The sequence below is a fragment of the Lathyrus oleraceus genome, chromosome 3 (genome assembly GCF_024323335.1).
Source record: "Lathyrus oleraceus cultivar Zhongwan6 chromosome 3, CAAS_Psat_ZW6_1.0, whole genome shotgun sequence".
Taxonomy (NCBI): Eukaryota; Viridiplantae; Streptophyta; class Magnoliopsida; order Fabales; family Fabaceae; genus Lathyrus; species Lathyrus oleraceus.
Genome location: NC_066581.1, coordinates 414898644 through 415042822, shown reverse-complemented (window position 1 = coordinate 415042822; position 144179 = coordinate 414898644).

Below are 144179 nucleotides of genomic sequence, written 5' to 3'. Positions count from 1 at the left end.
GTTTTTAGTCCATATAAATATGTCAACATTCAATTTTAGTCCCTTTAACAAAAAAGTTTAAACAATGGTCCTCACAATCTTTTTTGTCCCTAATAGTGATCCCTCTCGTTAGTTTCCACTAACGGAGACCTACTTGTCATGCCAAATGTGTATTTTTGTTTACTGACATGTGAATGGTAATTGCTAATTCGCCACAGCGGAATAGTTGATAATGTTATCTTGTTAGGTAACAAGTGAGATAATGATAAGCAAGTCTCTCAGTTCACATGTCATGCCCTAGAACAAAACTTCATCTACGTTGAACCAAATTATAGGTCATTCCAAATTACAAAGTGAAACTTACAAAATCATTTACACCAAATTATAGGTCATGACAAGTGAACATTACAAAATCAATTACACCAAATTATAGTTCATACCAAGTGAACATTACAACATCAATTAAACATTACAAACTTAGAAGAACAACAATAGATCATTTCAACATTTACACTTCATTAACAAGTACGTATTGATCAAAAACAAAAAAACACAACACAAATTGACTTTGTTAGACGATAGGCCTAGATCTAGAGAGAAGGGGGGGGGGGGGGGGGAGTGAATAGATCCCAAGTTAAAAATTTATTCAAAAATTTGACTTAGAAAAATTTATGGTGCGAAAGCAAGTTTCAAATATGCGTAAGAGTGTTAATGGTATGATAATAATTCACAAGTTGATTAACAATACTTCAAATAATAATTTGAATACTCTACTATAGTAAAGGTCTATCTCCAATGATAGTAACACACAAAAAGCTAGTTGAAACAATTTGTCAAACACTTTGTGTACAATGAACAAAGTTTGGATATTAGTATAATGTTTGTAGTCTTAGAAATCCAATCACTATCAATGGTATGTGATTACTACAACGACACAAATCAATCAAATAATTAAGAAGCTATTATCTAAACAATGTTGATCAAGAGATTAAAGTAATCAACAATTTGTGAATCGAAAAATTAAAGAGAGAGAGAGAGAGAGTAAACAAGGATTTGTTTAGGCATGTCTCTACCAGGGTTTCACAACGATAATGAAAACCGGAACTTTGGATGAACTGCCCATCGAAGGCAAAATCAGAAGAGTTACCACCGAATTTTATTGGTGTGCCTCTAACGGAAAGCGAGGGGGAAATAGTCGATAAAACCCTCAAAAAAGATGAGTTCATGGGACGCGCTGAAAAGGGATAAGGAATCGGTCTCGTAATCGAGATTTGAGTTCAAAAGTCAATTATGCAAGGGGAAGGTATTAGCACCCCTCACGTCTATGGGACTCCATGGGAACCATTTGGGTTTATGTACACAGCGATTTATCTTATTATTGTTCTATTTTTCAAAATAATGTGTCTGAAAGAGAGGGGTTTGGTTTTTTTTATTATAGTGTTCGCCAAGGATTGTAGTCCTTGTGCCGACGAATCACTCATCGGGGATGACGAATCAGAGCTTCGTAGTTCGGAGTAGAAAATGTTTGTGTGTTGATTGATTTTACCTTTGAGAAAAGGGTTTGGGGGATGGGTAACCTAAGGCACACAAATTAGGTTTGATGGGTTGTATTGATTTTACCTTAAATAAGGGTTTATGAAAAGAATGTTTGTGATTAGATTGCACTAAAGTCTAGGGGCGGAGGTGAATATTCTAGACAATAAGCCAAGCTTCTTGTGTCCAAAATAATCAAAGTGAGGGTATGAATGCTCCATTCCCACTCATTCTCCACCACTTAAGTCTCGTGGCGCACAATACTAATCGTAGTTATTAAATGTTTTGAATTTGATTATGAAAAAGTCGTTTGACGTTGAATCAAGGGTTTGTTTATTTGATTGAGAAATTTGGCTTAGGCAACATGAATGCAAAGTAACCAACAAGAAAGTAAAGGGTCTCATTGTAAGGTAGCCCAAGAGAAAGCCTTGTGTGTGCAAAAGTGGCCTAATCTAAACAAAGGATAATGGTCTTATAAACATGTCCCTCTAAGGTGGTGCCATGGTGCCATTCTTACAACCGGAATGTACGTATAGATGAAACCCAGAGTTCATAAAGTATCATAAAGAGTAATGGAAAAGGCCTCCAAGCAAAGGTCTTGGGATGAGATCCTCTAAGTCCAAGTGGATTAAGTGCAATGGATTGTTTTTGGTCTTATAATTTTATCATGTTTTTGTTGTTTTTATGATAACAAACAATAAAGATAAATGATAAAGTACACATGATAAAGTTTATACAATGAATATGGTGATAATGAGTACTTAAATGTAAATTACATAAAAATAAATAACAAGGAATTATAACAATGATAATAATAACAAAAGGTTAGTAATAATCCAATATAGTGAAGTTAGGTTAAGTTAGCAAGTTATAAGATCAAAGTGTAATATTAACAATGTAATAAGGGTTAGCATATGGTATAAACAAATGAGTATAAAGTGTTAGTGGGTTAGTATAAACCAAGAGGAAAAATAATGTATCAGATGAATCCATAAGTTAACCAAATGTGAGGCCTCATCCACATGTCCAATGACCTAGGTTGGTTGGTGTATGGGCAACATATCTATGATTCAAAGTACCATGGATGAACATTTGATCATTGAAGCTACGCAAATTATACCCGAGCATATCGTGTAATACCCCAAAATTTACCCCCTCATTCATGCATTCATTTTTTAGGTCATTTAACATTTCATATTGCATTAGCTCCAAGAAGCTTGAATATCATCCAAGACACTTTGTGGGTTCTATTTAGATGATCAGTCAACACAGGGGAATGACTTGAGTTACTTTCAACATGTTCAAATGGGGTGTATTCATCAATCAAAACGCTAGTCTTGAAGGAGCAAAAGTCTGTTCCTGAGCTGTCATGCTCGCTAGGCGAGCAGCGTGGTTCGCTTAGCGAATCTGAACTGTCATGCTCGCTAGGCGAGCAAATTCTTCGCTAGGCGAAGCGCACGCATTTTCAAAATATAACAGAAAAATATTGGACTTGGACCTCTCTCATTTGAGCCCACAAAGCCACGAAAATCAGGTCATAAATTCAGAATTTCATTGAGCCAAACCCCATTCTATTCCTATTACCCTAGCAGAAGAGAAGAGCTAACAGTATTAAGAGCAGCCTCCATAGACACTGAAGGAAAGAACTCCTTTGCATAGGATCACCTCTACCACCTCCATCTCACACAAACCCTAAGATTGCTTTGCAAACCCAACCCTGCGATTCAATTTCATTCGATCTCTTCAATCAGGTTTGCCCTATTCCCATTATTTTATGCTTTCAATTTGAAATCTATAAATGTATGAGGCATTATGGTTGAATTTGGAAGAGTGGGTATCGTTAGGTTTCACGCGTGGGTTTAGATGTGAATGAATGTGTAGAACAATACCTTGAATGTTTAATCGTTTAGTTTCTAAAATGTGTACCATAGGGTTTGGAGTTCCGAAAGTCGGACTGTTATCAAGGAAGAAACCAAAACCCGCAGGCATTCGCTAGCACCTCGCTAAGCGAACCTGTAGCGAAGCTTCACTAGCACCTCGCTAAGCGAAGCAGTAGCGAGCGTGACAGAAGTTGTTTTTGCTCTCTAATCTGTTTGGTGTTTGTTATGACATGCTTTCTCTTGCATCCGTGCACTATTTACCTGACGCTTTGTTGTTATGCCTCTTTTTTTTTTGTGCAACTCTTGATTGCACCCCGTCGTGTTATTCTAATCTGTTTGTTGAGTTTTTGTGAGGGCTCGTATGACTCCTAAAGAGATAGCTTGCTTGGTATTCCACTTTATTTGTGGGATACCACTTGGAGATTTATTCCGATTACCTGTGCTGACTTGCTTTCTTTGATGGTGCTAGCTTGAGAGATCACCGGGTTTCTTGCCTCCTTAGTTGTTGTTACTTCGGATCTTTATCCGTGTGGTAGATCTCTTGATCCCTTTATCTTTCCCGCATTTTACCGCTTTCTTAGCTGGAAGACCTCGATAGGAGGCGATGTTTTTTGTGTGTTTACTTTTGTGCCCAAAGACCTCCAAGGAAAGGCACCAGTGCTAAAGACCTCCATGAAGAGGCAATTGACGGATAAAAGGGATTAGTAATCAATCCCTTGTTATTCAGTGTGTCGTTCTTTATGCTCGCACTACGTGTCGATGCTCCAGAACAAAAGCCCGAGATCTTTTGTCCGGTCAGTCAGTGGAGAGGGTTTCACCTTTCTGAATCCCCACTTGTTGTCATAAGCTCACCCCGTCCAGGGTTAAGAGCTATGAGGTCTTATCCTCATTACCCTTTTGATCTGCTCACCCTGACGTTCAATGTCAGTGGTTAAGAGCCCATTTGATTACCTTTTCATGGCTTGTTTGTCGAGGTTGATATGAACACTCTTGACTAAAGCCCTACCCATGTATGTTTGAGCCCCCTCTTGTTGGCGTGTTTACTTTATGCATGTTTGTTTTGTATGGTGTGATCGTCTCCCCATAGGATTGATAGGCTTCGTATAGTCTCTCGTTTGCATGTCAATTAAGGTAGCGCGGTTCCTTCGTCTAGGACTTCCTTTTTGCATGGGCATTCCTACATAAACAAACTCATTGATTTTTCTTCTCCTAAGAACACGTTTACTCCTTCTACTACAGGCGAGTAAGTCTCCAAAGGTCGAGCATCCGGTAGATTGCGTAGTAACATCGTTCGTCCAAAACAAACCCCTAGTTAGCCAAACTATGGTTTTCTCTGATTCTCATTCCATATGAGATACGTAGGCATAAGACGCGATGTCTTACCGAGCACACTTATCTTTAACCAATAGGTCAGCCGAGCTACGAAGACTCTGATTCTCATATTAAGATGAGATACGTATGCAGTGGATGTGACATTCGTGCAAGTCATTTTCTTTTGACCCCTCCTTTTAGTAAATAGTACATTAGATAAACCCACACCCTTTAGACAAGAACAACAAGAGTGGATCCCGTAGAGTACTACGAATGCGTCGGGGTGCTAATACCTTCCCTTCGCATAATCGACTCCCGAACCCAAGATTTGGTTGCGAGACCTTGTCTTTTCCTTTCCTTTTTCCAGGTTTACTTCGAGCGTTTCCTTTCCCTCCTTTGGGATAAATAACGCACGGTGGCGACTCTCCTGTCATTTCTTCTTCGCCGGTTGTTTTTCGCATACTATATTTTTTAGGCTGCGACAGCTGGCGACTCTGTTGGGGACACATTTCCCTAAGTGAGTCCCTCCTAGCTTTTGTAGGTTTCTCGTGTGTTGGGTGTTTATTCTTTTGTACAGTTATTTATTTACCTGCTTTACCTTATTGCATTCATGTACATATGTTTGCTGCATCTGTTGGCTCTGTGGGTTGCTTGTTTGTTGGGATGGGATGTTCTATGAGAGATAAGCCCACTACCCAGGCTTGAGCGTACACACAGGTTTTAGAGTGGATGGTCATGAGGCTTGCGTGGCATGTTGCTACGTTAAGTCGTTCATGAAGACCCACACCCAGACGAGGTTTCTTTTGGATATATTTTGTCCTATGGGTGTTCCATAACGACTGATGTTCCTTTAGAAATCGTCGACTTTGGTGACCATTTCCCGAGAACTCGGTCGAGGCCTCTCCTCCGAGACGCGTTTATGTTAGCTCTGGTGGGCGCATTCTCGCTGCTCAATCCGAGGACCCCGAGGCTGGGAACTTGCTTTAGGATGTCTTGTTGAGGGGAGTCAGTGGAGGTCTTTTATCCCGTAATAATGCCAAACCTTCAGTGGTAAACGTATTATTCTCGACTGAAGGGCCGAAGTTGACGAACTTCTGTTCCTAGAACCTACCAGTGAGGGGGGGGGGGGGGGCTAAATTCGGGAAACCTTAACCTTCAACCAACCCGGTTTTCTGGAGCAGAGTTTTGACCTTGTATTATATTCCTCAGTGGGTTTCTCTTCACACAGTGCGACCCGACAGTTGTTCAAGCAGATGCAGCAATCCTGATTCCCATGTCACTGCATTGCATCACATCATTTGCATTCATATCATTTAACACATGTTTATCTACTTCTAGGGGTTTACATCTCCTTCTTGATTCTGGTCGGGGTTTTCTGGTTCTCTTAAGATGGACATTGGCAGAAAGAGACACGTCGCCTACAAGTTTCTTGTGGTTTGCTTGGAGCCTATTCAACAGTTGATGAAGTTAATGGATCACAGTTCTCTAGAAGGATTCCGAAAGGATTACGATTTGATTCTAAGTTTCGTTACGGTTCTCTTCAAGGATCAACATGATGCTCTCTTCACACTGCTGCAGTTCTATGACCCTCCATTGAGGTGTTTCACATTCCCGGATTATATTTTGGTCCCTACTTTGGAGGAGATTGCCAGTTTTCTCAGAGTTCCTATCAAGTCACAGTTGTTGTTCTACAGTTCCGAGTTTCTACCCGATCTCAACGTGGTTGCTTCAGCCACATATTTGGGGAAATCAGTCTTGAAGGCTAATATGTGTCAGAAGGGAGAAGTTAATGGTTTTCATCTGAGTTTGTTATTGGGAGAAGCAAAGAAGAAGCTTGGAGATGGTGACCAGAGGGGTTTCAATGCTGTGTTGGCTCTTTGTGTGTATGGGATTGTCCTGTTCCCTAATGTGGCGAAATTTGTGGACATAGACGCCATACGCCTCTTCGTGTTGGGAAATCCGGTGCCGACCTTGTTGGGAGATTTCTTTCATTCAGTGCATCACAGGAATGAGAATAGAAAGGGAGGATTGGTGAATTGTTGTGCGCCTTTGTTTTATAAGTGGTTCAGTTCTCACCTACCCAAGTCAGGAGCATTCGTTGATCTCAAAGACTCGTTGAGTTGGTCGAAGAGAATGATGGGGATAAGCGCTAAAGATATTTCTTGGTGGTCAGACCGGAGCTTGCTTCGGGCGGATATTATTCACAGTTGTGGGAACTTTCCGAATGTACCATTGGTAGGAAGAAGAGGAAGTATCAACTACAATCCTTCTCTGGCAGCCAGACAGTTTGGATATGCTTTAAGAACTCCGCCTTTGGAAAAAGATGTGGAAGAATCTCTGTCTTTCCATTCTTCATCTGATTTGACTGTATCCCGTAGGGCAGCAGAGGCTTGGCTCAAGGTGATCAAGAGAGGAAGAACCATGCTTGGAAAAGGAGATTGTAGAACTTACCCTCAGTATGAAGAGTGGCTTCAAGGAAGAGTCGAAGAGTTTGGTCTGCCATTTCCTATTGAAGAACCTTTGCATCCACCTACTCCTGAGCAATCAACAATGGTGAGCCGAGAGGAGTATGACAAATTGAAGAATGCCATGGAGGAGCTTCAAACTGAAAACTCGGAGTTAAGTGTGAAGCTGCAAGACCATATGCGTCAATTCCATGAGGCGGAATATCAGAAGGGGGAAGTCGTCAGATTGCGAGAGGAAACAGAGAGGAAATTAGTTGTGGAGGTGGACTTCTTCAGGAAGACAGACAAAGCCCTGGGATCATCCAGTTCTGAGTTGAGGCGAGTCAAACAGCAGTTAACAGATGCTCATGGTAAGTTAGCTGGTTGGCAAGAGCAAGGCGATACATTTTCAGCTTCTAGGAAGGAGGAGGAGATGGTGGCCGAATTGACAGGTCAGATGGAGAATTTGAAGATTTTGCGAAGGAGAAGAACGATGAGCTTCTGTGCGCCCGTTCAACCAATGGTTATATCACAGATCAACTCAACAAAACTCAAGGACAGATTGAGGAACTCAAAGTGCTGGCAGGTTTGAAGAAATCCAGACTTCAGGAGGTATTCGGAGAAGATGATGGGAATTACTATAGAGAGTACATCAACGAGTTGGATAGAGTTATTCACAAGAGGAATCTGCTTATCCGGCGTTTGACGGAATCTCTAGATCATCCTGACACAGTGGCACTACAGGCTGAAGTAAGGAGCAGTCCTTATGGGTTGTATACAGGAGGCTGATTCCTGATTGTATTGTAGTGATGATCCACAGGCTTGTTGTGGAGATCTTTTTTTGGTGTACTGTTGGCTAAGGCCCTTCTCCTTAGACTCATTTATATGATGGTTTTCCTTATTGCATCTTGATCTCAGAAGTTTATCCACAACTCGGTCTTCTTGGGTAAGACTGGAATCAAGGGGGTAGAATACCTGTTGGAATTGATAAACATGTCATTGCATTTGCATATCCATCAGCATGTCTTGCATAACAGGTACCGTTGCGGTGTTCTCATATTATTTGGTGTTCCACTAGCAGGATAGCTGACTCAGGCATTCACCGATACGGTACCCGCAGAAACCACCAGAGAGCAATGGAAAGCATACAAGCAGAGCTCGCCGAGATTAAGATCCGCATGAACCAATTCATGGATGTGGTCCAGGGGGTGGCTCAGGGACAGCAAGAGCTCAGGCAGATGATGCAAAGGAATCCCGCCACTACTCAACCGGAGACATTGACTGATCCTCCAGCTGGAGAGGCTAACAGACCCAATGGACCGGGGCCTACCCCGATCCCACATGGCAACCTCGGTCAACAACCCATTCATGATGATCAGGACGATCAATTCCCCCTACTTCAGGAAGACTTCAGCATGGGCCATGGCATGGACCCCATGTTTAGAAGATTAGAGGAGAGGCTGAAAGCTATGGAAGGACAGAATCCTCTGGGAGTAAACGTTGCTGACATGGGATTGGTCTCAGGCGTGAGGGTGCCACCGAAATTCAAGGTCCCGATATTTGACAAGTACAATGGCAACTCTTGCCCGAAGACTCATGTACAAGCTTACTTCCGCAAGATGATCGCGTATTCTGATGATGAGAAGCTGCTCATGTACTTCTTCCAGGACAGCCTAGTTGGGGCATCCCTGGAATGGTATATGAGGCTGGACAAAGCCCACATCCGTTGCTGGAGGGATTTGGTTGAGGCTTTCGTGAAACAGTATCAGTATAATACAGACATGGCTCCGGACAGAACTCAACTTCAGAATCTGTCTCTTAAAAGTAATGAGTGCTTTAGGGAATACGCTCAACGCTAGAGGGAGACAGCTTCCCGTGTTCAACCTCCTATGTTGGAGAAGGAAATGGCTAACGTGTTCATGAACACTCTGCCCGGACCTTACTTGGAGCGCCTGGTGGGTTGCAATGCCTCCAACTTTGCTGATGTAGTATCAACCGGTGAGAGGGTGGAGAACTATTTGAAGACGTTCAAGATCCAAAGTGGAGGTGGATCTTCATCAGGGGTGAAGAAGCCGTTCATTCAGGGACAGAAGAGGAGAGAAGGGGATGCAAATGCCATATCTTCTTATCAGAATAGGGGTAACTGGAGGAATAACTTTCAGAACTATCATCAACAACCGTTTGTTGCGGCTGTGACCATTCCAGTTGCAGCACCACTACAACAACAACAACCATAGTGTCAGCAAACTCAGTACCAACAACAACAAATGGGTAACAGACTCGTCTATCAATAGAGGCAAAGGATGATGGACCGGCGTTTCGACACTCTTCCAATGTCGTACGCTCAGCTGCTTTCTAGTCTTCAACAACTACAACTTGTGCAGTTACGCACTCTGGCTCATCCTGTTGGTAGGCTTTCGGTGGGTTATGACGCCAATGCTAAGTGTAGCTTCCACTCTGGGGCACCTGGCCACAATATTGAGAACTGCAAAGCTTTTAAGCATGTAGTTCAGGACCTCATAGATTCAAAGGCCATCGACCTTGCACCGACTCCGAATGTTGTCAACAATCCCATGCCCCAGCATGGTAGTGCGAATGTTAATATGATGGAAGGGGAAGCCAGATCCGTCAAAGATGTGTTGAAGCTGAAGACTCCGTTGCTGGATATCAAGGGCTACTTGTTGAAGGTCGATGTTCTCCTTGGTTGTGGGAAAGGTTATGTGGATTGTGCTACTCAGAGTGGAGGTTGTTTGAAGCTGCAGCAGGGTATCGAGGCCCTGCTCGACAAAGGTATCCTCCAGGTTGAAGATGTGTCTGTCCAAGAGTCTGTGGAAGGGGTTGAGGGAGAGGTGTTTGAAGACGCTACTGATGAATTCGTAGATGTTGTTCCTACTGATTCTGTAATCCATGATGATGTAGTTAATTTTTCCAATGGGGTTGATTCTGATGTAATTGAACTTGATGCCGATGCTTGCATTTCAATGAATGAGATTTAAGAGTATGACTATGATGTTGATACTATCACCATTTTTCTACCCAACTAATCAGATTAATGCGCCAGAAGCGCAACCAGTGCCACCAGCGCGACCGTCCACTATGACTATCACAACCCCTGGTCCTTTACCTTTCACCAGTGAAAGGGCCATTCCTTGGCATTATGGGGGAAGTGTGTACACGCACGATCATGGAGTGGAACAGCCACTGAAAATAGAGGGTCAAAAGTCTGAACTTGAAATTGAAGGTCCCGCAGTGGACAATGTTGGTGGAATCGGGCGATTCACCAGGAGTGGTAGACTGTTCTCACCACCCGTCACCCGAACTGATAGTACTGACGCTGCGGCGAAAGCCAAAGGAAAATAGGTTGTAAATGAGGGTACCCCTACACCCCAGGCTGGTCCTGAGCCCACTTTTGCGAAGGATGTGGACGAGCTTTTGAGAATCATAAAGAAAAGCGACTACAAGGTAGTCGATCAGTTGATTCAGACGCTGTCTAAGATATCCATTCTCTCACTCCTATTGTGTTCGAAGGCGCACAGGGAGGCACTGATGAAAGTCTTAAATGCTGCATATGTGCCTCAAGAGATCTCAGTGAACCAACTGGAAGGAATCGTTGCCAATGTTCATGCAAGCAACGGGTTGGGTTTTACTGATTCTGACTTAACACCAGTTGGACGTAACCATAACAAAGCTTTGCACATCTCAATGGAATGCAAAGACACCGTGTTATCTCATGTTCTGGTGGATACAGGTTCCTCTCTCAATGTGCTACCCAAGAGAGCCCTGTAAAGGTTAGATGTAGAGGGTTTGGTCCTGAAGCCTTCAGACCTTATTGTGAGAGCCTTTGATGGTTCTAAGAGGTCGGTGTTCGGAGAGGTAGAATTGCCAATTCAGATTGGATCACAAACCTTCAATACCGTCTTCTATGTGATGGATATCAGTCCTTCCTATACCTGCCTGCTGGGTCGTCCTTGGATTCACAACGCTGGGGCAGTCTCTTCAACTTTACATTAGAAGATTAAATTCCCAGTCAATGGAAGGGTTATCACCGTCTGTGGTGAGGAGGATATTCTGGTCAGTAACCTGTCTACATTCAAGTATGTAGAAGTAGAAGGTGAATTTCATGAGACCCTATGTCAGGCCTTTGAGGCAGTTCAGATCAAGGACGCAGCTCTGGTGGAAGAGGTTAAAGCAGGTGCCTCTTTGTTGTCCTTCAAGCAGGCACAGGCCTTGGTAGATTCAGGTGTTGCTCCCGGTTGGGGACGTCTGGTGGATTTACTTGTAAAGGAAGACAAGTTTGGGATTGGGTATCAGCCAGTTTTGACTTCTACAACTTCAACACTTCAGACTCGTCAGGGGCCGATCACTTTCTCCAGCGCTGGCGTCATCCAATATGGCCAAGTCTCTGCAATCAACGAAGAGGATAGGGATAGTGATTGCGACATCGATAACTGGGTGCGTCCGAGGATCCCGGGCGAAGTCATCAACAATTGGTCTTCTAAAGAGATCGTCAAAGTCACTTTTCTGAGGAGTAATTTTTCTTGTTTATTCATGCATGTCTAAGTCTTACGTTCCGCCCAGGGCGTAATGACTCATTGTAGGGCTCATCTATGCGAATACCTGCATTTTTATCATAAATAAAGGACGTCTTTTTGCATTCAAATATTTTGTTCACTGTCTTTCTATTTTTGCAATTTTTTTTAAAAAATATACATTTTGGCAATGTTTTGTTTAGCTTTCATTCCTTGTTCACACTCATAAGCACATACCACCACTCATGCAGGTGCACGTCACCGGATCCTATTGATAACGGTTCTGCTATGGCTCGCTTCGACTTTGAAAATCCAAACTTTCAAGCTGAAGAAAAGGGTGATGAAGACTGTGAACTCCCTGAAGAATTTTCCAGGCTATTAAAGCAAGAGGAAAGGGTCATTCAACCGCATCAAGAGTCTACTGAAGTGATTAATCTTGGCACCGAGGACGTCAAGAAAGAAATCAAGATTGGGGCTGCTTTGGAAGATAATGTGAAGAAGGGGTTGATTGAATTGCTGCAAGAGTATGTTGACATCTTCGCCTGGTGTTATCAGGACATGCCAGGGCTTGACACAGACATTGTGGTACACCGTTTGCCTCTCAAAGAGGGTTGTCCTCCGGTCAAGCAGAAGCTCAGAAGAACAAGACTAGAGATGGCTGTCAAAGTAAAGGAAGAAGTGCAGAAGCAATTGGATGCAGGGTTTCTAGCAGTCGCCAATTATCCGCCATGGGTTGCAAATATCGTTCCAGTACCTAAGAAGCATGGAAAGGTACGGATGTGTGTCGACTACCGGGATCTGAACAGAGCTAGCCCTAAAGATGATTTCCCATTACCTCATATCGATGTTTTGGTGGATAACATAGCTCAGTTCTCGGTATTCTCCTTCATGGATGGTTTTTCTGGCTATAATCAAATCAAGATGGCACAAGAAGACATGGAGAAGACAACTTTCCTAACCCCATGGGGCACCTTCTGCTACAAGGTGATGCCGTTTGGTCTGAAAAATGCGGGAGCAACATATCAACGAGCTATGGTGACTCTTTTCCATGATATGATTCATCATGAAATCGAGGTTTATGTTGATGATATGACTGCCAAATCTCATACGGAAGAAGAACATTTGGTGAATTTGCAGAAATTGTTCGAGCGTTTGAGGAAGTTCAAGCTGAGGCTTAATCCGAACAAGTGTACTTTCGGGGTGAGATCTGAAAAACTGTTAGGTTTTATTGTTAGTGAAAAAGGGATTGAGGTGGATCCGGCCAAAGTGAAAAGAATACAAGAAATTCCTGAGCTAAGAACAGAGAAACAAGTCTGTGGTTTCTTAGGGAGGCTGAACTACATTGCAAGGTTCATCTCCCACCTAACAGCCACGTGTGAGCCAATATTCAAGTCGCTAAGAAAAGATCAGACTATCAGGTGGAATGACGATTGTCAAAGGGCTTTTGAAAAGATAAAAGAGTATTTGCAGAATCCTCCAATCCTCATGCCTCCAGTCCCAGGGAGACCGCTCATTATGTATTTGACAGTACTAGACAATTCCATGGGTTGTGTTCTCGGTCAGCACGATGAGACAGGTAGGAAAGAGCATGCCATCTACTACCTGAGTAAGAAATTCACAGACAGCGAGTTGAGATACTCAATGCTTGAAAAGACATGTTGTGCACTTGCATGGGCTGCTAAGCGATTGAGACAATACATGCTGACTCACACAACCTTATTGATCTCCAAGATGGATCCAGTCAAGTATATATTCGAGAAGCCGGCTCTCACCGGAAGGGTTGCGCATTGGCAAATGGTACTGACGGAGTATGACATCCAGTATACATCCCAGAAAGCCATCAAGGGGAGTATTATGTCAGACTATCTTGCTCAATAGCCGATTGAAGATTATGAGCCGATGAAGTTTGATTTTCCAGATGAAGACATCATGTTCCTCAAGATGAAAGACTGTGAAGAGCCAGTTGTTGAGGAGGGACCTGATCCAGATGAAAAGTGGACTTTAATGTTTGATGGGGCTGTCAATGCCAAAGGAAGTGGGATTGGTGTTGTCATTACCACTCCGAAAGGTGCCCACATGCCTTTTACCGCTCGTCTGACTTTTGAGTGCACCAATAATGAAGTCGAGTATGAGGCTTGTATGTTGGGTATTGAGCAAGCCATTGATTTGAGAATCAAGACTCTGGACATCTTCGGAGATTCAGCTCTAGTGATCAATCAAGTGAATGGTGATTGGAATACTCTCCAGCCTAATCTGGTCCGCTACAGAGATTACACGAGAAGACTGTTGACTTTCTTCACAATAGTAAAGCTGTATCATATACCTTGTGATGAGAACCAGATGGCCGATGCTCTTGCTACTCTATCCTCCATGATCAAGGTGACTAGGTGGAACTATGTTCCCAGGATTGATGTTATGCACCTTGATAGGGCCGCATATGTGTTTGCTGCTGAACTGGTAGTTGACGACAAGCCCTGGTATCACGACATCAAGTGCTTTCTGAAGAATCAAGAGTACCCTGCAGGGGCATCCAACAATGATAGAAAGACTTTGAGAAGATTGGCAGGCAGTTTCTTTTTGAACAAAGATGATGTGTTGTATAAGAGGAACTTCGACATGGTTTTGCTCAGATGCGTGGATAGACACGAAGCAGACATGTTAATGCAAGAAGTTCATGAAGGCTCCTTTGGTACTCATGTCGGCGGACATGCAATGGCTAAGAAATTGTTGAGAGCAGGTTATTACTGGATGACCATGGAATCTGATTGTTTCAAATATGCTCGGAAGTGTCATAAATGCCAGATTTATGCTGATAAGGTACATGTGCCGCCAAATCCTTTGAATGTGATGTCTTCGCCGTGGCCTTTTGCTATGTGGGGCATCGATATGATTGGAAATATTGAGTCGACCGCCTCCAATGGGCATCGCTTCATCCTTGTTGCCATCGACTATTTCACCAAGTGGGTCGAAGCAGCGTCATTTGCAAATGTCACCAGACATGTGGTTGCCAGATTCATCAAGAAGGAAATTATTTGTCGTTATGGGGTTCCTGAGAGAATCATCACTAATAATGGTTCTAATCTCAATAACAAAATGATGAAGGAGTTGTGCCAGAACTTCAACATTCAGCATCACAATTCTTCCCCTTATCGCCCTAAGATGAACGGCGTTGTTGAGGCAGCAAATAAGAACATAAAGAAGATTGTGCAGAAGATGGTCGTTACGTACAGAGATTGGCATGAGATGCTACCCTTCGCCTTGCATGGGTACCGTAAGTCAGTACGTACATCGACCGGGGCAACCCCTTACTCCCTTGTGTAGGGTATGGAAGCAGTCCTACCTGTTGAAGTGGAGATTCCTTCTCTAAGAGTCCTGTTGGATGTCAAGTTAGACGAAGCTGAATGGATTCGGACAAGGTTCAATGAGTTGAGTCTTATCGAAGAGAAGCGAATGGCAGCCATTTGTCATGGGCAGTTGTATCAGATTCGGATGAAGAGAGCCTTTGATCGGAGAGTGCGTCCTCGATGTTTCCAAGTTGGAGATTTAGTGTTGAAAAGGATCCTTCCCCCTCAAACAGATCACAGGGGAAAGTGGACTCCTAACTATGATGGACCGTATATTGTCACCAAGGTTTTTGATGGTGGAGCCTTGATGCTTGCAACGGTGGATGGTGAAAACTTCACTTCCCCTGTGAACTCAGACGCAGTTAAAAAATACTTCGCATAAAATAGACCCGCTGGACAATAAAAAGAATAGTCCAGGCAAAAAAGGGGCATCCCGACGAACCAAGAAAATGAAAAGGTTAGGGCAAAAATTAGGGATTAAAATTGAAAAGATTGTACACCCGGTAAGTTGAAAACCTGAAAAGGCAACTTAGGCAAAAATGGGTATCCCGATGGATTGAAAACCCGAAAAGGGCGATCTAGGAAAAAGTTAGGGATTAAGCGAATGACTGCGTTCTGAGTTGTTCTGAATTTCATCTCGTGTCGATAACCGGAAACTTCCGAAGGATAGGAAACAGTCCAATCACCTTTTTCGGAAAGCTGATCATCTGGAGGATCTTGAAGACGAGCGAATCATAGCAGAATTGGAACCCGATAGAAATCCATTTCACATTGCCATTAGATTAATTTCTGTTTTCATCTATTATGCAATTACCTCTTTCCAGGGATTGCTTCATGATGTAAATGCCTATTTAGAGGCCATGCAATCAATAAAATCATGTTATTCAGTACATCTCTGTGTTCATTTTCCTTTTACTGTTTTGTTTGCAAAAATGACGTCCGAATTTTTGATAAACATTGCATCATGAAACATAAGAGCTTTACAGGTACATGCTTAATAAACATTTAAAATTGCTGTAAATTTTAAAGTTCTTGGGATCTTCTATTCAGAACAGGCACACTCGGGGCATTTCCTTAAGGTACCCAACAAATGATCGCGGATGGTTTCCCCTAACAGTTGGAATTTGGTATCTTATCCCTGCAGAGCTGGTCCAAGCGTTGGATTCTTCAACCCCCAGCAGACTCTCACTATGGTACTTCCCCAAGCATTTGTTTCAGACTATACACTCCCCAGTAGAGTTGACAGTACCAGACTGTGTATCCCCAGTGGAGTTGACATTGCTAGACTGTATCTTCCCAACAGAAGCAGCTGCTCCTTAGAGTTCGATGCTAGATCGATGATCTCGATGCTAGATCCATGGTCTCTTTCCCTGAAGCAGAATCTCGGTACCGTATCGGTGTTTGCTTCCCCTGCTGAGTCGTCTCTCTCACAGATTTTGGTTGCTAGAACCACTGTCGCTTTCCTCAGCAACAAGCTTTCAGTGCCATTCTCTCCTCAGCCAGAGCCTCGATATTTTGTTATTTGCTAGAACACCGTGTGGCGGGTCATTTCCCCACATAGTTCTTGGTGCTGGACATCTCCAGCAGCCTTGCCAGGGTCTAGAAGATGGTGATCATTTCCCCAGCAGAATTCCTTGCAGCGGCTTGGCATTCTCCCCAATTGCGTAGCATTTCCATTTTCATGGAGCATTACGCCATTGAAAAATTCAAACATACGCATGTAAAGCATAAGGCATTCTCGGTATCCCAAGTGATAAACCAGAAGCTTGTTTCCAGTATTCAAACTGGAGGTTGTTCATGACTTATTATCCCCCAGCATAGGTCGTTGGCCCACGCGCCGCCTCAATTACCATTTTCCCTATTTCTGCCGATGCTGACAGACATGAAAGTTTTCCGATGTCCAGATCGAGGAAGTTTCCGACGTTCAGGTCGATGCAACTTGTGGCATTCAGGCCAGTTTCCCGGTGTTCAGACCGAAGTGGCATTCAGGCCAGTTTTCCGGTGTTCAGACCGAAGTGGCATTCAGGCCAGTTTTCCGGTGTTCACACCGAAGTGGCATTCAGGCCAGTTTTCCGGTGTTCAAACCGAAGTGGCATTCAGGCCAGTTTTCCAGTATTCAGACCGAAGTGGCATTCAGGCCAATTTTCCGGTAGTCAGACCGAAGTGGCATTCAGGCCAATTTTCCGGTAGTCAAGCCGAAGTGGCATTCAGGCCAATTTTCCGATGTTCAGATCGAAGAAGTTTCCGACGTTCAGGTCGACGCAACTTGTGGCATTCAGGCCGGTTTTTCGGGTACTCAAACCGAAGTGGCATTCAGACCAATCTCTCGGTGTTCAGACCGATATTAATAATCTCCTATTTTCCGATGCTCAGATCGAAGTCATTCCCAGTATTCAGACTGATGAGCGGCATTCAGGCCATGGTTATTTCTGTGTTACCATTTATTTTGGTATCCAGGCTAACATTCCTTGTTTCGGTATCCGGGCCGACTCTCACCTTACCAGACGGATTCTTCTTTCAAGACCACCTTTTTGCTGATTTTGACAGGCATTGTTACTTCACTTCACTTCAGCGCAAATTTTCGGGCTTTTATTGTATTCAATCCCTTGATACCTCGAAAGTGCGAAAGTCGCTGCTACCTTCTTTTTGGGTCTCCAGTTGATTGAATAGGGGCAGCTGTAATACCCCAAAATTTACACCCTCATTCATGCATTCATTTTTAGGTCATTTAATATTTCATATTGCATTAGCTCCAAGAAGCTTGAATATCATCCAAGACACTTTGTGGGTTCTATTTAGATGATCAGTCAACACAGGGGAATGACTTGAGTTACTTCCAACATGTTCAAATGGGGTCTATTCATCAGTCAAAACGCTAGTCTTGAAGGAGCAAAAGTCTGTTCCTGAGCTGTCATGCTCGCTAGGCGAGCAGCGTGGTTCGCTTAGCGAATCTGAACTGTCATGCTCGCTAGGCGAGCAAATTCTTTGCTAGGAGAAGCGCACGCGTTTTCAAAATATAACTGAAAGATATTGGACTTGGACCTCTCTCATTTGAGCCCACAAAGCCACGAAAATCAGGTTATAAATTCAGAATTTCATTGAGCCAAACCCCCTTCTATTCCTATTACCCTAGCAGAAGAGAAGAGCTAACAGTATTAAGAGCAGCCTCCACAGACACTGAAGGAAAGAACTCCTTTGCACAGGATCACCTCTACCACCTCCATCTCACACAAACCCTAAGATTGCTTTGCAAACCCAACCATGCGATTCAATTTCATTCGATCTCTCCAATCAAGTTTGCCCTATTCCCATTATTTTATGCTTTCAATTTGAAATCTCTAAATGTATGAGGCATTATGGTTGAATTTGGAAGAGTGGGTATCGTTAGGTTTCACGCGTGGGTTTAGATGTGCATGATTGTGTAGAACAATACCTTGAATGTTTAATCATTTAGTTTCTGAAATGTGTACCATAGGGTTTAGGGTTCCGAAAGTCGGACTGTTATCAAGGAAGAAACCAAAACCCGCAGGCATTCGCTAGCACCTCGCTAAGCGAACCTGTAGCGAAGCTTCGCTAGCACCTCGCTAAGCGAAGCAGTAGCGAGCGTGATAGAAGTTTTTTTTGCTCTCTAATCTGTTTGGTGTTTGTTATGACATGCTTTCTCTTGCATCCATGCACTGTTTACCTGACGCTTTGTTGTTATGCCTCTTTTGTTTGGTGCAACTCTTGATTGCACCCCGTCGTGTTATTCTAACCTGTTTGTTGAGTTTTTGTGAGGGCTCATATGACTCCATGAAGAGGCAATTGACGGATAAAACGGATTACTAATCAATCCCTTGTTATTCAATGTGTCGTTCTTTATGCTCGCACTACGTGTCGATGCTCCAGAACAAAAGCCCGAGATCTTTTGTCCGGTCAGTCAGTGGAAAGGGTTTCACCTTTCTGAATCCCCACTTGTTGTCATAAGCTCACCCCGTCCAGGGTTAAGAGCTATGAGGTCTTATCATCATTACCCTTTTGATCTGCTCACCCTGACGTTCAATGTCAGTGGTTAAGAGCCCATTTGATTACCTTTCCATGGCTTGTTTGTCGAGGTTGATATGACCGCTCTTGACTAAAGCCCTACCCAAGTATGTTTGAGCCCCCTCTCGTTGGCGTGTTTACTTTACGCATGTTTGTTTTGTATGGTGTGATCGTCTCCCCATAGGATTGCTAGGCTTCGTATAGTCTCTCGTTTGCATGTCAATTAAGGTAGCGCGGTTCCTTCGTCTAGGACTTCCTTTTTGCATGGGCATTCCTAAAACACAAACAAACTCATTGATTTTTCTTCTCCTAAGAACACGTTTACTCCTTCTACTACATGCGAGTAAGTCTCCAAAGGTCGAGCATCCGGTAGATTGCGTAGTAACGTCGTTCGTCCAAAACAAACCCCTAGTTAGCCGAACTACGGTTTGCTCTAATTCTCATTCCAGATGAGATACGTAGGCATAAGACGTGATGTCTTACCGAGCACACTTATCTTTAACCAATAGGTCAGCCGAGCTACGAAGACTCTGATTCTCATATTCAGATGAGATACGTATGCAGTGGATGCGACATCCGTGCGAGTCATTTCTTTTGACCCCTCCTTTTAGTAAATAGTACATTAGATAAACCCACACCCTTTAGACAAGAACAACAAGAGTGGATCCCGTAGAGTACTACGGATGCGTCGGGGTGCTAATACCTTCCCTTCGCATAATCGACTCCCGAACCCAAGATTTGGTTGCGAGACCTTGTCTTTTCCTTTCCTTTTTCCAGGTTTACTTCGAGCGTTTCCTTTCCCTCCTTTGGGGTAAATAGCGCACGGTGGCGACTCTCCTGTCATTTCTTCTTCGCCGGTTGTTTTTCGCATACTATATTTTTTAGGCTGCGACATATCGCACGCTTAAAGATACAAGATAGTCACCATCAAACTTCACTTATTCTCGAAGGAAAGGGAAAACATCGATAAAACCCGAGGGAAAGAGAAATGGGTAAGAAAGTCAATTAGGCAAGGGGAAGGTATTAGAACCCCTAACATCCATGGTACTCCATGGGAACCATTTTGAATGTTCTTTGCAATAATAGGTGTTATTATCTGAAGATTACTCACGAAAGGGGAACGGGGGATTTGACCCTTCGTGCCTACGTATTCGCTTTCGTGCAATAAGGAAATCAGAGCTCCCTAGTTTGTGGAACTAGGACGGTTGCGTTAGTTATTTTTAATGGACAGTATTAACATTCGTGTTCTACTGTCGACTGGCTTGTATGCTCGAGCATGAGAGATTTAAGCGTTTGTCTATTTGCGGTAGAATGGATGAACTCAGATCACACTCTAGCAGTTAAACATTGATTGCTCGCACATGGAGGCTTAGGCGTCGTTCATGGTAGAACGAAAGTAACACGTCCTTTCTGAAAAGGTTTTAAACTGAAAATGAAGCCCAAAGGCAAAACTGAGTTTAATGAGTTGAGTTTGCTTTTATTCTGAAATAAGAGTCATGTTTTGAATCGTACTAAAGTCTATGAAAGGAGATGAATACAGTGAGCAACTAGGTCATTCGTCCCGCACCCAAAGATATTTAGAACGGCGATAGGAATTCTCCAGTCTCATCCCTTCTACATTACTTAAGGCTCGTATCGTACAATTCTAATCGTAGGGTTAATTATTTTTGAGTTTATTCACAAAATGGTTTTAGTTTTACTAGGAGAATAATGGAATAGAAAAGAAACCCTGGGAGGTTGAAGCCTGGTCTTCAGTTTTGATCTTCAGTCTGGTCTTGACGTCTATGTAGGAAGACTTATCAATTATTCGATTTAAATTGCACTAAAGTCTATGAATAGAGGTGAATATAGTGAGCAACTGGGTCATTCTTCCCATACCCAAAGGTATTCAGAATAGGGGTATGAATTCTCCAGTCTCATTCCTTCTCTATTACTTAAGGCTCATGAAGTGAAATTTACATCATAATCGATGAGTGTTAAAGTTGAATTTCCTTACAGCTTCCTATGATGAAGGGTTGTCTTTGAAGGATGAAGAGGCTTGACAATCAACTTGAACCAAATTGTGCTAAAGCCTATGAATATAGGTGAATACAATGAGCAACTAAGCCATTCATCTCGTACCCAAAGATATTCAAAATGGGGGTAGGAATTCTCTAGTCTCATTCCTTCTCTATTACTTAAGACTCATGGCGCACAACTTGGATCATGATCGACAAGTGTTGAATTTGACCTTTGTGGTTCTTGAATAGTAGTCTATCCAGTATTTTACTAATTTGAATAGCTTGAACTCTTGATCTTGATGTTTGAATCTTGATTGAAGTTGGAGATCCAGTATTCAGCACATCTTGAGCATAATAACTTGCTTTACTAAGTGATCAAGGGTCTTTTGATCACTTGACTAAGCTTGGGGAAATAAGCACAGTAAAAGGATTTAGTCAATCAAAGCGTACTTTGATCAACTTAATCAGTTGGGGAAAAGTTAGTTGAAGGTGAATACAACTACCTAAAGGGTTAATTATTTTATTATAATATAGCTATATTTCCTAAAAGTAAGGGAGCATGCAAAATTAGACTATTTCTAAATCTATGGGCAAAATAGACATTTCACAAATTTATAGATGTTGAATCAAATTCCTAACCATGAAATTATAATTAATCTTAATTATACTCTAAACTAGGTCTAATTATTCTAGAATTCTAATTTGGTTAATTCTAATACCCCTAATTTCTAAAATTCTAGAATTAATCACAATTTCTAATCAAGGTTTAATATTTCTAAAAATCTATTTAAACTAATCAAAACATTATTCTAAATTCTAAATACATTCTAATTTCTAAAATTCTAAAAGATTTATTTTCTAATAAAATACTATAAGAGAATTAATCAATTCTAAAAATCTATTATCCTAATTAAATCTAATTGATTCTAAAATTCTACTTAATTCTAAAAAATTATAGTTCTAAAATTCTAATCAAATTGAAATCCCTATTTAATCTCTAATTTACCTCTAAAATCATAAAATCAATACTCTACTTAACACCTAATTCCAAAAAAACAAGTACAAAAGGGAATGGGATGCAATCAAATAGACAAGAATGTCATATACAAACTCACTTTTCCTTTGGAATTTAAAATCAAGCAATATCAATAAGCAAGTAAGATGAAGAGTAAGGCATCAAATAAAGATGGTCACATCCAAGTTAGCAACTTCACAATCTTCTTCATAGTCTTCCCCATGTATCAGATGACATACTCCTTGAATGGCTCAAAATAAGGTATTAGACACAGGTTCACAGTAACATTCGCATCAAGACCATGTAGCATATGAATTCATGAAGATCTCAACACTTGCATCAAATGAAAGCTCAAATCACAATAACTTAGTTTCAGAAATATTGGCATTGGCCAAGTCCTTTGTGCATAGGGAATATTACCTAATTCTAAGTCCAAAGCTCAGATCAAATCCAACAGTCCACACAAAAGTCTTTTAGGGTTTTTGTTGTTTATTATGTATTTTAAGGTCCTAAGACCACAAACACAAACAAGATACACAAACAAATATATACAATCACAATATATGGCTCAAGTGAGCAAAGTGAAAATGACATTAAAACAACCAAGTTAAATGATATGTATAATCGCAAAATGATAAATGGCTTAAATTTAAATGGCATAAAGTAAATGACTTAGAATTTAAAGCAACTATAATAAAAGTTAGTCAAATGTTAGTTGATTAGATGTTAGTGGAGTTTTGCTTTTTTGATTGTTTAAGTCATTCTTTGGAGAACACTCAACCCTCTATTCACAAGCATGGATCCTTGAACAAAGACATCTTCCAAAGGAAGGAAAAAAGACCAAGTTTCCACACAATACAATGAAAGGGGGGAGACTTACAATCTCACTTACTAGAATATTATGCTTTTCGGTCAAAATTTAGCGCTATATTAAGCATTCGTAATTGGACTTATGTAGAAGTCACAACTATCTGAGGCCGGGAAATTAAAATTTTGGTGTTAATGCATGTTAAAGATATGGTATAATGAACCATACTCCTAAAACATACCACACACAAAAAGAAAATGATCAAAGGATGGACCTAATCTCATCCATACTTGTATTGGTTCATCTAACACAAAGTTATTGATGAACCAATTAGCCTTAGGATATTGAGATGTCATTGGTCAATGAGGGAGATGGGATAGAATGGGATTGAAGATGAAGAGGGAGGGGAAATGAGACAAACACAAATTGGTCATTGGAGGAATTTTATCAAATTAAAATCATTCATTCATTTTGGGAGATGAAATGTACATTTCATCAATCCCCTAAATCCAATGATTTTAATCCAACAAAATTCAAATCAACCTTGACCAAGGCCCAAGCACATAGTCAAATTTCACAAGTCAATAAAAATGGCTCAACATAATTTCTACATAATTAAACAATTAAAAAGTCAAATTAAAATGCATTAAATTAAATTATGTTTGATCAAAAACCTAAAACCTCTTCAAAACACCAAATAAATGGCCAAGAGATTTATCATAGGTCAAACAAGGTCAAAGGACCTTGGAGAAATTTTTTCATTATTTTTGAAAAGTCAGAAGTATTCTTAAACAATTAAAAATATACATAAAAACAATTAAATCATGAAAAATATCAATATTGATCCAAAAAATAATTTTAATTCGGAAAATGAAAGAGAAAAATATTTGAATTTTTTTTGTGAAAGTCTCATATATTTTGGATCACTAATGAAATTAATAAGAATTAATGAAAAATAAGCAATTAAATGGAAAATTCAGAAATTGAAAAATACGTGGACCATCTGATCTCCCTCATTAATTGAGGGCAGATCAGATGGATCAGAGCGCGTGTTCCATGTCTTCCCTAGTCAACTGAGATGCACACATGGTAATCAGAAGCAACGCCCAAGATTAAAACATTTTAAAAGGATCATATGGTTGAGATGCTTCCAACACATCGCCGGAGCCAGAGCTCCGGTCTTCTTCTCCAGTGGACCTCATCGGACTGGTCCACCTTCAACCATCACCAAAATGAAAAAACAAGACATGGATTTAAAGAAAAAATGCTTAGGAGCTTGAATCTGGCCTCAATTTTATCCAATTCCAAGTATATGAAAAGATACAGGGAGTTGAATTTTGAGGATCATGAACTAAGATGCTTCGATTTGACCTCAAAGCAACTCAATCTTGTTGCCTACATTGATAGGACTTCAGACAACCAAAAATCAACAAGAATATTGGAGAATTGAGAGAGAATCGAATAGAAGAAGTTTCTGAAAAATCACCTTTGAGTTGATCTAATTCCACTTGATCTTGATCTGGATTTGATTGCTTTCTCCTCCTCTTGCTTGCAGAAACCAAATGAGATGAAAAGGGAATTGAATTTCTGGAGTTTGAACTTCCAAACAGAAGATAAAGTTCAAGCTCAATTTCAAGAGAAATCTCAGAAAATTCTATGGCAGTGAGGGTTTGAATTGGTCTAGCAAAGCTTGGGCAAGGCATTGATGATGAATCTTAAGCCTTAAGCTTGTTTAAATAGGCAATGCACTTGATATTTGCACCACTTGAAATTTGGACAATTTTAGAAACCTTCTTGCATGGGTGCATGGGCAATGATTTGGTCCTTGAGAATGATTCAATCCACTTCTAATATGTGCACAAAGAGTACTTAATGCATCATGTGCAAGCATGCAAAAGAATTTGAACATTTGAAATACAATCTTGCCAAAACACTTCCCATTATGAAGCCATGATCAAGTCCCTAAATTTTGATCCAAACGAGATAATATTGGATGTTTTGGAAAGGTGAGATCAAGGGGAACAACTTTCAAGTTGGACACTTTTTCATTTAAAGCTTGTATCATGAATAATTTTGAGGTGGAAGTTTGGGAAATCAAGCATATTTGAAAATTTTCTAAGTCCCAAGTCAAATGTTCACTTCTTCCACCTTGAATAACTTTTTCTATGGACTTCAAATGAGAAACTTTCCTTCATAAAAGTTATAGCTCTTTCAAACCTCTTCAATTTGGTAAAAATTTGACCTTATTTGGATTTGTCATGAAAGAGTTGTGCATTTTAGAAGTTGAGGAAAATCACTTGTTCAATGGTATTGGCCCAAAATGACCTATAATGTTCTCACTTGGCACATGAATTTTCAAGTTGAATTTGCACTTCCTATAAACATAAAAGTTGAATTAGACATCTTTAAATTGATCATGGAATTTTAATGGATTTCATCTCATAAGAATTGAGCAAGTTATGGTCTTGGGAAGTTGACCTCTAAATTAGGGTTTAGACAAAATGACCTATAATCTTTCACCATAAAAAATGACTTTCCAAGAAAAACGAGATCTTTAACTCAACATGAAAATTGTTTGGAATGTAATTTTTAGTAACTTTGATCTTGGAATCATTTTCATATGACAAATATTGTAGGAGATAGGGTCTAGGAAACCCCAGTTTTGGCTAGTTGACTTTCTCTGGTCAACCACCATGAACCAACTTGCTAGCTTGACAATTTCTTGACTTTTGGGACTCTTTGAGGATCATATATGCATAAAACAATGTAATGTGAAGTATACTTTTAAATATTTTATCAATTGTTGAAGAAACTTGTTGAAGAAGTCACACAAGATACCCATATGAAGTAGGATATCCAAGGCAAACAAACTCCAAACTCTTGATGATTTCTTGATCAAAATAACATATGAAAATCATTGGGATTCATATATATTTCTTAGATCCAATGTAAACCAATTCTTGATTGATCTCCTTGCGTTGAGGGTCTCAAACCCTATATATGAGCTTGATAGAGCATAAGTGAGCACATACACTACCTACAAAAGCAACAAACTATATATTGACATATTTTTGGTATTTTAGTTAGTAAATAAAGAAAAATGAAGTATGATACAATCAAAAGTGATTGGTGATCTCTCCCAATGCAAACCCAATGAATGAGGGGTAAGGAGAATGCCAAGATGTGATCCCAATGCTAATGCATATGATGAGATAGCATGAGGGATCTTAGGGTCAAAATTGGGGTCTTACAGCTGCCCCTATTTAAGGACGTTCTAGCTTAGGAGACGAAGATTAAAATCTTCGTATCGACTCAGTAGAATGGACTTAAATAACAACAATAGAACAAATTTTTGTCCCTAAGAGACCTCATGATGCATATGATATGAAATGTTAAAAATAATCTCTATGGGGAAAATGTTGCCATAAAGTAAAAGAATTTGGAGAGACTGAAAGTCCGCAGGAGCATAATGCATTTCGTAAGGAAAACTAACTGGGGAGACAGAGACTTTGGGGGATAAAATGTTGTGCGTAGGCCAGGCTATGACTTAAAACTTCTGGGAGACACAAGGAATTCCATGAAAATAAATCAATGGAAAGACTCAGCCGAGGATAAGGGAAAAATCTACAAGGGAAACGGGTAGATCATAACAAAACTAAAATACTCGATCCAAATCAGGGACGGTGATTTCACTTAGGAAATACACAATCAAACTCAACTGGGGAAGAAATGATCTTCAACACAGGAGTAACATGAGTACATTATCCACTACCGATTACTGGGTAAGAAGATAACACAAATCTAACAGAGAGGACATCCGTTACCGATTCGGGTAAACATATCAAGGATGACTCGCTGAGGGCAAACATAAGGTGTATTTATTACCAGTTACTAGTAAGAATAACCTGTTGGGGAAAGCCAAATAGGGTTTACATCTACCGGTTACTGGGGAGGAGACCAAAGAAAGAGAATATCCGTCACTGATTAAAGTGAACATATCAAGTATAAACTCAAAGGAAAGAATATTCGTCATCAGTTAAGATGAACATATCAAGGATAGACTGCCGGAAGAAGTAGGAATTACATCTATCAGTTACTATACAAAATACCAAAAAAAAAGAATATCAGTCATCGGTTAGGATGAACTTATCAAGGATAGACTCCGGTGGGAGAAATGGGAACTATCTCTATCAGATACTGGATAGAATACAGAAAAGAAGAATATCCATCACCGGTTAGGATGAACATATCAAGGATAGACTCCGCAAGGGGAAATAGGATTTACAACTACCGGTTACTGGGCAGAAGACCAAAAAGAGGAGGAAATCTATCATCGGTTGGGATGAACATATCAAGGATTAACCCTCTAGGGAATGAAATAGGGATTATAACTACCTTTTTACTGGGCAGAAAACCATAACGAGAATATCCGTCATCGGTTAAGATGAACATATCAAGGATAAACTCAAAGCAGGGGAAGAAAATATTTGTCATCGGTTAGGATGAACATATCAAGGACAAACTTCATGGGGAAACGTGAAAACAAATCCGCTAGGGAGAAAAGGGAAATAGGTTACTTTTACTGGGTATTGAGAAAAAATAAAATACTCAAAAATTGAGAAGAATATTACCAGTTACTGGGTAATAGACTCTCAAGGGACCAAAAGCATCTATCTAGGTAAGATCTAGAAAGAAAGGGTCAATCAAAGACTCAACCCGGTGAGGATATAACTCAGGGGGAGTGGTTCCATTCAGATAATCAATTGGGGAGGAAGCTGAAATGATAATCATCCATGAGAAAATAACTCAGTAGGGAATGAGAACAATTAAATTCTTTCTGCTTAAGGGGCTGACACTCTACAATTGAAAGAGGACAGACACACCGAATATGCGTGGGGGGAAAAGATACCACCATAACAGAGGATCAGAGGAATAATGAATCATAAAGTGTAATAATTTAATAAGGAAATATATGAATGTATATGTATATGTATATGTATATGTATATGTATATGTATATGTATATATGATGGCCATGCTAACGAAACGATCACAAAGGATACAAACATCACCAATCTAAATCATCAATACAACACTCAGACAATCTCAACATGAAGGAATTATCAAATGGAGCAGGAGAATGCGAGTCAACCATCTCAAAGGTTCGACCCTAGCTGGGGAAAGATGACAGATCTGCTGGGGATCTGGATCATCAACTCTGCGGGGAATTTTAGGTCAACACCATATCAGATGGGAAACAACCTTATAGAGGATCAGGCATACTGCTCTAGAATCAGAGCTGAATGAAATTTGCTGGAGATTTGAGAAGAAACAAGAATCTTGTGATGGATCTATGCAAATTGCTGAGAAGACACGCCTACAACTCAAAGGAAGAAAATGCAAACTCGGATGGGGAAACCAACAAAACTTGGCTGGAGATGCTGAAATGTTGTTCGGGATGAAACAGAGATCACGCCAACTACTTGGGGAAAACCAATAATGCTTCACATTTTTAGGGCTCACCTGTTCTCAGACCACTGTCGATATTCCTTAAATGAAATCGATCGCTTTTAAAAAGTAATTGCTTTTATTATTTTAAGAAAACATGATTTTGATTTTTAAATTCAATTTCAAAATGATCATCATAAAAGTTAATTCTATTTAGCTGAATAAACAAGAGTAAAACAATTGGATAAAAAGCTCAACTTTATTTAATAGAATGGTAGTCTGTAAATAACAAGACTCCATAGATCTTTACAAAAGTTGAAAAATGGTAATTTACATGGAAAAGGGCTACATTGAGTACAATGATCACAAACCCTTCTACCGTCTTCAAGATCCATTGTGCTCTTGGCTTTGGTTAAAGATGAATCCAAACCAAATGTCGTGCTCAAGACTGAAGATCAACAGGATGCAGTTACTTGCCATAATCCTTAATTTTTGCATAAATTGCCCCAAGGTGGGGTACTCAATTTATCGGGATAATTTTTCGGTTTTTATGTCTCTAACTTTCGCCTGGATTGACCTTTCGGGTTTTCAATCCACCGAGATGCTCATTTTTGCCTAAGCCGCCCTTTCGGGTTTTCAACTTAGCGAGTTGTTCTTTTCTTTTTTTAGGCGAAGTATTTCTTGACTGTATCGGTATTCACGGGACGCGTGAACTCTTCACCATCCATAGTTGTAAGAATCAAAGCACCGCCTAAAAAGGCTCTCTTAACAACATATGGGCCTTCATAATTAGGAGTCCATTTTCCCCTAGAATCTGGTTTAAAAGATAACATCTTTTTGAGCACAAGGCCACCATCTCTAAATACACGAGGCCAGACTTTCTTATCAAAAGCTTTCTTCATTCTTTGCTGATATAACTGACCATGGCACATGGCAGTCAATCTCTTCTCTTCAATCAAATTCAGCTGGTCATACTTGGTTTGACACCATTCAGCTTCAGTCAACTTGGCTTTCATCAAGACACGTAATGATGGGATCTCAACCTCTACGAGGAGCACAACTTCCATACCATAAACAAGTGAGAAAAGGGTTTCCCCTGTTGAAGTGCGGATGGATGTACGATACCCGTGCAAAGCAAATGGGAGCATCTCATGTCAATCGTTGTACGTCACAACCAGCTTTTGAATGATCTTCTTGATGTTCTTGTTTGCAGCTTCAACAGCCCCATTCATCTTCAGGTCTGTAGGGAGAAGAATTATGATGTGCAATCTTGAAGTCTTTGCAAAGAGCTTCCACCATATTATTGTTCAAGTAAGATCCATTATCAGTAATGATCTTACTCGGAACACCATAATGGCATATAATCTGATTCTTGATAAACTTCACAGCAACTTGCTTGGTCATATTTGCGTACGATGTCGCTTCAACCCACTTTGTGAAGTAATCAATAGCCACCAGGATGAACGTATTGGGGAATATGTCAATACAGCAAAATTATCCGTAATGGATACTTCGGATAAAAATCAAGACTCAAGTGAGGATGTCCACTAAGGACTCAGCTGAGGAAAAAACAAATGAGGTATTACCGGTTACTGGGTAATAAGCTCAAAAAGAGATTATGTGATCCCACCGACATCAGGGTGAGGGAAAAACATGCTCCGGGAGAATGAATATCTAAGACCGGTATAAGGGTGAGAGATATCAAACATCCACAACGTCTAAGGAAGACCTAAAAGGTATACTTCAACACAGGGATTCTGACTCCACAGGGGACAAAAAGTCATAATAGGGACCAGAAGGAGGGAACACCAGGGATGTCGGTTACTGGGCATATAATAGGTGACCAATCAAAGCGTGAATTGGGGAATATTCCCAAAACACTCATCATCCAAAAGAGGGCTAAAAGCAAACTCGATTATGGAATGGACATTCGATTCCACAAAGGGATACGAATCTTAATCAACTGGGGAAGAACAAAACGCTTCGACCAAAGAGTGCATGAGATATGTTATCTATTATCGTTAGAACGTAGATAATATACTCGCATGGAAGATTATCCACAACCAGTTACTGGGTTAATAAAGGATAAATCGACCGAGAGAGAAAGGCATCGGGATACCGAAACTAGGTATATAATGATGACCATTCAAGGGGAGCAACGAACATCACCGGCAAACGGCATATGAAAGATGACTTGCTAGGGATAAACTGCTTAATCAGAGCAATTATCCAAGAGAAATGAGGGAATATCGACACCGAATATTGGATAATGATAACCGTCAAGAAGGGGATTACATCTACCGGATACTGGGTAGACAACCACGGAAGAGTAACCGTCATCGATTAGGATGAACAAAAGGTTAACTTCGCAAGGGGATGAAATAGGGTTTACAACTACCAGTATGAAGGTAGAAAATCACAGACTCCGTCGGGGATAAGATGAATGATTACTAATTACTGAGCAATTATTCATTTATACTACAGTGGAGTGCATGGAACAGTCATAAGAGGCCAGTCTAGGATCAAACTAGATAGGCACGATGAAACCAAGTTTATCCCTATGAGGATATAACTCAATGGGGAAGTCCACCCCAATATATGTGTTGGGAGGCAACAGAAATAACCATTATCCACGAGGATATAACTCGGTGGGGAACATGGAAGGAAAGATAAACACTTTCTGCTTAAAGGGCTGACTCTATATTGAGGGATCAGACACCGACATCTTCTTGGGAAGTATATTACCCACTAGCAGGGGATTACAAACAAAGATATATGGCAAAGAATGCAATCATGAATATCTGAATGTTTGAAAACTATATGCACGCATGCATGGCTTATGTATGATGAATGCTGACAAACAGACATTTCTAACACAAACAGTTCCAAAGGATAAGTACACAAACATTCGGTACTACATCTCAAGAGAAAAAGCCAGGTTCGCCGGAGAGTATCCAATATGATGAGGGCAAGAGATACCAGGAAGCAAAGATCTCTGCAGGGGGATGAACATCAGTCATTCCAGCTGGGGGGGCTGGAGTTATTGCACAGATAAAATCCGCCACATAAGCAACTCTACTGGGGAATCTATCCGAGGAGGTGGGGGGATCTGTGGGGAAACAACCACCAAACAGGAGGCTTCCAAGGTCACCGCCAAATACCATATTACCAAAGATCACACCTGCTGAGAAGGAAAGGTCGCTACCCTACTGAAGGGAAGAGTGGTGAATACCTTACCAAACACTCGCTTAGTAGAAAAAAAACGACAAAAGGCCCCGGAGGAAGAAGATACAGGCATGTCGGGAATATGAACAAATGTCTTACCCTGTTGAGGATCATACCATCCTTGGGAGAGCACCGAAGATCTCTTAAGTATCCTTATGTCATTGTGAATGTTCATTTTGTTTAAAAACAAATTATGAAAAATTTGATTATTCAAAACAATGATATTTTTTCAATTAAAACATGTAAAACATTTGTTGAATAGAAACAAATAAGAGTGCAAATAATTGGATAAAAGGCTCAAATTTATTTGACAGAATGATAGTCTGCAAATGGCAAGACTCCATAGATCTTTACAAATTTGAAATTGGTGATAAATATTGGAAAAGGGCTACATTGAACATAATGACCATTTCTCCACCAATTCTGAATCCGATGTATTTGTAGCTTTGGTTGATGACGAATGAGCAAGAATCTCTGACGGATGACAGTTGTAGAACAAAGTCTTATCAGGATGCAGTTACTTGCCAAATCCCTATTTTTTTGCCTAGATTGCCCAAGGATGAGGTACTCAATCTAGCGGGATATATATGTATATTCATTTTTTATGTCTCTAACTTTTTCCTGGATTGCCCTTTCGGGTTTTCAATCCACCGAGACGCTCATTTTTGCCTAAGCCGCCCTTTCGGGTTTTCAACTTAGCGAGCTATTCTGTTTTTATTTTTAGGCGAAGTATTTCTTGACTGCATCTGAATTCACAGGACGAGTGAAATCCTCCCTATCCATAGTTGTAAGTATCAAAGCACCGCCTGAAAAGGCTCTTTTAACAACATATAGACCTTCATAGTTTGGAGTCCACTTGCCCCTGGAATCGGGCACGAAAGACAAGACTTTCTTGAGCACAAGGTCACCTTCTCGGAACACACGGGGCTTGACCTTCTTATCAAAAGCTTTCTTCATCCTTTGCTGATATAATTGACCATGGCACATGGCAGTCAATCTCTTTTCTTCTATCAAATTCAGCTGGTCATAACGACTCTGAACCCATTCAGCATCAGTCAACTTGGCTTCCATCAAGACTCTCATTGATGGGATCTCCACCTCTACTGGAAGTACAACCTCCATGCCATAAACAAGGGACAAAAGGGGTTGCCCCTGTTGAAGTGCGGACAGATGTGCGATATCCGTGTAAAGCAAATGGCAGGATCTCATGCCAATCTTTGTATGTGACAACCATCTTTTGGATAATTTTATTGATATTCTTATTAGCAGCTTCAACAGCCCCATTCATCTTGGGTCTATAGGGAGAAGAGTTATGATGCGCAATCTTGAATTCACTACACAATTCTTTCATCATTTTGTTGTTCAGGTTAGATCCATTATCAGTAATAATCTTATCTGGCACACCATAACGGCATATGAGTTGATTCTTGATAAACTTCACGACCACCTGCCTGGTCACATTTGCATATGATGCCGCTTCAACCCACTTGGTGAAGTAATCAATTGCTACGAGAATAAATATGTGTCCATTAGACGCTTTTGGCTCTATCATGTCAATTCCCCACATGGAGAAAGGCCATGGTGATGAAATCACGTTCAGAAGTGTCGGGGGAATATGAATCTTATCTGCATAAATCTGACACTTATGGCATTTCTTCACATATTCGCAGCAGTCAGACTCCATTGTCAGCCAATAGTAGCCTGCTCTCAACATCTTTCTAGCCATGGCATGTCCATTGGAATGAGTACCAAATGAACCCTAATGGACCTCAGTCATCAACAGGTTTGCTTCATGTCTATCCACGCATCTGAGCAGAACCATGTCAAAATTTCTCTTATAAAGCACATCACCATTGAGGTAGAAACTTCCTGATAATCTCCTCAGAGTCTTCCTGTCTTTCACAGATGCCCCAGGCGGGTAAGACTGGTTCTGAAGGAAACACTTGATATCATAATACCATGGCTTATCATCTTCTACTTCTTCTACTGCAAATACATGAGCTGGTATGTCCAAGGGCATCACAGTGATATTGGGAACTTCATTCCAAAGTTTAACCACAATCATCGAAGCAAGTGTAGCAAGACCATCTGCCATCCGATTCTCATCTCGAGGAATATGATGGAAGTCAACCTCAGTAAAGAATGTTGAAATCCTCCTCGCATAATCCCTATACGGAATGAGGCCAGGCTGATTCGTTTCCCATTCACCCTTAATCTGATTAACAACAAGGGCTGAATCACCATATACATCAAGGTGCTTGATCCTTAGATCAATGCACTCCTTCAATCCCATAATACAGGCCTCATACTCAGCCATATTATTCGTGCATTCGAAAGTTAGCCTTGCTGTAAAAGGAATATGTGTGCCCTGAGGAGTAATAATCACTGCCCCAATACCATTTCCAAATTGATTTACAGCGCCATCAAACACCATACTCCATCTGGAACCTGGCTCTAGCCCTTCATCGAGTGTAGGCTCATCGCAATCTTTCATTTTCAAATATAGAATCTCCTCATCAGGGAAGTCATACTGAACTGATTGATAATCCTCAATTGGCTGATGTGCCAAGTGGTCAGCCAAGATACTACCTTTAATAGCCTTCTGAGCTCGATACTCAATATCATACTCAGATAACAACATCTGCCAACGGGAAATCCTCCCTATTAAAGCAGGCTTCTTGAAGATATACTTGATTAGATCCATTCTGGATATCAACCACGTCGTATGATTTAGCATATACTGGCGTAGGCGCTTAGCAGCCCAAGCCAAAGCACAATATGTTTTCTCAAGCATTGAATATCGAGACTCACAATCGGTGAACTTCTTGCTCATGTAGTAAATAGCATATTTTTTCTTCCCTGTTTCATCTTGCTGACCAAGGACACAACCCATTGAGTCTTCGAGAACAGTCAGATACATAATCAATGGTCTTCCTTCCACGGGCGGAGATAGAATCGGAGGCTCAGACAAATACTCTTTAATATTGTCGAAAGCTTTCTGGAAGTCTTCGGTCCAATCATGGGACTGATCTTTCTGGAGGAGCTTGAATATCGGCGCACATGTGGCAGTCATGTGGGATATGAATCTGGAAATATAATTCAAGCGGCCAAGAAAACCTCGGACTTGCTTCTCAGTTTTCGGCGCAGGCATCTCTTGTATTGCTTTGACCTTTGCAGGATCAACCTCAATACCTCTTTAACTAACAATAAATCCCAATAACTTGCCGGACCGGACTCCAAATGTACACTTGTTGGGATTCAGACGGAGCTTATACTTCCTCAAACGCTGAAAAAGCTTCAACAGGTGCTCTACATGTTCATCCTCCGTTCTTGAATTAGCGATCATATCGTCAACATATACCTCGATCTCCTTGTGCATCATATCATGAAACAAGGTGGTCATAGCTCGTTGATACGTGGCTCCGGCGTTCTTCAAACTGAAGGGTATCACTCAATAACAGAATGTTCCCCAAGGTGTGATTAATGTTGTCTTCTCCATATCCTCGGGTGCCATCTTGATCTGATTATATCCGGAAAATCCGTCCATAAATGAGAAGACACTGAATTTAGTTGTATTGTCTACCAACATATCAATATGTGGTAGAGGAAAATCATCTTTCGGACTAGCTTTATTCAAGTCTCTATAGTCCACACACATCCGGACTTTTCCATCTTTCTTAGGCACGGGCACAATATTGGCCACCCATTGAGCATATGTAGAAGTCACCAGAAACCCCGCATCAATTTGCTTCTGAACTTCCTCTTTGATCTTCATTGCCATATCAGGATGAGTTCTTATGAGCTTCTGCTTCACGGGCACGCACTCAGGTTTCAAAGGTAGGAAATGTTGCACAATATTTGTATCTAGACCAGGCATGTCTTCATATGACCAGGCAAAGACATCGACGTATTCTCGTAGCAATTCAATCAACCCCTTCTTAACAGATCCTTCCAAGAGTGCCCCAATCTTCACTTCACGCACACAATCTTCAGACCCCAAGTTGACTGTTTCCAAATTCTCGAGATGTGGCTGAATGATCTTCTCTTCATGCTCAAGTAGACGGATAATCTCGTCTGGAATTTCTTCAACATCATCTTCTTCCGCCTCAAATACAGGGAATTCAAAGTTGGGAGATGGTGTTGGGTCATTATGTTCAATGGGTTTGATCAACCTGCATAATGATTTTGGATATGAAAATCTTTAGAATTCAAACAAGGCAAATCATTATGCAGATGAAAAGATTGATTTTATTCTATTTTTAGGTTTTATGTGATCACCAATTTCATGCAAAAAGCGAAAAGGGAAAATAATTGGAAAAACAAACATTTAACATGAGTCTATTGGATGAAAATGTCATTGTATTTATGTGCCAACAATGTCATCACTCCTTCTTTTGGCATGGGAGGAGGGTTTTTAAACACAATGAACATTACTTTGACTTATGGACAACTGTTGGAATATCCACAGCGACCCAATTATTGCATATCCCCCCAGGGATGACGAAGTTGCCAGAATCCTCTTCGTCCTCTTCCAGAACGGCAGCAGCCTCTTTGTCTTGACCAGTGTGGATGAAACCTCCACTCTTGAACAACCCTTGCATATTGGAAACCCCAGATGAATAACCTATGCCAGCCCGGGATTTGTTGTCTTCTAGCTTAATCATTTTCCCTAATCCAGCAGTTGCACCACACTCAATGGCCAACTTTGCATCTTTGTAGGAGGCAAATGAAGGAGTTCTCTTCTCAATAGGTTCAGCAATAGATAAAGCTTGGAAAGGAGTTCCACCTTCATCCTTAGCATCTATATATGAGAAGGAAGACAAATGGCTAACTAGGAGAGCCCTTTCTCCCCCTACCACCACCAGCTTCTTATTCTTCACAAATTTCAATTTCTGGTGTAGGGTGGATGTCACGGCGCCTGCCTCGTGAATCCATGGTCTTCCTAGGAGGCAACTATACAATGGGTGAATATCCATAACCTGGAAGGTAATCTGGAAATCACTCGGTCCGATCTTGACTGGGAGATCAACTTCCCCAATCACAGTTTTGCGAGACCCATCGAAAGCCTTCACAACTACTCCACTCTGCCTCATGGGAGGCCCCTGATATGATAACTTAGCGAGAGTGTATTTTGGCAATACGTTCAATGATGACCCAGTGTCCACCAGCACATTGGACATGGCATCGTCTTTGCAACCCATAGATATATGTAATGCCAAGTTGTGGTCTCTTCCCTCCTCGGGGAGATCAGAGTCACAAAAACTCAAGTTGTTACAAGCAGTAAGGTTTGCAACAACGCTATCGAATTGTTCTATCGTGACATCATGATCCACATATGCCACATCCAACACCTTTTGCAAAGCTTCTCGGTGTGGTTCTGAATTCAAAAGCAATGATAACATAGATATCTTGGATGGCGTTTGTAGAAGCTAGTCTACAACATTGTATTCACTCCTTTTGATGAGCTTCAGCATCTCATCGCAGTCTTCTTTCATATTGCCGCTTGGGCCAACAGAAGCGGCAGTCTTCTTTCATATTGCCGCTTGGGCCAACAGTAGCTTGAGGCTTTGAAGGTGCTGAAAATACACGGCCGCTGCGGGTTAAACCGCTAACATCGGCAATGTTAACAACAGATGAGGATGGCAAGGACACCTCTTTCCCGTTTTCTACTGCGACAGCATTGTAGCGATAGGGGACCACCTTTTCAGAAGAGTATGGTACTGGTCCGGCTGGCTTGATGGTTAATGCGGGAGAAACCTTCTGCTTGCTACCATCATACTTGATGATAACAGGCTCGGGGATCCAGAATACTGGAGAAATTACGTTGACCTCATTAGCATCTTCGTCAACATTTCTGTTTTGAAGGATCTCAATAACTCCTTCATCCAGCATTTCTTGATCATCTTTGCGCACCTGGCGACAACCTCTTTGATTAACAGAACAAACTCGGCATCTATCTTGGTCATGCTCATAATGACTATAATAACATAGCAAGCGATGCATTTCGACCAGAGATTGTCGAATATGACTGACATATTTGACTTTGTATTTGCCAGGGCAACCCTGGACCATGTTGACAGATTTCCCATGCTCGGGCAATGGGTTCTTCTTCACGTTAGGACCTACGTCCTCGAAACACAGAATGCCACACCTCACAAGGTCTTGGACTTTGGTCTTCAAAGGGTAGCAATTCTCCACGTCGTGGCCGGGAGCACCAGAATGGTAAACACAGTGTAATTCGGGCTTATACCACAACTGGGGGTTAGTAGGTATAGCCGGTGGGTCTCGCGGAGTAATCAACTTCCTCTCTATCAAAGAGGGATATAACTCTGCATACGTCATCGGAATAGGATCTAAGGTGACCCTTTTCCTCTCGTAACTTGTGCTGGTTTGATTACTGTTTCGAGGCTGGTAGGCCTGCTGTTGTGGACAGTGCTGTTGATGTTGATATTGCGGATGTGGTTGCTGATTGTTGTTATGTTGCTGGTACTGCTGATTATCTCTGAAGACAGGTGCTATATGAGCCACCTGGTGCTGGTTACCGGCGGGACGCACGGTCTTCCTCCTCACAGAGGGTCTTCTTGGTTTCCTATGAGAGGTCACAGCATGTGCCTCTCCATCTTTCTTTTTCGAAAATGCCCCATAACATTTGGCAGAAGAGCCTTCTTCTCTCGTCACACGTCCTTCTCTAACCCCTTCTTCTAGACGCATCCCCATATTCACCATCTCGGTGAAGTCGGAAGGAGCGCTAGCAATCATCCGTTCATAATGAAAAGAACTCAAGGTCTTAAAAAAATCTTAGTCATCTCTTTCTCTTCTAGTGGGGGCACGATCTGTGCTGCTACCTCTCGCCACCTCTGGGCGTATTCTTTGAATGTTTCTTTGTCCTTCTGGGACATGGCTCTCAATTGATCCCTATCGGGAGCCATATCCATATTGTACTTTGTCGCATTACGCGAAAAACCGGCGGGAAACAAGAACAACAGAGCCGCCACCGTGCGTTATTTGTCCCAAAAGAGGGAAAGGAAACGCTCGAAGTAAACCTGCAAAAAGCATGGTCTCGCGACCAAAGAGAATGGGATCGGGAGTCGGTTATGCGAAGGGAAGGTATTAGCACCCCTACGCATCCGTCGTACTCGACGGGATCCATGCACAAAAGGAAGGAATATGGTTGCTAAAACACTGCTCAAAACATCAAACAAATATTGGCTGAAAGAGACACAAGAAAACAAACAATACTGACTCGGCAGGATATCGCATCCTGGGCCTACTTAGTCTATCAAACATAGACATCAGAGTCTAAGTAGTTCGGACTGGGGGAAAAACATGCTCGCTAGGATGTCGCATCCTATGCATACGTATCTTCTTGGACAAAGAAGAATCAGAGCATCCGTAGCTCGGTTCACGCACACAAACAAAACAGACACAGGCAAACGTGGAATCCGAATGCCAATCGCTGGACTTACATCAGATTCCGAACCAAAACACACCCACACTGGAAACCAAATGCCACTTGATGGACTTATATCGGACTCCAAGCACACAACAAGAGGATACGAAATGCCAATCGCTGGTCTTACATCCATCTCCTAACACACGCAAAGACAAAACAAAAGGGCGCCCAGAGAGATCAGCTCATCTCCTACCTACGTACCTCATCTGGTATGAGGATCAGGGCGACGTAGTTCCCCTACGCAGGGACAAAGGACTAGCCTAACCAGATGACAGAGGGAGACACAACTAGGGAGACTACGACTCGAGCCTAGATGTTATCATGCAAGATCATCCCTAAGTTAAGGTTGCTATCTAACTTGCACAGGGAGCAAGCTATCCTAAAGCACAGGCACAGCAAAGCAAACAATCACAAATAGCACACACTATATACACACAAAGTGGGGCTCAAACAAAGGTTAGGCTGCAAAGGCAAGCCAACTGTATTAGGGTGATGTTAGCTCTTAACCTTAACATTGAGAGTTAAGGTGAAGCTGATGAAAGGTGAGTGAAGATAAGACTTCACAGCTCTTATCCCTGGTGTGGGAGAGCTTTAGACAAATGAAGTGTGGGTCCAGAAAGTGGGAACCCTTCTACACTTATGACACTGACTCAACTGTACAACTGTACAAGGATCTTGGGTTAATGTCCACAATGCATCAACACCAGTTGTGTGAGCAAAGGGACGACTCAATAGAATAGCAGGAGATGGATTGCACATCTCTTGTGTCTGCCAATTGCCTTATCAAAGGTCTTTTCCTGCTTGGGGACAAAAATAAACAAGCACAAGCATTGCCTCTTAAGGAGGACTTCAGACAGGTGCCTGGCCAAGTAACAGGCCAGGTCTTCCAGACTACATGGAGAAGAGATCATTATACCTCAATGCTCAAGCTAGCAAGCAAAGAAAAAGCAAGTTCTCAAGGAACTATAGCAACTAAGGTACCTGAAATCAATCCAACATAATCAGTATACCAGACAGACAAAAAACAAACAGACAATTACAAGTCCATAGCACAAACAGATAACAAGCATTAATGCACAAAGGTGCAAGTCACAAGGCATAAGCATAAGTCTCAATGCCTACAAAACAAACTCAAAGTCAGTCATAAACAAGCAATAAACCAACTCCAATTGAGTGCACATCATCAAGTCTAAGCAATTGTGCTCTTTGACCTGAAACAAAGCTCAAATGTGAGAACACAAACCACTAGTACAAGACTAGGGTCAAAATGAGAGCAAAAAGTCAAAACAGAACATGAAACTTATCAAAAATCAAGATCAATCAAATAAGAAACAAATCCAAGTGGTTTCACATTCATATCATCAACCATTATCATTTCATGAGGCAAAGAGTACAAAGCATGCAATTTAGAACCTCAAAGGACCAAACAGAAAGATTCAACTCAAATCAACTCACAAACATTTCAATAAATCCCCAAAAAATTCATGGATAACCAGAACACATCAAAGAATCATCATACCAAAATTCAGGCCATTTAGATAAAATAAAGCAAGTCAAGTAAATTCAAAAAGTCAAGACAAGTTCAAACAAACTCATACAAGGCACCAAAACATGCATCCACTTCAATCAACCATAAAACAGAATTGGCATAAGATAAATGAATGAAACCAAATCCATGGCACACTTCAAGATGTCTATAATACACATGCCAAATTTCAAGTCCATCCAATAAACCACAAGAATTTCAGAAATCAAATGAAATCATGACTCACAAGAAGTCAACAATTGGTCAAACAGGGGAGAAAATCTCAATCAAATAGGAAATGTACTCAAAAAATCCACAAACATTCACACTCAAACTTAACATCCAGAAGATTCAACATGCAAAAATTCAGGTCATTTAGAGTTCATATGGCATGGTAACAAAAATCATGAAGTTGCATAAGAAATGGTGTGACACAAATTGTCACACCTCTATTCAAAAAAACATATCTCATCAACCAGAAATGATAAAATCACAAACTCTATACCAAAAGATCCCTAAAAGTGTCTAGATTAAGCACAAAAAATTTCAGCCTCATTGGATTAAGCATCATCATTTCACAAGCAAAATGGCATGGAAGGTACAAATTGAACACACATGAATAAACCCTAGGCAATTTAAAAATCCACACGTGCATAAATTCTGGAAAAATCGCCATAAAAAACTAGAGATCATGAGGAACATTATGCCAAAAATCCCACATTATTTAGACAAATATTCGTTGACTTATGATTTTTGGAAGATCAGCATGTGAAATGAAATTAAAATTGGAAAAGAAAAATGAAATAATGGATTAAATGTGATATAATGGCAAAAGCGTAAATAAAATGCTGAAATGATGAAACGCCGCGTTTCATTTTATGAGGTGGCAAGGCGCGATTGGCTTCATGGGCGAAAAACCACGGAATGCATGCAAAACAGCGAGGATAAAGATCAAACGCGTTCTGGTACTGAAAAACTTAGGGTTCATCGCGTATTCATGTGTTCTTCATCCAATTTCCAGCATATGAACAATTTGTCACCAAAATCAACAAACGATATATCATTATATCCGTCTTTCAATGCTCATCACGAATCTAAACATCATTAGACCTAATTCCTACTCACACGAACGAATCGATCAAAAGAAGTTTTGCATCTCAAACTTAAATTCGGCATATCTTTCTTGTTTCTCAATGAAAATCAAAACTACGAAGCTCAGGTTAATCCACATGGAAATATCTATAGAATGCACATCATGATTTCAGTAATGGCATGATTCGAAATCTAACCTTCAAGTTGATGCAGAGTTGGATTTGGAGTTCTTTGGATGTGTAAGCTTGAAACAGATGCTCTTGGATGCTCCAAGAGATGAATGAATGGAGATTCGAAGCTCAATGATGCTTGATCTTGATCCAATTTCTAGTTGCCATTGATGGAGCTCTATGTAACAGTGCTTGAAACAGCTTGGAATCCTCGAATCCTTGCTTGCAGAACCTTCAATCTTGCTTGTGGATGATGGCACAATGAAGAACTAGGCAAAGAATTGGGAGAAACTTGCAGAAAAATTGAGAGCAAAAGTTGAGAGAATTTGCACTTTTGGATCTAGATCTGAGATGAATGAATGCTAATCCGAAATTCAGTTAGCATTATGATTATATACCATGGATTAGTGAATTCCTTAATCTCTATTAGCCAAAACCAAAGTGATTAAGTGAAATGCATTTTTATGTGCAATTGGCCAAAATAACCTCATGCATGAAATAAGCTGCTACAGGGCACGAAAATTGGGCTAAGCATACTCCAAATATCATTTTTAATCAAATGCAATTGATAGAAAGTGTAGAAAATGCTTATTTTTCAAATGGACTTTTTTCCTTCCAAATATTCAAATTAATTCACTTTGAAAATGCCATTTTTATGTGATGACTTTTGATGAAATATGATGAATGATTTGGATAGAACATGTCAAATGGAGATTGCTCCAAAAAACCTCACTCAATTTGGCCAAATATTGAAGAAGTTATCCCTTGTTGAAGTTCAAAATTCCTTGCCAATGATTTGATCATAACTTGCCAACCACATATGAGAAATGGATGTTCTTGGACTTTTTGGAAAGGTGAGAGAAAGATATTCAACTTTCATGTTGGACTAAATTCCATTTGAAGCTTTTATGATGATGTAAATTTGAGGAGAAGACCTTTCCATTTTTGGCAGTTTGAAATTACAGGTCACTTACTATTTTTGGAAACTTTTCTTCTGACCTCAAATTCTTCAATGATGATCTTTGAAATGGCAAATGAGACTTGTATGGACATGAATGAAGCCTCTCAAACCATCTCCCACCTTCAAATCCATGATTTCAGGCACAGTTGACCACAGTTGACTTTCTAGGGTTTCAGATGAAATTCAGCTTGACTGATGACTTCTGAACATCCAATCTTTGGACAAATCACTCCAAAATGATCCCTAGGCCACATGAACATGTTGAACCAACCTTAGGGCTTGTTTCAGTAGGGATTTGCACTTGCTTGTTTGCTTGATTAACTGGATCTCCTGACCAGTTGACTGATGGCTTGCACTTGGGCAATGGACAATGCAATGCTATGCAGTGGACTATGCTATGCTAATGACCTAAAATGAAAATGTATGTACGAAATGGGAGGTGCAAATTTGAGGTGCTACATACTTGTATTGCTTGACGAAGGCCTCGCCAAGATCGTTGAAGGATCGGATATTCGCATTATCTAAACCCATGTACCAACGCAAAGCAGCACCGGACAGTTTGTCCTGAAAGTAGTGGATGAGCAATTGGTCATTGTCGGTCTGAGTCGACATTTTCCTGGCATACATGACCAGATGGCTGAGAGGGCAAGTATTTCCCTTGTATTTTTCAAAGTCAGGGACCTTGAATTTCACAGGGATCTTCACATTAGGAACCAAGCAGAGTTCGGCAACAGACTTGTCGAAAAGATCCTTTCCTCTGAGAGTTTTCAACTCCTTGCGAAGCTCAAGAAATTGATGGTTCATAGCGTCCATCTTCTCATAGACATCTGGGCCCTTAGACGACTCAGAATGATAGATGGTGTCGTCTATTCTGGGCAGAGTATGCAGGACAGGAGGAGGAACAACAAGGACCGGGCTAGATGTCGGCATAGAAGCAAAGGTGGGAGTAGGACCCTCGGGCATGAAATTGGGAGGCATCCCCCACGGGAATCCGGCTGGCATGGCCGTTGGAGGAAAGTGTGCACTGATTACGGGCACAGTCGAGGAGACAATCTCAGAGATGATTGTCCTCTGGGGAGGAGTTGAAGGTGTCGGAGAAGACTGGCTCTGGGCAGCCATGAATGACTCCATCAAGGCACTTAATTTGGCCACTTCCTCTTTCAGTTCGCAGTTCTCTTGTTCCAAATGATCCATCAGTCTTGAAATGTTGGCTCTGGTGTAGTACCGGTGAGTCAGCTTGTCTTCAAAATAAATGAAGAACACAGAGTTAGACCACAAGACAAGAAGCCGGGAACAAAACCTGCTTATGCACATGATGCATGCAATGCTTGTGCACATGATTTGCTTTTTTATTTCAAAGGAATTTTTAGGGTTCTATTTGCAAATTTTGGAAATATTAAACACTTTTATATGGAAACATAATATCTGGGAAATATTTTACACCAAAGAAGTACAGCATTGGTAACCATATACAAGAGAAAAGGAAAATAATCATCCTCTGGATCCCTAAAAACAATCATTTAATGCTCGGGACACAGGAAGGCAGGATGCACGAAGTCTCTTCACCTCCCTCTCGTAGGCTGCCTCCATATCTGCCTTCTCCTTGGCGAGTCGGTCGTACTTCCTTTTCCAAAACCTGGAAGACTGAGGAAGTAGAGAAGTCCATGCATCATCAGGATCATCAATAACCTGATGTTCGAGGAACTCTATCAAAGCTTCCTTCTCCTTGATCTGCTGAAGCAACTCCTCTCTTTCACGGATCCAAGCACGTGATCGGTCTTTGTCTCTCAACTCCTTTACTCCTTGGTCAGGGAGGGTTGAAGGCCCAACCATAACCAAAGGTGTAGGTCTTGGATACTCGTAAGGCATGAGATATCATTAGAGATATTGACTACATCCAAGGTAAATCATACAAGTCGAGTCGCCACCGCACTTCTATTTATCCAAAGGAATGGTTAAAAGCGAACAAAAACCTAAAAGTTTTATCAAATCAAAAACTAGTAAAAGAGAATCAGAGATCAGGGTAAGGGGGTTGGTTATGCAATGGGAAGGTGTTAGGCACCCAAAACATCCTAGGTACTCCTAGGGAGCCCTTTTTAAACTTGTGGTAAGGTTGTTGTTTTGTGAAAATTTGTCTGTGCAAACATGATTGAGGGGATGAGAAGAGAATATACAAGTTATTTACGTTTTTGTGTTTGGATGGATAAACCCATTGCCTACGTACCATCTTAAAAAAGATTAGGATCAAAACCTCGTAGTTCGGGGTAAAAATCTCAAAACAAGTTTGTGAATTGATTAGTCCAAAAGACTTAAGGTCTTTTGTTATCAAAGGGAGAAAACACAACCTAAAACCACAAATCCACCATGTGACGATAGCTTCAACATGCTAGTGAGGGGTTAACCCTATAATAAGCATGGAAGACTCATTGTCCATCACTAAGGATATAGGTGAGTATTACATCTACCACAAAGATAACTCAAACCTAATAACTAAAGGTTATGAAAAGTTTTGATTAGAAGGTGGCCATTGAAACCACAAAAACACATTTGAATTGGTTATATTTACCAATTAGAAGTATATACAAAATGGTCAAAGTGGACTTAAAGATTCAATTCAAAATAAGTGTTATGAAAAGAAAGTTTGAAAATCAAAAGCATAAGGCTTAGGTTTCTAATGTTGAAAACAAGTGTTAGATGTTTGCATAAAAGTTTGGCTTGGGTTAGAGTGGAGAGAAGAAGAAGAAGGGCTAAGGTCCTAAGTAATGCAAAAAGGTGAGGGATAAGAAACAAAACCACAAATGGAGTTCCTCTCTTGAGATCATATTGATGATCCAAGTAGCTCCCATCCTTTGGAATAAGCAATCACACAAAGCATAAACTCAAGCAATCAACAGTCAAATGAACTCTTGGGAAGACTCCTCAATGTATCTTGGATTTGTCTCTCTCTTAGAAGCTCATGGCAATGGTTCCTCAATTAAGCTCAAGTTGGAACTCCTAGCACCAGAAAACACACATCAAAGGGTTCTAAAGGCCCCAATTCCTAGTTGCTCTTTGACTCCAAATTTGCATAGGGAAGATCCTAAATTCTAAGTCCATTTGTCCAATTCTTTGTATTTGGTTCACAACAATCAAAACAAAACACAAGCACAATAGTATATACACAATTATGTGCTCAAGTAAGCAAATGGCAAATTGCATTAACATAAACATGTGCTCAAGTGAGCAAAGGAAAAAATCAAATGAATAATATGTACAAGAATAGTAAATTGCATAAAAGTAAAGTGCAAAAAGTAAATGTTAATTGTTAATGGTTAGTGTTAGTAGTTAGTGTGCCATAAGGCAAATTTAGCGCTATGTTAAGCAATCGTAATTGGACTTATGTAGAAGTCACAACTATCTGAGGCCGGTCAATAATGATGTAGGCAACAACACAAGTTAGAAGTCTTGATTAGTGAACCAAGTTCCAACAACTTGCCATGCCAAAAAGAAGAAGAGAATTGATCTTGTATTGGTTTAAGTCCTTGCATAATTTAGGAAACAATCTATCCTTAATGCAAAGCCATTCATTTGATCAATTGATCAAGATGAATTAGATTTGAATCAAGGAAGATTAAGCCTCCTTAATCAATGCTAACTTATCAACCTTCAATTCATTGATCAAAAAAGAAAAAGAAGAAGAAGAAGAAAGAGATGAATAATGGAAAAGGAAAATGGAAAGAATAAAGTGCATAAGGTGAAATCAAATGTACCAATCCATATGTGTTGACCAAATGACATTGAAATTCAAAGTCAAACAATGAGAAATCAGAAATGAGATGAAGATTGGAGGTCAAACAATAAGCAAAATATTTTTGGCATTTTTAATATTAAAATAAACTTGAATTAAAAAAATAAAAGAAAGGTCAAACTTCAAAATCACTTCAAATAAACCTTGAAAGGTCCAAGTGATTCATCCTAAGTTCAATAAGGTCAAACAAAGTTTGACAAAAAATTTCAGCATTTATAAAAGTCAGAAACTATTTTTAATCAATTAAAAATGAAAAAAATAACCTAATTGAACTAAAATCTCAAATAAATCTCAAATCAATTAAAAAATTGATGAGAATATTTTTCATAGATTCATCATCATTCAAATAGGTTGGGAAAATATTTTTGTATTTTTTGAATATCAAAACCTATTTAAAATGAATTAAAAATGACCAGGAAAGAGAAAATTCACAAAAAATACCAAATGACAAAATAAAAAAAATAAAAAATCAAAATTAGAAACTAGAAATTATTTGGAGAAGAATGCAATTGATCCCATAATTTTTGGATTTAAAATGAAGAAGATATGAATTTTTGAAAATAATGGAAATAAAAGAAATAAAAACAGAAAATAAGAAATTCAAAAAAACAAGGAGCGTTAGATCTGAGCTCATTAATTGAGCTGGCAGATCATACGCTCCAAAAGCGCGCTTCCACCATAGGTCCAAGTCAATGTGCTACACATGGCATTATTAAAAGTCAAATGATCCAAGGGCTGGGATATAAACTGGAGATCAGATCCAATGGTCCACAACGCATCTGGAAAAGGGACGGCCACCGGAGCCACCTTCTTCTCCGGTGAGCATGAAGGTTCCGGTGACATTTGCAGGTTTCAAAAACTTAACCAAAATACACAATCCATACATCGTTGGAAAGCTGGGATGATGTACATCATCCCTGTACCATTCAATTCCACTCTAGATCTCTATATTGAGCATACAAAACAATTGACTCTATGAAGAGGACTTCAGCCAACACAAAATCTAAGCAAATAGATCAATAATTGGTGAGATTCGAAGAAAAAACCAGTTGAAGAACAACCTTGAATTCTGGAGATTTGAGCTTACTTCCTTTGGCCAAACAGAAGATCAATAGAGTATGAGAGAGAGGTCTAGGAGCTTTAGATCCAAAGATTCAACCAGATGTAGTTGAATTTTAGATCTGAAAAAATGAAGAAAAGTGAAATAGCTCCTTTGGTGAGAGGTTAGGTTTTCAGTTCAGCAGCATTTCAGGTTGATTCATGGATGAGATTTGAATGGAATGGAGCTCTTATTTATAGATGGAAAGGCAAGGCAAGTGTGATTCAATCCGTGTGCATGGAATTGGATATTCATTGCATGGTCTTGCATGATCATGCAAAAGGCCCAAATTCAATGCCAAATGCAATCTGAAATGAATGTGAGATGATTTGGACGGGTAGTTTGGAGTGAAATGGCTTGTGCAAGGAGTTTTGATGTGTTATGCATAATTGAACCAAAAACTTCCCCTCTTCGAAAATGCTATTTGCCAAATCCAAACATTAGCATGTCAGTAATGGTTGGTAAGGTTTTGATGTGAGGAACAATTGTTATGTTGGGCAAAAATCCATTTGAAGTGTGGAAATTGGTGATATTTGAGTTTAAAGTGCAAGGTGCAAAACATGTAAAGGCAAAGTTTCTAAATTTGGCCAATGTTCAAGCCCTTCTGTTTTGATGATGCAAGCCTCAAATGCAAAACCTCCAATATCAAAGTTATAGACCTCTTCAAGACAATCAAAATGGACTTAAATTTTGCATCATTTGGATTTTTGATGAAAACGTTATGGGCACTTGAAGTTGGACTTTTTTGCCTTTTAATGCATTTGGTCCAAAAGGACCTATAATGTCTTGGATTATCACATGTATTTCCGTTGGGATTTTGAAATTTTGTTCAACATAACATTTTAAGTAGACATCTTAAGCTTTCCAATGAATTTGATCCCACCTTAAAATCATAAAAAATGAATGAGTTATGTTCTTGGGAAGTTGACCTGAAATTAGGGTTTCAGTCAAAATGACCTATAAATATTGGAATGGGAGATGATCTTCCAAGCTTCAAATCAATTTTTGATGAACATGAAAGTTGTTCATATTGTCCTTAAGATCATTTTTTATTTTGGTATCATCTCCATTTTACTAACACATAAAAAGTAGGTCTCAGTGCATTTCAAAATAGTTAGATGAATTGACTGCTCAACTTCTCAAGTCCATGACTCACATCCGGATGAATTTATGATTGAGGACACTCAAATAAGTTCAAATATGCATTAAATGATGAATTAAAGAACTTCCCTTGATTGTATTTGATCATGGGCTGAGGTTGCTTCAAGAGCAAGGCATTGTGGCGCACAGATGAATTAGGGTTTCCTTGGGGGGACAAACCTCAAACCCTTTCACTTGCTTTGATCAAAATGATGAATTGAGATGATAGGAAGGCATATTTGATGGAGGATAGCTTTGGGAACCATTACCATGCTTGCTTTCATCTTCTTTTGACCATATCTTTGTACTAGTGATCTCCTTGAAGCTTTTGACCTTGTGATTGCTCAAGCTACAAACAAAAGATGTTAGTGACATATTTTTGTGCTTTTGGTTAGTAAAAAACATAAGAATAGCAATGATATACAAATCAAGCATGCTTGGTGATCTCAAACTACTCATAAGAGGTCCTACCCAAAGGTAAAGGGAACCAAGATGCCTATGATCCTTGAGGCTTTGCAAATGCAATGTTATGATGCCATGAGGGATCTTAGGGTCAAAATTAGGGTCTTACAGTAACCACCCCTTGTTCATCAAATTTATTCTTGTAAACCCACTTTGTTCCAATAACATTTATTCCTTCAGGTCTTGGAACCAGTTCCCATACTTCATTTCTCTTGAATTGGCTAACTCTTCCTGCATGGCATTGGTCCAGAATTGATCAGTCAAGGCTTACTTGACATTCCTAGGCTCAATCTTGGACACAAAACAGCCATGTGAGATCACTTCCCTTGATCTAGTTGTGACCCCTTTATTTGGGTCTCCTATAATGAGATCTTTAGGATGATCCTTCTGAATTCTGATAGAGGGTCCCTTATTAATTTTTTCAGCTTCAGGTTCAGCTTGAGCGAGTTCACTCTCATTACTTTTGTCTAGGAAATCAGTTGGGGCATTATTTAGAGATGTCTCAACATCGTCTGTGACATCAGTCTGTTGATCACCAACCACAACATTGATAGATTCCACCATTACTTTTGTTCTGGAATTAAAGACTCTAAATGCTCTGCTGTTTGTTGAGTAGCCCAGAAATATTCCTTCATCACTCTTGGGATCCATCTTCCTTCTTTGTTCACGATCAATCAAGATATAACATTTACTACCAAACACATGGAAGTATTTGACAGTAGGTCTTCTTCCTTTCCAAACTTCATATAAAGTAGTAGGAGTACCTTTCTTCAAGGTTACTCTGTTGTGAACATAGCAGGTTGTGTTCATAGCTTCAGCCCAGAAGTGGTAGGGCAATTTCTTAGCATGAATCGTAGCTCTGGCAGATTCTTTGAGAGTTCTATTTTTCCTTTCTACCACACCATTTTGTTGAGGGGTAATGGGAGATGAGAATTCATGACTAATTCCTTCAGATGCACAGGATCCAGCAAATTTGTTGTTCTCAAATTCTTTCCCATGATCACTTCTGATTCTGATAACCTTGCTTTCTTTTTCTCTTTTAAGTCTTAGGCAAAGATCTTTGAATACCTCAAATACATCAGATTTTTCCCTTATAAAATTGACTCAGGTGTATCTGGAGAAGTCATCCACCACCACACAAGCATACTTTTTCCCACCAAGACTCTCCACCTGCATAGGCCCATCAAGTCCATGTGGAGAAGTTCCAGCACTCTGGAAGTGGTGTCATGTTTGAGCTTCTGATGTGATATCTTTGTCTATTTTCCAATCTGATACTCCCCACAAACTTTTCCTTCATTGATCTTTAAGTTTGGGATTCCTCTGACAGCTTCAACAGATATAATCCTCTTCATTCCTTTAAGATGCAGATCGCCCAATTTTTGATGCCATAACTTCACTTCTTCTTCTTTGGCTAGAGTACACATTGAAGAATAACCAGTTTCTTGAGAACTCCACATATAGCAGTTATCCTTAGACCTTACTCCTTTCATGATCACTTCATTTTCTTTATTAGTAATCAGACATTCAGTTTTTGTGAAGTTTACATTTAGACCTTGTTCACATAGTTGACTGATGCTAATTAGGTTTGCAGTCAGTCCTCTAACAAGTAGCACATTGTCAAGGTTAGGGACTCCAGGGAAGTTTAGCTTTCCAATCCCCTTGATTTCACCCTTTGCTCCATCGCCAAAGGTTACATAGCTGGTGGCATGAGGATGAAGGTCAATTAGCAGGTTTTTGCTTCCAGTCATGTGTCTGGAGCATCCACTGTCAAAATACCAGTCTTCTTTGGCTGAAACTCTGAAGGAAGTGTGAGCTATCAGGTTAGTAGCACCATTCCTAGGAACCCATTGTTTTCTATTGACATGGATGTGATGTTTGGGTCTAGGTTGATGATGAGAAGGACTAGGATAGCCATACAACTTAAAGCAGAATGGTTTTATATGGCCAAATTTTCCACAGTAATGACATCTCCATCTTTGGTGTTTTCCTTTATGTTGTCTTTCCTTATGTTATTGTGACACATGATGTGACATCTTTGGTTTGCTACCAGTGTGACTACACTCGGGTTTGGATTCATTGAACCCAAGGCCAAACTTGTCTCCTGCCATTTTTCCATTCTGGAGAATTTTGTCTAAGGTGTCAGATCCATTGTTTAGCATCCTGACATACTTTGTCATCTCATCCAGTTTGGAGTTCAAGAACACTGATTCAGTCTTCAACTTAGAGATGGTTTCCAAGTGTTTTGTCTTCTCATTCTCTAGTTGTGTTATCAATTTCTTCTGACTTTCCACTTGTTGACACACTTCTTCACTTTTGTCACACAACTTTCTCTAGGTAGTGGCTAACTCATCAAAGGTTACTTCATCATCACTTGAGTCTTCATCAGAACGCCATCTTCCAGTCAAGGCAGTCACAAGATTTGCAGACTCTCCTTCTGTTTCACTTTCATCATACCAAGTAGCAACAAGACTCTTCTTCTGTTTCTTGAGGTAGGTCCCACATTCAGCTCTAATGTGTCCATACCCATCACATTCATGACGCTGAACTCCTTTTCCTTCTTTGGACTTTTCATCAGATCTTGTTCTTCTTCCAGCATTATTGGACCTACTGATGTCATATGAGATGTTCTTGACATTAGACTTAGACCTTACATCCATCTTTTTCAGAAGTTTGTTGAACTGTCTCCCCAATAATGCTACATCATTTTCCAGATCTTCATCAATATGTTGACCACTTTCTTCCTCTTTCTCTTCAGTGTTTGACATGAAGGCTATGCTTTTGACTTTCTTTTCAGATCCATCACACATTCCCAACTCAAATGTTTGGAGGGATCCAATTAGCGCATCCACTCTCATATTGCAAATGTCTTGAGATTCTTCTATGGCTGTCACTTTCATGGCAAATCTCTTGGGAAGTGACCTGAGTATTTTCCTCACTAGTTTTTCATCTGACATCTTCTCACCCAGGGGTCTTGAGGCATTAGCAATTTCAAGGATATTCATATGAAAGTCATGAATATTTTCATCTTCTTTCATCCTCAAATTTTCAAACTTGGTAGTGAGCAGCTGCAATCTAGACATCTTCACTCTAAAGGTACCTTCATGAGTGGTTTTGAGAATATTCCATGCATCTTTAGCCACCTCACAGTTGTTCACCAGTCTGAAGATGTTCTTATCAACCCCATTGAATATAGCATTCAATGCTTTAGAGTTTCCAAGGGCTAGTTCATCCTCCTCCTTGGTCCATTGTTCCTCAGCCTTCTTATCAGTTGTAACTTCTCCTTCCTTAGTAATAACTGGATGTTCCCAGCCTATTAGAACAACTTTCCAAGCCTTATTACCAAATATTTTAGGAAGGCTACCATTCGAGGTTTCCAGTAGTCATAGTTAGATCCATCCCGAATTGGTGGTCTGTGAACAGATCCTCCGTCTCTATCCATAGTACCAGAAAGTAACATCCTTAGATCTCACCCAAAACAAAGGCAGGATGCCTACTCTTATACCAATTGAAATTCTGGTATCAGATATGAGATGTCGAAGGTAATGTCACGACACTAATATCTGAACAATATAAACAGGATAAAAGATAAAGAACAGTAATACAAGTGACACAAGCAATTGTTAACCCAGTTCGGTGCAAACTCACCTACGTCTGGGGGCTACCAAGCCAGGAAGGAAATCCACTAAACAAAATTAGTTCAAAGACTCTCAGTAAACAACTTCAAGTTACAGTATTTTCACCTAATCTCTACCCGTGTGACTTCTATCTAAGAACTCTTAGATATGAGATCCTACTCACTCCCCCTCAATCACAGCAGTGATGTAAAACAAATATTACAATGAAAGAAGACACTCTTCAAGAACACATACTTGATCTTGCTTAAAAGCTTCAACCAAGTAAACAGACACTCATGCTTCAAAGCTTAGAGTGGACAAATTACAACTCAAAAGTCAGTCCAATTCAATCATCTATGGATGAATGAATGGCTCACAATACCCACGACCACACAAGACTAAAACCCTTATTCTCTCTCAATATTTCATTCGTTATTTCTTATGTTTTTTTAAAACCAGGTTTTCCATGCCCTTTATATAGAATTGTTTGGCTGGGCTTGGACATCATAAAACCCTAAAACTATTTTCCATTCATATCTTCTCATGACAGCTGATTATATCTTGTTAGAAAATAAGTCAATCTGGTTTTAATTACTGATTGAATGACACGTTCAATCATCTCATCAATCACACATAGATTAGCATAAAAAGCGCAATCACACAATACATAACATTCAGACTGAATGTTCTATATACAGATGTCTTGACATCGGGTCTGACATCTCAGCAAAATCCCGCACATCCACATTTTAAACACCCTGCAGAATCCTGTTATCTTATGTCAAGACAACACTTGTGACAACTTGTGAACACTCTAGGTTTTATCAAAATTGATGCCAACACATAGAACCAACACAATTATATACACATAAAAAGTAAGCTAAACCCACTGGAGACTACTCCCTAGCAGAGTCGCCACTTAATTTCTGTAGCGGTAAATTCATGACCATTAAGCTATGGATAAACTTAACGTCAATAAAACTAGAGTCACCACCGCGCTTTTATTGTTTCCAAAGGAAAAGGGAGAAGTACGAACAAAACCCAAGGATAAGAAGTTTTCAAATCAAAACTAATAAAATTACAGAGATTACAGGTAAGGGGGTTGGTTACACAGAGGGAATGTGTTAGTACCCAAAGAGTTCTAGGTACTCCTAGGGATCCTTTTTTTGTGTGTGTATGTATTTTGGTATAAAATGATTTTTGCAATAAATGGAGTATAGGGATGAGAAAAGAATTCATTAATTATATTTTTCGTGTTTGACAAGATTTTCGGACTTGTGCCTACGTACCAACATAAAATGAGGGATCAAAACCTCGTAGTTCGTGGTATCAATTTCAAAGTGAGTGAATTGCTTTTAACAAAAGTTTAAATTTGAAAGAGGCACAAAAGGCCTAAAAGAGTTTGAATGAGTTTTAGTTTTTTTTGTCTTTTGAAATTTTAAGTCAAAATGATTATATTCATTTACAAGTTTGATTTAAGAAAAGAGTTTAAAAATGCAATGGTATAAGGCCAAAGTTTCTAGTTTGCAATAAAGTCTAAGTTTAGAAATTACAAGCAAAGAAGTTTTTGAAAAGGGGGAGAGATTTGAAATTTAAGAGGTGGGAAGAGATGAAGAGACTAATCCTAAGCAAAAATTAAAAGCTAAGGGTTGAAAAGATCTGACCAATGGGATGCAATCCAATAGACAAGAATGTCATATAGAAACCCATTTTTCCTTTGGACTTTAAAATAAAGCAATATCAATAAGCAAGTAAGATGAAGAGTAAGGCATCAAATAAATATGGCCACATCCAAGTTATCAACTTCACAGTCTTCTTCATAATCTTCCCCATGTATCAGATGACATACTCCTTGAATGGCTCAAAATAAGGCATTAGACACAGGTTCACAGTAACATTTGCATCAAGACCATGTAGCAGATGAATTCATGAAGATCTCAACACTTGCATCAGATGAAAGCTCAAATCACAATAACTTGGTTTCAGAAATGTTGGCATTGGCCAGGTCCATTATGCATAGGGAATGTTACCTTATTCTAAGTCTAAAGCTCATATCAAATCCAATAGTCCACACAAAAATCTTTTAGGGTTTTTGTTGTTTATTATGTATTTTAAGGTCCTAAGACCACAAACACAAACAAGATACACAAACAAATATATGCAATCACAATATATGGCTCAAGTGAGCAAAGTGAAAATGACATTAAAATAAACAAGTTAAATGATATGTATAATGGCAAAATGATAAATGGCTGGAATTTAAATGGCATAAAGTAAATGACTTAGAATTTAAACCAATTATAATAAAATTTAGTTGAATGTTAGTTGATTAAATGTTAGTGGAGTTTTGCTTTTTTAATTGTTTAAGTCAATCTTTGGAGAACACTCAACCCTCTATTCACAAGCATTGATTCTTGAACCAAGACATCTTCCAAAGGAAGGAAAAAAGGCCAAGTTTCCACACAATACCATGAAAGAGGGGAGACTTATAATCTCACTTACTAGAATGCTATGCTTTTGGGTCAAAATTTAGCGCTATGTTAAGCCATTGGAATTTGACTTATGTAGAAGTCACAACTATCTAAGGCCGGGCAATAGAAATTTTGGTGTTAATGCATGTTAGAGATATGGTATAATTAACCATACTCCTAAAACATACCACACACAAAAATAAAATGATCAAAGGATGGACCTAATCTCATCCATACTTGTATTGGTTCATCTAACACAAAGTTATTGATGAACCAATTAGCCTTAGGATATTGAGATGTCATTGGTCAATGAGGGAGATGGGATAGAATGGTATTGAAGATGAAGAGGGAGGGGAAATGACACAAACATAAATTGGTCATGGGAGGAATTTTATCAAATTAAAACCATTCATTCATTTTGGGAGATGAAATGTACCTTTCATCAATCCCCTAAATCCAATTATATTAATCCAACAAAAGTCAAATCAAGCTTGACCAAGGCCCAAGCACATCGTCAAACTTCACAAGTCAATAAAAATGGCTCAACATAATTTCTACACAATTAAACAATTAAAAAGTTAAATTAAAATGCATTAAATTAAATTATGTTTGATCAAAAACCTAAAACCTCTTCAAAACACCAAATAAATGGCCAGGAGATTTATCATAGGTAAAACGAGGTCAAATGACCTTGGAGAAAAAATTTCATTATTTTTGAAAAGTCAGAAGTATTTTTAAACAATTAAAAATATACACAGAAAAAATTAAATCATGAAAAATATCAATATTGATCCAAAAAATAATTTTAATTTAGAAAATGAAAGAGAAAAATATTTGAATTTTTTTTTTGAAAGTCCCATATTTTTTGGATCAATAATGAAATTAATATGAGTTAATAAAAAATAAGCAATTAAATGCAAAATTCAAAAATTCAAAAATACGTGGACCATCTGATCTCCCTCATTAATTGAGGTGGTAGATCAGATGGATCAGTGCACATGTTCTATGTGTTCCCTAGTCAACTGAGATGCACGCGTGGTAATCAGAAGCAACGCCCAAGATTAAAACATTTTAAAAGGATCATATGGTTGAGATGCTTCCAACACATCGCCGGAGCCAGAGCTTCGGTCTTCTTCTCCGGTGGACCTCACCGGACTGGTCCACCTTCAACCATCACCAAAATGAAAAACAAGACATGGATTTAAAGAAAAAATGCTCAAGAGCTCGAATTTGGCCTCAATTTTATCCAATTCCAAGTATATGAAAAGATACAGGGAGTTGAATTTTGAGGATCATGAACTGAGTTGCTTCGATTAGACCTCAAAGCAACTCAATCTTGTTGCCTACATTGATAGGACTTTAGACAACCAAAAATCAATAAGAATAGTGGAGAATTGAGAGAGAATCTAAGAGAAGAAGTTTCTGAAAAATCACCTTCGAGTTGATCTAATTCCACCTGATCTTGATCTAGATTTGATTTCTTTCTCCTCCTCTTCCTTGTAGAAACCAAATGAGATGAAAAGGGAATTGAATTTCTGGATTTTAAACTTTCAAATAGAAGATGAAGCTCAATCTTGATTTCAAGAGAAATCTCAGAAAATTTTATGGCAGTGAGGGTTTGAATTTGTCTAGTAAAGCTTGGGCAAGGTGTTGATGATGAATCTGAAGCCTTAAGCTTGTTTAAATAGGCAATGCACTTGATATTTGCACCACTTAAAATTTGGACAATTTTAGAAACCTCCTTGTATGGGTGCATGGGAAATGATTTGGGTCTTGAGAATGATGCAATACACTTCCAATTCATGCACAAAGAGTACTGAATGCATCATGTGCAAGCATGCAAAAGAATTTGAACATTTGAAATCCAATCTTGCCAAAACACTTCCCATAATGAAGCCATGCACAAGTCCCTCAATTTTGATCCAAATGAGATGATCTTAGATGTTTTGGAAAGGTGAGATCAAGGGGAACAACTTTCATGTTGGACTCGTTTTCATTTGAAGCTTGGATTATGATGAATTTTGAGGTGGAAGTTTGGGAAATCAAGCATATTTGAAAATTATCTAAGTCCCAAGTCAAATGTTAACTTCTTCTACCTTGAATAACTTTTTCTATGGACTTCAAATGAGAAAAGTTCCTTCATAAAAGTCTTAGCTCTTTCAAACCTCTTCAATTTGATTACAAATTTTACCTCATTTGGATTTGGCATGAAAGAGTTATGCATTTTAGAAGTTGAGGAAAATCACTTGTTCAATGGTATTGGCCCAAAATGACCTATAATTTTCTCACTTGGCACATGCATTTGCAAGTTGAATTTGCACTTCCTAAAAACATAAAAGTTGAAGTAGACATATTTAAATTGATCATGGAATTTTAATGGATTTCATATCATAAAAAATTGAGCAAGTTATGGTCTTGAGAAGTTAACCTCCAAATTAGGGTTTAGACAAAATGACCTATAATCTTTCACCATAAAAAATGACTTTACAAGCAAAACTAGCTCTTTACCTCAACATGAAAGTTGTTTGGAATGTCATTTTGAGTCACGTTTATCTTGGTATCATTTTCATATGACAAAAATTGTAGGAGATAGGGTCTAGGGATCCCCAGTTTTGGCTAGTTGACTTTCTTTGGTCAACCACCATGAACCAACTTGCTAGCTTGAAATATCTTGACTTTTGGGACTCTTGGAGGATCATATATGCATAAGATGATGTAATGTGAAGTATCCCTTGAAATATTTTATCAGTTGTTGAAGAAACTTGTTGAAGAAGTCACACAAGATACCTAGATGAATTAGGGTTTCCAAGGCAAACAAACTCCAAACTCTTGATGATTTCTTGATCAAAATAACATGTGAATATTTTGGGGATTCATATATGATGCTTAGAGCCAATTTAAACCAATTCTTGATTGAGCGTGTTGCATTGAGGGTCTCAAACCCTACAAAGGCAACAAAATATATATTGACATATTTTTGGTATTTTGGTTAGTAAATAAAGAAAAATGAAGTATGATACAATCAAAAGTGCTTGGTGATCTCTCCTAATGCAAACCCAATGAATGAGGGGTAAGGAGAATGCCAAGGTGTGATCCCAATGCTAATGCATATGATGAGATAACATGAGGGATCTTAGGGTCAAAATTGGGGTCTTACAGTGTGTTGTAAAGTTTTTTCGGTTATGAATTGTTACTCTGCAATTGGTTTATTTTTAAGTTAATAATCTGGAATTAGTTTACTGCATAATTGGTGATGGTTGTGAAATAGTTTGCTTATGAAGTATGAAATTTGGTGGTTATGAAACTTGTGAATGATTTGGTCATGGAGTTATTGTTGTAACTGTTGTAGATTGAATGTATAGGGACTGATTATGCTTGGATTGATTTTTTTTGAACTAAAATGTAGGATAGGATAGGTGCAATAACTGCGGAGTTGTTTGAACTTTTGCAGGTTCTTATTGTAAGAGAGTCCTGGACTTGGATTGGCTATGAAGTTTGGGTTGACCTTAGATGTAGGATTTTTATGTCATGAGTTTGTAAAAATTGGTAATAATAAAGTAGCAAATTGCATGAGTTACAAAATGATTTTTTAGATGATGAGTTATGTAATGAATCATGTAATGAGCCTATGTATATTGAATCAATGTTTTGGATTTTGATTGTGAAATGAACATGGTTTATGGTTCGGTTTGCTCTTTAAATGGATTTTGAAATTTGTATTTGTTCATTAGATGTAAATGTGTGGAAATTAAAATAAGCTCAATGGTTCATTTGAATGATCATGTGATGATTAAAATATTTGGATAAAAAATGTGAGTTAGATGTGGTATAGGCTTGGTATGAGGGTATCATTAAGGCCCATGGTCAAAATTTAGAAAAAAAACACACTTTACTTGTAAATGAAGTAATTTGATCATGAAGTTTCAAATGGGGATGTAAACAATGAAGATTCACTCATGGATGTTAGAACTAGGGATGAACTAGATGAGTTGACTTTGGTCAACTGGTTGACCAAAAATTCAGCACTTGACCAAAAGTCAACTTATGCAAAAATGTAATTTCTTTGTAAGCTTTTCAATGTAGTGTACATGGACAATGAAATCAATGAATATTATGCATGAAATGTCTCTTAGTGAAGAATTTTCTTAATGAAACAATGACCACTTCCAAGATGACTGAGATTGAAATCCCTTAACCCTGAAATGATTTGGCCCAACTAACAATGACTTTTGAACAATTGACTTTAAGTTGGACTAAGACACCTAATGGAAACAATAAATGAGAATGGGATGAAACTTGGATCAAATGATGACAATGACAACCAATGGATGAACTATGACTGAAATGAGGCTTGGATCAAATGAAGCATGAATGAAAGCATACCTTGGGTCAAGTACATAGCACCATGAATTAGGGTTTACTAGGTCAAAGTTAAAAGCTATGTATCAATTAATAATCTCAAGCCAAGTAAGAAGTCAACATATGCAGTGTAACAATTCCATGGACCACAAATAGGGTTTTCCATAAGCCATAGAGTTACAAACCTTCCAGATAAAATAGCTAGGGTTTTGATGACTTCCCAGTCCAAAAGTCAGTCAGGAAAAGCTTCTGAGTATCAATTACCCCTGATTAGGGTTTTGGATCAAGCACAAAGCTCCACCAACAACTTCTTAGACCATGGCCCCCAATTAGGGTTTAGCAGCCAAGTTCGGGCTTGGAAAATCAAGCAACAAGATCCCTCAAGAATTAGGGCTTCAATCCATATGAGGAGGAAAATCATAATTTTCAAGCCAAAACTCTGATTTTATCAATCATAAACCTTGAATCTATGATACTTGTTAACAAATGTTAATCATGAATGAATGATGAGTATGAATGAGACATGAATGAGGTTAGGTGGACCCCAGGTCATAGGTTAGCTAAAAAGCAAAAAATAAAGAAGGGAAAATTTTGGAGTATGACAGTTGTCCCTATTTAATCTTCTCAGACCTGGAGGTATGAATAACAAAGACTTTCAAACATACACAGTAAGAGAGGATTAAATACTAAAATAACCAAAAAAATTACCCGCATGGAATGAATGCAATGAGTGAGATGTACGTTAAGGGTATTAATGGGTGGCGTATAGTCTTTCGTATATGGTTATCGGTTAGGGATCAGCTGAAATTCCTGTGGGGAAAATGGATAATAAAAATAAGGAAGGTTCAATAAACCCTAACCAAACCAAAATCATGACAAAAGTATATCTCATTGGTCCTAAGGTTCGATACCTCATAAGTCCTTCAAAAAATAACCAAATGACTTGAAATAAAACAAAATCAAATACTAGAGAAAAAATAACATAGGTCTATGTTTGACATTTTTTTCAGAATAATAAAAATAAAGGGGTTAAAAAATAAATAAAAGTGGAAAGAAAATGAGAAAATAAATTACTAAAAATAAAAACAAGTGAAAAAAAGAAACAAAGATCTGCACACGTCGGAGGTTAAACCCCTGACCTTGGGGTCATGGGGGGATCAACCCCCTCTCCCACTATACCACAAACTCGGTGGTGTCCACAAATAGACCGAAACAATAAAATATTAAAACAACGGTGTAAGACCCCAATTTTGTCCCTAAGATCCCTCATGGCATCATAGCATTGCATAGCCTCAAGGATCATTGGACACCTTGTTTCCTTCCCTGTGGGTGGGACCTTTCTTGAGAGTGGTTCTTGATCACCAAGCATTGCTTGCATTTGTGTATCATTGCTTTTCTTTTAATCACTAACCAAAATGTACAAAAATATGTCATTAACCTTTGTTACTTGCAGCTTAAGCAGTCAACAGGTCAAGGCAATCAAGTGAATCCTTTGTGCAAGAGATGAGGTTTTCCTTGAGATATGGATCATGTGATCATTATTTTGAGCTTATATGAGATATAGGTCCATTTTGGAGTAAATTCCCCAGGTGGTTGAAGCTCAAGTTCATCAGAACATTTTCAAGTCATCTAAGGACTAGTGCAAGTCAACTGAAATTCAACTGAAGGCTTTTGAGTGTGGGAATTGAGTTTCTTCATCCCATTCATGTTCAAAAAAGGCTTATTCATCATGTCATTCATTTATATTGAAGAATTTGAAGCCAAGTCAAAAGTTTCCCAAAATGGAAAGTGACCTGTAATTTCAAGTTTCCAAAAATGGAAAGTTTTTGGACCAACTTCAACTCAACTTTCCAACATCAAAGAAGCTTCAAATGAACTTTTGTCCAACATGAAAGTTGAATATCTCTCTCTCCCATTTCCAAAAAGTCCAAGATCATGAGCATCTGATGAATCGTTGAGGAGATATGATCCAATCATTGCCAAGTGTGCATGGAACTTCAAAAGGCCATAACTTTTGACTCATAACTCCAAATTTAGTGCCTCTTTTTGCATTTTGCTTCTCATGACATGTATTTTCCAAATCATTCATCACATTGCATGAAAATTCATCACATGATCATTTGTTCTTTCATGACTATTTTGGAGGGAAAATGACAAATTTGAAATTGGTGCATTGTATGGACAAAATACCATTGCCATTGTGTTCATTGGAAGATTTTAAGTGAAATTGATCATGCATGTGGTACTGTTCACGTATGCATTTTCCATGCACCACATAAATTGTCATTTTTGGTCACACACCCCATTTTCACTAATCTTAATTAGACCATGCTTAATTTTAATTAGGATGTGATTAAGACTGAGTATATATACCAAATCCTAACAGAATTTCTGGTTCTGCACCATTTCTAGATCTAAATTCAAGTTCCCTCCAAAATTTCTCCAATTTGAAACTTCAATTTCTTCCACATAAGCCTTTGATTTTAATGCATATTGTGGTTCTCTGAGCATCATTAGGTATAGATCAAGCTCTTGATTGCAGCATTTGGCCAAGATTCGTGTTGTGCAAGCTCGAGAACAATGAACATGGAAGCTTCCATCTGAGCTAGATCCAAGCATCTCCAAGCTTCAATTCACACATAAAGCTTCATAACATCATCTCAGGACTGATTTTGGAGCTTGTCAAGCCTTGAATTGCTCGTTTACTCATACTGCTCTTCAAGAGGTAGGTTTTTTGAACCTCTTAATTCTCTTTTTTATGTGTATAACCTTGTAGATCCTTGCTTGCTGATCAATCTGATGAAAATTTCATGTGATTTGGTGGATTATTGGCTGAGATATAGTGGATTGAAGTTTTGTATGTCAAAATGTTTTTGATCGATTCTCTCGATTTAGGAAGAATTAGGCCAAAATATTGCTCGACCTGTAATGTACGTAGCATAAGCTTTCATTTGATATAAAGTTTAGCGAATTTTGCAAAAAAATTCATGAGCTTGTTACTGTTCACCACCGTCTCAAGGTAGGAGATGGTGGTTTCCGACGCTGCCTGGCCGTGCGTTACTGTAGCTAGGGTTTCTGGTTCATCCTCTGTAATTTCACTGTGTGTGCGTCCATGTAAGCGTCTTCGTGGCGAATCCATTGGTTGCGCTTTCGCTGACTGTTCCACGCGTACGCATTGACCGTGACTAGGCTTGCAATGTCATTAATGAAGCGACCGCATTTTGATACGCTCTCACTTCGAATCCTGGCGCTAGCATTTCTGAATTATTTTGTTCACCGTGCCTCATTTTTAATTTCCACCGAGTTCGATTCTGCCTGGCAACATGTTTTCAAATTAATTCTCATTTTACCTTTCCCTCCATTATATCATGTACATGTTTCATTTCCATTTCAAATATTTTTGTCAACTTTGAAAAATCATATAAAATTGAAAACACATCCAATTAATTCCCAATTTTTTGCAAAATGTTCATGTGTTTGTCTATTATATTTTGGTGGTGGTTTCATGATTTTACCATTTCTGGATTTTGAATTGTGGACTGTTGATTGAACATGTATGCATATGTGACCTTGCTTCATTCTTTCTAGTGTGAAATGCTCAATAATGATCCAAATGCCATGAAATTCTACACACTGATTCCCAACATGTTGCTTGACCTTTGAGGCTTTATTGTGAATTTTTCTCATTTTTCATTTTTGTTTTAGACACATGGACTTTTGGTGTGACAATGTGTGTCACACAATTTGATGTCATATTTGTGAATTTTCATTTCTAGGTCAAATGAACTCTGTTGATTCTAATTTTTGGCATGATGATTGTGTTTGACATGTTGTATGCACATAAAATTTTCCAAAATTGTTTGAGTAATTTCTGTTTTAATAAGGAATTTTGATTCTTAATGATCAATTGTGTGCTTTGAAATCGTCTTTGTCTTCTCTTGCTCACTACATGACTTTGCTTGATGCTTTTGACTTGGTCCTTTTTAGGACATGTTCTTACTTGATTAAATGTGATTCATGTTGAATTTTAGCTTCTGTTTTGACTTTTTGATTCACCTTTGAACCTAGGCTTTGCCCTAGGGGTTTGTACTCACAATTTGAGCTTTGCATTTCAGGTTCAAGCAATAATTCCTAATGGATGATGTAATCTCCTTGCTTGAGATACAATTTTCTTTGTTTAACTAATGTTGATTGTGTTGTAGGTCCTTGGGTGGCTAACTCATTTGAGTTCTATGGCTTACTCATTGTGTATATTGGTTGTCTGACTGTTGTTGATTGTTTGATTTGTCTGAATGTAAATATTGACTGGTTTAGCTTTTCTTACAGGTACTTTAGCCGCTTTAACTCATTATTTGAGTTGCTTTGCTTTGCTTGTGGTTGGCATACCACTTAGGTAACTTCTTTTCTCCATGTAGTCTGGAAGACCTGCTGTTTTTGGCAGGCACCTGTCTGAAGCCCTCCTTAAGAGGCCATGTTCTTGATTGTTTATCTTTGTGCTTAAGACCTCCTTGTCGAGGCATACAGGTTAAGTCCTCCTAAGTGAAGAGGCATTGGTAGATAAAAGGGATGTGCAATCCATCCCCTGCTATTCAGTTGAGTCTTTCATATTGCTCGCACTACGTGTTGATGCATTTGAATAAACACCCAAAATCTTGTATATAGAGTCAGTCATTGTGGAACAGAGTTCCTCATTCTGGACTCCCACACCTTCTTTGGTTCAAGCTCACCCAGGCAGGGTTAAGAGCTATGAGGTCTAACCCTCATCTCCCATTTCATCTGCTCACCCTAACTCTCAATGTTAGAGGTTAAGAGCCCAAACACCCTTACATATCTGGCTTGTTTGTCAAGGTCGATATGACCCCTTGACTAAAGCCCAGCCTTGTATGAGCCTCTTGGTTGTGTATAGCGTGTGATAATTGATTGATGTGTTTGCTTGTTTGCTTGTTTGCTTACTTGTGCATCCTTCATGTTGCTTTTGCATATTGTTTGCAGTTTGCTTTTGCATTTGTAATTTGTTTTGTTTGAGGAGTCAGATGTAAGACCATTGATTGGCTATCTGTTTCCTGTTCCTTTTGTAGAGCTGGATATAAGACCATTGATTGGCACTCCATTTCCTATATTGTTTTGTTTTGAGGAGTCAGATGTAAGACCATTGATTGGCTATCTGTTTCCTATTTTGTTTCTTTTGTGGAGTTAGATGTAAGACCATTGATTGGCTATCTGTTTCCCATTGTTGCTTTGTGGAGTTGGACGTAAGACCATTTATTGGCAATCCATTTCCCATTTGTTTTCGGGGTTGGATGTAAGACCATTTATTGGCAATCCATTTCCAGTTTTGTTGCTCCTTGAGCTTGCTTATTTGCTTATGGCTTTGTTGCTTATTCCAAAGGATGGTACTTACTTGGATCATCTACATATGATCTCAAGAGAGGAACTCCTAATGAAGTTTTACTCCTCATCCCCACCTTTTGTTTCCTTACAACCTCCACTTGCACTCTTTAACCCAAACCAGAAAACTTTGTGCAAACATTTTTTCATCTGTTTTCAAAACTAGAAACCCAGGCCTTAAGCCTTTGATTTTCAAACTTCATTTTCACAATACTTCTTCTGAATTGAATCTAATGTCAACTTTGACCATCTTTGTGAATACTCATAATTGATTAATTTCACTCACTCAATTGCTCTTTGTGGCCCTTGTCCACTTCTTAATAAGTTTTCATGCATTAGCCATAGATCTGAATTATCATAGTGGTTGATGTAAATCTCACCGCATCCTTAGTGATTGAATTGTAAGACTTCCATGCTTATTATAGGGTTAACCCCTCACTAGCGTGCTGAAGCTGTTCTAGCATGGTGGATTATTGGTTCAGGTTGAGTTTTCTCCCGTTGATAATGAAAGACCTTAAGGCTTTTGTTTAAAATCAATCCACTCACTTTTTGGAAATCTTTTAGCCGAACTACGAGGTTTTGATCCTGTAAAGGTACGTAGGCAATGGATTTTTCCATCCAAACACAAAAATAATAAAATTTGTATATTCTTTTCTCATCCTCCCAATTAATGTTTGCACAATAAATATTTTCATGAACAATACTGTTTACAACAAGTTGTGAAAAGGGTTCCCTAGGAGTACCTAGGATGCATTGGGTGCCTAACACCTTCCCATAACATAATTACCCCCTTACCCAGATCTCTGACCTTTTATTAGTTTTCTATGTGTAAAACTTCTTAGGCTTTTGTTCGCTTTCTAGCCATTCCTTTGGATAAATAGGAGTGCAGTGGCGACTCTATCTTTGTATGCTTTGCTTTTGATTTAGTCAATAAATCATAAAGTGACGAATACACCGCTACAGAAAAGTGGCGACTCTGCTGGGGACAGATTTCCTGGTGGGTTTGCCTACTTTTCACACTTGTTGTGATATATTGTTTATGACATATTTTTGTATAATTTGGGATTACTGTATTGTTTGTAATGCTTGATTTGCTTGATATATCAATTGCTTGCTTGGTGATCTCTGTGAGATGAGTTCTATACCCGAACTCGAGTGCACCTTATGATAGGAGAATGGCATAGTCTCGTCGACTTGTGTGGAGTTATTCCTTAGCAAGTTGACTTGCGAATCCATTCACTTGGTGGAGGTCATGTTGGATTAATGATGTCACACAAGTCATTTGTGGTTAGGCATTATTCTTTCAATATGTGCCGTAGAAGCCAAGGACCTTAGTTTACCAAGCCCATCTTGGCCTATTTTTAGGACGTAGTGCGGAGGTCGTTCAAATGTCAGATTTGATGCGATTGTTACGCGATACTACACTCATAAGAGTCTCTCTTGAGAATATTTTTAGAATACGAGTATTCGTTCCTCCGATAATCTTCGAAAGATGGGATGATGACTATGGGAACCTCTTGTAGAACATGTTCGGCAGGTTTAAACCAAAGTACACTCCCGTTGGGTGGTTCTTAACCGAGACTCCATGCTCGTGCCTCACAACAAACCCGTGATTCATGGTTGATCCGTTCAACTATCGTTAATATCAATGGAACTTGGGTGTCGATAAGGTGCAAACCATAATCCACAAAAATGGATGATTGATATTAAGGATGGTTGAACCGTTCGTATATCGTTAATATCAATGGAACTTGGGTGTCGATAAGGTGAAAACCATAATCCACCAAAATGGATGATTGATATTAAGGATAATACGAGCATTCCCATGACCTTTGTCTGGTGTGCTTTGCTTGATCCTTGAGTGTGATTGTTGCATTCATGCATTCATGCATTCATCTGCATCCATATCATCAGATAAAAGAAAATTTTCAAGGAACTTAAGGGGTTTATTTGCAAAATTTTCAGATATGGAAAGACAAAAAAGGCATACAAAGAAGTACAGCTTTAGACAGCCCGATTTGAAAGAGTTAAGGAATCTGACATCTTATGTATTAGATCCCTTGGGTTTCAAAGCTCGTTATGGGAAGCTTCTTCCTCTGCTGACTACTCAGGTTGATGAAGGGTTGATGAGTACTTTGGCGCAGTTCTATGATCCTCTGTATCACTGCTTCACTTTTCCAGACTTTCAGCTATTGCCTACCCTTGAGGAGTATGCTCATCTTGTGGGTATTCCGATTCTGGATCAGGTGTCGTTCAGTGGCTTGGAGAGTATTCCTACTTCTCGAGAGATCGCAGATATGTTGCACATAGATGAATCCTTGGTTAAAGCTCATATGACTACCAAAGGTGGAATTCAAGGTCTTCCTTCTGATTTCCTCATCACTCAAGCTACCGTTTATGGGAAGGCCATGAGTGAGGATGCCTTTGAAGCCATATTTGTGCTTCTCATCTATGGATTAGTATTATTCCCCAACATCGACAAATTTGTGGATGTGAACGCTATTAGGATCTTCTCTATTCTTAATCCCGTTCCGACTCTGTTAGGTGATACCTATGTCTCTTTGCATCTGAGGAATGCAAAGGGTGGTGGCGCTATTGTGTGCTATTTGCCTCTGTTGTATAAGTGGTTTATTTCTCACTTACCTCAGACGGTCGCTTTCAAGGAGAACAAGGGATGTCTACGGTGGTCTACGAGACTTATGTCTCTCACTAATGATGATATCTCTTGGTATGATCGTGCATATGACGGTGTCCAGATCATTGACTCTTGTGGTGAATTCTCCAATGTGCCTCTTCTTGGTACATGTGGTGGGATTAGCTACAACCCTATATTAGCACGTCGTCAGCTTGGGTTCCCCCTAAAGGATAAACCTAATAACATTCTGTTAGAAGGTGTGTTCTTTCAGGAGGGTAAAGATCCCCAAGGCCTGAAAGCAAGGATGATCCGCGCATGGCGCAAGATTCACAAGAAGGGTAGAAGTGAGTTGGGTCCGAAGAACTGCATAGCTTTGGAGTCGTATACTACTTGGGTGAGGAAGAGAGCATCCGAGTATCTCATGCCTTATGATTATCCGAGACCTACACCTTTGGTTGTGGCTGGGCCTTCAATCCTCCCTAACCAAGGCGTAGAGGAGTTGAGAGACGAAGACCTTTCACGTGCCTGGATCCGTGAAAGAGAATAGTTGCTTCAACAACTTAAGGAGAAGGATGCTCTGATCGAGTTCCTCGAGCATCAGGTCATTGATGATCCTAATGATACCTGGACTTCTCTACTTCCTCAGTCTTCCAAGTTCTGGAAAAGGAGGTATGACAAACTCGCCAAAGAGAAGGCGGATATGGAAGCAACATATGAGAGAGAGATTAAGAGGCTTCGCGCAGCTTATCTTCCGGCATCCCGAGCTTCTAGGGATCCATAGGATGTTTATTTTCCTTTTCTCTTGTAATGATTGACAATGTTGTACTTCTTTTCTCAAATATATTTGATGAGATATTTTCCATATGCGATTAAATGCTTAATATTCAAAATTTGCAAATAACACCCTAAAGTTCCTTCGAAAATAAAAAACAAATCATATGCACAAGCATTGAATGCATCATTTGCATAAGCAGGTGTTTGTTCCGGTCTTCTTGTCTGTGGCCTAACTCTGTGCTCTTCATTTATTTTGAAGACAAGTTGACTCATCGGTCCTACACCAGAGCCAACTCTTCCAGATTGATGGATCATCTTGAACAAGAGAATCGAGAGCTGAAAGAGGAAGTCGCCAGACTGAGCGCATTGATGGAGTCTTTCCTAGCTGCTCAGAATCAGCCGTCTCCAACACCTGCAACTCCTCCCCAGAGGACTGTTATTTCCGAGGTTGCTTCTTTAACAGTGCAAGCTGCCAATGCCCATTTCGTGCCAACAGCCATGTCAGCCGGGTTTCCGTGGGGTATGCCTCCTGGTTTTATGCCTGATATTTCTGCACCAACATTTGCTTCCATGCCGGCATCTAGCCCGGTCATTGCTGTTCCTCCTCCTGTCGTGCATACCGTTCCCAGGGTAGACGATACCATCTATCATTCTGAGCCGTCTGAGGGCCCAGATTTTCATGAGAAGATGGATGCTATGAATGACCAATTTCTTGAACTCCGCAAGGAATTGAATACCCTTCGAGGAAAGGATTTGTTCGGCAAGTCTGCAGCCGAACTCTGTTTAGTTCCCGGTGTGAAATTACCTGTCAAATTCAAGGTCCCAGACTTTGAGAAGTATAAGGGGAACACCTGCCCGCTCAGCCACCTGGTCATGTATGCCAGGAAAATGTCTACTCAAACGGATAATGATCAGCTGCTTATCCATTATTTCCAAGACAGTCTATCTGGTGCTGCACTGCGATGGTATATGAGTTTGGACAGTGCAAACATCCGTTCCTTCAATGATCTTGGCGAAGCCTTCGTCAAGCAATATAAATATAACGTGGATATGGCTCCCGATCGGGATCAGCTCAGGGCCATGTCCCAGAAGGACAAAGAGACATTTAAAGAGTACGCCCAGAGGTGGCGAGAGCTGGCAGCTCAGATTACTCCTCCGCTGGAAGAGAAGGAAATGACCAAGATCTTTCTGAAGACCTTGAGTTCATTTTATTATGAGCGGATGATTGCTAGCGCTCCTTCTGACTTCACTGAAATGGTGAACATGGGGATGCGACTAGAGGAGGGAGTCCGTGAAGGACGGCTGACCAAAGATGAAGGCTCTTCTAGCAAGCGATATGGGGCGTTTGCGAAGAAGAAAGATGGGGAGGCACATGATGTGCAATCCCATATCAAACCCAGAATACCCTCTGTTAGGAGGAAGCCTGTGCGTTCAGCCAGCAACCAGCACCAGGTGGCTCATATAGCACCTGTTTTCAGGGATAATTCGCAATATCAACAGCATAATCAGCAATCATCTCAACAGTATCAACAACAGCATCGTCCTCAACAGCAGGCCTACCAGCCTCGCAACAGTAATCCAGCTAGTACGAGTTATGAGAGGAAGAAGATCACCTTCGATCCTATTCCTGTATCATATGCAGAGTTGTATCCCTCTTTGGTAGAGCGGAAGTTGATTACTCCCAGGGATCCTCTGGCTGTACCTGCTAACCCTCAGTGGTGGTACAAGCCTGATCAGCATTGTGTTTATCATTCGGGTGCTCTCGGCCACAATGTGGAAAACTGCTTTCCGTTGAAGACTAAGGTTCAAGACCTTATGAGGTGCGGAATTCTGAGCTTTGAAGACTCAGGTCCTAATGTTAAGAAGAACCCACTGCCCGAGCATGGGAAGTCAGTTAACATGGTCCAAGGTTGCCCTGGAAAATACAAGGTCAAATATGTTAGCCATATTCGACAGTCTCTTGTTGAGTTGCACCGTTTGTTGTGTCAGTACAGTCATTTGGAGCATAATCATGATAAATGCCGAATTTGTTCTGTTAACAGATTGGGATGTCGCCAAGTGCGTAGAGAGTTGCAAGAATTGCTAGATGATGGGACCATCGAGATTCTTCAAAACAGAAATGTTGATGAAGATGAACTAGAGGTGAATGTAATTTCTCCAGTGTTCAGGATCCCTGAGCCTATTGTCATTCGATATGATGGTAGCAAGCAGAAGGTTTCTCCTGCTCTGATTATCAAACCTGCCGGCCCTGTGCCTTATTCTTCTGATAAAGCAATTCCATTCCGCTATAATCCTGTTGCCGTTGAAGATGGGAAAGAAGTGCCCTTGCCTTCTCCCTCTGTTGTGAATATAGCTGACGTGAGCGGGTTGACCCGTAGCGGTCGCGTGTTTTCACCCCCGAAGCCTCAGGCTGTTGCTGACTCTGTTGTGCGTCCGGTTCGGAATGCTGTGAATTCTCCGAATCCGGCACCTGTTGCTAAATCCTCCTCTATACAAAAGACTCCTACTTCTTCTGTTGGCCCTAGTGGCACTGTGAATGAAGACTGTGATGAGATGTTGAGGCTCATCAAGAAGAGTGAGTACAATGTTGTAGACCAGCTTCTACAAACGCCGTCCAAAATCTTCGTGTTATCGTTGCTTCTGAATTCAGAACCCCATAGAGAGGCTCTGCAGAAGGTTTTGGACTTGGCTTATGTTGATCATGATGTCACTATTGAACAGTTTGACAGTATTGTTGCAAACATCACTGCTTGTAACACTTTGAGTTTCTGTGACGCTGATCTCCCTGAGGAGGGAAGAGACCACAACATGGCTTTACATATATCCATGAATTGCAAGAGCGATGCCATGTCCAATGTGCTGGTGGACACTGGGTCATCTTTGAATGTATTTCCGAAATCCACTCTTTCTAGATTGTCATTTCAAGGGCCTCCCATGAGGCAGAGTGGAGTTGTTGTGAAAGCTTTTGACGGGTCGCGTAAGATTGTGATTGGGGAAGTTGATCTCCCAATCAAGATTGGACCAAGTGATTTCCAAGTTACCTTTCAGGTTATGGATATCCACCCATCTTATAGTTGTCTCCTTGGTAGACCATGGATTCACGAGGCTGGCGTCGTGACATCCACCCTACACCAGAAGCTGAAATTCGTTAAGAATAAGAAATTGGTCGTGGTAGGGGGAGAAAAGGCTCTCCTGGTTAGCCACTTGTCTTCCTTCTCATACATTGATGCTGAGGATGAAGTTGGAACGCCTTTCCAAGATTTGTCTATAGCTGATCCTGTTGAGAAGAAAACTCCTTCATTTGCTTCCTATCGTGATGCGAAATTGGCCATTGAATGTGGTGCAGTTGCTGGTCTAGGAAAAATGATTGAGCTTGAAGATAACAAATCCCGGGCTGGCATTGGCTATTCTTCTAGGGTCTTCAACGACAAAGGGTTGTTCAAGAGTGGAGGTTTCATCAACGCCGATCAAGCTGAGGAAGCTGCTGCTATTCTGGAAGAAGATGCAGAGGATACGGACAACTTTGTCATCCCTGGTGGGATCTACCACAATTGGGTCGCTGTGGATGTTCCTACGGTCATTCATAAGTCAGCGTAATATGTTTGCTTTGTTTAAAAACCCTTCTCCCATGCCAAAAGGAGAAGTGATGACATTGTTGGCATCATATATACAATGATATTTCATTCAATAAATTCATGTTAAACATTTGTTTTTCCAATTGTTTTCACTTTTTGCTTTTTGCATGAAATTAGTGATCACAAAAAACCCTAAAAACAAGAATAAAAGCAATCTTTTCATCTGCATAATGATTTGTTTGTTTAAATTCTAAAGTTTTGCAATATCCAAAATCATTATGCAGGTTGATTCTAAAACCCATTGAACATAATGATCCAACGCCATCTCCCAATTTTGAATTCCCTGTATTCGAGGCAGAGGAAGATGATGTTGAAGGGATTCCTGATGAGATTACCCGTCTCCTTGAGCACGAAGAGAAGATCATTCAGCCGCATCTTGAGAATCTGGAAACAGTCAACTTGGGGTCTGAAGATTGTGTTCGAATGGTGAAGATTGGGGCACTCCTTGAAGAGTCTGTCAAGAAGGGGTTGATCAGTTTGCTACGAGAATATTCCGATATCTTCGCTTGGTCGTACGAAGACATGCCGGGTCTAGATACAGATATTGTGCAACATTTCCTGCCTTTGAAGCCTGAGTGTGTGCCTGTGAAGCAGAAGCTCAGAAGAACTCATCCAGATATGGTAGTGAAGATCAAAGAGGAAGTTCAGAAGCAAATTGATGCGGGGTTTCTGGTGACTTCCACATATCCTCAATGGGTGGCCAACATTGTGCATGTGCCTAAGAAAGACGGAAAAGTTTGTATGTGTGTTGATTACAGAGATTTGAATAAGGCTAGTCCGAAAGATGATTTTCCTCTACCACACATTGACATGTTGGTAGACAATACAGCTAAATTCAAAGTCTTTTCGTTTATGGACGGATTTTCCGGATATAATCAGATTAAGATGGCACCCGAGGATATGGAGAAGACAACATTCATCACACCTTGGGGAACATTCTTTTATCGAGTGATGCCCTTCGGTTTGAAGAACGCCGGAGCCACGTATCAATGAGCTATGACTACCTTGTTTCATGATATGATGCACAAGGAGATCGAGGTCTATGTCGATGATATGATTGCTAAGTCACGAACGGAAGTTGAACATGTTGAGCATTTGTTGAAGCTTTTTCAGCGTCTGAGGAAGTACAGGCTTCGTCTGAATCCGAACAAATGTACATTCGGAGTCCGTTCTGGCAAGTTATTGGCCTTTGTTGTCAACGAGAGAGGTATTGAGGTTGATCCTGCAAAGGTCAAAGCAATACGAGAGATGCCTACGCCCAAAACTGAAAAGCAAGTCCGAGGTTTTCTTGGCCGCTTGAACTATATTTCCATATTTATATCCCACATGACCGCCACATGTGCGCCGATATTCAAGCTCCTCCAGAAAGATCAGTCTCATGATTGGACCGAGGATTGCCAGAAAGCTTTCGACAGTATCAAAGAGTATCTGTCTGAACCTCCGATCTTGTCTCCGCCTGTAGAAGGAAGACCTCTGATCATGTATCTGACTGTTCTTGAAGACTCGATGGGTTGTGTACTCGGTCAGCAAGACGAATCAGGGAAGAAAGAATCTGCTATCTACTACCTGAGTAAGAAGTTCACCGATTGTGAGTCTCGATACTCTATGCTTGAGAAGACGTGTTGTGCTTTGGCTTGGTCTGCTAAGCGTTTACGCCAGTACATGATAAATCATACAACTTGGTTGATATCCAGAATGGATCCAATCAAGTACATCTTCGAGAAGCCTACTTTAACCGGGAGGATTGCCCGTTGGCAGATGTTGTTATCTGAGTATGATATCGAGTATCGAGCTCAGAAAGCTATCAAAGGTAGTATCTTGGCTGACCACTTGGCACATCAGCCGATTGAAGATCATCAGTCTGTTCAGTACGACTTCCCAGACGAGGAGATTCTGTATTTGAAAATGAAAGATTGTGATGAGCCTACACTTGATGAAGGTCTGGAACCTGGTTCTAGATGGACGATGGTGTTTGATGGCGCTGTAAATCATTACGGAAATGGAATTGTGGTAGTAATCATTACTCCTCAGGCCACACATATTCCTTTTACAGCAAGGCTAACTTTCAAATGCACGAATAATATGGCTGAGTACGAAGCCTGCATTATGGGATTAAAAGAGTGCATTGATCTAAGGATCAAGCATTTGGATGTGTATGGTGATTCGGCCCTCGTTGTCAATCAGATCAAGGGTGAGTGGGAAACGAATCAGCCTGGTCTCATTCCATACCGAGATTATGCGAGGAGGATTTCAATGTTCTTTACAGAAGCTAACTTTCATCATATCCCTCGAGAGGATAATCGAATGGCAGATGCTCTTGCTACGCTTGCTTCAATGATTGTGGTCAAGTATTGGAATGAAGTTCCCAATATCACCGTGATGCGCTTGGATAGACCAGCTCACGTGTTTGCAGTTGAAGAAGTACATGATGATAAGCCTTGGTATTTTGATATCAAGAATTTCCTTCAGAACCAGGTCTACCCGTCTGGGACATCTGTGAAAGATAGGAAAACTCTGAGAAGGTTGTCAGGCAGTTTCTACCTCAGTGGTGAAGTGCTTTACAAGAGAAATTTTGACATGGTTCTGCTCAGATGCGTGGATAGACACGAAGCAGACCTGTTGATGACTGAGGTCCATGAGGGTTCATTTGGTACTCATTCCAATGGACATGCCATGGCTAGAAAGATGCTGAGAGCAGGCTACTATTGGCTGACAATGGAGTCTGACTGCTGCAAATATGTGAAGAAATACCACAAGTGTCAGATTTACGCGGATAAGATTCATATTCCTCCGACACTTCTGAATGTGATTTCATCACCATGGCCTTTCTCTATGTGGGGAATTGACATGATCGACATGATTGAACCGAAAGCGTCCAACAAGCACAGGTTTATTCTCGTAGCAATTGATTACTTCACCAAATGGGTTGAAGCGGCATCGTATGCTAATGTGACCAGGCAGGTGGTCGTGAAGTTTGTCAAGAATCAACTTATATGCCGTTATGGTGTGCCTGATAAGATCATTACTGATAATGGATCTAACTTGAACAACAAAATGATGGAAGAGTTGTGCGCTGAGTTAAAGATTGCACACCATAATTCCTCTCCTTAAAGACCCAAGATGAATGGGGCTGTTGAAGCTGCTAATAAGAATATCAAGAAGATTACCCAGAAGATGACAATCACGTACAAAGATTGGCACGAGATGCTGCCATTTGCTTTACATGGATATCGTACATCTGTCCGCACTTCAACAGGGGCAACCCCTTTTTCTCTTGTTTACAGCATGGAGGTTGTTCTCCCAGTAGAGGTGGAGATCCCATCAATGAGAGTCTTGATGGAATCCAAGTTGACAGATGCTGAATGGATTCAGAGTCGTTATGACCAGTTGAATCTGATTGAAGAAAAGAGATTGACTGCCATGTGCCATGGTCAGTTATAACAACAGAGGATGAAGAAAGCATTAGATAAGAAGGTCAAGCTTCGTGTGTTTCGAGAAGGTGACCTTGTGCTCAAGAAAGTCTTGTCTTTCGCGCCCGATTCCAGGGGCAAGTGGACTCCAAACTACGAGGGTCTATATGTTGTCAAGAGAGCCTTTTCAGGCGGTGCTTTGATGCTTACAACAATGGATGGGGAGGATTTCACTCGTCATGTGAATTCAGATGCAGTCAAGAAATACTTCGCCTAAAAAGAAAAGCAGAATAGCTCGCTAAGTTGAAAACCCGAAAGGGCGGCTTAGGCAAAAATGAGCGTCTCGGTGGAGAACCCGAAAGGGCGATCCAGGCAAAAGTTAGAGACAGGAAAAAAAAAGTATATTTGCATCCCGCTAGATTGAGTACCTCACCCTGGGGCAATCTAGGCAAAAATAAGGGATTTGGCAAGTAACTGCATCCTGACAAGACTTTCTGTTTCACAGCCGTCTTTTCGTCAGAGATTCTCGCTCAGTCATCGTCAGCTGAAGCTTCAAATACATCGGATTCAAATTGGTAGAGAAATGGTCATTATGTTTAATGTATCCCTCTTCCAATATATATCACCGATTTCAAATTTGTACAGATCTATGGAGTCTTGCCATTCGCAGGCTACCATTCCATCAAATAAATTTGAGCTTTTATCCAATTATTTGCACTCTTATTTGTTTCAATTCAACAAATGTTTTGCATGTTTTAATTGATAAAATGTCATTGTTTTAATCAAACAAAAATTTTCAAAATTTGTTTTTAAACAAAGTGAATATTCACAATGATGAAAGGATACTTAAGAATTTCTCAGTGCTCTCCCAAGGGTGGCATGATTTCCAACAGGGTAAGACATTTGTTCATATTCCTGGCATGGCTGTATCCTCTTTCTTCAGATCGTTGTTGGGATTTCTCCCCAAGCAGAGCTTCTGTTGAGATTTTTTCCCCTCAAGCAGGGTAGTTGTTGGGGTTTCTCCCGAACGGATTTGTGTTGAGCAGAGCCTTTATTATGACTCCTCCTCATTCAGAGTGTTTGCTGAAGACTTCAATTTTCCTCTCCAGCATTATTCTCTCCCCAGCATGGGTGCTTTTCTCAGGAAGATTTGGTAGTTGGTGAGTTGACATCCCAGTACTTCGTTATTTTCCTCGGATAGATCCCCAACGGATTTGTTGGTATGATGAACTTCATCTATGCTATCTATCCCCATCAGAGATCTGATTGCTTCCTGGCATCTCTGATCCCTAGCGTGAGTTGCTGTTGTGGCGTTTCTGCCTATGCATTGAACTCTTTTCTCCGGTTGTGACTGACGATCCCTCCGAAAACCTCTTGAGGCCTTCCTCCCTGCAGAGATTTGGTGAGTTCCTCATATCTTCGATCCCCAGTAGAGTTGCTTGTGTGGCAGAATCTACTTGTGTGATCTTTTCTCCCTCAGTGGGTTTCCCCTAGTGGAATTGTTTGGAGTTGCTTTTGTGGCAGTTTTTGCCGGTGCAGTGAGCTCCTCTTTCCCAGCTGAGACTGATGATTCATCCTTGCAGATGATCCTTGTTTCTTTGATCCCGTCAGAATTGGTTATTCTCCGGTGATCCTGGCTTTCTCTCCTGTGGTGTAGTACCGGGCGTTTGGTTCCTGGACCTGTTTGTGTTAGATATGTTTGTTTTGTCAGCATTCATCAAACATAAATCAAGCATATTCATGCATAAACATAACGTTCAGATATTCATGTTGCATTCTTTTCCATATATCTTTTGTTTGTTGTTTCCTGCTATTGGTGATATAGATCTCCCCAGTAGATCCCCAAGCAGATGTCGGGTGTATAATCTCTCAATATAGAGTCAGCCCCTTAAGCAGAAAGTGTCTGTCATTCCCTCTTCATTTCCCCACTGAGATATATCCTCGTGGATGACGGTTGTTTCCGTTTCCTCCCAACACATGTATTGGGATGGGTTTTCCCTTTTGAGTTCTTTCCTCATTAGGACGAGTCTTGATTCAGTTTTCCTTTTTGGTTTGATCCTGAATTGGCCCTTTTTCAACTGTCTCTTGTGTTTCCCAGTGGAATAAATGGATAATTGCTCAGTAATCGGCAATCATTCACTTTATCCTCAGCGGAATTTTTGGATTCTACCCAGTATCCGGTAGCTGTAAGTCCTATCCTTTGTGGTTTTCTACCCAGTAACCGGTAGTTGTAAATCCTATATACCTTTTTTCCCTCTTTGCGGAATCTGTGGTTGTTTACCCAGAGATTGGTATTTGTGAACCTTTTGGTTCCTCAGCAAGAGTCGGTGGTTTTCTACCCAGTATTCGGTAGTTGTAAATCCTATTTTCTTGCTCTTCAGCAGAGTTTGTGGTTTTCTACCCAGTCACTGGTAGTTATAAACCCTATGTTGTTTTCCCCGTGCGGAGTTGTGATCCTTTCGCTCCCCACACAGAGGCTTTGGTCTTCTACCCAGTATTCGGTAGTCGTAAACCCTACTTTTTTATCTTCATCAGAGTTGTGGCCCTCTACCCAGTATCCGGTAGTTGTAAGTGCTATCTTTATGGTTTTATACCCCGTATTCGGTAGTTATAAATCCTACTTTCATCCCCTAGCAGAGGTAACCTTTGTGGTTCATCCTGGTTGATGGCGGATTTTGTGGTTTTCTACCCAGTATTTGGTAGTTGTAAATCCTATGTTGTTGTTTTCTCCCTATCGGAGTTTGTGCTTTCCTGTGGGATATGTGGATAATTGCTCAGTAATCGGCAATCCTATCCTTATTCTCAGCTGAGTCTTTGGTCTTCTACCCAGTATTCGGTAGTTGTAAATCCTAGTCTCTCCCCTGTGCAGAGTTAACCTTGTTGTTCATCCTAACCGATGACGGTTACTCTTGGTGGTTATCTTCATCCAGTATTCGATGTTGATTTTTCCCCCACCCCCTTCTGGGTGATTGCTCTGAGTAAGCAATTGTATCCCCAACAGGTCTTTTCCCTCCTTCTTGTGGATAATTGTCGTATGCTAGCAGTTTTATCCTCAGCGGGTTCTTTCAACGTTTGCCAGTGATTTGTTCCCCGGATCATTGAGTTTTTATCAATGCATCCCCAGTGAGTCTTCTTTCATCTACCCTTTTATTGGTAATGATTGTTGCCCTTTGATCGGTCATCATTATATACCTAGTTTTGGTATCCCGATGCCTTTCTTTTCGGATGATTTATCCTTTATTAACCCCGTAACCGGTTGTGGATAATCTTCCATGCGAGTGTATTATCTATGTTCTAACGGTAATAGATAATATATCTCATGCACTCTTCAGTCGAAGCCTATTGTGTTTCCCCAGTCGAGTAAGATTCGAGTCGAGTAAGATTCGTGTTCCCCTGCGGAATCGAATATTCGTTTCTACCCTTGTTTGAGCGTATCTCCCAGTAACCGGTGATATGTCTCCTGGATAATTGCCGTATGCTTGCAATTTATCCCCAGCGAGTTATCTTTCGTCTACCCTGTTGTTGTTGGTAACGATCGTTTCTCTTTTCGGTAGGTCACCTATTATATACCCAGTAACCGGTATCCCTGGTGTTCCTTCCATGCGAGTATAGTATCTACGTTCTGACGGTAGTAGATAAAATATCTCATGCACTTCTTGGTCAAAATCTTTTGATTGTTTCTCCAGTGGAGTAAGATTCGTATTCCTTGTGGAATCGAATGTCCATCCTTTAACAAGTTTGCGTTTTGCTCTCTTCAGGATGATGAGTGTTTTGGCAGTAAAAACCAATTCACGTTTTCGGTCGATCACCTATTATATACCCAGTAACCGGTATCCCTGGTGTTCCTTCCATGCGAGTATACTATCCATGTTCTGACGGTAATGGATAATATATCTCATGTGCTCTTTGTTTGAAGCCTTTTGTCCTTCCCCATTTGAGTAAGATTCGTTTTCCCTTTGCGGAGTCGAATGTCCATCCTGTAAGTCGATTTGCTTTTTCAAGCCCTCCTTTCGGATGATGAGTGTTTTGGAGGTAAACCCCAATTCACGTTTTCGGTCGGTCACCTATTATATACCCAGTAACCGGTATCCCTGGTGTTCCTTCCTTTCTGCTTCCTATTATGACCTTGGTCCCCAGCGGAGTCAGATTTTCCTGAGTTGATGTACCGTTTTCAGGTCTTCCTCAGATGTTTTTGGTTGATTGATATCTCTCACCCTTATACCGATCTTAGATATTCATTCTTCCTGAGCCTGTTACCCAGTAACCGGTAACACCTCACTCCTTTTGCTTCCTCTAGAGAGTCTTTGTTAGACATTTCCCAGCGGAGTTTCTGTTGTGATTCACCCTTTTGTTGTATTGGCGTTTTCCCCAATATATGCATTTTCCCCGGCAGGGAGGTTCTATGTGAATCTTCCCTCAGTCTGAGTCCGGATTTTGATCCGAAGTATCCTTTGTGGATAGTCCTGCTGTATTGGTGTTTTCCCCAATACACGCATCTTTGAGTCAGCTTGAGTCTTTCCATCGGATGTGTTTCCCTTTGGAAATCTTTTTCCCTGCATCAGTCTTTTACTCCCCAGTAAGGTCTCCAGTGTCGAGTCGTGCCCTGCTCACGCAGTGTCAAGTTCTTTTTTCCCTTAATTCAGAGTCGTGTCCTGCTCACGCATTCTTTTATTCTTCTTATCCCCATAAGAGTCCCATCAGAGTCTCTGTCCCACTAGGAAACGCATCATTCCTGTGGATTTGTCTTTTCTCCTGATTTTCTTCTTTGTGGACATATTCCCCACAAAGTTTGTTTCTTTTGCATACATACATTTGCATCATGAGGTCTCTTAGGGACCAAAATTTGTCTCATTGTTGTTATTTAAGCCCATTCTACCGCGTCGAGATGAAGATTTTAACCTTCATTTCTCCGGCTAGAATGACCTTAAATAGGGGCATCTGAAAGACCCCAATTTTGTCCCTAAGATCCCTCATGGCATCATAGCATTGCATAGCCTCAAGGATCATTGGACACCTTGCTTCCTTCCCTGTGGGTGGGACCTTTCTTGAGAGTGGTTCTTGATCACCAAGCATTGCTTGCATTTGTGTATCATTGCTTTTCTTTTAATCACTAACCAAAATGTACAAAAATATGTCATTAACCTTTGTTACTTGCAGCTTAAGCAGTCAACAGGTCAAGGCAATCAAGTGAATCCTTTGTGCAAGAGATGAGGATTTCCTTGAGATATGGATCATGTGATCATTATTTTGAGCTTATATGAGATATAGGTCCATTTTGGAGCAAATTCTCCAGGTGGTTGAAGCTCAAGTTCATCAGAACATTTTCAGGTCATCTAAGGACCAGTGCAAGTCAATTGAAAGTCAATTGAAGGCTTTTGAGTGTGGGAATTGAGTTTCTTCATCCCATTCATGTTCAAACAAGGCTTATTCATCATGTCATTCATTTATATTGAAGAATTTGAAGCCAAGTCAAAAGTTTCCCAAAATGGAAAGTGACCTGTAATTTCAAGTTTCCAAAAATGGAAAGTTTTTGGACCAACTTCAACTCAACTTTCCAAAATCAAATAAGCTTCAAATGAAATTTTGTCCAACATGAAAGTTAAAGATCTCTCTCTCCCATTTCCAAAAAGTCCAAGATCATGAGTATCTGATGAATGGTTGAGGAGATATGATCCAATCATTGCCAAGTGTGCATGGAACTTCAAAAGGCCATAACTTTTGACTCATAACTCCAAATTTAGTGCCTCTTTTTGAATTTTGCTTCTCATGACATGTATTTTCCAAATCATTCATCACATTGCATGAAAATTCATCACATGATCATTTGTTCTTTCATGACTATTTTGGAGGGAAAATGACAAATTTGAAATTGGTGCATTGTATGGACAAAATACCATTGCCATTGTGTTCATTGGAAGATTTTAAGTGAAATTGATCATGCATGTGGTACTGTTCACGTATGCATTTGCCATGCAACACATAAATTGTCATTTTTAGTCACACACCCCATTTTCACTAATCTCAATTAAACCATGCTTAATTTTAATTAGGATGTGATTAAGACTGAGTATATATACCAAATCCTAACAGAATTTCTGGTTCTGCACCATTTCTAGATCTACATTCAAGTTCCCTCCAAAATTTCTCCAATTTGAAACTTCAATTTCTTCCACATAAGCCTTTGATTTTATTGCATATTGTGGTTCTCTGAGCATCATTAGGTATAGATCAAGCTCTTGATTGCAGCATTTGGCCAAGATTCGTGTTGTGCAAGCTCAAGAACAATGAACATGGAAGCTTCCATCTGAGCTAGATCCAAGCATCTCCAAGCTTCAATTCACACATAAAGCTTCATAACATCATCTCAGGACTGATTTTGGAGCTTGCCAAGCCTTGAATTGCTCGTTTACTCATACTGCTCTTCAAGAGGTAGGTTTTTTGAACCTCTTAATTCTCTTTTTTATGTGTATAATCTTGTAGATCCTTGCTTGCTGATCAATCTGATGAAAATTTCATGTGATTTGGTGGATTATTGGCTGAGACATAGTGAATTGAAGTTTTGTATGTCAAAATGTTTTTGATCGATTCTCTCGATTTAGGAAGAATTAGGCCAAAATATTGCTCGATCTGTAATGTACGTAGCATAAGCTTTCATTTGATATAAAGTTTAGCGAATTCTGCAAAAAAAAATCATGAGCTTGTTACTGTTCACCACCGTCTCAAGGTAGGAGACGGTGGTTTCCGCCGCTGCCTAGCCGTGCGTTACTGTAGCTAGGGTTTCTGGTTCATCCTCTATAATTTCACTGTGCGTGCGTCCATGTAAGCATCTTCGTGGCGAATCCATTGGTTGCGCATTCGCTGACTGTTCCACGCGTATGCATTGACCGTGACTGGGCTTGCCATGTCATTAATGAAGCGACTGCGTTTTGATACGCTCTCACTTTGAATCCTGGCGCTAGCATTTCTGAATTATTTTGTTCAGCGCGCCTCATTTTGAATTGCCACCGAGTTCGATTCTGCCTGGCAACATGTTTTCAAATTAATTCTCATTTTACCTTTCCCTCCATTATATCATGTACATGTTTCATTTCCATTTCAAATATTTTTGTCAACTTTGAAAAATCATATAAAATTGAAAACACATCCAATTAATTCCCAATTTTTTGCAAAATGTTCATGTGTTTGTCTATTATTTTTTGGTGGTGGTTTCATGATTTTACCATTTCTAGATTTTAAATTGTCAAAAGTTGATTGAACATATATGCATATGTGACCTTGCTTCATTCTTTCTAGTGTGAAATGCTCAATAATGATCCAAATGCCATGAAATTTTATACACTGATTCCCAACATGTTGCTTGACCTTTGAGGCTTAATTGTGCATTTTTCTCATTTTTCATTTCTGTTTTAGACACATGGACTTTTGGTATGACAATGTGTGTCACACAATTTGATGTCATACTTGTGCATTTTAATTTCTAGGTCAAATGAACTCTGTTGATTCTAATTTTTGGCATGATGATTATGTTTGACATGTTGTATGCACATAAAATTTTCCAGAATTGTTTGAGTCATTTCTGTTTTAATATGGAATTTTGATTCTTAATGATCAATTGTGTGCTTTGAAATTGTCTTTGTCTTCTCATGCTCACTACATGACTTTGCTTGATGCTTTTGACTTGGTCCTTTTTAGAGCATGTTCTTACTTGATTAAATGTGATTCATGTTGAATTTTAGCTTCTGTTTTGACTTTTGGATTCACCTTTGACCCTAGGCTTTGCCCTAGGGGTTTGTACTCACAATTTGAGCTTTGCATTTCAGGTTCAAGCAATAATTCCTAATGGATGATGTAATCTCCTTGCTTGAGATACAATTTGCTTTGTTTAACTAATGTTGATTGTGTTGTAGGTCCTTGGGTGGCTAACTCATTTGAGTTCTATGGCTTACTCATTGTGTATATTGGTTGTCTGACTGTTGTTGATTGTTTGATTTGTCTGAATGTAAATATTGACTGGTTTAGCTTTTCTTACAGGTACTTTAGCCGCTTTAACTCATTATTTGAGTTGCTTTGCTTTGCTTGTGGTTGGCATACCACTTAGGTAACTTCTTTTCTCCATGTAGTCTGGAAGACCTGCTGTTTTTGGCAGGCACCTGTCTGAAGCCCTCCTTAAGAGGCCATGTTCTTGATTGTTTATCCTTGTGCTTAAGACCTCCTTGTCGAGGCATACAGGTTAAATCCTCCTAAGTGAAGAGGCATTGGCAGATAGAAGGGATGTGCAATCCATCCCCTGCTATTCAGTTGAGTCTTTCATATTGCTCGCACTACGTGCTGATGCATTTGAATAAACACCCAAAATCTTGTATATAGAGTCAGTCATTGTGGAATAGAGTTCCTCATTCTGGACTCCCACACCTTCTTTCGTTCAAGCTCACCCAGGAAGGGTTAAGAGCTATGAGGTCTAACCCTCATCTCCCATTTCATCTGCTCACCCTAACTCTCAATGTTAGAGGTTAAGAGCCCAAACACCCTTACATATCTGGCTTGTTTGTCAAGGTCGATATGACCCCTTGACTAAAGCCCAGCCTTGTATGAGCCTCTTGGTTGTGTATAACGTGTGATAATTGATTGATGTGTTTGCTTGTTTGCTTACTTGTGCATCCTTCATGTTGCTTTTGCATATTGTTTGCAGTTTGCCTTTGCATTTGTTATTTGTTTTGTTTGAGGAGTCAGATGTAAGACCATTGATTGGCTATTTGTTTCCTGTTCCTTTTGTGGAGCTGGATATAAGACCATTGGTTGGCACTCCATTTCCTATATTGTTTTGTTTTGAGGAGTCAGATGTAAGACCATTGATTGGCTATCTGTTTCCTATTTTGTTTCTTTTGTGGAGTTAGATGTAAGACCAATGATTGGCTATTTGTTTCCCATTGTTGCTTTGTGGAGTTGGACGTAAGACCATTTATTGGCAATCCATTTCGCATTTATTTTCGGAGTTGGATGTAAGACCATTTATTGGCAATCCATTTCCAGTTTTGTTGCTCCTTGAGCTTGCTTATTTGCTTATGGCTTTGTTGCTTATTCCAAAGGATGGTACTTACTTGGATCATCTACATATGATCTCAAGAGAGGAACTCCTAATGAAGTTTTACTCCTCATCCCCACCTTTTGTTTCCTTACAACCTCCTATGCACTCTTTAACCCAAACCAGAAAACTTTGTGCAAACATTTTTTCATCTGTTTTCAAAACTAGAAACCCAGGCCTTAAGCCTTTGATTTTCAAACTTCATTTTCACAATACTTCTTCTGAATTGAATCTAATGTCAACTTTGACCATCTTTGTGAATACTCATAATTGATTAATTTCACTCACTCAATTGCTCTTTGTGGCCCTTGTCCACTTCTTGATAAGTTTTCATGCATTAGCCATAGATCTGAATTATCATAGTGGTTGATGTAAATCTCACCGCATCCTTAGTGATTGAATTGTAAGACTTCCATGCTTATTATAGGGTTAACCCCTCACTAGCGTGCTGAAGTTGTTCTCGCATGGTGGATTGTTGGTTCAGGTTGAGTTTTCTCCCGTTGATAATGAAAGACCTTAAGGCTTTTGTTTAAAATCAATCCACTCACTTTTTGGAAATCTTTTAGCCGAACTACGAGGTTTTGATCCTGTAAAGGTACGTAGGCAATGGATTTTTCCATCCAAACACAAAAATAATAAAATTTGTATATTATTTTCTCATCCTCCCAATCAATGTTTGCACAATAAATATTTTCATGAACAATACTTTTTACAACAAGTTGTGAAAAGGGTTCCCTAGGAGTACCTAGGATGCATTGGGTACCTAACACCTTCCCATAACATAATTACCCCCTTACCCAGATCTCTGACCTTTTATTAGTTTTCTCTGTGTAAAACTTCTTAGGCTTTTGTTCGCTTTCTAGCCATTCCTTTGGCTAAATAGAAGTGCGGTGGCGACTCTATCTTTGTATGCTTTGCTTTTGATTTAGTCAATAAATCATAAAGTGACGAATACACCGCTACAAACGGTTAAAAATAAACTCGCGCATTAGCCAACCAATCATAGTGGGACAATTTGTTTTTAAATTCAAAATTCCGCGCGAGGTAATGACTCGGGGTCGTTTAAAACCTCCAAACTTCAAAAATTAAACTCCAAAAATCAATTTTTTAATCATATTTTTTCATGGAATCTCATTACATAAACATAAACAAATCATCCTTCACACTCAAGAGCCATAGATTGGCTCTGAGTGTGGAGTTTTCTCTCATGAACCAGACAGATGAAGTTGATCTAATTTAAAAATTAAATCCTAAATATTGGGTAGTCAAAGTTGAAACCTTAGGGGAAATGATCAGAAGATCATTTCGAGGGAGGTGGTAACTTATTTGAAAGATAGGGGTAAAGGGAACTACTTGATCAGAAACAACTCAAGGAGGATTTCCGATGGTATGGCTCAGCTTAAATGAAGCTTGGGGAAGGGGATTTAGGTGTTTGGAAAATTTGAATGATGGTTAGTGAAGGTTTCTTGATGGTTGTTTGAAGCTAAAATACTTAGAAACTCAAAACACGATGTTTTGTTTTTGAAACTTGAGATGAAAAGTTTAGCAGAGGTTTCAGGGGCTTTGAAGCTTGGAAAATGAAGGGGACGCCTTTCTTTATTTATAGGGAAGGTCTGTGGATGGTTTTGGAGGGAGAATGTGGAAGGTTGCTCAGAAAAAGGGGAGTGGCTCGAAGCATGGTTGAAGTGGGATCATGAGGGGAAAGCACGGTTATGGTATGAGCTTGTTTGCACTACAAACAACTTTTATTTGGTACTTAGTGTTGATCTGGAACAAACAAAAGAAAAGATAAGGCATGATATGGATTTTGCTGTTTGCCATTTTGGGCAAAAACCAGAATTTGCACATGGGGTCGAGTTTTTTTATTTGTGAGGTTTCCATGTCCAAGTTGACTTCTAAACATAACACACTACCATATGAAAAGTGTTTAGGGACCATTGGTATCAGATTGAAATGGTTTGAGGACTTGATGCATCCATTTGCAAATTCTAACTCATGTGGTCTGGCTTGCACATCAGGATGAACCTCCATGTTTGAACCAAGACCAAATAAAATTGGCTTGTGCATTTTGTCTCAACTTTGGGCCATTTGTTCCTTGCCATGATCTTGATTGAATTCAAAAAGAACCATGTCAAAAGTATTTATGGTTTTAAAATGGAAATGTGTAAAAGTAGTGGTCATGATATGATTTTAGGGCATGGTGGACCAGCTTGGCCAATAACAAAATTGAACCCTTTCCTCAATGAATTAGGTCTTGGATCTTAATAAAAAGTTGGAGAGGAAGTTATTTAGGACATTTGTATCAAAGTGGAATTCAAAAATATTGAGAAATAAGAAACTTATGGTCTTTGGAACTTTCCATAGGCCATTCTTGCCAAAATATGACCAACCAACATGACCTAATTTGGGGATTTTGTGGTTTCTTGATTTACAAGGAACAATGATGGATGTTTTGAGTTCATATTATCATACCATGATGGAAATAAGATTTGGACCTTTATGAGATGATTTTAGGTCAAGTTGATGGGTGGATCAAAACCTTGAAAGTTGAAAAATCATGAACAAACAAACTACTTCAACATCGATTGAATGGATGTTTAAATGGTGGATTTTGAGTTTAATGGACATAAAATGATGTTGAATGAATGGTAGGGTGATTGTATGGTAAAAAGTGAGCAAGTTCAATGATCAAGGGATCCTCATATTTGGGTTTCTTAAGCCGTAGGTTTCATCAAGAACCAAAGCCAAATGTGTTAGGGTTTGAGATGTAAAGGCCAAGTTGAGATGTTCAAAGGGTATGAGGCATGAAAAAAATTTGTATTTGAGGGGTCCTTAATGGAAATGTCAAGATCCATGGTGAACCATGACTTGTACAAGCCAAAGGAGGGTCAAGAACTGGGGTTTGTTCCTTTGTGTAGTGGTAAATTCACGATCATCAAGCTATGGATAAGCAAGACATCAAATAACAAGAGTCGCCACCACGCTTTTATTGTTTCCAAGGGAAAAGGGAAAAGTACGAAGAAAACCAATAAATAAGAAGTTTTCAAATCAAAACTAATAAAATGCCAGAGATTACAAGTAAGGGGGTTGGTTACACATAGGGAAGGTGTTAACACCCAAAGTGTCCTCGATACTCCTAGGGAGCCCTTTCTTGTGTGCATATGTGTTTTTTTACAAATTATGTTTGCAAGCAAATAGAATGGGGGGATGAGAAAAGAATTCATTAATTATATTTTTGTGTTTGACAAGACCTTCAAACTTGTGCCTACTGTCGCATCGCGCGAAAAACCGGCGGGAAAACAAGAACAACAGAGCCGCCACCGTGCGTTATTTATCCCAAAAGAGGGAAAGGAAACGCTCAGAGTAAACCTGGAAAGAACATGGTCTCGCGACCAAAGAGAATGGGTTCGGGAGTCGGTTATGCGAAGGGAAGGTATTAGCACCCCTACGCATCCGTAGTACTCTACGGGATCCACGCACAAAAGGAAGGAAAATGGTTGCTAAATCACTGCTCAAACTCACACACACTGGCTGAAAGAGACAAAAGAAACTGACTAAAACTGACTCGGCAGGATATCGCATCCTGGGCCTACTTAGTCTATCAGGCATAGACATCAGAGTCGAAGTAGTTCGGACTGGGGAGACGACACATGCTCGCTAGGATGTCGCATCCTATGCATACGTATCTTCTCGGACGAGAGAAGAATCAGAGCATTCGTAGCTCGGCTGACACGCACACAAACAAACAAAACAAAGGCAAACGTGGAGCCCGACTGCCAATCACTGGACTTATGTCAGCATCCGAACCAAAACGCACACAAGAAGGCAAACATGGAGCCCAAATGCCAATCACTGGACTTACATTAGCATCCGAACCAAACACACGCACACTGGAACCCAAATGCCACTCGATGGACTTACATCAGCTTCCAAGCACACAACGACACAACAAGTTAATAGGGAGTCGGGGACTCGAGCCTATAACTGTCAAGCACACACTGAAACAAACAGGCAACGGATTGCTAAGGAGTCAGGCACTCGAGCCTAGCAACTGTCAGACAACTCACACAAAAAAGAAAAAGGGCGCCCGGAGAGATCAGCTCAATCTCCTGCCTACATACTTCATCTGGTATGAAGATCAGGGCGATGTAGTTCCCCTACGCAGGGATAAGGATCTAGCCTAACCAGATAACAGAGGGAGACACAACTAGGGAGACTACGACTCGAGCCTAGATGTTATCATGCAAGATCATCCCTAAGTTAAGGTTTCTAGCTAAATGGCACAAGGGCCAACCTATCCTGAACAGACACAGGAAAGAGCAAGGTCTCGATTGCAACTAGGGCAAGAGAAAGGGGATATCTCAATCATAACAGAGGTGAGAGAAAAGAACTAGTGTTAGTGGTTAGTCAAACTCGACAAGACATCGCATCTCGTGCCTACGTATCTCATCTGAACATGAGAATCAGAGTTGCCGTAGTTCGGCCAAACAACTCCAAACATGGCTCACACAAGGGTTAAGCCACACAGACTTGACTTTGCACAAGGGCAAGTCAAGTACAACCTACCTTGCACAAGGGCAAGTCCAAGCTAAACCTAAAGAGGCAAAGCAAACAAGCAATCACATGAAGCACATACAGTATGAAATAAACACACCAACAAGGGGGCTCAAACATCAAGGGTTAGGCACTAGGGCCAACTGGAATGGGGTCAGTGTGCTCTTAACCTTGCCATTGAGGGGCTAAGGTGAAGCAGATGAAAGGTGAGTGAAGGTAAGACTTCACGGCTCTTATCCCTGGCCAGGGAGAGCTCAAGACAAGAATGTGTGGGTTCAGAAAGTGGGAACCCTTCTACACATTTAAAACTGACTCAACTGTACAATTGTACAAGATCTTGGGTTTGTATCCGCAATGCATCAACACAGTGGTGTGAGCAAAGCAGATGACACACTGAATAGTGGGGGATAGATTGCATATCCCTACCTTCCACCAATTGCCTCTTCACTTAGGAGGTCTTTGACTCTATGCAAGGACAAAATTAAACATCCACAAACATTGCCTCTTAAGGAGGACTTCAGACAGTTGCCTGGCCAAGTAACAGACCAGGTCTTCCAGACTACATGAAGTAAAAGAGACATACCTCAATGCAAATTGCTTACAAGCAAAGCAAAGCAAAAGTTCACAAGGAACTAAAAGCAACTAAAGTACCTGAAATCAGTCAAGCACAGTTAGTATACAAGTCAGAGTTAAATCAAAATGAAACAGACATCAACCAGTCAACACAAGCAAGTGAATGTGCACGGCACAAGGCTTAAGGCATGTGAGCCAAGCCACCTACAAAACAAACAAGTTAGACAATGATATTCAAGCAAGCTCAATCAAATTGTAATGATCTCTTTGAAGCATTTGTAGCTTAACCTGAAAACATAAGCTCAAAAGTGAGTACCAGGACCACTAGGGCAAGCCTAGGGTCAAAAGAGATTAAGAAAGTCAAAACAGCAAGGGGTAAGTATCCAAAATCATGTTCAAACAATTAGGAAACAAAACCAATTGGGTTCACATTCATATCAATCATCATCATCATTTCATGAACCATTTAGGTCAAAGTATAGCAAACAGAAGCTCATAGAAGTCAACAGCAAGACTTAACTCAAAAGCAATCTTAAACATTTCCAAAAATCACCAAACAAATCATGATCAATCCTAACACATAGCAAGGTATGCATGTCAAATTTCATCTCATTTGGACAAGTGGAAGGCAGTCAATGAAAATCAGAAAGTCAAAACAATTTTGAACATGCTCAAAGAAGTCAACCAAACATGCATCAACTTAGAAAAATCATAAATCAGAGATGGTGTATGATAAATGAATGGGACTAAAACCATGGCAAAGATTAGGATGTCTAGTTATCACATGTCAAATTTCATGTCCATCCAATAAAGTATGAGAATTTCACAAATGAAATGGGAACAAGTGTCACACAAGGTCAACATTTTGGTCAACAGGGGAGAAAATCTCAAACAATTAGGAAATGCCTCAAATAATTCCAAGAAAATTCATATGTAAACTAGACATGCAAGAGTAGGTTCATGCAAAAAATCAGATCAATTGGAGGTCAAGAAGCATGGTAATGAAAATCATCAAGTTGGACATCAATGGTGTGACGCAAATTGTCACACCCTAACTCAAAAAAATCATATCTCACAAACCAGCAATGATAAATTCACAAACTCTACACCAAAATCACCATGAGTGTGTCTAGTTTAAGCACAAAAAATTTGGGAGCCATTGAATAAAGTATCATCATTTCACAAATGTTTTGGCAAGATGTACAAAAATTGGTCACATGTCACAAACCCTAGCACCATTTAAAATTCGACCATGCAAAAATTCTGGAAAAAATGTGATAAAAAAGTAGAGATCATGATGAACACAGCACAAAAAATCCCATTAAATTTGGATTAAAAATGAACAAGTTATGATTTTTGTAAGTTAGGCATGGCAAATGAAACAAACATTACAAAACAAAATGATTAATGGAATAAATAAAGAAACAATGGGGGGTCAACGCCCCGGTCAACGCGCCAACATGGCCAATAGCAGGACGGCATGGCAGCGCTCTTTTTTAATATATATTTTAGAAGGCGTTAAATAAATGAATTGGCATTGCGCCCCAGTGGTAAAACACTTGGTATTTGAAGCAAAAGTCTGGGGTTCGAATCCCCCTTGCCCCAGGCCTTTTGGCATTTATTTAGAAACAAGGCAAGGCAATTTACACACACTACAGTAAACGTATTACAGTAAACTCATTGCAGAAAATATATTGCAGGAAAAAATACAGCAGCATACTCATTAAACCCAGGTTGAAAATTTTTTTTTTCCAAATTCAAGAATAAACATATCAATGTGTACATCTAAGCATATACATTAATAATCCCACAACCATTAACATCGATTCGTGCTATCAAGAGAAAACCAAGCAAAAACATATTCAAGTGTCAAACTTTAAAACCTCATAACTTCACAAATACTCAACCAAATCAAGTGACTCAAAGCTCAAAATACTCATGGCAAGGAGATCTATTTAATGTATATCATGGTTTTGGAAAATGAGAGATTCGATACCTGGCCAAATTTGGAGAACAGTCGTGATTCTGTTGCTTTTTCGTGTGTTTGGCTTGAAACAGTTACTTTAAAACCCTCCTAATGATGAATGGTGAAGGTGCTTTAACTTGCAACAACTTGGAATGGCCTCACACTTGGATTGTCATGGATGGAAGGTGAAGAAAAACAGTCATGCAAAGGCTGTTACAGATGGAAAATGATGTTGCAAATCAGTTCAAAATGATGCTTGGATGGTGTTTTTGGCAAGGCAAGGCTTGGTGCTTTGGAAGTTTGTGACAGATTTTGATAAATGGCCAAGAATGAGTTTTTTAGAGTGACAGAGAACCAATGCTTCTTTTGCTGTCTAGGCCAAAAAATGGTTTTGTGGCTGCCCCTAGAGTTGGTCCTTGACAGAAAATGTTGCATGAATTCTGCAGTTAGAAGTACCAAGCATGGCATGGAAGTATGGAGTGGAAGTGTCCTTTTGTTCCAAAATTCAAGCAAGTAAGCATGGCCTTTATTTTGCTGTTGGTTTTTAGGCTGCAAGATGAGGTCTCAAACTGACAGAAAATGATCATCATAAACTCTGTTTGAAGGTACCAAGGCATGGTTCAAATGCAAGCATGGAGTAGCATGGTGAAAGTGTACTTTTGCAATTTTCAAGCAAGTTAAAGAATGGCTTCATGTACTGCATAATTGAGCTTGCAAACATGTTTTAAATGACTTTCCTGAGCTGTTCCAATTGGCCAAATGTTAGAAAAATGTTTATTTCAAAAAGTCAAACATTGGTCAAACTTGCATTTAAATGAGATAGGTCAAAAAATGCCATTTTGATTGGTGAAGTTTTGGCTCATGAAATTTATATTTTTGGAAAGAGGGGATCAAATGTGACTTGTAGGAAAAAACCCCACCAAAATTGGCCAAACGGTTTGGGAGATATGGCCCTTTGAAGTTCAAGATTTTCTGAAATCGATTCGATCATAACTTGCCAACCACACATGGGAATTGAGAATTCTTGGACTTTTTGGAAATGGGAGAACAAGATCTTAAACTTTCATGTTGGGCAAAAATTCATTTGAGGCTTGTATCATGATGTAAGTTTGAGGATCAAGACTTTCCATTTTTGGTAAGTTTCAGTTACAGGTCCAGTTTCCATTTTGGGAAATTTCTGATTTGGCTTCAAATTCTTCCATGATGGTGTTTGACATGATATATGAGGACTATTTGGCCATGAATGAACTCTCACAAACCAATTTCCATCATCAAATCACTGATTAAATAGACAGTTGACCAACAGTTGACTTTTAGGGTTTTTTGCCTGTCTGTGTATTGACTGATGACCTCCGAGCCTTCAACCCTTGACTTGAACACTTCAAATGGACCCTCAAGTCATGTGAACATGTTGGACCAACCCTAGGGCCTTGGCTCCTTGAGAATTGTGCTTGCTTGCTTGGCTGACTGATCTCCTGATCAGTTTGACCTAATTCCTTGATTGACTTGCACTTGAGGCAAAAGAGGCAATGCAATGCTATGCAATGGACCATGATATGCTATGACCTAATATGAAAATGTATGTACAATGATGGGTGCAAATTTGAGGTGCTACAGCTGCCCCTATTCAATCAGCTGGGAACCCGAATGGATGAGAGCAACGGCTGTCAGACTTTCAGGGTAAACAGGGATTGAATACCAAGAACCGTAGAATTTGCACAATGCAAGGATCCACCAATGGAAACGTCCACTGGGATTTGATATTTATTACTGGGTATTTCGTTTTTTGGTTTTTGTTTTCAAGGGGGTACAGCCACGTCCAGACATCGCAACGACGATGAATGGGAAAAGAAATCACAACTAGATGCCAACGGACAACTAGGAAAAACTCGACGTTTACCAGGACCAACGGAGAGGTAACCAGACATTAATGAATGACCGGAAGGGATACAACCATACGTCAACGGACGAAATGGGAAAAACTCAACGTTTACCAAGACCAACGGAGAGGTAACCAGACAATAATGAATGACCGGAAGGGATACAACCATACGTCAACGGATGAAATGGGAAAAACTCAACGTTTACCAAGACCAACGGAGAGGTAACCAACTGGGGACGACCAGGAAAAACTCGACGTTTATCGACACCAACGGAGAGGAGGAATACTTCACTAGGGAAGAAGGACACAACCAAATCATCAACGGATGATCGGGAAAAACTCGACGTTTATCGACACCAATGGAGAGGAGAATACTTCACTTGGGAAGGAGGACACAACCAAATCATCAACGGATGATCGGGAAAAACTCGACGTTTATCGACACCAACGGAGAGGAGAATACTTCACTTGGGAAGGAGGACACAACCAAATCATCAACGGATGATCGGGAAAAACTCGACGTTTATCGACACCAACGGAGAGGAGAATACTTCTTCGGTCTGAATACCGGAAAATTGGCCTTGTGCCATGAGTACATCGACCTGATCGTCGGAAACTCCTTCGGTCTGAATACCGGAAAATTGGCCTTGTGCCATGAGTACATCGACCTGATCGTCGGAAACTCCTTCGGTCTGAATACCGGAAAATTGGCCTTGTGCCATGAGTACATCGACCTGATCGTCGGAAACTCCTTCGGTCTGAATACCGGAAAAACATGAGACATATTATCTAAAGCCGTCAAAACGTAGATAATACACTCGCATGGAAGATTATCCATAACCGGGTTGTAGGTTGCTAAATGAATAATCGACCGAAAAGAAAGGCATCTGGGTACCAGACTAGGTATGCAAAAGATGACCAATCAAAAGAGGATAAAGTTGCTGACTCGGAGCAAATATCCAAAAGGAAGGGGAAGACCCACTGGGGACAATACTGCTTGATCAGGGCAAGTATCCAGAGGGGAAAGAATGTCAATATCACGAACCGGATACTGATAACTGCAAAGAGGGGATTACATCTACCGGTTAGTAGGTAGAAAACCACGGAAAAGTAACCAGTCATCGATAGGATGAGCACAAAGGGTTAACTCCAACGAGGGGAGAACGTGGGATTTTACAACTACCAGCTAGTAGGTAGAAAACCACAAAGATAGGACTTACAACTACCGGGTTGTAGGTAGAGGCCAACAACAAACTCCGCTGAGGATGAAATGAATGAGTGCCGGTAAGTGAGCGACTATTCATTTATGCCTCAGGGCAGCACAAGAGATAGTCCACAAGCAGCCAATTTAGGATCGAACCAAAAAGGCAGACTGAATCAAGACTCATCCTAATGAGGAAAGAACTCAATAGGGAAAACCCATCCCGTTAGGGAGGGAACGGAAGCAACCGTCATCCACGAGGATGTATCTCAGTGGGCAAATGGCAGGAAAAGATTGACACTTTCTGCTTAAGGGGTAGACTCTACATGGAGAGATCAGACACACCCATATCTGCTTAAGGAAAAAGACCCAAGCTGGCAAGACGCTAACAATTGGGGAGTAACACTGCTGGGGATACCCACTCGACTGAGGAATCACTTATTGGGAAAACACCAACCTCTCAACCATGCTGATGAACCCAATCCTGAAGCCGATCCAATGGCGCAATGCTAAACTCTTTCCAACAACCCAACCTCGGCTGGTCGCCACGGCCTAGGGCTAACGAATATGCTTGCTATGTTGATGCATGAGTTTTTTCTTGTTTTACACAATGCCCCATGATCATGGAAATGCTATGCACTAATGATGCAATATGCTATGCTTATCTAAATGATGAATGCATAAACACACGTCTCCTTCAGAGACAACACCGGGGAATTCCAGGAACTGTGCTGGGGAATGGTAAAGCGACTTCACTGGGAAGAAGACTCAACCAATCTTCAGATAGGATAAACCCTGCTTTGGAGAATGTCTGTTACTCCGCTAGGGATAACCCGCGCGATCCATGGGTAGAATCAACTCAGCTGGGGATGCAGATACCAGTCTACTACAGAAACTCGTCCAATCCACTGGTAGGATGAACTCTGCTGGAGAAATAAATGCTACTCCATTAGGGACGACCCAACCAATCCATATGTAGGAGAATCACTGCTGGAGACGTATTTCATGAGACCCGCTCCACTCGGGGAACTTGCCGAGGAAAAAACACACCATTCTGCTGAGGAGAACGATCCTAGTGGAGAGATCAACCATAGTGGTGAGAGTAACAACTCTGTTGAGGATGATAACACGTCATATCATACTGGAGATGAATTCCCACAAACCTGCTTGGGATAGGCACTCACGGCCATACTGGAGATAATAGCATCACAAAACCAATTGTTGGGGAACACACCAACAGTCTACTGATAAACTCCACTAGGGGACTCCCGGGGAAAATAACTGCCAGGCGCTCAGCGGGGATTCTTAACTGGGGAAATCTACAAGCATAGGCCTGCCGGGGAGAGGAGAAGACTGCTCTGCTGGAGAGAGGAACGCTAACGTCTTCAGCAAACACTCTGCTTGGGGAACTGCCCCACAAAAATATTTCAACAGCAACCTTGCTGGGAATGCCCCACGGTAGGGCTCAAACAAACCTATATTGGAGATGCCCCACAATAGGGCTAACAGGGACCTGGAGGAAGAATATGTACTGCCGGGAACATGAAGATGAACAACTTCAAACGACACTGCATCGGGCAAATTTACTGAGGAGAGACCATACGAGGTTCTGCAGGACAAAGATACAGTCATGCTCGAGATACGAACAATTGTCTTACCTGTTGGTAATCATACCACCCCCGGGAGAGCACCGTGGGTCTCCTAAGTATCCTTCCATCATTGTGAACGTTCACTTTGTTTAAGAACAATTTTTTTGAAAAATTTGTTTATTTTGAAAACAATGATACTTTATCAATTAAAACATGCAAAACTTTTGTTGAGTTGAAACAAATAAGAGTGCGAATAATTGGATGAAAAGCTCAAATTGATGTGATGGAATGGTAGTCTGCAAAGGGCGAGACTCCATAGATCTGTACAAGTTTGAAATCGGTGATATATATTGGAGAGGGCTACATCGAACATAATGACCTTTCCTCTACCATTCTGAATTTGCGATGTATTCAAAGCTTCAGTCGACGACGAGTCGAGAATCCCTGACGGATGACAGATATAGAGCACAGTCTTGTCAAGATGCAGTTACTTGCCAAATCCCTAATTTTTGCCTAGATTGCCCCAGTGTGAGGTGATCAATCTAGCGGGATGCAAATTCTCTTTTTTTTCAATGTCTCTAACTTTTGCCTGGATCGCCCTTTCGGGTTTTCAATCCACCGAGACGCTCCTTTTTGCCTAAGTTGCCCTTTGGGGTGTTCAACTTAGCGAGCTGTTACTTTTTTTGTTTGTTTTAGGCGAAGTATTTCTTGACTGCACCAGGATTCACAGGACGAGTGAACTTCTTCATCCATCGTAGTAAGTGTCAGAACACTGCCTGAAGAGGCTCTCTTGACAACATATGGACATTCATAGCTTGGGGGTTCACCTGCCCCTGGAATCGGGTACAAAAGACAAGACTTTCTTGAGCACAAGGTCACCTTCTCAGAACACACGAGGCTTGACCTTCTTATCAAATGCTTTTTCACTCTTTGCTGATATGACTGACCATAACACATGGCAGTTGATCTCTTCTTTTCGATCGAATTCAGCATCAGTCAACTTGGGACTTTGAGGGTGCTATTTCTCTTTTGTTTTTTTTTTCCTTTCTTTTTCTTTCTTTTGATTTCTTTTGATTTTGATTGATTTCTTTTCTTGATTTTGCACCCTCCTCTTTCTCTTTTTTCTTTTTTTTTTATAATGCCCCCGTTGGCTGTTCTGCTGATTCTCGAGATGCAGCTGAGTGATCTTCTTTTCTTGCTCAAGAAGTCGGGAAATCTCGTCAGGAATCCCTTCAACATCATCTTCGTCCACTTCGAATACAGGGAGTTCAAAATTGGGAGATGACGTCCGATCATTATGTTCAATGGGTTTGAGAAACAACCTGCATAAAGATTTTGATATGAAAAGCTCTTTGAAAATCAAACAAGACAATCGTTATGCAGATGAAAAGATTTCTTTTATTCTTGTTTTTTAGGGTTTTTTTGTGATCACCAATTTCATGCAAAAAAGCAAAAAGGGAAAACAAATGGAAAACAAATGTTTTAACATGAATTATTTGAATGAAAATATCATTGCACAAAATGTTGCCAACAATGTCATCACTTCTCCTTTTGGCATGGGAGAAGGGTTTTTAAACAAAGTGATTGTTACAAAGACTTATGAACAACTGTAGGAAAGCCCACAGTGACCCAATTGTGATAGATCCCATCAGGGATGACAACTGTCAGTATCCTTTTCTTCAAGTTGATCGTCATGGATGAATCCTCCACTCTTGAACAGACCTTGCTCATTGCATGCCCCGGAATAGTAGCCAATGCCAGCCCGGGATCGGTTAACCAGGAATAAATCCATCAACAGTACAAAGTCTGGCAAATATCTCTCTGAGTTCACAATTCTCTTGCTCAGGATGATCCATCAATCTGGCAGAGATGGCTCTGGTATAATACCGGCAAAGTGCGTCTTCAAAATAAATGAAGATCGCAGGGTCAGACCACAGGACAGGAGACCGGAACAGAACCTGCTGATGCAAATGATGCATGAAGTGTTTATGCATATGCTTGTTTTTATTTCAAAGGAACTCGAGGGTTTTATTTGCAAACTTTGAAATATTTAGCATTTTGATCATATATGAGAATATCTCCTCAGATATATCAGGTGAAAAAATTTTCCCGGTTTTTTCATGTTTTGAAATTTTTTGCAAATAAACTCCTTTGAGTTCCTTGAAAATTTTCATTTTTTGATTTTTTTTCTGATTTTTTTCATTGCGTTTCTTTTGAAAAATAAATATGCTATGATGCACATGATGCAGACTGGACTGGCTGGTTGTGCAAACTCTGACTAGGTCGAAGCTTCAGTCAAGATCAGAACATAAATCCAACTTATGGTCAAACTGATCACACTGTTGTCTGAACTAGAGTCACCAACAGAACCAAAGTCACCAACGGTACCTGTAATGAATAACCCTTCCCACTCACGGGCATAGTCTAGGCCAGGGTAAAGCTGAGAGAAACGCAGCATAAATAACCTTTCGCAGAAATACTATCGTATACACACCCGAAGTATGTAACGACAGTATCCCACCAGGGTCTGAACTGCTCGTGATATCAATGTTCCGCTAAGTGGCGCCACACCACCCGCTTCCCATGAATCACTCTATTCCTAGGTTTCCTAGATTTCACTCATAGCCTGGGTATTGGGCCTTTTACCTCAAGTAACTCCCACCCCCAAACAGAGAAACACAGACAGCACAGCAGATGAATATGAATGAAATGCAAACATTAATGCAAATAATAAATGCAAACAATAAATGCACATATATACAATGAATGCAATAAAAAACAGCACAAAGCAACCAAAACCCTAACCTAGAGAGCGCTAGGAGAGACTCGCTCAGGGAAGATGGACCAGCATAGGTCAACTTCTCAATGCATCCCCAGTGGAGTCGCCAGCTGTCGCATCGCGCGAAAAACCGGCGGGAAAACAAGAACAACAGAGCCGCCACCGTGCGTTATTTATCCCAAAAGAGGGAAAGGAAACGCTCAGAGTAAACCTGGAAAGAACATGGTCTCGCGACCAAAGAGAATGGGTTCGGGAGTCGGTTATGCGAAGGGAAGGTATTAGCACCCCTACGCATCCGTAGTACTCTACGGGATCCACGCACAAAAGGAAGGAAAATGGTTGCTAAATCACTGCTCAAACTCACACACACTGGCTGAAAGAGACAAAAGAAACTGACTAAAACTGACTCGGCAGGATATCGCATCCTGGGCCTACTTAGTCTATCAGGCATAGACATCAGAGTCGAAGTAGTTCGGACTGGGGAGACGACACATGCTCGCTAGGATGTCGCATCCTATGCATACGTATCTTCTCGGACGAGAGAAGAATCAGAGCATTCGTAGCTCGGCTGACACGCACACAAACAAACAAAACAAAGGCAAACGTGGAGCCCGACTGCCAATCACTGGACTTATGTCAGCATCCGAACCAAAACACACACAAGAAGGCAAACATGGAGCCCAAATGCCAATCACTGGACTTACATTAGCATCCGAACCAAACACACGCACACTGGAACCCAAATGCCACTCGATGGACTTACATCAGCTTCCAAGCACACAACGACACAACAAGTTAATAGGGAGTCGGGGACTCGAGCCTATAACTGTCAAGCACACACTGAAACAAACAGGCAACGGATTGCTAAGGAGTCAGGCACTCGAGCCTAGCAACTGTCAGACAACTCACACAAAAAAGAAAAAGGGCGCCCGGAGAGATCAGCTCAATCTCCTGCCTACATACTTCATCTGGTATGAAGATCAGGGCGATGTAGTTCCCCTACGCAGGGATAAGGATCTAGCCTAACCAGATAACAGAGGGAGACACAACTAGGGAGACTACGACTCGAGCCTAGATGTTATCATGCAAGATCATCCCTAAGTTAAGGTTTCTAGCTAAATGGCACAAGGGCCAACCTATCCTGAACAGACACAGGAAAGAGCAAGGTCTCGATTGCAACTAGGGCAAGAGAAAGGGGATATCTCAATCATAACAGAGGTGAGAGAAAAGAACTAGTGTTAGTGGTTAGTCAAACTCGACAAGACATCGCATCTCGTGCCTACGTATCTCATCTGAACATGAGAATCAGAGTTGCCGTAGTTCGGCCAAACAACTCCAAACATGGCTCACACAAGGGTTAAGCCACACAGACTTGACTTTGCACAAGGGCAAGTCAAGTACAACCTACCTTGCACAAGGGCAAGTCCAAGCTAAACCTAAAGAGGCAAAGCAAACAAGCAATCACATGAAGCACATACAGTATGAAATAAACACACCAACAAGGGGGCTCAAACATCAAGGGTTAGGCACTAGGGCCAACTGGAATGGGGTCAGTGTGCTCTTAACCTTGCCATTGAGGGGCTAAGGTGAAGCAGATGAAAGGTGAGTGAAGGTAAGACTTCACGGCTATTATCCCTGGCCAGGGAGAGCTCAAGACAAGAATGTGTGGGTTCAGAAAGTGGGAACCCTTCTACACATTTAAAACTGACTCAACTGTACAATTGTACAAGATCTTGGGTTTGTATCCGCAATGCATCAACACAGTGGTGTGAGCAAAGCAGATGACACACTGAATAGTGGGGGATAGATTGCATATCCCTACCTTCCACCAATTGCCTCTTCACTTAGGAGGTCTTTGACTCTATGCAAGGACAAAATTAAACATCCACAAACATTGCCTCTTAAGGAGGACTTCAGACAGTTGCCTGGCCAAGTAACAGACCAGGTCCTCCAGACTACATGAAGTAAAAGAGACATACCTCAATGCAAATTGCTTACAAGCAAAGCAAAGCAAAAGTTCACAAGGAACTAAAAGCAACTAAAGTACCTGAAATCAGTCAAGCACAGTTAGTATACAAGTCAGAGTTAAATCAAAATGAAACAGACATCAACCAGTCAACACAAGCAAGTGAATGTGCACGGCACAAGGCTTAAGGCATGTGAGCCAAGCCACCTACAAAACAAACAAGTTAGACAATGATATTCAAGCAAGCTCAATCAAATTGTAATGATCTCTTTGAAGCATTTGTAGCTTAACCTGAAAACATAAGCTCAAAAGTGAGTACCAGGACCACTAGGGCAAGCCTAGGGTCAAAAGAGATTAAGAAAGTCAAAACAGCAAGGGGTAAGTATCCAAAATCATGTTCAAACAATTAGGAAACAAAACCAATTGGGTTCACATTCATATCAATCATCATCATCATTTCATGAACCATTTAGGTCAAAGTATAGCAAACAGAAGCTCATAGAAGTCAACAGCAAGACTTAACTCAAAAGCAATCTTAAACATTTCCAAAAATCACCAAACAAATCATGATCAATCCTAACACATAGCAAGGTATGCATGTCAAATTTCATCTCATTTGGACAAGTGGAAGGCAGTCAATGAAAATCAGAAAGTCAAAACAATTTTGAACATGCTCAAAGAAGTCAACCAAACATGCATCAACTTAGAAAAATCATAAATCAGAGATGGTGTATGATAAATGAATGGGACTAAAACCATGGCAAAGATTAGGATGTCTAGTTATCACATGTCAAATTTCATGTCCATCCAATAAAGTATGAGAATTTCACAAATGAAATGGGAACAAGTGTCACACAAGGTCAACATTTTGGTCAACAGGGGAGAAAATCTCAAACAATTAGGAAATGCCTCAAATAATTCCAAGAAAATTCATATGTAAACTAGACATGCAAGAGTAGGTTCATGCAAAAAATCAGATCAATTGGAGGTCAAGAAGCATGGTAATGAAAATCATCAAGTTGGACATCAATGGTGTGACGCAAATTGTCACACCCTAACTCAAAAAAATCATATCTCACAAACCATCAATGATAAATTCACAAACTCTACACCAAAATCACCATGAGTGTGTCTAGTTTAAGCACAAAAAATTTGGGAGCCATTGAATAAAGTATCATCATTTCACAAATGTTTTGGCAAGATGTACAAAAATTGGTCACATGTCACAAACCCTAGCACCATTTAAAATTCGACCATGCAAAAATTCTGGAAAAAATGTGATAAAAAAGTAGAGATCATGATGAACACAGCACAAAAAATCCCATTAAATTTGGATTAAAAACAAGTTATGATTTTTGTAAGTTAGGCATGGCAAATGAAACAAACATTACAAAACAAAATGATTAATGGAATAAATAAAGAAACAATGGGGGGTCAACGCCCCGGTCAACGCGCCAACATGGCCAATAGCAGGACGGCATGGCAGCGCTCTTTTTTAATATATATTTTAGAAGGCGTTAAATAAATGAATTGGCATTGCGCCCCAGTGGTAAAACACTTGGTATTTGAAGCAAAGGTCTGGGGTTCGAATCCCCCTCGCCCCAGGCCTTTTGGCATTTATTTAGAAACAAGGCAAGGCAATTTACACACACTACAGTAAACGTATTACAGTAAACTCATTGCAGAAAATATATTGCAGGAAAAAATACAGCAGCATACTCATTAAACCCAGGTTGAAAATTTTTTTTTTCCAAATTCAAGAATAAACATATCAATGTGTACATCTAAGCATATACATTAATAATCCCACAACCATTAACATCGATTCGTGCTATCAAGAGAAAACCAAGCAAAAACATATTCAAGTGTCAAACTTTAAAACCTCATAACTTCACAAATACTCAACCAAATCAAGTGACTCAAAGCTCAAAATACTCATGGCAAGGAGATCTATTTAATGTATATCATGGTTTTGGAAAATGAGAGATTCGATACCTGGCCAAATTTGGAGAACAGTCGTGATTCTGTTGCTTTTTCGTGTGTTTGGCTTGAAACAGTTACTTTAAAACCCTCCTAATGATGAATGGTGAAGGTGCTTTAACTTGCAACAACTTGGAATGGCCTCACACTTGGACTGTCATGGATGGAAGGTGAAGAAAAACAGTCATGCAAAGGCTGTTACAGATGGAAAATGATGTTGCAAATCAGTTCAAAATGATGCTTGGATGGTGTTTTTGGCAAGGCAAGGCTTGGTGCTTTGGAAGTTTGTGACAGATTTTGATAAATGGCCAAGAATGAGTTTTTTAGAGTGACAGAGAACCAATGCTTCTTTTGCTGTCTAGGCCAAAAAATGGTTTTGTGGCTGCCCCTAGAGTTGGTCCTTGACAGAAAATGTTGCATGAATTCTGCAGTTAGAAGTACCAAGCATGGCATGGAAGTATGGAGTGGAAGTGTCCTTTTGTTCCAAAATTCAAGCAAGTAAGCATGGCCTTTATTTTGCTGTTGGTTTTTAGGCTGCAAGATGAGGTCTCAAACTGACAGAAAATGATCATCATAAACTCTGTTTGAAGGTACCAAGGCATGGTTCAAATGCAAGCATGGAGTAGCATGGTGAAAGTGTACTTTTGCAATTTTCAAGCAAGTTAAAGAATGGCTTCATGTACTGCATAATTGAGCTTGCAAACATGTTTTAAATGACTTTCCTGAGCTGTTCCAATTGGCCAAATGTTAGAAAAATGTTTATTTCAAAAAGTCAAACATTGGTCAAACTTGCATTTAAATGAGATAGGTCAAAAAATGCCATTTTGATTGGTGAAGTTTTGGCTCATGAAATTTATATTTTTGGAAAGAGGGGATCAAATGTGACTTGTAGGAAAAAACCCCACCAAAATTGGCCAAACGGTTTGGGAGATATGGCCCTTTGAAGTTCAAGATTTTCTGAAATCGATTCGATCATAACTTGCCAACCACACATGGGAATTGAGAATTCTTGGACTTTTTGGAAATGGGAGAACAAGATCTTAAACTTTCATGTTGGGCAAAAATTCATTTGAGGCTTGTATCATGATGTAAGTTTGAGGATCAAGACTTTCCATTTTTGGTAAGTTTCAGTTACAGGTCCAGTTTCCATTTTGGGAAATTTCTGATTTGGCTTCAAATTCTTCCATGATGGTGTTTGACATGATATATGAGGACTATTTGGCCATGAATGAACTCTCACAAACCAATTTCCATCATCAAATCACTGATTAAATAGACAGTTGACCAACAGTTGACTTTTAGGGTTTTTTGCCTGTCTGTGTATTGACTGATGACCTCCGAGCCTTCAACCCTTGACTTGAACACTTCAAATGGACCCTCAAGTCATGTGAACATGTTGGACCAACCCTAGGGCCTTGGCTCCTTGAGAATTGTGCTTACTTGCTTGGCTGACTGATCTCCTGATCAGTTTGACCTAATTCCTTGATTGACTTGCACTTGAGGCAAAAGAGGCAATGCAATGCTATGCAATGGACCATGATATGCTATGACCTAATATGAAAATGTATGTACAATGATGGGTGCAAATTTGAGGTGCTACACCTACGAACCAACATAAAAATGAGGGATTAAAACCTCGTAGTTCGTGATACAAATTTCAAAGTGGGTGTTTGCTTTTAACAAAAATTAGGTTTGAAAGGCACAAAGGCCTAAAAATGGTTTGAATGCGTTAGTTATTTTTGGCTTTTGAAAATTTTAAGTCAAGTATAGTTAAGTATATTTACAAGTTTGGTTGAGAAAAGAAGTTTAAAAATGCAATGGCATAAGGCCAAAGTTTCTAGTTTGCAAAATGGTCTAAGTTTAAAAAAAACAAGTACAAACAAAGAAGTTTTTCAAAAGGAGGGAGAGATTTTGAAATTAAAGAGATGGGGAGGAGATGAAGAGACTAATCCTAAGCATAAATTTAAAAGTTAAGAGTTGAAAAGATCAGACCAATGGGCTGCAATCCAATAGACAAGAATGTCATATAGAAACCCAAATTCCCTTGGACATTAGAATCAAGCAACAAATAATGCATACAATATCAATTTGAAGAGCAAGGCATCAAATAAAGATAGCCATATCCAAGCTTAACAACTCCATGATCTTCTTCAAATTTTCCCATGCAGCAGGTGAATTCCACAATGCCATAAGTCACAGGTTCAAAATAACAGCTTCACAATGATCATGTTGTAGATGAACTCAAATGGATCTTCAATGATGTATCATATGAAGTTTCAAATTTCAAGCACTTGGTTACGTGAAAGTTGGCATTGGCCAAGTCCTTTGCATAGGGAGTGTTGCCTAAATTCTAAGTCCAATTGCCTCAGATCAACCCAACAGTCCACACAAGATATTTTTTAGGGTTTTTGTTCTTATTATGTACATTAATGGTCAAAGACCACACAAACAAACACAATATTCACAATCACAATATATCACAAAATATGGTCCAAATGGACAAAGTAAAAATGACATTAACATAAACAATTATAATGGTATGAATAATGGCAAATGAATAAAGCTAAAAAAAAAAGTTCATTAAAAGTAAAGGACTTGAAATTAAATAATAGTAGTTAATAAGTTAGAAGTTAGTATTGCTTTTGCTTTTTATTTTAAGTCATTCTTTGGAGAACACTCAACCCACTTATCACAAGCATGGATTCTTGAGCCAAGACATCTTCCAAAGGAAGGAAAAAAGACCAAGTTTCCATACAATACCATGAAAGAGGGGAGACTTACAATCTCACTAACTAGAATGCTATGCCTTTTGTGTCAAAATTTAGCGCTATGTTAAGTTATCGTAATTGGACTTATGTAGAAGTCACAACTATTTGAGGTCGGGCAATAGAATTTTGGTGTTAATGCATGTTGGAGACATAGTATAATGGACTATGCTCATGAAACATACCACACACAAAAATAATATGCAAAAGTGGTGGCCTAATCTCATCCGTACTTATGTTGATTTTGCAATCAACTAGCCTTAGGATGTAGAGACATCATAGGTCAATGATATGAATACATAAAGAACGGGAATGAGATGAAGAGGGAGGGGAAATGGATAAAATTTAAATTGGACAAAGGAGGACTTTTACCAAATTAAGATCATTCATTCATTTTGGGAGATGGAATGTATATTCCATCAATCCCCTAAGTCCAATGATCTTAACCTAACAAAGTCAAATCAACCTTGACCAAGGCCCAACAACACAAGTCAAGCTTACACAAACAATCAAAATGGCTCAACATAATTATTTGGCATTTATTCAATTTTAAAACACTAAAAATAATGCATTAAATTAAATATGGTTTGTCAAATTCCTAAAACCTCATCAAAACACCAAAGAAATGGCCATGAGATTTATCATAGGTCAAACAAGGTCAAAGGACCTTGGAGAAAAAAATTTAGAATTTTCGGAAACTTAAAAGTATTTTTAAACAATTAAAAATAATCACAAAATCAATTAAATCATGAAAAATATTAATAATGATCCAAAAAATAATTTTAATTCAAAATATGAAAGAGGATTTTATTTTAAAAAAATTGGTGGACCTCTCATATTTTTTAGATCAATATTTAAATTAATATGAATTAATGAAAATCAAAGGAATAAAATGAAAATCAGAAAATACAAAAAAACGTGGACCACTTGATCTCCCTCATTAATTTAGGTGGCAGATCAAGTGGTCCTCAGCGCACGGTCCACAATGGACATTAGTCAATGCGCTGCAGGGATGGTAATCAAAACCAACGCGTGAGATTAAAACAATTTGAATTGATCATGTGGCTCAGAACCTGTCCAACACATCTCCAGAGCAAATGGTCGGTCACCTTCTCAGGCGAACCTCGTTGGACTGGTTCAGTCATCATCATCACAAAAATGAAAAAAGAGGACATGATCTGATATAAAAAATGGCGTAGAGCATGAATCTGACCTCAATTTTAACCAACTCCAAATATATAGAAAGATATGAGGAGTTGAATTTGAGGTGTGTCAACTGAGTTGCTTCGATTTGAGCTTAAAGCAACTCAATCTTCTTGCCTACATTGGTAGGACTTCAGACAACCAAAGATCCAAGAGAGTTGATGAGAATTGAGTGAGAATCGAATAGAAGAAAAATTCTAGAAAATACCTTCAATGTTGTGCAGAACTTGCTCTTCCTTGCTTTAATTCTTGTTTGATCTTGCTCCAGTGACTTGCAGAAGTGGATTAGGAATGGAAAGAAGCTTTGGATCCTGGAGTTTTTGAATCTCCAAACAGTGAGATTCAAACTCAATTTTCAAGTGAAAATTATCAAGTTTTCCTTTGAATTGTGAGGGTTTGAAGAGAGGGAGCAAAGTTGGCGCGCAAGGATCCTTTCAAATGAGCTCAGAGGGTCCATATTTATAGCAATTGGAAGTGTTATTTACACACTTGAATTTTCTTCCAAATTTGGCAATGTCATGCACAAGCTTGCATGGGCGTGTACAGGCCCATAAGGCAATGTTATGTGATCATTTGAACTTTGATTTCCACCAATGATGCAGGCCTATTAAAACCGTGCGCGTCCCTATAAAACTTGTCCAAAATGAATGAATTAGGACTCTTTGGAAAGCTTAGATCAAGAAGAAGAACTCTTATGTTGAACACTTTTCCATTTGGAACTTGGATCAAGGTGAATTTTGAGGTGGAAGTTTGGAAATTTCAACATGTTGAAAAGTTTTCTAAGTGTCAAGTCATACACCTCAATGTTCCACCTTACTAAACTTTTTATGTGAGCTCCAAATGAGAAAAGTGTATTCATAAATATTGTAGCTCTTAAAAATAAATTAAAAATGGTCACCAATTTGACATCATTTGTATTTAGAATGAGAGAGTTATGCATTTTTGAAGTTGAGGAAAATCACTTGTTCAATGGTAATGGTCCAAAATGACCTATAATGTATCCTCATATCACATGCTCACAAAAGTTGATTTAGCTTTCACTCCAAACATAAAAGTTTAAGTAGACATCTTGAATTTGATTGTTCAACTTGGATATCTTTCATATCATAAAAATTGAGCAAGTTATGGTCTTGGGAAGTTGACTTTCAAATTAGGGTTTAGACAAAATGACCTATAATGTTTCAACATAGAAAATGACTTTCCAAGCAAAATTAGCTCTAGACCTAAACAATAAAGTTGTTTTTAATGTCATATAGAGTAACTTTGTTCTTAGAATCATTTTCATATGGTGAAAATTGTAGGAGATAGGGTCTAGGGAGACCCAGTTTTGATCAGATGAATTCATCTGGCCAACCACCATCAACCATCTTGCTAACTTGAAATTCTATTGAATTTGTAGGCTCATGGTAGATCACATATGCATAAGATGATGAATTTTTAAGTGTCCCTTGAGAAGTTTGATCAATTGATGAGGAAGCTTGTTGAAGAAGTTACTCAAGATACCCAGACAAACTAGGGTTTCCAAGGCAAACCAACTTCAAACTCTTGAAGGATACTTGATCAAAATAACATATAAAGATCATTGGGACTCATATATGATTATCATAGAAATTGTGTATCAATCCTTGGTTGTGCTCTTAGCCATGAGGGTCTTAAACCCTATATATGAACTTGATGAGTCAATGGTGATCATGCCCTACCTACAAAAGAGTTAGGCAAATGCAAAGACATATTTTTTGGTATTTTGGTTAGTGAAATGATAATATACAAGTATGATACAATCACATAGTGCTTGGTGATCTCTCCCAAAACAAACCCAATGAAATAGGGGTAAAGAGGATGCCAAGGTATGATCCCAATGCTATATATGATGAGATTGCATGAGGGATCTTAGGGTCAAAATTTGGGGTCTTACACTTGGGGGACCAGATGAATCTTGAAACTTCTTAAAAGGGGACTCACCATCCAAATTGGGTTTGGGGAATAAGTGAGATATCTTGAGTGATCCTCTAAGCTTTGTGGTATGCTTGAGGATCATATTAGAGTTAAGGTAGCTTGGGCACACCCTAACATGATCAGAGGATCTTGGGGATTTGCAAATGAATCCCATGTCTTGAGCTTGCGGATTATTATGGTCATAAAGTACAAATGCATATGAGATGATGTGTATGGGATGTATGCTTATGGTTTAGGGCTTAAGAATATGATATGGGGTAGGGAAAATTTGAGGGTGTAACAAGGCAGTTCCCAATCGACCTCGATATGGCTACGTTTCCCCTCAATTCAAATTCAAATTGAGATATTAATATAATAAATCTTAGTTTGCAAATGTATGTATATAAGAGATGAGAAATAAAATCCCACAAACCCTAAATTTGTTCTTGATTCTAGCACCTCCAAAAACCTTAGTCAAAGCTTGATCAAGTCATCAATAATGCCACTTCAATTCACCTGTTGTTGCTACTTCCTTGCATAACCTTCTTGTTTCAAGGCTTTCACCCAACTGAATTAATTCTAAGCGCACACTTGTTAAACCCAATATTTGTCAACACGGTCCACCATTTCACGCTACTCCTTTATGACACACCTAGTCTCAAGGCTTTCACTCGATCAGATCTGAATTGCACAATCTTGTCAAAAACCTTCAAACCCTAAAGATCTTGAAGGAAAACCCTAACTCGATTTTCTTATTTGAATCCATCAAAGATCACAACCCAATATTCTCGGTACAACAAACCTAATTGGATGTTATCAATCCTAATCTAGATGGTATCCAATCAAAAAATGATTATATGTAGTTTGATTGTATGTATGCATAGATTGAATTGAAGATGATGGGATGCTTTCAAATCCTGAATTCATGTAGGTTTTACTCACTCTAGAAACCTTACTTGAAAATGATGCATGTATGAAGTATATATATATATATATATATATATATATATATATATATATATATATATATATATATATATATATATATATATATATATATATATATATATATATATATATATATATATATATACATGTGTGTGTGTGTACGTGTGTGTGTGTGTGTGTGTGTGTGTGTGTGAGTGTGTGTATGAATGAAGGTAAAAAGGAACGCAACTGACTATAAGAAAATATGAAAATATGCACACAAAAAAACATCGTATAGGTCGACGTGTTTAAGTCATGTGTCGACCTGTACAATGCATAGGTCGACCTGTAGAAGGTCATGTGTCGATCTATCAATGTCATGTTCCTCCTATGTGTCGACATATAGAGTCAACACATGCAAATAGTAGCTACAAGCTTTAATATTGCAGTATATGTGTCGACCTGTAGCACATATGTGTCAAACTATATCCTAAAAAATTTACTATAGGCCGACTTGTTTACATATGTGTTGACCTATCATATGCATGTGTGACCTGACCAACAAATTTTCATAAAACTTGATTTTTCATGCATGTTTAGTGCATGAGACCTTTTCAAATATGTTCTTAATGACTTGTATGCTTCCTACTACTAAGATGCACATAGAGAATAAGAGGATACCATCCAATGTACATAAACGCTAAAGAATCCTAGTTTTGACATCATACAAAACACTCATAATAAAACTTAATCAGAAGATGCACTCACATACTCCCCCTTTTTTATGATGACAAAACTTGAGACAACGCGTTAGTAATGAACAGCTCCCCCCTGAATATACGCATCCTCATATCTTGCTTATCCCCCTTTGACAACATAAAAAAGAAACAAAGCAACTTATGAGAAGTATCATAAAACACGCATAAACGAATATAAACCACACATAGGTGAAATGCAAAGATAAGAGAAACAATATGATAACACTCACAGAGAATGATAGAATATTGAATAAGAGTCTAACTTAAATAAACGCAAAGAAAGCAAGAATGAAATATAATTGCTATATCAAGTGCTTAATAATAATAAACAAAACACAAGCATGAAAAATGAAGGATACAAAGTGAACACAAATACTTTACATGCTTCAAAAGTGTAAGACCCTAATTTTGACCCTAAGATCCCTCATGGCATCATATCATTGCTCAGTGCATTGCCTCAAGGATCATAGCATGTTTGGCTCCTTACCCCTAGGGTTGGGACTTGTGTGAGTGGTTTGATACCACCAAGCATGCTTGTATTATATATTATTGCTTTTCTTATTTTAATTACTAGCCAAAAGCACAAAAATATGTCACTAACTCTTTATTTTGAAGCTCAAGTGATCATGTGCTCCCATGCTTCTAGGAGGCTCCTAAGCTCGATATAATGGCTAGATGAAGATGAGAAAAGCATGACCATGGTCCACAAAGTTCCTAATCATCATATATGTCTCCCAATTATCTCAATTTTCCAATTTGATCAAGATAACCCAAAGGGCTTGAGGATTGTTTCTTAAGGAAACCCTAATTCAACTGTGCCTTGCTCATGAAGCAACCTCAACCTATGATAAAATTCAATCAAGTTAAGTTCTTTAATTCATTATTTTATGCATATATGAGCCTATTTGAGTATCCTCAATCATTCATTCATCAAGATTGGAAGTTTGGCCTTGAAAAGTTGACCAGTCAAGTCATCTGACTAAATTGAAGATCATTGGGATACAACTTTTGATGTGCTTGTCAAATGAAGATGACCCCAAGAGAAAATATATTATGCATAACCATATGAACAACTTTCATGTTCATCAAAAATCCATTTGAATCTTGTAAGGTCATCATTTATTCCAAAACATTATAGGTCATTTTGGCTGAAACCCTAATTTTAGGTCAACTTCCCAAGGACATAACTTACTTAATTTTTATGATTTTGAGGTTATACCGAATGCATTGGAAATCTTAAGATGTCTACTTCAAATTTTATGTTGGACAAAATTTCATAATCCTAAAATAAATACATGTGATAATACAAAACATTATAGGTCATATTGGACCTAAGTCATTGAATTTGAAAAAGTACCCAACTTCAATTTCCCATAACTTTGTCATAAAAAATCCAAATGATGCAAAATTTGATTCTAAATTTATCAACTTTAAAATATATACAACTTTGATGTTGGAGGTTTTTCCATTTGAAGAATGCATCATGGAAACAGAAGGGCTTGAATAGGATTGCTTTTGGTGAAATTTTTCAAAGGGAGACTTAAACATGTTTTGTACCTAAACTTTCACAGCCAGTTTTCATTAATTTCAAAATGCCAAATGAATTTTTGCCCAACATGACTTTTGTTCCTTATTTCAAGGGCTTACCAACCATTACTCACATTACTTTTTTGGACTTTCCATTGGTGAGTTTCGAAGAGCTCTTTCTTTATGTTCATTTTTGCATTTCATGTTGAAACTTAATGTGCAAGCTGATTACATCACATGTACACGTCCAATTCCATTTCAATTGAGTTCAGCTTGTGTCGCAACCTAAATGCGAAAAAGAGACAACCAAAGAAAAAGGGAAATGACAGGAGAGTCGCCACCGTGCGTTATTTATCCCAAAGGAGGGAAAGGAAACGCTCGAAGTAAACCTGGGAGAAAGGAAAGGAAAAGATAAGGTCTCGCAACCAAATCTTAGGTTCGGGAGCCGATTATGTGAAGGGAAGGTATTAGCACCCCTATGCATCCGTAGTACTCTACGGGATCCACTTTTGTTGTTCTTGTCTAAAGGGTGTAGGTTTATCTAATGTACTATTTACTAAAAAGGGGTTTAAAGAAAATGACTCGCACGGATGTCGCATCCACTGCATACGTATCTCATCTGAATATGAGAATCAGAGTCTTCGTAGCTCGGCTACCTATGGGTTAAGGGGAAGTGTGCTCGGTAAGACATCGCGTCTTATGCCTACGTATCTCATCTGGAATGAGAATCAGAGCAAGCCATAGTTCGGCTAACTATGGGGTGAGGGTTGTGTTTTGGGGTGAACGACGTTACTATGCAATCTACCGGATGCTCGACCTTTGGAGACTTACTCGCCTGTAGTAGAAGGAGATAACGTGTTCTTAGGAGAAGAGAAATCAATGAGTTATTGGTGTTTTAGGGATGCTCATGCAAAAAGGCAGTCCTAGACGAAGGAACCGCGCTACCTTAATTGACATGCAAATGAGAGACTGACCGAAGCCTAGCAATCCTATGGGGAGACGATCACACCATACAAAACAAACATGCATAAAGTAAACACGCCAACAAGGGGGCTCAAACATACAGGGGTAGGGCTTTAGTCAAGAGGGATCATATCAACCTCGACAAACAAGCCATGGGAGGGTAATCAAATGGGCTCTTAACCACTGACATTGACCGTCAGGGTGAGCAAATCAAAAGGGTAATAAGGATAAAACCTCATAGCTCTTAACCCTGAACAGGGTGAGCTCATGGCATAAAGTGGGGATTCAGGAAGGTGGAACCCTCTCCACTGACCGACCGGACAAAAGATCTTGGGCTTTTGTTCTGAAGCATCGACACGTAGTGTGATCTTAAAGAACGACACACTGAATAACGGGGGATTGACTACTAATCCTTTTTATCCGTCAATTGCCTCTTCATGGAGGTCTTTAACACTGATGCCTCTTTTTGGAGGTCTTTGGGCACAAAAGTAAACAGACAAAACATTGCCTCCTATCGAGGTCTTCCAGCTAAGAAAGCTGTAAAATGCGGGAAAGATAAAGAGATTAAGAGGTCTACCGCACGGATAAGAATCCGAAGTAACAACAACTAAATAAATAAGAAACCCGTATATCTCTCAAGCTGGCACCATCAAAGAAAGAAGGTCAATACATGTAATATTAATAAACCTTCAGATGGTATCCCACAAATAAAGTGGAACACCAAGCAAGCTATCCCTGCAAGAGTATGTGAGCCCTCACAAAAACTCAACAAACAGGTTAGAGTAACAAGATGGAATCATGAGAAAACAATGCCATGCCAAACATAAAACAGATTAGAGCAGACAGAAAAGCAACTGCTGTCGCGATCGCTGCTGCTTCGCCTAGCGAGGGCTTAGCGAAGCTTCGCTGCAGGCTCGCCTAGCGATGGTTCTAGCAAACGCCTACGGGTTCTGGATTTCCCATTGATAACAGTATGATTTTAGGGACTCCAAACCCTATGGTATCCCTTTCAGAAATCAAGTGATCAGACATTCAAAGCATTATTTTACACATTCATGCATATCTAAACCCGCATGCAAAACCTCACGATAATACCTCATACATTCAGAGTATTCAAATTAGAAGCATAAAGTGATAGGAATAAGGCAAACCTGGTTGGAGAGATCGATTAAAATCGAGTGACACGGCTGGGTTTGCAAAGCAATGTTAGGGTTTGCGTGAGATGGAGGTGAAAAAGTGTGTGAGTCAGGGTGAATTGTTCAGAGCTGTCTGGAGGCTGCTGCAGATTAGTTCGTAGGTCTCTCTCTCTCTCTATTATCTGCCTGTCTATCTCTCCCCAGGGTTTTGTTCTACTGAAACTCTAGTATTTATAACCTGATTTTCGTGGCTTGGTGGGCTCAAATGAGAGAAACTCAAGCCCGTGGCTTTCTGTTATATTTCAAAAACATGTGCGCTTCGCCTAGCGAAGGATCTGCTCGCTTAGCGAGCATGACAGTTCCTATCGCTAGGCGAACCATTCTGCTCGCCTAGCGAGCATGACAGATCAGGAACAGATTTTTGCTCCTTCAAGACTAGCATTCTGAATGACGAATAGACCCCATTTGAACCTGTTGGCAGTAACTCAAGTCTTTCCCTTGCGTTGACTGATCACCCGGATAGAACCCTCAAAGTGTCTTGGATGATGTTCAAGCTTTTAGGATCTGATTTTGATTGACATGATGAAATGCAATATGAAATGTTAAATGACCTAAAAGTGAATGCATGAATGAGGAGGGCAAATTTTGGGGTGTTACAGCTGCCCCTATTCAATCATCAGTTAACCCGAGCAGGATGAAAACGAAAAGCTTATCAGACAAACAGGGTGAGCAATGATTGAATACCAAGGACAGACCGAAAATTTGCGCTCTGAGAACACCACAAAAATGTTTAAATACACCGCGCTGTTATTTTTCTTCTGATCCTCTGGCTGAATCTGAATCAGTCTTCTGACTTGATCTGGAGTTTCGATCCTCTAGCTGAATCTATACTCAATTTAGTCCTCTGGTTGGACATTAATTTTGATCCTCGGGCTGGATACGATTTTGATCCTCGGACTGGATCTACTTTGATCTTCTGGCTAGATCTTCTTCGATCTTCTGGCTAGATCTGGATTGTTTTGATTCTCTGGCTGAATCTATTTTCGGTCTTCGGGCTAGACCTGATTTCGATCTTCTGGCTAGATCTACTTTGTTTCGATTCTCTGGCTAAATCTGTTTTCGATCTTTAGGCTAGACCTGACTTTGATCTTCTGGCTAGATCTATCTCGATCTTCTGGCTAGATCTTCTTTGATCTTCTGGCTAGATCTTCTTTGTTTCGATTCTCTGGCTGAATCTATTCTCTTTGATTCTGTGGCTGAATCTATTTTCGGTCTTCGGGCTAGACCTGACTTCGATCTTCTGGCTAGATCTGGATTGTTTTGATGATAAATTCCCGTCATCAGGATCTCGCATCTGAGGCATGCGCTGGTTGACCCTCTTTCAAAATCTACACCCAACCTTCATGTTGGATATGTAGCTTCGAGAATACCCCACTTTTCGGGCTTCGTACATATTCTTCAGGCTAGAACATGTTGCAACGACTCTTCAATTAGACTTTGTTGTTTAAATTGTGATCCTCGGGCTGGATCCTCTTGTAGGTTGATTTTCTGTTGAGCTGTCAATCTACTCCTCCAGCTGGCTTGCTGGGGAAATAACGCTCGTAGGCGACTCTCTGGCTGAGTCTTCAAGTTGAACCTCAGGCTGGCTCTTTGGAAAACGATTCTCGAGCTGAATCTTCGAAATGACCCTCATGCTGGATCACATACACTTGATCCTCTGGCTGAATCTTCAAGTTGAACCTTAGGCTGGCTCACTGGAAAACGATTCTCAGGCTGAATCTTCGAAATGACCCTCATGCTGGATCACATACACTTGATCCTCTGGCTGAATCTCGTGACTTTGGTTGTGAAGTAATTCTTCAGTCTGCTTGATATGATATGCATGCAAATGCAAATGTCATGCATGGTGTAAAAAGAAATCTGCTTGAGGAAGCAAACTCCGGTAGGGAACGAATCGTTGTATCAATCCTTGAATGCTCTGTGGGGAATGATCCGTCTGCCGGGACCGGGGAGCCACCGAAAATAAATCGGCTCTCCTTTTTTTTGGAAAGTTGACCCTGCTGGGGGAGTATCAACTATGGGAACTTTTTTTGGCGAGGCTCTGTGAGGAGAGTCTGTGGGGAAAGCACTTCCTGAGGAAATGTCGTAGGAATCGACCTTTGCTGGGGGATATGAACTTGCTAATCGTCCTCAGGCTGAGGATCAAAACAAATCTGTTAAAAATAATCTGTTGGGGAATGTGATGAGCACTGGGAACACCACCCTCTTGTTTGTTGGGTATGCAACTATTCCGTTGTTGCCGGGGATACAAGGTGCAACTCTACTGGGGGACATGCCCTGCTGAGGAGAGACTTTGTCAACCGCTTGGGGATGAGGATTCATGACTTGGCATCCAGTTCCTGTGACCTGCAAACACACACGTATTTCCCGGGGGGAATTACTCGGTTCGAATTCACCGTCCGGGATTAAGCACATTCAAAGCAATTTTAAATGTTTTCCTGTGCAAATCATCTGCAAAAACCACCATTGTGTCCAGATGCAATATGTTTAATCAAGAATTCAGACATCTTTTGCAAACAAACTGATAAATGAAAAATAAAGAGGCTATTTAACTGAATTGTTCGACTTTTATTGGTTGAAAAATTTGTGCCAGGAATAGCTGTAGCACCTCAAATTTGCACCTATCATTGCACATACATTTTCATACTAGGTCATAGCATATCATGATCCATTGCATAGTATTTGCATTGTCCCCAGTTGCCTCAAGAGCATTCAAGCAAGAATTAGGTCAAACTAATCTCCTGATCAGTCAACCAAGCAAGCAAAGGAATTTCTCATTGAATCAAGGCCTTGGGGTTTGTCCAACAAGTTCACATGGCTTGGGGGTCTATTTGAAGTATTTTGGTCAAGGGTTAAGGGCTCAGAGGTCAGCAGTTCATGCCCAGACAGTCAAAAACCCTAAAAAAGTCAACTGTCAGTCAAAGCAGTGGATGGTGGTCATTCTTGTGGAATTTGGGCACCATGGTCAATAATCAAGAGTTCATACAACTTGGGACATCATTTGAAGTCAAGTTCTCAAGGAATTAGGGTTTGGAAGTCATCAGTCAATGCATAATCAGTCAGAAACCCTAAAAGTCAACTGTTGGTCAACTGCCTATTTAATCAGTGATTTGATGAAAGGAAATGGTTTGTGAGATCTTATTCATGTCCAAATAGTCATCATATATCATGCCAAACACCATCATGGAAGAATTTGAAGCCAGATCAAAATTTCCCAAAATGGAAACTGGGCCTGTAACCGAAACTTGCCATAAATGGAAAGTCTTGATCCTCAAACTTACATCATGATACAATCCTCAAATGAATTTTTGCCCAACATGAAAGTTGAAGATCTTGTTCTCCCATTTCCAAAAAGTCCTAGAACTCTTAATTCCCATGTGTGGTTGGAAAGTTATGATCGAATCGATTTCAGAAAATCTTGAACTTCAAAGGGCCATATCTCTCAAACCGTTTGGCCAATTTTGGTGGGGTTTTTTCCTACAAGTCACATTTGATCCCCTCTTTCCAAAAATATAAATTTCATGAGCCAAAACTTCACCAATCAAAATGGCATATTTTGACCTTTTTCATTTAAATGCAAGTTTGACCAAGAGTTGACTTTTTGATTTAAACATTTTTTCAACATTTGGCCAATTGGAACAGCTCATAAATGTCATTTAGAATGTGTTTGCAAAGTCAAATTATGCAGTACATGTATCCATGCTTAGCTTGCTTGAAATTTGGAACAAAAGGACACTTTCATCATGCTAAACCATGCTACTCCATAGCATGCCTTGTACCTCAAAAGAACAGCAGCATTATGCATCATTTTGCTGTCAATTGGAGCCTCATTTTGCAGCCTAAAACCAACAGAAAAGCCATTCCTTGCTTGCTTGAATTTTGGAAGAAAAGTACATGTTTTCACTAAATCCACCCATACTTCCATAAACCATCCTTTGTACCACATCACATAACAGAGATTTTATCATGGATTTTCTGTCACTTTTGAAACATTGGTGGCAGCATCAAACAGATTGCAACACAGAATTCACTGATTCTAAAAAATATCATCTTTTACACTTTTGCAAAAACCAGTCAAAAAACTTCAGCAGAACTGAGCTTGGCAATGGCTTTGCTTCACTCAAGGCAGCAGATATCACAATCATTCTCTGTCATATTGCAAACATGAGAAGCAATAAAAAACACATTGCAACAAAAAAAACTGCATTCATCTTGCTATTTGCCTTTTCATTCTTCTGTCCAAACATCCAACAAAACTTGGTTTTTGCTTAACACCATATCTCCCCTCACTTTCTGTCAAGAAGCAGCCTCCAACAGACTAAATACACTCATTCTCAAAAATTCTCAAAGACTTCCTCTCCAACTTTTGGCTTTAAACCTTGATTTCTCTTGTAAGCATTCTACTCCAATCACTAATTCAAGTGCTGATGAAGACCTGTTGAAGCCTTTTTCGAGCAAAATAAGTAGGATTTGCAACTGTCATGAACTTGAAGATTCATGAGACAGTCGGAGCATTCATGGAAAGGGAGCATAACTGAGCTATAATTTCCACTTCATTCATCCATTGAAGCTTAAATACACTTCTGTTTTCATCTGTGGAGTGTGGAAATCGCGGGTTCCATGACTGTTGTTCTTTAAAGGTTAGGTTTCGACCATGTCCATTCATGTAATTAATAAATGCTTTGTGTAGATCTCTGCATGACATGAACCATGAGCTTCGAACTGTGGCGTTTTGTGCCAAATTGTTTTAGTTATAGGTTTTTAAAGTTTGGTTGTTGTTTTGTTTTTCTGTCGATTCGCCCATGCCTTGCGTTTGCTTAATAAATTGTTGTTGGATTATGAAAGTAAGTTGGAGGACGCACGCATTGATGTTTCTATTTTTGAATTTGGAGAGGAAAGTTTTTGACCTGGGTTTCGCATGAACATGCTGAAGCGCTGCCCAGATTTTTTCTGTTTTTAGGTGTACTGTAGCTTAATTAGGGTTTTTGTTTAATGTGCATGAGGAAGACGAGATTTGATTGGTTGTTGAAAGTGGGCCACGCAGCGTGATTGGTCCTTATCACCTGCTGACCGAGCGTTGACCTTCCCCCACTTAAATGAAACGCTGAGTTTCAACACTCAGCAGGGGGCGTTTTGGTCTTTTGGCATTTTATTACAAGTTTATTCCAATTAAAATCAATCCATCTAAATGTTTATTTCATTTGTTCACTCAAATTTACAAAAATCACAACTTGCTCGTTTCAAATCCAAATCCAGTGGGGTTTTTTGCATCTTGATCATGAAAATGTCTAGTTTTTTATCATTATTTTTACAGATTTTTTTGATCATTGGTTTTTAAATGGCTCTAGGGTTTGTGTTATGTGACCAAAAATTGATACATATTGCCAATCCTTTTGTGAAATACTCATGTTGCATCCATTGATTCTGAAATTTTTTGTGGAGAAACTAGACTCATTCACCTTTGTTTTGGTATAAAGTTTGTGCATTTATCATATGTGGTTTGCTGGATATGATTTTCTGAAGTTAGAGGTTACATTTGGTGTCACACCATGAATGTGCATTTTCCCAATTTTTGTTAACTTTCTTCCTCCCATCCAATTGACCCCAAATTTTGCATGATCCCTCCCTTACATGTCTAGTTTGTGTATGAATTTTCTGGGATTTAATGATGCTGTTTTCCATTTGATTGTGATTTTTCTTCCCTGCCTAGTCAATGGTTGACTTTTTGTGCTACATGTTGCCAAATCATTTGGGAAATCCTCATACCATATTGTATGATCATGAAATTTCATATGTGATAACTAGACATCTTGAGCTTTGCATTGGTGTTAATCTCATTCATTTCTCATTTGTTTTCAATTTGATACGATTTTTTGAAGTTGACCTATGTTTATTGACTTTCATTGTGCTTATTTGAACTTGTGTTGACTTCTTGATTTTAATTGACTGCCTTCCTCTCACCCAAATGCCATGAAATTTTACATGCTTGCCATGCTAGATGTTAGGATTGAATGTGATTTATTTGGTGATTTTTTGGAAAATGTTTAGATTGCTTTTGATGCAAGTCTTTTTGTTGACTTCTGTGAGCTTCTGTTTACCATGCTTTGACCTAAATGGCTCATGAAATGATGATAGTGATTGATACGGATGTGAACCCAATTGGTTGTGTTTCTTGAATGTTTAAACTTGACTTTGATTGGATATCCTTTGCTGTTTTGACTTTCTCATTCACTTTTGACCCTAGGCTTGCCCTAGAGGTCCTGTTACTCACCTTTGAGCTTGTGTTTTCAGGTTGACCATCAAATGGCCATTGAGACCAATTCTTTTGATTAAGTTTGCTCAAGTATCATTGTCTAACCTCTTTGTTTTGTAGGTGGCTTGGCTCACATGCCTTAAGCCTTGTGCCTTGCACATCCATTGGCCTCTGATTAACTGTTGACCTCTGATCCTTTTTGTTTGGTTTGAAGTTGCATACTAACATCTGCTTGACTGTTTCAGGTGCTTTAGTTGCTTAGTTCCTTGTGAACTTTTTGCTTTGCTTTGCTTGTATAAGCAATTTGCATTGAGGTATGTCTCTTTTACTTCATGTAGTCTGGAAGACCTGGCCTGTTACCTGGCCAGGCAACTGTCTGAAGTCCTCCTTAAGAGGCAATGTTTGTGGATGTTTAATTTTGTCCTTGCATGGAGTCAAAGTCCTCCTAAGTGAAGAGGCAATTGGTGGAAGGTAGGGATATGCAATCTATCCCCCACTATTCAGTGTGTCATCTGCTTTGCTCACACCACTATGTTGATGCATTTCAGATACAAACCCAAGATCTTGTACCATTGTACAGTCGAGTCAGTTTTAATGTGTAGAAGGGTTCCCACTTTCTGAACCCACACATTCTTGTCTTGAGCTCTCCCAGGCCAGGGATAAGAGCTGTGAGGTCTCATCCTCACTTCATCCTTTCATCTGCTTCACCTTAGCCCCTCAATGGCAAGGTTAAGAGCAACATTCACCCAGTTCCAGAGGTTTGTTTGTTGAGGTTGATATGACCCCTTGACTAAAACCTGACCCTTGTTTGAGCCACTTGTTTGTGTATAGCGTGTGCTATCTGTGCTTATAGGATTGTTTGACTTGCTTCCTGTGCAAGATAGGATTGTTTGACTTGCTTCCTGTGCAAGTTAGGATTAGTTTAGACTTGCTTCCTGTGCAAGTTAGGTTTTGCTTGGCTTGCTTCCTGTGCAAGTTAAGTGTGTTTGGCTTGCTTCCTGTGCAAGTCATACTTAGGATAGGTTGGCCCTTGTGCCATTTAGCTAGAAACCTTAACTTAGGGATGATTGGCATGATAACATCTAGGCTCGAGTCGTAGTCTCCCTAGTTGTGTCTCCCTCTGTTATCTGGTTAGGCTAGTCCTTTATCCCTGCGTAGGGGAACTACATCGCCCTGATCTTCATACCAGATGAAGTATGTAGGCAGGAGATTGAGCTGATCTCTCCGGGCGCCCTTTCTTTCTTTTGTGTGTGTTGTCTGACAGTTGCTGGGCTCGAGTGCCTGACTCCTTAGCAATTTGTTGTCTGTTTGTTTGAATGCGTGCTTGACAGTTATAGGCTGAGTCCCCGACTCCCTATCAACCTGTTGTGTTGTTGTGTGCTTGGAAGCCGATGTAAGTCCATCGAGTGGCATTTGGGTTCCAGTGTGTGTGTGTTTTGGTTCGGATGCTGATGTAAGTCCAGCAATTGGCATTCAGGCTCCACGTTTGCCTTTTTGTGTGTGTTTTGGTTCGGATGCTGATGTAAGTCCAGCAATTGGCATTCAGGCTCCATGTTTGCCTTTGTCTAGTTTGTTTGTGTGCGTGTCAGCCGAGCTACGAATGCTCTGATTCTTCTCTCGTCCGGGAAGATACGTATGCATAGGATGCGACATCCTAGCGAGCATGTGTTGTTTCCCCAGTCCGAACTACTTTGACTCTGATGTCTATGCCTGATAGACTAAGTAGGCCCAGGATGCGACATCCTGCCGAGTCCAGTTTCAGTCAGTCTCTTTCGTTTCTTTCAGCCAGTGTGTGTGAATATTTGAGCAGTGTTTAGCAACCAATTTTCCTTTCTAGTGTGCGTGGATCCCGTAGAGTACTACGGGTGCGTAGGGGTGCTAATACCTTCCCTTCGCATAACCGACTCCCGAACCCATTCTCTTTGGTCGCGAGACCATGTTCTTTTCCCAGGTTTACTCTGAGCGTTTCCTTTCCCTCTTTTGGGATAAATAACGCACGGTGGCGGCTCTGTTGTTCTTCTTTTCCCGCCGGTTTTTCGCGCGATGCGACAGCTGGCGACTCTGCTGGGGAATATAGAGAAGTTGACCTATGCTGGTCCATCTCCCCTGAGCGAGTCTCTCCTAGCGCTCTCTAGGTTAGGGTTTTGGTTGCTTTGTGCTGTGTTTATTTATTGCATTCATTATTTACTGCTTGCATTCATTGTCTATTGTTTGCATTTATGTTTGCATTAATGTTTGCATTTATTCATCTGTTCACCTGGCTGGTTGTTTGTTTCTCTCTGTGTGGGGGGGAAGAGTCAGTTGAGGTAAAAGGTCCAATACCCAGACCATGAGTGCAATCTAGGATACCTAGGAATAGAGTGATTCATGGGAAGCGGGTGGTATGGCGCCACTTAGCGGAACATTGATATCACGAGCAGTTCAGACCCTGGTGGGATGCTGTCGTTACATACTTCGGGTGTGTATATGACAGTATTCTGCGAAAGGTTATTTATGCTGCGTTTCTCTCAAGCTTTACCCTGGCCTAGACTACACCCGTGAGTGGGGAAGGGTTATTTCATTACAGGTACCGTTGGTGACTCGGTTCTGTTGGTGACTTGGTTCTGATGGTGACTTTGTGTTCAGACAGTGTTCAGTTGACCTTAAGTTGGATTTATGTTCTGATTTTGACTGAAGCTTCGACCTAGTGATCAGAGATTGCACAAATAGCCAGCCGTGTCTGCATCATGTGCATCATAGCATATTTATTTTTCAAAAGAAACGCATTGAAAAAAATATGAAAAAAAAATCAAATCAAAAAAATCAAAAAAAAAAAAAAGAAGAAAAAATAATAATCTCTGCATGCATATCATTTCTCAGGTACATTCCCGAGCTTGTCTACTGATAGAGATGGCAACAGTCCCAGAGTTGAAGCGGAAGACCTGTTCCTACAGTTTCCACCGTGAGCCGTTGACTCCACTAGTTGAGTTGGGTAGCCTCGTGACAGACGATCGACTGAAGAGTTTTGTTGGGCGGTACGGAGATATCTTGACAGTATTGAAGACAATAGTGGATCCAGTGCCTCTGCAGACACTACTTCAGTTTTATGACCCAGAGCTCAGATGCTTCACTTTCCAAGATTACCAGTTAGCACCTACTCTCGAGGAGTATTCTATCCTGTTAGGTATCCCTATTCAGCATCAGACTCCCTTCTTGGACGTTCCAAAGGAGGTCGACTTCAGATTGATTGCCAGAGCTCTCCGGTTGAGTGTTGAGGAGGTCGGTAAGAATTGGAAACCCTGTGGGGAAGTTGTAGGTTTGCCGTTGAGGTTTCTGTTGAAGATTGCCAGAGTTGAAGCAGAAAAGGGGAATTGGGAAGTTTTTCACGCACAGTTAGCTGCCATGATCTATGGTATCATCCTATTTCCCAGTATGCCAAATTTCATTGACTTCACTGCTATCAGCATTTTCATCAGAGGGAATCCAATCCCTACTCTTCTAGCAGATACTTACTATGCCATTCACAGCAGGCATGGTAAGGGAGGAGCCATCAGGTGTTGCCTACCTCTTTTGTTCAAATGGTTCATGTCTCTTCTGCCAGCCAGTGGACCATTTGTGGATACCCAGAGCACTCTTAAGTGGACTCAGAGGGTCATGTCGCTCACTTCCTATGACATCAGGTGGCAGTCATACCGGATGGATGTGAAGGATGTCATCATAAGTTGTGGTGAATTCCGGGGCGTGCCACTCATAGGGACCAAAGGTTGCATCAATTACAACCCAGTTCTTTCTCTTCGCCAGCTAGGGTTTGTTATGAGCGAAAGACCGCTCGAAGCAGAGATAGCTGAGAATTTTTGTTTTGAGAAGAAAGATGACCCTGTTAGGTTGGAGCAGATAGGGAGAGCCTGGAGAGATGTGGGAGTGAAGGATGGATCCGTCTTAGGGAAGAAGTTTGCCATTGCAATGCCCGATTACACTGATTGGGTCAAGAAGAGAGTAGAAATTTTGTTGCTACCCTACGATAGGATGGAACCATTGCAAGAGCAACCACCTTTGATCCTTGCTGAGAGTGTGCCTGCAGAGCACTATAAGCAAGCCCTAATGGAGAACCGCCGTTTGAGAGAGAAGGAGCAAGACGCTCAGATGGAGTTGTACAAAGCCAAAGCTGATAGGTTGAACTTGGCTCATCAACTCAGAGGAGTGCGAGAAGAAGATGCTAGCAGACTGAGAAGCAAGAAGAGATCCTACGAGGAGGTGGAGAGTATGTTAGATGCAGAACACCGGGAGCGCTTGAGGCTGCAGAGAGCAGAAGCCAGTTATCAGAAGAAGATCAGAGACTTGGAGAAGTAACTCAGAGATAAAGACATCCAGTTGAAGAAGGAAGTAGACTTGAGACAGAAATCAGAGGACCACCTTGGAGGAGAAGTCTTGGAGCTGAGAAGACAGTTGAAAGAGAAGATCACTCCTTTACCAGATTGCTCAGAATGTTCGCTGTTGATAGACCAGTGTCATTACCTGAAGACCCTCATTCCGGAAGACCGTCTGTCTTAGTTTGTATCTCTGATTGTATTTTGTTGAGAATCACCTCCAGGCTTGTCGGATGGGATTCATTTGCGTGTAAGCCATCTCGTGGACCTTTTTGTTGAGAATCACCTCCAGGCTTGTTGGATGGGATTCTTTTTCTTTGTACGTTGTTTATCCAGATATTCTGTTGACATTGGTTGTATGCCTTTTCACTCTTATGTATGTATAAGGATGTCAGCATTCCCTTGTATCTATTTGTTCTCTTGTTGCTGCAGGTTGCCATCTTTTCAGGGTGGGTCAGGCTCTTTGAATGCCTGAGAAATGAGCATATCATGTGCATCATACGCATCATTTGCATCATACTCATATCATTTTGCATAACAGGTGTTCTTGATCGTGACTTCTCACTCTTGGTTCCTGTTCAGGCAGGATAGCTGATCAACGTCCGCACCGCTACTCAACAAGACTGAATCAACAGAGAAGTATGGATCAATTTCAAGCTGAGTTGGCTGAGATGAAGGCTAGCATGGCCCAGTTTATGAATATGATGCAAGGGGTTGCGCAAGGTCAAGAAGAGCTTCGAGCTATGGTTCAGAGACAAGAGGCTGCAAATCCACCGATCAACCATGCTCCGCCAGAGGGAGGCCCAGTCAATGATAACAATGTTGCTGCTGCTGTACCCGTCAACAACTATGTTGTAGGTGATGAATTGGGGGGTATTCGAATCAACGGTCAACCTATTGTTCCAGATGCCGCTAATGCCAGAGTAGTCCGTGCTCCGGCCCGTAATTCTGTTCCGATTGTTGACAGACAAGAGGATATGTTCTCTCTGCTCAGTGAAGACGAAGACGTTCTGGGAAGGGTTAATGAGAGAGACCGTAAAGTTGAAGCTCTTGCTGAGAAGATCCGTGCTATGGAAAGTCAAAATTCTCTTGGTTTTGATGTTACTAATATGGGGTTAGTGGAAGGTTTGAGAATCCCTCACAAGTTCAAAGCACCGTCCTTCGACAAATACAACGGTACTTCTTGCCCTCGCACCCATGTGCAGGCTTATTATCGAAAAATCTCTGCGTATACCGATGATGAAAAGATGTGGATGTATTTTTTCCAAGATAGTCTATCTGGGGCTTCTTTGGACTGGTACATGGAATTGAAGAGAGATTCGATCCGATGCTGGAGGGATCTGGGTGAGGCCTTCTTGAGGCAGTATAAACACAATATGGACATGGCGCCTAGCCGGACTCAGCTGCAGAGTCTATGTCAGAAATCCAATGAAAGCTTCAAGGAGTATGCCCAGAGGTGGCGTGAATTGGCTGCTAGAGTTCAACCCCCTATGCTGGAGAGAGAGTTGACAGATATGTTTATTGGTACTCTTCAAGGTGTGTTTATGGACCGGATGGGGAGCTGCCCATTCGGTAGTTTTTCTGATGTTGTCATTTGTGGAGAGAGGACTGAGAGCTTGATTAAAACTGGGAAGATTCAAGATGCTGGTTCCTCTTCTTCTAGGAAGCCGTTTGTTGGGGCACCTCGTCGAAGAGAGGGTGAAACTAATGCTGTTCAACACCGCAGAGATCAGAATAGAAGTGAATACCGTCAAGCCGCTGCAGTAACCATTCCGACACCTCAGCCTCGTCAACAACAACAAAGAGTTCAACAACCGCCACAACAACAACAACAGCAGCGTCCTTTCCAGCCTAGGCAGAAGTTACAGGCTGATAGAAAATTTGATCCTCTGCCTATGTCTTACGCAGAGCTACTACCCGAACTACTCAGGTTGGGGATGATTGAGTTGCGCACAATGGCTCCGCCTACAGTATTGCCTCCTGGATACGACGCCAACGCCCGTTGTGACTTTCACTCTGGGGCACCAGGCCACCATACTGAGAAGTGTCGAGCTCTCCAGCACAAGGTTCAAGATTTGATCGATGCCAAGGCGATCAACTTCGCTCCAGTGCCTAACGTCGTAAACAACCCTATGCCTCAGCACGGTGGGCATAGAGTGAACAATATTGAGGGGAAGGAAGCTGAAGATCTGGTTGTTAATGTTGATGATGTTCAGACTTCTTTGCTAGTTGTGAAGTGCCGTCTGCTGAATGGGGGTGTCTACCCGGGCTGTGATGAAGATTGTTTGGGCTGTGCAGAATCTGAGAATGGTTGTGACCAGTTAAGGGTCGGTATCCAGGGTATGATGGATGAGGGTTGTTTGCAATTCAGTAGGGCTGTAAAGGATCGTGGGACAGCGTCAACTATCACCATTTACTTTAAACCGTCTGAAGAACGTGGACAAAGGGTCGTCGGTGCACCTGCAGCAAATGGTACCCCAGTTACCATTCCCGTGCCTGTAACCATCAGTGTTCCAACTACTATCGTCGCGTCTGAAAGAAGGGCTGTTGAGAATAGTAGAGCTGTGCCGTGGAAGTATGATAATGCTCACCGCAATTACAGAAGGGCTGAAAGTCAGACAAGACCAGTGAATCAAACTCCAGTGACAATTGGTGTACCGAATAGAGTTCCTACAAGTGTTGGTCCGGCTGTGGATAATGTAGGGGGTCCAGGAGGTTTTACCAGAAGCGGTCGTCTGTTCGCACCGCAGCCTTTGAGGGACAACAATGCTGAAGCTCTCGCCAAAGCAAAGGGTAAGCAAGCTGTGGTTGAGGAAGAGCCTGTTCAAAAAGAAGCGCCCGAGGGGTCATTTGAGAAAGACGTGGAGGAGTTTATGAAGATAATCAAGAAGAGTGACTACAAGATTGTAGACCAGTTGAATCAAACTCCGTCCAAGATTTCTATACTTTCACTGTTGATGTGCTCTGAAGCACACCGTAATGCCTTGCTGAAGATGTTGAATCTGGCTTACGTGCCCCAGGAGATTTCTGTCAATCAATTGGAAGGTGTGATGGCTAATGTGAGCACCAGGCATGGTGTAGGTTTCACCAACTTGGACTTACCACCTGAAGGGCGAAACCATAACAAAGCCTTGCACATCACCATGGAGTGCAAGGGGGCAGTGTTGTCTCACGTATTGGTAGACACCGGGTCGTCGCTGAATGTGTTGCCTAAGCAGATTCTGAGGAAGATTGATGCGGAAGGGTTTGTGCTTAATCCCAGTGACTTGATCGTTCGTGCTTTCGACGGATCCAAGCGTTCTGTGTGTGGGGAAGTTACCTTGCCTGTGAAGATAGGTCCTGAGGTTTTTGATATCATCTTCTATGTTATGGACATCCAGCCTGCCTATAGTTGTTTGTTGGGGCGTCCATGGATTCATGCAGCAGGGGCAGTCTCGTCGACTCTCCATCAAAAGCTCAAGTATGTCTGGAACGGTCAGATTGTGACTGTGTGCGGTGAAGAAGAGATTCTGGTGAGTCATCTATCCTCGTTCAAGTATGTTGAGGTGGATGGCGAGATCCACGAAACCTTGTGCCAAGCGTTTGAGACTGTGGCTCTTGAGAAAGTGGCGTACGCTGAGCAGAGAAAGCCAGGTGTTTCAATTACTTCTTACAAACAGGCTAAGGAGGCTGTTGATTCTGGCAAAACTGAAGGCTGGGGCAAGATGGTAGATTTGCCTGTTAAAGAAGACAAATTTGGTGTTGGTTATGAGCCTCTCCGAGCAGAGCAGAATGGTCAAGCGGGTCCGAGTACCTTTACCAGCGCTGGGCTGATGAATCATGGCGACGTTTCTGCAACCGGTAGTGAAGACTTTGACAGTGATTGCGATTTGGACAACTGGGTTCGCCCGTGTGCACCAGGGGGGTCTATCAACAACTGGACGGCTGAAGAAGTGGTTCAAGTTACTCTTCTGACAGAGTAATTTTCTGTTGTTTTGTCATTTTGCATGAAAATCCTACGTTCTGCCCAAGGCGTAGTGATTCATTTTGTAGGGCCTCATCATGTTTTAATGATTATCATTAATGAAGGACATTTTTTGAACAAATTTTGTGATCCCTGTCTTTCTGTTTTCTGTTTTCACTTTTTTTTCAAAACAATAAAAATGGCAATGTTTTTTGTTTTTGTGACTTTATTGAACTCTTTTTCTAAAACAAAGCGTCAAACATGCAGAAGCGACCTTATGGCATTCACTATGAACAGTTCTGTTATGGCTCAGTATGATTTCGATAATCCCATCTACCAAGCTGAAGAGGAGAGTGAGGAAGACTGTGAACTCCCTGCAGAATTGGCCAGATTACTGAAGCAGGAGGAAAGGGTCATCCAACCTCATCAGGAGGAGTTGGAAACTATTAATCTGGGTACTGAAGACGCCAAAAGAGAAATCAAGATTGGGGCTGCTTTAGAGGACTCTGTCAAGAGGAGGCTGATTGAGATGCTGAGAGAATATGTGGAAGTGTTCGCCTGGTCGTATCAAGATATGCCTGGTTTAGATACAGACATTGTGATGCATCGATTACCTCTTAGGGAAGGATGTCCTTCGGTCAAGCAGAAGCTTCGTAGAACGAGTCCTGACATGGCAACTAAGATCAAGGAAGAGGTTCAGAAGCAGTGGGATGCAGGTTTTCTGGCTGTTACCAGTTATCCACCGTGGGTGGCCAACATCGTTCCTGTGCCGAAGAAGGATGGAAAAGTCAGAATGTGTGTCGATTACCGGGATTTGAATAGGGCGAGTCCGAAAGATGATTTCCCATTACCTCACATTGATGTATTGGTTGATAATACGGCTCAATCCTCGGTATTCTCTTTCATGGATGGTTTCTCTGGATACAATCAGATCAAGATGGCGCCAGAGGACATGGAAAAGACGACATTCATTACACCTTGGGGCACGTTCTGCTATAAGGTGATGCCATTTGGGCTGAAGAATGCTGGTGCTACCTATCAGAGGGCAATGACGACTCTCTTCCATGACATGATGCACAAAGAGATTGAAGTGTACGTAGATGATATGATTGCGAAGTCGCAGACAGAAGAGGAGCACCTGGTTAATTTGCAGAAGCTGTTTGACCGGTTGAGAAAGTTCAGACTGAGGTTGAATCCGAACAAGTGCACGTTTGGAGTGAGATCCGGGAAGCTCTTGGGCTTCATTGTCAGTGAGAAAGGGATTGAGGTAGATCCAGCAAAAGTCAAAGCTATTCAAGAGATGCCTGAACCAAAAACGGAGAAGCAAGTCCGTGGGTTTTTAGGGAGATTGAATTATATTGCAAGGTTCATATCTCATCTAACTGCTACATGTGAACCAATTTTCAAACTGCTCAGAAAGAATCAAGCGATCAAGTGGAACGATGACTGTCAGAAAGCTTTTGACAAAATCAAGGAGTACCTACAGAAACCTCCAATCCTTATACCTCCAGTTCCTGGGAGACCTCTGATAATGTACCTGTCAGTAACTGAGAACTCGATGGGGTGTGTATTGGGACAGCATGACGAGTCTGGTCGAAAAGAGCATGCCATATACTACCTTAGCAAAAAGTTTACCGACTGTGAAACAAGATATTCACTGCTCGAGAAAACTTGTTGTGCTTTAGCCTGGGCTGCTCGCCGACTGAGGTAGTATATGTTGAACCATACTACCTTGTTGATTTCTAAGATGGATCCAGTGAAGTACATCTTTGAGAAACCAGCTCTCACCGGACGTGTTGCTCGTTGGCAGATGATTCTAACAGAATATGATATTCAGTACACGTCACAAAAGGCTATCAAAGGTAGTATTCTGTCAGACTACCTCGCCGAACAGCCGATTGAAGATTATCAGCCTATGATGTTCGAATTCCCTGATGAAGACATCATGTATCTCAAGATGAAAGATTGCGAAGAGCCTCTTGTTGAGGAAGGACCAGACCCGGATGACAAATGGACACTGATGTTTGATGGGGCTGTGAATATGAATGGTAACGGTGTTGGGGCAGTACTGATCAATCCTAAAGGTGCTCATATACCTTTTTCTGCCAGATTGACGTTTGACGTCACCAACAACGAAGCGGAGTATGAGGCTTGTATCATGGGGATAGAAGAAGCCATTGATCTGAGGATCAAGACTCTTGATATATTTGGAGATTCCGCTCTAGTGGTCAATCAAGTCAATGGAGATTGGAATACGAATCAGCCGCATTTGATTCCGTATAGAGATTACACCAGAAGGATACTGACGTTCTTCAAGAAGGTGAAGTTGTACCATGTCCCCCGAGATGAGAATCAAATGGCTGATGCCTTGGCTACTTTGTCATCTATGATCAAAGTTCATTGGTGGAATCACGTGCCACATGTTGCGGTGAATCGACTTGAGAGGCCTGCGTATGTGTTTGCAGTCGAGTCTGTTGTGATTGATGAGAAGCCGTGGTATTATGACATCAAGAATTTCCTCAAGACTCAGGAGTACCCTGAGGGTGCGTCGAAGAATGACAAGAAAACCCTGAGGAGGCTAGCTGGAAGCTTCTATTTGAATCAGGATGATGTGCTATATAAGAGAAACTTTGACATGGTCTTGCTCAGATGCGTGGACAGACCCAAGGCGGACATGTTGATGCAAGAAGTTCATGAAGGTTCCTTCGGTACTCATGCCGGCGGACATGCAATGGCTAAGAAATTGTTGAGAGCGGGTTATTACTGGATGACTATGGAATCCGATTGTTTCAAGTATGCTCGGAAGTGCCATAAGTGTCAAATCTATGCTGATAAGGTGCACGTACCACCAAGCCCTCTGAATATCATGAATTCGCCTTGGCCGTTTGCCATGTGGGGCATTGATATGATTGGGAAGATTGAGCCTACTGCTTCGAATGGACATCGCTTCATCCTGGTTGCGATTGACTATTTCACCAAATGGGTTGAAGCAGCTTCCTATGCCAACGTTACTAAACAAGTGGTTACCCGGTTCATCAAGAAAGAAATCATATGTCGTTATGGAGTTCCTGAGAGAATCATCACTGACAATGGTTCAAATCTTAACAACAAGATGATGAAAGAGCTGTGTAAAGATTTCAAGATTGAACATCACAATTCTTCTCCTTACAGACCGAAGATGAATGGTGCTGTAGAAGCGGCGAACAAGAATATCAAGAAGATTGTGCAGAAGATGGTCGTTACGTACAAGGATTGGCATGAGATGCTGCCTTTCGCTTTGCATGGGTACCGTACCTCAGTACGTACGTCGACCGGGGCAACCCCTTACTCCCTTGTGTATGGTATGGAAGCTGTCCTACCTGTTGAAGTGGAGATTCCTTCTCTGAGAGTTTTATTGGATGTCAAGTTGAACGAAGCCGAGTGGATCCGAACAAGGTTTAACGAGTTGAGCCTTATCGAGGAGAGACGGCTAGCAGCTGTATGCCATGGACAGCTGTATCAGCGAAGGATGAAACGAGCCTTTGATCAGAAAGTGCGTCCTCAAAGCTATCAGATTGGTGATCTAGTTTTGAAGAGGATCCTCCCTCCCGGTACAGATAACAGGGGCAAATGGACTCCCAATTATGAAGGTCCGTATGTTGTGAAGAAGGTCTTCTCCGGTGGAGCCTTGATGCTTACAACTATGGATGGTGAAGATTTTCCATCTCCTGTCAACTCAGATGTAGTCAAAAAATACTTCGCATAAATTGACCCGCTGGACAAAAAAGAAAAAGAGTCCAGGCAAAAAATGGGCATCCCGTCGAACCAAAAAAACAGAAAGAAAAGGTTCGGGCAAAAGTTAGGGATAAAATAGAAAAAATTGTACACCCGGTAAGTCGAAAACCCGCAAGGGCGGCTTAGGCAAAAATGGGTATCCCGGTGGATTGAAAACCCGAAAGGGCGATCCAGGCAAAAGTTAGGGATTAAAGCGAAGACTACAGTCTGAGTTATCTATGCTTCATCAAGCTTTGTCGTCTGCCATCTCGAAAGATGTGATCCGTCCAGTCATTCTTCTCAGAAAGCAAGGAGTTGGGAAGAAAACTGATGATCTGTGAGTTATAACAGAATTGGGAAATAGTGGATGCCGTGTTCACATTGCCATTAGGATAGATTTTTCCTTTTGTACGCAATTACCTCTTTCTAGGAATTGCTTCCTAATGTATTTGCCTCTTCAGGCACATTTTCAATCAATAAAAAATCGTTATTCAGATAAATAGCTCTTGTTTTTATTTTTACTGTTTTGTTTGCAAAATGTCCGAATTTTTGATAAGCATTGCATATAAAAAACATGAAGGCTACACAACAATGTGCAGAATGATAAAACATTTGAAAATCATTTTGAATGTTGAGGACACTTGAGCGTATTTTGTCCATGTATCCCCTGGGGGCATTTTGTTGTGCTGTTTTTTCAGGTTGGCATCTGTGAGGACGTTTCCTCAGCAGATTTTTTCCCCAAGCAAGTTTGGAAGCTATCAGAGCTGTGTTCCCCCGCGAAGACGTCTGTGGATAGCACCTTCTATTCCCCAACAGATCTAAGAACTGCCTATCCCCAGCAGACCTGTATTTGCCGATTTCCTCCCCGAGTGAGGCAGGATCATTTGAGATTTATCTCCAGCATTTATCCTACCTGTGGACTGAAGGATATACCCTAGCGGAGTTTACCTTTCCCCAGCAGCAGTGCTATTCTTCAACATGAGTGTGAAGTCGCTTTACCATTCCTCAAGCAGAGTGCCCCGCAGAGTAGTTCCCCAAGAGGAGTCTCCCCACAGAGTTGGAGTATCTGATCATTTCGGCTCCCTAGCCAGGGTTCATTTGCATTTTGCATATAGTGATCATTGCATCCTCAAAAATTGCGTAGCATTCCCATTCAATATGGAGCATTACGCCATAGAAAATTCAAACATATGCATTCATGTGTTAACTTCACCAGACCGTATCCCCGGCAGAGGCGGATCATTTCATTCAACATCAGCACAGCAAGACTGCTACAGTCGCTCTTGACAGCATTCAGAATTGTTTATTCCCCACAGAGGTTTATTTCCTCACCCGATGGTGACAGAGGTTTATTTCCTCACCCGATGGTGACAGAAAGTTTGTTTCTCCTCAGTGAGACCCCCAGCAAGTGGTCAACCTTGCCTTGACATATCTCAGATGTCGTTTTTGTGATACCAGTAAGTGTCATGCCAGCACCCGCGTGTGCTTATTCATTTTTGGTGTCGGTAAACACCATTGTTTCGGTGTCGGTAAACATCGAGTATTTTCTCCAGTCATCAGTAAATGTCTGGTCATCATTTTTGGTGTCGGTAAACACCATTGTTTCGGTGTCGGTAAACATCGAGTATTTTCTCCAGTCATCAGTAAATGTCTGGTCATCATTTTTGGTGTCGGTAAACACCATTGTTTCGGTGTCGGTAAACATCGAGTATTTTCTCCAGTCATCAGTAAATGTCTGGTCATCATTTTTGGTGTCGGTAAACACCACTTGTTTCGGTGTCTGTAAACATCGGTATTCTCTCCAGTCATCAGTAAATGTCTGGTCATCATTTTTGGTGTCTGTAAACACTAGTGCTTCGGTGTCCGTAAACATCGAGTCTCACCCCAGTCATCGGTAAATGTCTGGTCATTTTTTTGATGTCGGTAAACATCATCTTTCGATGTCGGTAAACATCCAGTCTTTTCTGCAGTCGTCGGTAAACGTCTGATAATCCCCAGCTAGAAATCCCCAGTGGAGTCATCTGTAGATGTCCTATCTGATTTCCGGTTGCGAATATTTGTTTGTATCTCCCCAATTAATTTCTCATTCCCAGTCATCGGTAAATGTCTGGTCATTTCTTTTGATGTCGGTAAACATCATCTTTCGATGTCGGTAAACATCGAGTCTCATCCCAGTCATCGGTAAATGTCTGGTCAATAAAATCAAAATCCCCAGAAGTCGTCGGTAAACGTCTTGTCTGGTATCACCACAAAGATTTTGTTCCTCCCCAAGTGGAGAGGCCGTCGGTAAATGGCCCCGTATTTCTTCGATATCGGTAAATGTCGAATTCCCAGTTACAGTAGCCATCGGTAAATGGCCAGTTTGAAGTTGACATCGGTAAATGTCAAGTTTCTTTGAAGCCACCATCGGTAAATGGTCTTGCTTCCTTTCAACATCGAATCTGTTTTCCCAGCAGCCATCGGTAAATGGTCTGGCTGAAGTTGATATCGGTAAATATCAAGTTCTAACCATCGGTAAATGGTTTTGCTTTTCAGAAGTTTGTTTTTCCCCAGCCGCCATCGGTAAATGGTCGTGCTGAAGTTGATATCGGTAAATATCAAGTTTCCAGTTCTCCAACCATCGGTAAATGGTTTTGCTTTTGCTGAAGCTGTCAATTGCAGGCGTCGTCGGTAAATGACGTGGTTCTTTCGTATCATATCCAGTACTGTGCAAATTCTACGGTTCTTTGGTATTCAATCCCTGTTTACCCTGAAAGTCTGACAGCCGTTGCTCTCATCCATTCGGGTTCCCAGCTGATTGAATAGGGGCAGCTGTAGCACCTCAAATTTGCACCTATCATTGCACATACATTTTCATACTAGGTCATAGCATATCATGATCCATTGAATAGTATTTGCATTGTCCCCAGTTGCCTCAAGAGCATTCAAGCAAGAATTAGGTCAAACTAATCTCCTGATCAGTCAACCAAGCAAGCAAAGGAATTTCTCATTGAATCAAGGCCTTGGGGTTTGTCCAACAAGTTCACATGGCTTGGAGGTCTATTTGAAGTATTTTGGTCAAGGGTTAAGGGCTCAGAGGTCAGCAGTTCATGCCCAGACAGTCAAAAACCCTAAAAAAGTCAACTGTCAGTCAAAGCAGTGGATGGTGGTCATTCTTGTGGAATTTGGGCACCATGGTCAATAATCAAGAGTTCATACAACTTGGGACATCATTTGAAGTCAAGTTCTCAAGGAATTAGGGTTTGGAAGTCATCAGTCAATGCATAATCAGTCAGAAACCCTAAAAGTCAACTGTTGGTCAACTGCCTATTTAATCAGTGATTTGATGAAAGGAAATGGTTTGTGAGATCTTATTCATGTCCAAATAGTCATCATATATCATGCCAAACACCATCATGGAAGAATTTGAAGCCAGATCAAAATTTCCCAAAATGGAAACTGGGCCTGTAACCGAAACTTGCCATAAATGGAAAGTCTTGATCCTCAAACTTACATCATGATACAATCCTCAAATGAATTTTTGCCCAACATGAAAGTTGAAGATCTTGTTCTCCCATTTCCAAAAAGTCCTAGAACTCTTAATTCCCATGTGTGGTTGGAAAGTTATGATCGAATCGATTTCAGAAAATCTTGAACTTCAAAGGGCCATATCTCTCAAACCGTTTGGCCAATTTTGGTGGGGTTTTTTCCTACAAGTCACATTTGATCCCCTCTTTCCAAAAATATAAATTTCATGAGCCAAAACTTCACCAATCAAAATGGCATATTTTGACCTTTTTCATTTAAATGCAAGTTTGACCAAGAGTTGACTTTTTGATTTAAACATTTTTTCAACATTTGGCCAATTGGAACAGCTCATAAATGTCATTTAGAATGTGTTTGCAAAGTCAAATTATGCAGTACATGTATCCATGCTTAGCTTGCTTGAAATTTGGAACAAAAGGACACTTTCATCATGCTAAACCATGCTACTCCATACCATGCCTTGTACCTCAAAAGAACAGCAGCATTATGCATCATTTTGCTGTCAATTGGAGCCTCATTTTGCAGCCTAAAACCAACAGAAAAGCCATTCCTTGCTTGCTTGAATTTTGGAAGAAAAGTACATGTTTTCACTAAATCCACCCATACTTCCATAAACCATCCTTTATACCACATCACATAACAGAGATTTTATCATGGATTTTCTGTCACTTTTGAAACATTGGTGGCAGCATCAAACAGATTGCAACACAGAATTCACTGATTCTAAAAAATATCATCTTTTACACTTTTGCAAAAACCAGTCAAAAAACTTCAGCAGAACTGAGCTTGGCCATGGCTTTGCTTCACTCAAGGCAGCAGATATCACAATCATTCTCTGTCATATTGCAAACATGAGAAGCAATAAAAAACACATTGCAACAAAAAAAACTGCATTCATCTTGCTATTTGCCTTTTCATTCTTCTGTCCAAACATCCAACAAAACTTGGTTTTTGCTTAACACCATATCTCCCCTCACTTTCTGTCAAGAAGCAGCCTCCAACAGACTAAATACACTCATTCTCAAAAATTCTCAAAGACTTCCTCTCCAACTTTTGGCTTTAAACCTTGATTTCTCTTGTAAGCATTCTACTCCAATCACTAATTCAAGTGCTGATGAAGACCTGTTGAAGCCTTTTTCGAGCAAAATAAGTAGGATTTGCAACTGTCATGAACTTGAAGATTCATGAGACAGTCGGAGCATTCATGGAAAGGGAGCATAACTGAGCTATAATTTCCACTTCATTCATCCATTGAAGCTTAAATACACTTCTGTTTTCATCTGTGGAGTGTGGAAATCGCGGGTTCCATGACTGTTGTTCTTTAAAGGTTAGGTTTCGACCATGTCCATTCATGTAATTAATAAATGCTTTGTGTAGATCTCTGCATGACATGAACCATGAGCTTCGAACTGTGGCGTTTCGTGCCAAATTGTTTTAGTTATAGGTTTTTAAAGTTTGGTTGTTGTTTTGTTTTTCTGTCGATTCGCCCATGCCTTGCGTTTGCTTAATAAATTGTTGTTGGATTATGAAAGTAAGTTGGAGGACGCACGCATTGATGTTTCTATTTTTGAATTTGGAGAGGAAAGTTTTTGACCTGGGTTTCGCATGAACATGCTGAAGCGCTGCCCAGATTTTTTCTGTTTTTAGGTGTACTGTAGCTTAATTAGGGTTTTTGTTTAATGTGCATGAGGAAGACGAGATTTGATTGGTTGTTGAAAGTGGGCCACGCAGCGTGATTGGTCCTTATCACCTGCTGACCGAGCGTTGACCTTCCCCCACTTAAATGAAACGCTGAGTTTCAACACTCAGCAGGGGGCGTTTTGGTCTTTTGGCATTTTATTACAAGTTTATTCCAATTAAAATCAATCCATCTAAATGTTTATTTCATTTGTTCACTCAAATTTACAAAAATCACAACTTGCTCGTTTCAAATCCAAATCCAGTGGGGTTTTTTGCATCTTGATCATGAAAATGTCTAGTTTTTTATCATTATTTTTACAGATTTTTTTGATCATTGGTTTTTAAATGGCTCTAGGGTTTGTGTTATGTGACCAAAAATTGATACATATTGCCAATCCTTTTGTGAAATACTCATGTTGCATCCATTGATTCTGAAATTTTTTGTGGAGAAACTAGACTCATTCACCTTTGTTTTGGTATAAAGTTTGTGCATTTATCATATGTGGTTTGCTGGATATGATTTTCTGAAGTTAGAGGTTACATTTGGTGTCACACCATGAATGTGCATTTTCCCAATTTTTGTTAACTTTCTTCCTCCCATCCAATTGACCCCAAATTTTGCATGATCCCTGCCTTACATGTCTAGTTTGTGTATGAATTTTCTGGGATTTAATGATGCTGTTTTCCATTTGATTGTGATTTTTCTTCCCTGCCTAGTCAATGGTTGACTTTTTGTGCTACATGTTGCCAAATCATTTGGGAAATCCTCATACCATATTGTATGATCATGAAATTTCATATGTGATAACTAGACATCTTGAGCTTTGCATTGGTGTTAATCTCATTCATTTCTCATTTGTTTTCAATTTGATACGATTTTTTGAAGTTGACCTATGTTTATTGACTTTCATTGTGCTTATTTGAACTTGTGTTGACTTCTTGATTTTAATTGACTGCCTTCCTCTCACCCAAATGCCATGAAATTTTACATGCTTGCCATGCTAGATGTTAGGATTGAATGTGATTTATTTGGTGATTTTTTTGGAAAATGTTTAGATTGCTTTTGATGCAAGTCTTTTTGTTGACTTCTGTGAGCTTCTGTTTACCATGCTTTGACCTAAATGGCTCATGAAATGATGATAGTGATTGATACGGATGTGAACCCAATTGGTTGTGTTTCTTGAATGTTTAAACTTGACTTTGATTGGATGTCCTTTGCTGTTTTGACTTTCTCATTCACTTTTGACCCTAGGCTTGCCCTAGAGGTCCTGTTACTCACCTTTGAGCTTGTGTTTTCAGGTTGACCATCAAATGGCCATTGAGACCAATTCTTTTGATTAAGTTTTCTCAAGTATCATTGTCTAACCTCTTTGTTTTGTAGGTGGCTTGGCTCACATGCCTTAAGCCTTGTGCCTTGCACATCCATTGGCCTCTGATTAACTGTTGACCTCTGATCCTTTTTGTTTGGTTTGAAGTTGCATACTAACATCTGCTTGACTGTTTCAGGTGCTTTAGTTGCTTAGTTCCTTGTGAACTTTTTGCTTTGCTTTGCTTGTATAAGCAATTTGCATTGAGGTATGTCTCTTTTACTTCATGTAGTCTGGAAGACCTGGCCTGTTACCTGGCCAGGCAACTGTCTGAAGTCCTCCTTAAGAGGCAATGTTTGTGGATGTTTAATTTTGTCCTTGCATGGAGTCAAAGTCCTCCTAAGTGAAGAGGCAATTGGTGGAAGGTAGGGATATGCAATCTATCCCTCACTATTCAGTGTGTCATCTGCTTTGCTCACACCACTGTGTTGATGCATTTCAGATACAAACCCAAGATCTTGTACCATTGTACAGTCGAGTCAGTTTTAATGTGTAGAAGGGTTCCCACTTTCTGAACCCACACATTCTTGTCTTGAGCTCTCCCAGGCCAGGGATAAGAGCTGTGAGGTCTCATCCTCACTTCATCCTTTCATCTGCTTCACCTTAGCCCCTCAATGGCAAGGTTAAGAGCAACATTCACCCAGTTCCAGAGGTTTGTTTGTTGAGGTTGATATGACCCCTTGACTAAAACCTGACCCTTGTTTGAGCCACTTGTTTGTGTATAGCGTGTGCTATCTGTGCTTATAGGATTGTTTGACTTGCTTCCTGTGCAAGATAGGATTGTTTGACTTGCTTCCTGTGCAAGTTAGGATTAGTTTAGACTTGCTTCCTGTGCAAGTTAGGTTTTGCTTGGCTTGCTTCCTGTGCAAGTTAAGTGTGTTTGGCTTGCTTCCTGTGCAAGTCATACTTAGGATAGGTTGGCCCTTGTGCCATTTAGCTAGAAACCTTAACTTAGGGATGATTGGCATGATAACATCTAGGCTCGAGTCGTAGTCTCCCTAGTTGTGTCTCCCTCTGTTATCTGGTTAGGCTAGTCCTTTATCCCTGCGTAGGGGAACTACATCGCCCTGATCTTCATACCAGATGAAGTATGTAGGCAGGAGATTGAGCTGATCTCTCCGGGCGCCCTTTCTTTCTTTTGTGTGTGTTGTCTGACAGTTGCTGGGCTCGAGTGCCTGACTCCTTAGCAATTTGTTGTCTGTTTGTTTGAATGCGTGCTTGACAGTTATAGGCTGAGTCCCCGACTCCCTATCAACCTGTTGTGTTGTTGTGTGCTTGGAAGCCGATGTAAGTCCATCGAGTGGCATTTGGGTTCCAGTGTGTGTGTGTTTTGGTTCGGATGCTGATGTAAGTCCAGCAATTGGCATTCAGGCTCCACGTTTGCCTTTTTGTGTGTGTTTTGGTTCGGATGCTGATGTAAGTCCAGCAATTGGCATTCAGGCTCCATGTTTGCCTTTGTCTAGTTTGTTTGTGTGCGTGTCAGCCGAGCTACGAATGCTCTGATTCTTCTCTCGTCCGAGAAGATACGTATGCATAGGATGCGACATCCTAGCGAGCATGTGTTGTTTCCCCAGTCCGAACTACTTTGACTCTGATGTCTATGCCTGATAGACTAAGTAGGCCCAGGATGCGACATCCTGCCGAGTCCAGTTTCAGTCAGTCTCTTTCGTTTCTTTCAGCCAGTGTGTGTGAATATTTGAGCAGTGTTTAGCAACCAATTTTCCTTTCTAGTGTGCGTGGATCCCGTAGAGTACTACGGGTGCGTAGGGGTGCTAATACCTTCCCTTCGCATAACCGACTCCCGAACCCATTCTCTTTGGTCGCGAGACCATGTTCTTTTCCCAGGTTTACTCTGAGCGTTTCCTTTCCCTCTTTTGGGATAAATAACGCACGGTGGCGGCTCTGTTGTTCTTCTTTTCCCGCCGGTTTTTCGCGCGATGCGACAATAGGCGAGTACATTAGGAAGTTGATCCCTGAAAAGAGGCGATCGCTATAAATTGAACAAAAGAAACTATCCTAATGGCAACGTGGAAACGGGGTCCCACTGAGTTTCGACTCTGCTATGGCTTGTATGACCTCAAGACGCTATGCTCATCTTGCTTTCTGAAGTGGATGATTAGTCGATCTTTAACCTTCGAAGATTGCCGGATTGAATGAAACGGTGATATAACAGAGATGAACTTAGATTGCAGTCATTCGCTTATTCCCTCTTTTGCGTGGACCGCCCTTTTGGGTTTTCAATCCACCGGGATACCCCTTTTTGCCTGAGCCGCCCTTTCGGGTTTTCGACTCACCGGGTCTACATTTTTAATTTTTATATCCCCAATTTTTTCCCGAACCTCTTTATTCTGTTTTTGGTTCGTCGGGATGCCCTTTTTTGCCTGGACTCTTTTTCTTTTGTCCAGCGGGTCAATTATGCGAAGTATTTTTTAACTGCGTCTGAGTTGACAGGGGATGGGAAGTCTTTTCCATCCATGGTTGTTAGTATCAAAGCTCCGCCAGAGAAAACTCTTCTAACCACGTATGGACCCTCATAGTTCGGTGTCCATTTGCCCCTGTGATCTGTGTTGGGAGGAAAAATTCTTTTGAGGACCAATTCAACGACTTGATACTCCCGAGGGCGAACTTTCTGATCAAATGCTCTCTTCATTCGTCTCTGATATAGTTGGCCATGGCATATAGCTGCTAGTCTCTTTTCCTCAACTAGGCTCAGCTGACTGTATCGAGAACGGACCCATTCTGCTTCGTCCAGCTTAACATCCATCAGGACCCGCAAAGAAGGAATTTCGACTTCAACCGGAAGAACTGCTTCCATGCCATATACAAGCTGATAAGGTGTTGCCCCGGTGGACGTTCTAATTGAAGTTCGATACCCATGTAATGCGAATGGTAACATCTCATGCCAGTCCTTGTACGTTACCACCATCTTTTGCACAATCTTCTTAATATTCTTGTTAGCTGCCTCAACAGCGCCATTCATCTTTGGCCTGTAAGGGGAAGAATTGTGATGCTCGATTTTGAAGTCCCGGCAAAGCTCTGCCATCATTTTGTTATTGAGATTCGAACCATTATCAGTAATGATCCGCTCGGGAACTCCGTATCTGCAGATGATATCTCTTTTCAGAAATCTGGCTACCACTTGCTTCGTAACATTCACATAGGATGCTGCTTCCACCCACTTAGTGAAGTAATCAATAGCGACCAAAATGAATCTATGGCCGTTGGAAGAAGTCGGTTCGATCTTGCCAATCATATCAATGCCCCCACATTGCAAAAGGCCAAGGTGACGGCATGACATTCAATGGGCTTGGAGGGATATGCACTTTATCCGCGTAAATCTGGCACTTGTGACACTTTCGGGCGTATGCGCAACAGTCTGCCTCCATTGTTAACCAATAATACCCCGATCTTAACAACTTCTTAGCCATCGCATGTCCTCTGGCATGGGTACCGGAAGATCCCTCATGTACTTCTTGCATTAACATGTCCGCTTCCTGCTTGTCCACACATCTGAGCAAGACCGTGTCGAAATTTCGCTTGTACAGAGTATCATCTGAGTTCAGAAAGAAGCTACCGGCTAACCTCCTCAACGTCTTCTTATCATTCGAAGACGCCCCAGCTGGGTACTCTTGACTCTTCAGGAAACGCTTGATGTCATGATACCACGGCTTATCATCAGATACTGCGTCGGCAGCAAACACATAGGCGGGTATATCAAGCCGAGATACATCAATTCTGGGTACGTAGTTCCAACATAGCACCTTAATCATCGAAGACAAGGTAAACAAAGCATCAGCAAATTGGTTTTCTTCACGAGGAACGTAATGCAGCTTCACTGTCGTAAAGAAAGTCAACAATCTTCTCGTGTAATCTCTGTAAGGAACCAAATGAGGCTGATGTGTATACCATTTCCTGTTGGTTTGATTGATGACCAAAGCTGAATCCCCGTATACATCCAGGGTTTTAATCCGTAGGTTGATGGCTTCCTCAAGTCCTAGGATACAAGCTTCGTATTCGGCTTCATGGTTGGTGCAGGGAAAAGTTATTCTGGCACAAAATGGTATATGAACCCCCTCCGGCGTGATCAACACTGCACCAACTCCGTGACCATTGACGTTGACCACCCCATCAAACATCATAATCCATTTGGATTCAGGGTCAGGCCCCTCCTCCGGGAGTGGTTCCTCGCAATCTTTCGATTTGAGAAACATGATGTCCTCATCAGGAAAGTCGAACCTCATAGGTTGGTAATCATCAATCGGTTGCTCTGCGAGATAGTCTGACAAGACACTTCCTTTGATGTCCTTTTGTGAAGTGTATTGGATGTCATACTCTGTCAGTATCATTTTCCACCTAGCAACCCTTCCGGTAAGCGCTGGCTTTTCAAAAATATACTTGACTGGATCCATCTTTGATATCAATAGAGTCGTGTGAGTCAACATATACTGTCTTAGTCGGCGAGCAGCCCCTGCCAAAGCGCAGCAAGTTTTCTCGAGCAGTGAGTATCTTTGTTCACAGTCGGTAAACTTTTTGCTAAGGTAGTATATTGCATGCTCTTTTCGACCTGACTCGTCATGCTGACCGAGCACACAACCCATTGACCTTTCTAACACAGTCAAGTACATGATCAACGGTCTTCCTTCTGCTGGAGGCATTAGAATCGGGGGCTCCTGCAAATACTCTTTTATTCTTTCAAAGGCTTTCTGACAATCATCATTCCACCTGACCTCTTGCTCTTTCCTCAGCATTTTGAACAATGGTTCGCATGTGGCTGTAAGATTAGATATGAACCTTGAAATGTAGTTCAATCTGCCCAGGAAGCCACGAACCTCTCTTTCTGTTTTAGGTGCAGGCATTTCTTGAATAGCTTTTACTTTCGCAGGATCTACCTCTATTCCTCTTTCACTTACAATGAACCCTAACGGCTTACCAGTTCGCACTCCAAAAGTGCA